This window comes from Phyllobates terribilis, unplaced genomic scaffold (assembly GCF_046119375.1).
Source record: "Phyllobates terribilis strain yellow unplaced genomic scaffold, ASM4611937v1 Scaffold_11__3_contigs__length_659146591, whole genome shotgun sequence".
In the NCBI taxonomy this organism is placed as follows: Eukaryota; Metazoa; Chordata; class Amphibia; order Anura; family Dendrobatidae; genus Phyllobates; species Phyllobates terribilis.
The window spans coordinates 257,707,103-257,851,281 of record NW_027362771.1 but is presented as its reverse complement, the minus strand read 5'-3'; the positions used below and the strand labels follow the sequence as shown (position 1 = coordinate 257,851,281).

General features: G+C 43.6%; 1 protein-coding gene across 6 annotated transcripts; it reads left to right on the top strand.

Annotated features, from left to right (window-relative positions):
* Nucleotides 1-79,165: 79,165 nt before the first annotated feature.
* PIK3CG (phosphatidylinositol-4,5-bisphosphate 3-kinase catalytic subunit gamma) lies at nucleotides 79,166-143,785 on the top strand. Of its 6 annotated transcripts, none has more exons than XM_073652221.1 (12): nucleotides 79,194-79,280; nucleotides 94,197-94,237; nucleotides 94,823-96,841; nucleotides 100,943-101,008; nucleotides 108,081-108,306; nucleotides 108,846-108,949; nucleotides 115,517-115,663; nucleotides 118,299-118,389; nucleotides 125,509-125,639; nucleotides 132,444-132,555; nucleotides 134,042-134,199; nucleotides 143,400-143,785. In XM_073652221.1, exons 3-12 carry the CDS (start codon nucleotides 94,835-94,837, stop codon nucleotides 143,679-143,681), a joined length of 3,324 nt encoding a protein of 1,107 aa, XP_073508322.1. In that variant the 5' UTR covers nucleotides 79,194-79,280; nucleotides 94,197-94,237; nucleotides 94,823-94,834; the 3' UTR covers nucleotides 143,682-143,785. The 6 variants fall into 6 exon arrangements, with proteins under 6 accessions (XP_073508320.1, XP_073508325.1, XP_073508324.1 ...); XM_073652222.1 differs by lacking the exon at nucleotides 79,194-79,280 and adding an exon at nucleotides 86,506-86,677; XM_073652219.1 differs by lacking the exon at nucleotides 94,197-94,237 and having other exon boundaries at nucleotides 79,166-79,280.
* The last annotated feature ends 394 nt before the right edge of the window (nucleotides 143,786-144,179 follow it).

The following is a 144,179-nucleotide window of genomic DNA, read 5'->3' as shown; positions in this document are numbered from 1 at the left end:
GGTAGTAGTTTCGTGGCGGTGACCCGGTCCGTGCCCAGGGAGTCAAACTGAGCGGCAGTATTTAGCAGTAGATGTTAGAATGTTCGACTACGCCACCCGTTGAATGCGGTCATGAGACCGCCGCTGCAGGGCAGACCGCTGAGGCCGGTGATACGGTTGTGCAGCGGGGATGGTATAACCCCCAACGGGAGGGGTATGGCCTCAGGGCAGCGGACGTGGATGATGAAACACTCGGAGACGGTGCGGTATAGTTCAGGGTCTTTACTGGTGGCAAAGGTAGACCCTCCCGGAGTACTGGCTAGCGATCGGGGCCTGGTCAGTCCGCGAGCAGATGGGATCTCCCCTGGCCAGGCGGAGTTGTAGGCCTCCCCAACTAATCGTACTCTTCTGGCTACCTTGCTAGAGGCTGGTAAAAGTAGCCCACGTCCCTGAGTGTACCGTGTGGTGCTCACCCGTATGGCCGGTGACTCGGGGCCTTTTGGTAGCTTCCGCTCCACGTCGCGGTGCTGGTCCCTTGCTTGTGACCGTGCCTTCGGGTTTCTTGGCCAGAGGACCTGAAATCCCCTGCCGGGCGGTTTCTGCTGCGGGGTAAGGATTAGTCCCCACAGCCTCGGACTCCGGGTCCGGTAAGAACTCTTCAATCAGGGCGAGCTCTACAGCTTCCAGCCCCTGATCTCTTTTTAGCACTGCTCCCACTGAGCTCCTGATCTTTCTTTTTCCTAAAGCTGCTCCACTCCAGACCAGACTGTGTCTCTGTCTGTGTTCTCTGCTCTTTCTTCCTAACCCTGCCTCAGCCCCAGCTTTATATAGGGGAAGTTCTTCCCCTCCCAGGACTGGGCAGGAGGTGTGGCATGCATAGGATGTCTGACCAGGAAACCTCCCACCTGCTCACAGACGTAATATTGCTATTACTGTGGGAACCAGACCCCTGGGGTGCCACATTCCCCCCTAGTGAAATTTAGTACTCCGGGACTAAACATATTTTTGTAAAACATAACAAGTAAAAACAGAAACAGTACAATAAAGAAAAACACATTATGATGGTCACGGCGTGTCCGCAACCGGGTGCAGTTTTTAAAGAAAACAAAGGTGTCCATTTCACCAAGAGACCGGGAGCCGTAACCAGGTAGGGGTTTGCCCTACCCCGAGTCTTTAACAGTCTTAGTCCTTTCCTGGGTTACGCTCCAAACATACAGTGCCTACAAGTAGTATTCAACCCCCTGCAGATTTAGCTGGTTTGATAAGATGCAAATAAGTTAGAGCCTTCAAACTGCAAACGAGAGTAGGTTTTATGAACAGAAGCATAAATCTTACAAACCAAAAAGTTATGTTGCTCAGTTGAATTTTATTAAATTTTAAACATAAAAGTGTGGGTCAATTATTATACAACCCCTATGTTTAATATTTTGTGGAATAACCCTTGTTTGCAATTACAGCTAATAATCGTCTTTTATAAGACCTGATCAGGCCGGCACAGGTCTGTGGAGTTATCTTGGCCCACTCCTCCATGCAGATCTTCTCCAAGTTATCTAGGTTCTTTGGGTGTCTCATGTGGACTTTATTCTTGAGCTCCTTCCACAAGTTTTCAATTGGGTTAAGGTCAGGAGACTGACTAGGCCACTCCAACACCTTGACTTTTTCCCTCTTGAACCAGGCCTTGGTTTTCTTGGCTGTGTGCTTTGGGTCGTTGTCTTGTTGGAAGATGAAATTACGACCCATCTTAAGATCCTTGATGGAGGAGCGGAGGTTCTTGGCCAAAATCTCCAGGTAGGCCGTGCTATCCATCTTCCCATGGATGCGGACCAGATGGCCAGGCCCCTTGGCAGAGAAATAGCCCCACAGCATGATGCTGCCACCACCATGCTTGACTGTAGGGATGGTATTCTTGGGGTCGTATGCAGTGCCATCCAGTCTCCAAACGTCACGTGTGTGGTTGGCACCAAAGATCTCGATCTTGGTCTCATCAGACCATAGAACCTTGAACCAGTCTGTCTCAGAGTCCTCCAAGTGATCATGAACAAACTGTAGACGAGCTTTGACATGACGCTTTGAAAGTAAAGGTACCTTACGGGCTCGTCTGGAACGGAGACCATTGCGGTGGAGTACGTTACTTATGATATTGACTGAAACCAATGTCCACACTGCCATGAGATCTTCCCGGAGCTCCTTCCTTGTTGTCCTTGGGTTAGCCTTGACTCTTCGGACAAGCCTGGCCTCGGCACGGGAGGACACTTTCAAAGGCTGTCCTGGCCGTGGAAGGCTAACAGTAGTTCCATAAGCCTTCCACTTACGGATGATGCTCCCAACAGTGGAGACAGGTAGGCCCAACTCCTTGGAAAGGGTTTTGTACCCCTTGCCAGCCTTGTGACCCTCCACGATCTTGTCTCTGAATGCCTTGGAATGCTCCTTTGTCTTTCCCATGTTGACCATGTCTGAGTGCTGTTCACAAGTTTGGGGAGGGTCTTAAATAGTCAGAAAAGGCTGGCAAAAGAGATCTCATTATTCTTGATGCCTGAACTACTTCTTAATACTTTAGGGTGACCAAACAGAATTCTTGTGGTTTGAGGGGTTGAATAATAAATGACACTCTGAATTAACTTTTAACGTTTTTTAAAAAACAAAAAAAAAAAAACAAAAACAAAATTTGCTGCAGTGCATTTCCCACTTCCAGGCTGATCTACAGTACAAATGTCACAATGCCAAGTTAATTCCGCATGTGTCAACCAGCTAAATCTGCAGGGGGTTGAATACTACTTGTAGGCACTGTATGTACAAAGGATTCCGGATAATCCTTAAACGACACCTATAAAATAACTAAAAATACACAATTATTTACAGGCAACAATAAACAGGTAAATACAAATAAACAGTCTAAACACTTAGATCCTCCAACGTACGGGTAACTGGCCTCTAGTGGCTCTAGTGGACCTACGGAGCTGACTGACTGGTCCTGAGCTACGGGGTGTAGGAGCTGTCAAAGATAAACTGGGCAGCTGTCTACGGGCTCTTTGGCTCACTAGGGGTACGGCAGGCTCACTATAAGCAGAGGGTTGATCCTCCTGGTCTGCTTGTGTGGGGTCTTCTGCCTCCTGGACCGGCTGCTCTTCCAGCTCTACCTGTTTCTCCGTAGGTACTTGAGATGCTGGTTGGAGGAAGGTGAGGACGGGTACCACAACTGCGCCATTGACTTGAGTCCAAGACCGAGGGAAGTCTCCGAGCACAGTACTAACCATATCTTCCCTTTCCTCTGCGGGTCGAGGGTCTTCTTGTTCTTCTTCAGGGCTTCGTAGCTGTTCGGGACACTTCTTCAGGTGATCTCGGGATACAATGGCTGTGGTTTCTCCTCCATCCTTACTGATTATGCAGACTTTCGGGTTCTCATGGCTTGAGGGCAGTATGGTGTACGGGTCCTTCTCCCACTGGTCGTCCAACTTGTGGAGGCGTCTCTTCCTCTTCAAGACCTGCTCTCCAGGTACCAGGGGAACAGCGGGAGCATACTGGTTGTAAGTCTTCTCCTGTCTTTCTCTAGCTTGACAGAGACTTCGCTCCACGCTCTCCTGTACTTTCCGGTACTGCTGCTGCCTTTCTGTGTCCCAGTCTGCTTCTGGTGAAGTGTCCTCGGGTGTCAGGACTCCCATCTCCAGATCAACAGGAAGCTTACCAGGTCTTGCTCTCATTAGGTAAGCCGGGGTACAGTTGGTAGAACCTACCGGGATGTGGTTGTATAGGTCCACCAGATCAGGCAGTTTCTCAGGCCACAGACTGCGTTCCTCCAGGGGCAATGTTTTCAGAAGATCTATCACCACCTGGTTCATTTTCTCGCAGAGCCCATTGGTTTGCGGATGATAGGGTGTTGTTCTTATCTTCCGGCAGCCATACAGAGTACAGAACTCCTGGAAGACTTCCGCTTCAAAGGCAGGTCCCTGGTCCGTCAGCACCTGCTCCGGGTATCCGTGTGGACGGCAGAAGTGCTGCTGGAAGGCTCTAGCTGCTGTTTGAGCCGTTAAGTCCTTGACCGGGACCACCACCAGGAACCGGGAGTAATGATCTACGATTGTGAGGGCGTAGACATACCCAGATCTGCTTGGAGCCAGTTTCACATGGTCCAGGGCTACCAGTTCCAGTGGCTGTCGGGTGATGATGGGCTGCAAGGGAGTCTTCTGGCTGGCACGGTCCTTCCTTCTTAGGTGGCACGGTCCACAGTCTCTGCACCACCTCTCGATGGTTCCCCTCATGCCTACCCAGTGGAACCGCCCGCGCAGCAGGAACTCCAGCTTCTTCCACCCGAAGTGCCCAGCTCCGTCGTGGTATGCCTCCAGTACCATAGCCGCGTCTCTTCTTGGCACCACTACTTGCCAGATCAGTTCATGCGCCCGGGAGTTAACCATTCTGCGGCACAACTTCCCCTTGTAAAGGAACAGTCGACTCTTCTCAATCCACAGTTGCTTGGCCTCCTCCGGAGCGTCTGGGTCAAGGCGGGCATCTGGCTGAGTCAGCATCTCCTTCACCAGTCGGACGGCGGGGTCACTGTCTTGCGTTTCCGCCCAGTTGTAATGAGGTAAGGGGTTGAACGTAGCGGATTGCTTACTCCTTACACGGTGGGAATACTGGATAGTCCCATGCCGGTGGAACGCGGGAAGTTCAACCTCCTCCAGTTCCTCTGGATCTTCCCCCACGTCCGGTAGGTTTGGCATTCTGGACAAGGCATCCGCGTTGGTATTGGAGCGTCCTGCCCGGTATTTGATTGTGAACTCAAAGTTGGACAGGCGGGCCATCCATCTCTGCTCCAGGGCACCGAGTCTTGCTGTGTCCAGGTGTGTCAACGGGTTGTTATCCGTGTACACGGTGAACCGGGAAGAGGCGAGGTAGTGCTTAAAGCGTTCGGTGACTGCCCACACCACTGCCAGGAACTCTAGCTTGAATGAGCTGTAATTCTCAGGGTTTCTTTCGGTGGGTCGCAGTTTTCGGCTGGCGTAAGCAATTACTCGTTCTTTCCCCTGCTGGATCTGGGACAGTACGGCTCCTAGCCCGATGTTACTTGCGTCGGTGTAGAGGATAAAGGGCTGGCTGTAATCAGGGTACGCCAGGATTTCATCCCCCGTGAGGGCCATCTTCAGCTGGCGGAAGGACTCTTCTTCCAGCTTCTCCCATCTGAAGGGTGGCTTCTGGTTCTTGGCCTTCCTGGACTGGCCTATCAGGAGGTCCTGCATAGGAGCTGCCTTTTTGGTGAAACCGGGAATGAATCTTCGGTAGTAGCCTACCAACCCGAGGAACTGCCGCACTTCCTTTACGCTGGAGGGGCTTGGCCATTCCTTAATTGCGGCGATCTTATCATGGTCGGGAGCCACTCCGTCAGCACTCACCACGTGTTCCAGGTACTGCACCTTTGGTTTCAGGAGGTGACACTTGGAGGGTTTCACCTTTAGGCCGTAGTTTGCCAGGGCTTCGAACACTTCTGCCAGGTGTTTCAGGTGGTCCTCGTAGGTCTTGGAGTAGACGATGACATCGTCCAGGTATAACAGGACCGTCTCGAAGTTTCGGTGTCCCAGACAGCATTCCATCAACCGTTGGAAGGTTCCTGGTGCGTTGCAGAGTCCGAACGGCATGCAGGTAAACTCGCTAAGTCCCATCGGGGTGGTAAATGCGGTCTTCTCCCGGTCCGCCTCTGCTACAGGAATCTGCCAGTACCCGCTAGTGAGATCCAAAGTAGAGAAGAAGTTAGCAGATTTTAAAGCAGCCAAAGACTCCTCTATCCTTGGTAAGGGGTACGCATCTTTGTGTGTGATACGGTTGATTTTCCGGTAATCTACACACATTCTCATGGTGTTGTCTTTCTTTTTAACCAAGACTAGTGGAGCTGCCCAGAGGCTACAGCTATCCCTGATTACCCCAGCATCCTTCATGTCTCTAAGCATCCCCTTGGCGTGTTGGTAGTGTGCAGGGGGTACGGGTCGGTATCTCTCCTTTATGGGAGGATGGTCTCCCGTGGGGATGTGGTGTTCTACCCCCTTTACTCGCCCGAAGTCTAACGGGTGTTTACTAAACACTCTCTCGTACTCTTGAACCACCCGATAGACTCCCTGTTTCTGGTGTGAGGGAGTGGAGTCAGTACCCAAATGTAGTTGCTGACACCAGTCCTCTATTGTTTTCTTAGAGCCGTTACCTTCCTCTGGTTGAGATGGAGGCAAGGGTTCCACGGCCTGTACAGAATTCTGGTTTATGGTGAACAATTTAGCTAGCGTGGCATACCGGGGCAGGTGTACTTCTCTCTTCCCGATGTTTATTATGCGAACGGGCACCCTCCCATGGCGTACATCAACCACCCCCCGTGCTGTCAAAATGGTGGGCCTACTGTCTGAGTAGACGGGTTCTACCATTGCTTGGTAGTCTCTACCTCTTAGACCAATAGCTGCCCGGCACCAAATCATCATTTCACTTTTTGGGGGCATGGCAATAGGGAAAGGGTCACACATTCTCACGCTTCCAATCTCACCACCGGAGAGTTCCACCTGTTGCCGTCGCATCAGTGCCCGGATCTCTTTTTGGAGCACTCGCTGTTGGCCGGAGCTGGCGTTCTTGGCAACCTGCTGTAAAATGAAAATCACCTCTGCAAGACAATTTTCAATCACATTAGTTCCTAGCGTTATCTTTGGGTGACTCTCGCGCTTGTCAATGTCTACAATGATCAGTCCCTGTGCTGCCAGTTCGACTCTACCGATTTTAATGGTCATCTCTTTGAATCCGATCTGTGGCACGGGTTGACCATTGCTGGCGATGATACTCAAGTCGTCGTCAGGGTAGCGGGTTATATCCGAGTCATTCCAGTACTGCTTGAAGAGCACGTACGGGATGGTGGTGACCTGTGACCCGGTGTCAAGTAGGGCACTCATAGGAATGCCATCCAGTACCACAGGCAAGACTGGACGTCCTCCCACATATTTGTCACGCCAGTTCGATGGGCCTGGTGATCTTATTCCTAGGGGTCGGCCCTCTACCCCAGGTTGTGCCAGTTTAAAGGACAGTACCTTGCCATATGTCCGGGTTGATTGCAGCGGCGGCAGATGGGTTGTCCGTCCTCGTTGTATCGGTCGCTGGGTCTTCCTCTGGCCGGTGGGGTCCTCCTTGGTCGACGCCACGGGATGTCCTCCGGTCCGGATGCCAGCTGGATCTTCCCTGGAGCAGAAACCTGTAACGACTGCACAGTTCGGGTTAGTGCAGCAACGCTTTTAGCTAGCTCTTGGACCTGATGGTGCAGGTCTGGAGCCGGGTCATTGTTCAAAGCCTGCGCATCAGCCCCCACAGGCCCTGCCGACAAGGGCGCCGCCTCCTGGTGGTAAGCGGTAGTAGGGCGCCTGTGGGTCACAACGCCACCCGGTGCCGGTTCTCGGAGCACCCGGATGGCTCTGTCCTTGAACTGTGCAAAGTCCAGATGAGGATCCTGTAAGGCCATTGCCCGCAACTGGGTTCGGTGGGCATTGCAATATAGTCCCTCTATAAATTGTTCGGTCAACAGCCTGTCCTCGTTTCCCACGCCGTCAGGGTCGGTCTGCTTAATGGCTCTCAGGGCCTCTTGTAGGTTTAAAGCATAGTCTCTTATACTCTCATGTGCTCGCTGTTTGCACCCGTAGAATCTAAGCTTAATCTCGGCTGAGGTGCGGGTATCAAAGGTGTCCTTCAGCCGGGTTAATATCCCTGCGACAGTCCTCCTCCCAGGTGGCCAGGACTTTACCTCCCTTTGGGCTGCCCCGGTTAGTTGGGCCACCAGGATGCTCACTTTTTGCTCTTCTGTGAGGGGGTACACCTGGAAGAGGCTATCCAGCTTTTCTCTAAAGTCATTCAGGGTATGTGACTCCCCTGAGTACTGGGGTAGCCAGGCTGCCCCCGGGATATAGGGCATAGTGAAAGGCATGACCGCAGCAGCGGTGGCGCTGGCGGTGGCTGCGGCAGTGAAGCTCTCCTCCGTATCCGACATCTTCCTCCCCCCTAGTGGACCGTGGCCTACCTTGCAATGATCCTCTTCCGTAGGCCGCGGCTCCGCAGTGGATCGTCAGGGTCGAGGACCTTCCGTCGCGCTCCTATGACGTCGGCGTCTGCTGGGCTCCTTCCAGGACCTTACGCAACGTCCGGACGTGAGGCGGGGCTTCAGTTCTCGCGGGCTTTTCGGAGTCCACGCCCCTCTTCTTCCCGCACGGCGTCTTCAAGATGGCGTCCAACGGCGGGAAAACTCCACGGATGGCGGGAAGAAGGCAGAAGATGGCGTCCAACGGCGGGAAAACTCCACGGATGGCGGGAAGAAGGTAGAAGATGGCGTCGGATGGCGGAAATCTTCACCACAGGTAAGTTTAAAAGTCTCTTTTTCAGGCACGCAGTACCCGGTGGTTGCGGGCACGTAATCCTGCCGACTACGCCAAAGTTGACGCGCCCCTGGGCCTGTGCTGAGTAGCGTTGCGCACGCGGGGGCCTACCCGGAGCCGGATCTGAGAGGGGTAGTAGTTTCGTGGCGGTGACCCGGTCCGTGCCCAGGGAGTCAAACTGAGCGGCAGTATTTAGCAGTAGATGTTAGAATGTTCGACTACGCCACCCGTTGAATGCGGTCATGAGACCGCCGCTGCAGGGCAGACCGCTGAGGCCGGTGATACGGTTGTGCAGCGGGGATGGTATAACCTCCAACGGGAGGGGTATGGCCTCAGGGCAGCGGACGTGGATGATGAAACACTCGGAGACGGTGCGGTGTAGTTCAGGGTCTTTACTGGTGGCAAAGGTAGACCCTCCCGGAGTACTGGCTAGCGATCGGGGCCTGGTCAGTCCGCGAGCAGATGGGATCTCCCCTGGCCAAGCGGAGTTGTAGGCCTCCCCAACTAATCGTACTCTTCTGGCTACCTTGCTAGAGGCTGGTAAAAGTAGCCCACGTCCCTGAGTGTACCGTGTGGTGCTCACCCATATGGCCGGTGACTCGGGGCCTTTTGGTAGCTTCCGCTCCACGTCGCGGTGCTGGTCCCTTGCGTGTGACCGTGCCTTCGGGTTTCTTGGCCAGAGGACCTGAAATCCCCTGCTGGGCGGTTTCTGCTGCGGGGTAAGGATTAGTCCCCACAGCCTCGGACTCCGGGTCCGGTAAGAACTCTTCAATCAGGGCGAGCTCTACAGCTTCCAGCCCCTGATCTCTTTTTAGCACTGCTCCCACTGAGCTCCTGATCTTTCTTTTTCCTAAAGCTGCTCCACTCCAGACCAGACTGTGTCTCTGTCTGTGTTCTCTGCTCTTTCTTCCTAACCCTGCCTCAGCCCCAGCTTTATATAGGGGAAGTTCTTCCCCTCCCAGGACTGGGCAGGAGGTGTGGCATGCATAGGATGTCTGACCAGGAAACCTCCCACCTGCTCACAGACGTAATATTGCTATTACTGTGGGAACCAGACCCCTGGGGTGCCACACATACAGGTGAACATAATCGCCCAGCACTTTGCATTGGCATGGATTCTTCTAGTACAGACTAAGGACTGAATACATCCAGACCAACGTTGGTGAAGAGGGATTAGTACTAAGTCTGTCAGATGGGAGATTGGCGACATTTAGGTTTTAAATACTACACAAAGTTTGCGACAAATGACACAGTTGAAGATGAGTTTGCTCACACATCTCTTTTCTCCAACTATCCATAGTCCAGCAGCTCGTAGATTCCCTTCAGTAAACAATCGGCCCTTGTGTTTCACTAGAACATGGTGGTGTTGCACAAGTCATGACATGATGATGTTCGGGAATAATTACTGGGTGTTTCTCTATAAATTCTACTTCTGCTTCTTGAAGACCACCTCCTATTCTTAACAGCCCATCCTCATTTTCCTCATCTGTCTTCTCTCGATTAGCATGTGATAAGGTCTTCTCTTCCTCATGGACCTCTTTTTCTAGAACATTTTCATGTCTTCTTTATTAGTCCTATTGGATTCATCTGAATCTGATGGCTCTGGTTCTGTGCTGGCTGAACTTTCTGGAAGCTCTAGATTTCCTATATTTTCTTCATCTTAGGGTGAACCATCATCCACTTTGTTTGAGTTGCCTTCATGACTCTCAGCAGGTTTATCTATTGGAGCTTTACCTGCAGAATCTTCCTCTTTATCAGATCTTTTCTTTGCTCTTTGTTTTCCTTTGCCTGTGGTTCTGAAATTTGTAGCTGATCATCTTTCTCTTCTTTTGAGGGTTCATCTAAAAACTTTATTACTAATAGATTCAGCATCTTCCATATCAAGTTTATTTGTTAACACTGGGTCACTTTCATTTGACTTTATCTCTTCAGTTTGGTCTATATTGATTTGGGGTTTTTGGAGCTTGGACTCCTCAGGTATTGGAAGTTTCTCATTGATGACTTTATCTAGATCATAGAATATCATTTTTGGAGTCAATAACATTTGTCCCTTTGCTTTCTTTCTGGGCCTGTCGCCTCAGCATCCGCCACTGACTTGGTCGTCTCCTATGTGGACACATTCTTATTTTTAGATTGTAACTGGATATCTCCTGAACTGTTTTCATTTTTTTGTTGCTCAATTTGGGATTTTTTGGTTTGTTCCAGATCTACATTAGCAGCATGATCAATAACTTCTTCCTCTCTTGTTTCTTTTGCCCTCTGAAGTTTATGTTTGAGCTAGACAAATCGACCGCAGACTAGTTCTCTATTGTTGGGAAGCTGTCGTCTTTGGGGTTTAAATGGTAAAGGTGTGACCCAACTTTTTGACTCATCTTTTACTGTTTCTCAAACCATGATGTCCAAAAACAGTCAGTCTTCTATGGACATTGCAACTTTGTTGTATTCTCTTGTCCTGTGGAAAACTGTGCACCCTATACGATCTTGCTCTCCATCACAAGCATGGTCTTCACAGGAAGGGTCTGTGAAAGAACAAGGCAGGGGAGCATTGCGTGGCAATTCTTTTACCAGGAAACTACTCTGACATGGCTGGAAGAGAGATGGTCGTCTAATTTCAAGTGTATTGGTGAGCATACTGTTGACTGAGGTCAGCTTGTGTATTCCTCCTAAACAGATGTTTCCTATAATGACCTATCCTAGGTCAAGTCTCTGGGCATATGGAGCATTTTGAAGGCTGTTAATCTGTCCTCTAGCTTTATGGACTCATAATATGTCTCTTCCGAGGAGTAAGACTATTGGAGCTTCTTGGTCCTATTCTGGTATCAGATGGGCTATACGCTTCAAATGGAGGTGGTGTGCCGCTACCTTCGACGTAAATATCTTGGACCCATTGTCAGGAACCTTATTGCACTCCAGTATGACATTGCATGCTTGCTTGCTGACTGTTGGATATCTCCGAGCGGACCTGAGTCTAGGCAGGAACGGACATCAGTGTGGTCCGAATTGTATTGCACTTGCTGGAGGGCTGTTTTCTCGATACTTGTGTTTGTATGGCGGCCGCTGCGTACCATAGCGGCTCCGTATAGTCCTATCCGCTATCGCGTGCGACTAGTAACTGTTCTGTCTTCTTACTCGTTCATACAATGTGCAATCTGACATACAACATAAACCTTTTCTGTCTTCCCAAATAAGCAGACTGTTTTCTGTAGTCTAACTTGTTTAATGGTCAACAGTTTGTAATTTGTTGGTAAAACAGTTATACTTTATCCAGGATAATGAAGCTTAAAGTTGTTTTCCCATGAATAAAAGTTCATTTTAATCAATAGATCTTGGAATAATATTAACTTCCACAATTGGATGTGTTTAAAAATAATGTTCCTGTGCTGAGATAATCTTATAAATGTGTCCCTGCTATGTACTGTGTAATGGCTGTGTCTGATCGTACAGAGACATGGTCTGATCATACCACATCTCCTGGGCAGGGGGGGAAGCAAAAGAGTATACAGACATTACAGCAGGGGATCGCAGTTGATCCTTTTTGTGAAGTAAAACATTTCCCTGCTTGCTTTTAAACAATGTTCAAAGAAGCATTTGCGATCCCGTGCTGCAATGTCTCTATACTCCCCCATCCGTCCAGGAGCGGTATGATCAGACCATGTTCCTGTACGTTCAGACACAGCCATTACATAGTAAACAGCAGGGGCACATTTATAAGATTATCTCAGCACAGGAAGATTTTATTTAAACACATCCAATTGTGGAAGTTATTATTATTCCAAGATCTATTGATTAAAATGAACTTTTGTTCATGGGAAAACACCTTTAAGTAAGAGCAATGCAGGAAGACAGGTCTTACATATGTGCCCTAAAAGACTACCCTCTAAAAATAACTGTCAAAATAACGGTCTCTATTATCCAGCACACTTTGTTCTTTCCCACAATGCAATCATCTTACTTTACAGAAAATAATGATATTTTATACAATTAAACGCCACCATATAGTGTTATTACCACTGATACTTAGCTTATTAAATGTGACAACACTATCTGTTGGGCAGTACAGCTCTCTCTTGAAGGAAATAAGAATGCAAGGCCGGGACAAGCACTCTTGCGTACGGTGGAGTCTTGTGTATGAGTGAGCTGAATGACCGCTACTTATTGTGTAAGGGGGGCTTTAAGCTGATGGAACATCTCAAGAAAAAACAAAAAAGATTATGGCAGTTTGAATTAAAACACCAAATGCTGAGAGTTGGAGGGTGCACAAGCACATTGGATGAAAAGCAAATCCGCCATAGTCAGCTGGTTCGGCCAACTTAAATCCAAAGTGTGTGGGGGTCTTTAATAACTTGATTGTAAAAACCTCTGTTTAGGCCGGGCATTCCAGCTTGGCATAGCTTTAAAAATTGAACTATGATAATTTATTTTTATCACTCATGTATTCGCTTTGCAATTGTATGTGCCACTAAAATATTTCAGAGTTTTATGTCTATATGGTATGTCCTAAAGGTTTAAGGGTCTGGCTCTTAGGTTCCTGACCATCCCTCTCTTCCTCTTAAACCCTTATTTCTTCGTTTGGGAGAGTCAGTCTAAATGTTGAGCAATGATAGATACTTGGATGGAATTTATAGAGAGATACAAGGCCACAGAAAGTATGCCCTAAGCTAGAGCTAGGGATGGCCATTGGTCCTTTACCCTTAAAAGATTTTAATACAGGACGTAAAGCATTTTCTTATTTAAAATAAAAGCAAAAATTCAGTTCATGTATCAGTACTAAATCACTGATTTGACTTCTTCCTTGTAACAGCGGCAGATTTAAATTAACCCAACCAAGTGAATTTGATGCTGATTTTTAATTTTTGGACAGATAATTACATAGTGATATTTTACTGGCTAGTATTTTGTGAAATAATATATTTGTATTCTTTGTGTATTGATTATCTTTGAATATCTGAGTATAAATTTAGAAGTCTACCAATACACATTCAATAGATTTGAACAACAGCTGCTTTTTCAAGCCTTCTCCTCGCTATACACAAGCATATGTGCATTTGTTCTAAATGGGGTGAGGGGAATAAGCTGATGCCAGACACCTCTGGCATAGACTTATCTCTCAAGAGAACACAGGAGAAATACTACATGTCCGATCTTTCTTTACATCTGGCGTTGAGGCAGAGTCTGGCCACCTGCTTACACATTTGGTTGACCAGTCCAGCTGAAAGTGGCAAGTCCAGACAACATTCAGCTAATGTGCCCCTATAGATAGATAGGGAACAGTGGTGTACCATCAATGGCGTCAGGCCATGCTGACGCTCTGGAATTCCTGCCCTGGACAATTTACTCATCCTAAGTACTCAGTCCTGTTTAGGCCCGTTACCTTCCAGCATTATAAACTCAGGTCCCTGTGGCTAGGCGACCTCTCTCAGGACCCATTTCCAGAAGGTCACTCTGTCTCTTAATGTCACGCAGGAAAGACAAAGTGCAACATGAAGGAAGGAAGGGAAGGGAGCACAGACACTAAGGAAAGAGGGGTGGAGACCTCCTAGGCTGATCTGATATCACCCTGTCTTCCCTACCGTCCCTATAATGGTTTCTCATCAATCGCCGATCAGGAACCTAAAACCCTGTATCTCCCTAGAACTAGGCCCTGCCTAGGGAAGGGGGGATGAGCGCTAGTCAGTCCCCACTGACAACTAAAGACATCAAGGGGAGACATACATGGGAGAAGTAACTTAGCTTGTGCCGACTTCAGAGAGATTATACTCACGGCCTCTTAGCACCAGAGAGGAAGTAAGCAGACAGCAACAGCTCCAAGCCTTCACAAGGGGTCATGTGAATATCTCGGCACCTCCCTATAGCAAACAGGAAGTATTTAAACACCCAGGCCTAGGTGTCAATTAGCCGGAGGGAGGTAGCTGCTGGGTCCTAGAGTGAGACAGATCTAAAAAGGTGTCTGTAATACCAAACGAAGAGATCTCCTGCAACCAACTGAAGGGCGACAGACTGTCACATCTGACACACCCTTGACACTCAGTCACTTCTGCTCTGGATCTCGCTACCCCTTTTATTTGGTCTCCTCTCATCAGGGTCACCTCAGAATGCAGTACTGCTCACCTTGAACCTTTAGGTCCACTTGCTATGCACTTTAGGCCTTATCTGCCTCTCTGACAGGAAATTGTCACTTTCTCTGCAACTCATCCCCTCCCACTCTGGGCAAGTCCAAAAAATTAACTCTAACTGTCCCTATGGTCAAACTACACACACTATCATTATTGCTAACATTTTTAACACACATCACAAGTCACACCATACATCAAAGTTCACACACATTACATTGCTTAACATTTTATAAGAACTAACTTGCTTCTTCAAGAGGGAAACGTGGGTAGCATGTCCATATCCTTACATTAGTATTTGTTAACTTCTTTTTAACTGCTTCAAGATTTGAAAACCGTGAAGCAGTGACCTGTCCATTCTTCAGATGGCTTCCACTTGGAATTTGCTACTATTTTACATAAAATTTTAAATAAAAGAAGCTGACAATAAAGCCACTGCAAAAAATGATAAAAAAGATGACAATGAAGAAACTTCAGGAGAAACAGTCATCTTTTTCCTTAAACATCTTCTGCTTCAAAAACTATGCAGATACACCGGTGTCTATAAGATGACATGTGCACAGTAGCACAGCTACTGGGGGGCAGAGGAGGCGGTGGCCCTGGGCCCCGCAATCAGAGGAGCCCACCTGGAGCTACACTACCCTTAACTGTGCACACCAATAAAGTTAAGCCCCATGGAAGGGCAGGGAGACACGGGGCTATTAACTGTACAGGGGGCTATTAATTGTGCACGGGTGCTATTAATTGTGCAGGGGGGCTATTAATTGTGCAGGGGGGCTATTTATTAATTGTGCAGGGGCTATTTATTAATTGTGCAGGGGGCTATTAATTGTGCAGGGGGCTATTAATTGTGCAGAGGGCTATTTATTAATTGTGCAGGGGGCTATTTATTAATTGTGCAGAGGGCTATTAATTTTTCCTGGGGGCTATTAATTGTTCAGGGTGCTATTTATTAATTGTGCAGGGGGGCTATTTACTAATTGTGCAGGGGGACTATTTACTAATTGTGCAAGGGGGCTGTTTACTAATTGTGCAGGAGGGCATATTAATTGTGCAGGGGGCATATTTATTAATTGTGCAAGGGGCATATTTATTCAGTGTGGAGGGGGGATTTATTCTGTGTGAAGGGGGAGATTTAATCTGTGGGGAGCAAGTGGGAGATGGGTGCAGACACATTATTGGTAGCGAGGGTGATGGGATCTGTGCGGACACAGTATGGGGAGTTGGGGGGATGTGTGAGGAGGAAATATGAGGGGGTAGGGAAAACGCGTAAGGAGACTATTGAGGGGAATAGTTTGAGGAGACAGTATGGGGGAAGAAAAGTGGGCACAATGTAAGGTCACAGCCAGGAGGGAACAGTATGCTAACGAGGGGGGAGTGTGATGAGGGGGCACAGTACAGAGACTGGGCCCTATAGGGGGGACACAGTGTGAGAGGACAGTGTGAAGAGAGGGCCATGTATGGAAAGGAGAGAGCAGTGTGGAGAGCATGTACCATAAGAGGGACAGTGTTGGGTCATATTTTGTGCAGGAAATATAGTGAGGGGCAATTATTTAATCAGGGGTTCAGTGTAGGGCAGATATTTTTATTCAAGAGCATTATAATCACTCTGCTATCTTTAAGGGCATCGTGTGGGGATGTGCTGCTGAAGACGAGAGAAGATGGAAGTCTGCACAGACGAGCTGTGGATGAGAAAAGTCATCATGGCATCTGGACAAGAGGAAGAAAAGAAAGAGAACAATTCTTTCTTTTCTTCCTCTCCAGAAAAGAACGTCATCTATAAGGTACCTGGATGCAAATGCTTTTTATGATGCTGACATTTTTATGTTTTTATTTATGTTAGGAGCATTAAAGATGTTGTCCACGTTTATGATGAGTCTGCAGTCATTATATGTGACTGCAGACTCCTGTCTTCTCATACTGCGCACTGCACGCTGCCAGGATTGTCTTGTGCCGGCGATTATTATACATGCAGTCATGTGCTGACTAGACATGCGTGGCCTCACTCAATGAAAATGAATTGAGAGAGGCAGGACACATCTAGACAGAATGTGGCCACAAGTATACAAATCTCATATTTGTGGTGACATGACCGTCCACTCTTGCCACGGCAAGGTAGAATCCTAAAAGTGTGCAGTGCAAGCACTGTGAGAATTAAGAAGCCTGCAGTCACATACAGTGACTGCAGACTTTTATCTCAAACCAGGACAAGCCCTTTAATTGTAAAATAAAGTCCTGTGGCCAATCTTAACAGCGTGTAATATCCTCACTGTCAGGATTCAGCTCTGCTTGCAGGTTCCATCAGTCATCACATGGCCACTTCACTCACATGCAATTTTCATACCTACGGCTACGTGACAGCTAGCTTTTCTTCCTGCTTCTCTCAGAGAGAATTAGGAAGAGCAGTTCGTCGGCATGTGACTAAGGCCACGGCCTCCCTATCAGTATTTGGTCAGTATTCGGTCTGTAATTCAGTATTCAGTTCTAATGCAAAGGCACATTAATGAACACAACATTCTTTACAGCACAGTGAGGTGGAGGAGGGGGGGATTGTTTGCTGAGGGAGATGATCCCTGTGACACCATTTCTTACAGTCCTTATCTTTCTGCTTGACAATACTCAACACTCAGGAATTCTACCTGACCTGTGCTTAGCTTCACTCCTGACTTAACTTCTGTCACATACAGAACACACACACCACCTTTCTCTTCGGCTCCAACCAGACAGTAAACAACTTCCCCACAAACCCCCTGGGGCTTTGCTAAAACACTCCCCTTCTCCTTTGTTAACCCCTCTAGTTGCTGGATGCTTCTGGAGCACAACACTTCCTGTCTCATGTGCTTGTGTTACTTCTAATAGTTGCTGAATGCTTTTAAAGCAACAGCACTACTTCTGCATGTCACAATCTGCAACAGCACTACTTCTGCATGTCACACTCTTCCCTCCTTTTTGCATGTCGTCCTCGACATTCGTCCTAATTGGTCAATCTGACCAACTCTGAGACTGTGGTGAAAGTTGGATAGCTTTACATACAAATTGGCATTGATAAATTGGTATGACATTCATAAACATTGATAACAACCTATTCTTACGACCTTTTTCTTGTAGGACGCCTGTAAGATATAAACAATTAACACAATTAAAACAATCAGCATCTCTTCAGCTGGAGCTTTTCGTCTTCAACCAGCTCTCTCTATCTATGCTTTAACAGTTCTTTGTTTCTACAAAGTCTTTTAAGAAAAATCAAAACATGAAAACTAGTCTTTCCAGTAGGTAACATCTTCCATACTGCCTCTCGGTGGTGAATACCACTCAAGTGGGCTTACCTGGTCCGCAGGCAGAGATACCTGTTTCCAGTCGACAGTCTTTAGCACTTGACTCCGTTCACCAAGTGTCTCATACGTCAGCATCACGCACCTCCTCACTTCTTGAGTTGACATCATCCTGTTGGGTTGTTCCTCAAATACCACGGGTTCTTCGGTCACAGGAGTTTCTTCCGCCGCACTCATTTCTCGTGCTTCCTTAGATGCTCTTGTAGCTGCCTCTGTAAGTTCATGTACTTCTCTTGAGTAACCTGTTTCCGCACGGTCTGGTAATTCCGCTCCTCCTGAGTGTCGATCGGTCTCTTCAAGGACTGGTGTTCGATCATCAGATCTGAATTGGACTTCATCTGTACTCCTTGGTATGAACTCCCGAGCCTCAGGACTTAGTTCACGCTCCTGAGGATGGTACATCCCTCTCCTTGCCAGTCTAAGAAATACAGTGTGTGTTCTTCTCCATCGAAACTTTCAAGGTCACTATCCACCTCCGGAGCTTCAGTCTGTGGTGGTCCCTTAGTCGATCTCGGACGATGTCAGTCTACTTCTGGGAAGTCTTGTTGTGGTTGGAGATAATCACAGGGTAGTAGTAAATTCCGATGGACTATTCTGGTTTTCTTGTCTCCCATTTCCAATCGGATTTCATACACTGGGCTGTCAACAGCTTTCCTCCTTACGACCACATACACCTTGTCTTCCCAGTACGAACAAAGTTTTCTTGGACCGCCTTTCTCATGTACATTCTTGACTAGCACCCGGCTTCCCGGTGCCAATTCTGCTCCATAACATTTTCGATCATAGTACTCCTTACTCTTGTTCTGTCCTTGCGTAACCACTTTGGACGCTATGTTGTATGTCTCTGCCATCCGTTCCTTCCATTTCCGAACGTACTCCGGATACGTTCTGTAAGTCTCTGACACCGAAGAATCGAACATGATGTCGATTGGCAGTCTTGGCGATTGTCCATACAATAGGAAGAAGGGTGAGTAACCCGTTGCATCGCTCTTTGTACAGTTATAGGCATGTACCACTTTTGACAGAGAACTCTTCCAGTCTTTCTTCTCATCAGCTGTTAAAGTGCGCAACATTGACAATAATGTCCGGTTAAAATGTTCCACCTGTCCATTACCCTCTGGGTGATAGGGCGTTGTGTGGAATCTCTGAATTCTACAGTACTTTCCTAGCTTGGCAAAGAGCTGGTTCTTAAATTCTCTTCCTTGGTCATGGTGTAACCTCGTAGGGAACCCAAACCTGAAAGCAAAATAATTGAAGATGCCGCTGTTTAGCCTGATTTACTGGTGGTGGCATATGCTTGAGCAAATCGAGTGAAATGGTCCATCACCACCAAGATGTATTCGTAACCACCCTTGCAAGTCTCGAGAGGTAGAAAATCTATTGAGACCATCTCAAACGGATACGTAGTTTGGAAGTTGCCCATAGGTGCCCCGGTAGATGTGTTGGGACGTTTATCTTTCAGACACCCACACTCCCTGGTCACATACCTCTCAATATCTCTCTGCATGTACGGCCATAAGAAACGTTCACTGATCAAGTTGGTTGTCCTTTACACACCCAGGTGTCTCATGTTTTCATGGAGTTCTTTGAAGAACAACCTACGGAATACTCTGGGTGGTACAAACTGCCGGTTTTGTCCTCCTTTACGATACAGGATACCATCTTCACTGAGGTAGAGCTTTGTCCATTCTTTAATTAAAACAGATACTGCTGGTGACTCATTGTCTCTCTCGTTTACTTGGAAAGCGATTTTGGTCCACATAAAGTAGTATTCTACCAATTATTTGATCTTCCCGTTGTGCTCTATGGATTTTCCCTTTTGGTACTTGTTGAATAGACCAGGGGTGATGTTGTTCTCTTGCTTTTATGGTGGTTTCCACCCTCAACGGACACCACAATGATGTGTCTTCCTCCTGTACTGCTTGGGTAGTGCTCTCAATTGTTTCCAGACTGACTTCCTCCCAGCATTCTTGCATGAACTCCTCAGGCTCTATTGGCATTCTTGACAATCCGTCAGCATCCGCATTGCATTTTCCTGGCCTGTACTTGATGCTGAAATTGAAGTCAGCTAGTTCAGCAACCCATCTCTGACCCATTGCATTCAGTTTGGCTGTAGCAAGGACATAGGTCAAAGGGTTGTTCTCAGTGTATACCTCAAACTCTTTGCTGTAGTAGAGATAATCTCTAAATTGTTCACAGATAGCCCATTTCAGAGCCAGGAACTCCAATTTTCCGGAATGTAGATGGTATTTCTTCTCGGCATCTGTCAATGTTCTAGAACCGTAACCAATGACTCTCAATTTTCCATCTTTATGCTGATACAGGACAGCTCCCAGTCCAACTTGAGAAGCGTCACAATCAAGAACAAATGTTAAATTGAAATCAGTATATCCCAAGATGGGTGGTTTTACCGGGCAATCTAATAGTTCTTCCAATACCTCCTGGTGGACTGCTGTCCAGAGAATAGGCTGTTGGGACGAAACGGCATTGTTTCTTTTAAGCCCGGTCCTACCCTCCTTCTTCTTTTTCTCCGTGGGTGTTGTCATCTCTGTCGCCCCCCCCCAAGAGGAGGTATAATGGGTCGGCAATCCTGGAGAAGTTCCGAATATAAGTACGATAGTAGGAGAGGAATCCTAATATCTGCCTCAACTCCCCGACGGTAGAGGGCCTCTTGTCTTTTAAGGCCCGTACCGGAGCGATTTCTGCTGGGTCCATGGTATATCCTTCTCCGGACACAACTTTCCCTAGCAATTGGACTTGCCCTTTGAACAGTTCACACTTCTTTGGGATCAACTTAACTCCGTGTTGTTGATATCGTTGTAATACTGTCCTCTTCCTAACACAAACAATAGGAGAAGAATAAGACGAGTTCGACTTTTGGACCCAACCTCTGTTGATTAGGTCTTGTAAATACTCTTTCACTACACGGTGTAATGGTTTCGGCACGGACATGTAACTTCTGGTTACTGGGGTCGTGTCTTTCAAATTGATTTTAAACTGCAACGATGGGATACAACCTATATCAGAATCATCTTTGGAGAATGCATGACACTCTTCTCTCAGCATCCTTTTTGCTACCGCTCAATCTTCAGCACACAAGTGTTCCAGGGGTACTGGGGGATTCCAGGACTCCGAGGTAGGTCATGCAATTTCTTCCCCTGGGCAACTTCTGTTCCTTGGTGGGGAGACTGAATTCACTGTAGACCCCTGGGCGGGTCTCACACTGGCTGGATGTACTGTTTTAACGGTTTCGATGTAACCTAACACAGTCTTTGGATCCAGTCTAATTTTGTGTCTCGTAGTATTCATCACTGGTATTGTCACTCGAGCAAACCCACCAGTAGGAATCGTAAGCACAGTCTCACCTTGAACTAGGCCTTCCAGAAGTTCTGAGGAGTCTTTTCGCACAAACAGTCTTTTCTGGACTTTTATTCCTGGCTCTACCCGGACTCCACACCTCATCCCCACCATTTGGTCTGCAGGGATGATTGTTGGGTGCCACCCTACCTTGACTTCTTTTAGGTCCATTGTATTCTGTGCTTTCTTTACTCTATGAATAACATTTTCCGCCACGGCGTTGGGTATGGCAACACATGTGGCAATTGCATTCACCACCAGTGTCCCTGACTTGTGTTTCGTGATGACGTCACTGACTACATTATAACCCATGATAGGATCCTCTGCCATGTTCTGATTACTGGTCATGAGAAAAGGTACCAAGAGCTCGATGGTGTTGCTGTTCTTCATGGCCCTGAGTTGGAAAGTCACTTCCACCCAGCCTATGAAAGGGATTCCGGTCTGGTTGACGGCTTTGCCGTGGAGTTCCACTGGTCCCAAGAGTTCTTTTAGTGACCGAAGGCAAGTGTGTGGCAGGTACCGCCTTCTCCATTCTTCATTTTAAAAGCTTGCTTTGGCTCCTGTGTCCCATAGTGCTTTTACTAGGAATCCATCTAGCTGGAACTGTATAAAGCACCTTTCACGTATTAGGCTGATGAGGCTATCTTTACTGACTGAGAAATTCTCCTCCCAGGAGTACATAGTTTGACCTCCGCACTGGGCATTAAGTAACTGATGCCCCTGTCTCCTTTGCAGCTGTTGTAGACGGGAACACACTTGGGGATAGTACTGACGCAGCCGTTTTACCTCATGCGCCGTTCTGGGGTTTGGTGAGATTTGGATTTGCTTCTGGGGCCTCCTCCGTGTCGCGGTTACCAGTTGCCCCGCACTGGCAACCTCCTGTCTTTTAACCCAAACGACCGTGACCATTGGCACTCCTTGGCATAATGTCCTTCCTCATCACATTTTAGACAGTGGACACATACCGTACTCTGATTTGATGAACGGCACGCTTGACAAGCCGGGTATCTTCTATTTTGGAACCCACTCCTGGGTCTGAGGGATACAGGTTCTGGCCTGGAACGAATCAACTTTTTTACCTCAATCAACTCGGCTCGCAGTTCTCCTATTACTTCCTCCCAGTCAGCGCTGGCAGGCCTCTCTTTTGTTGGTGATTTAAGGTTCCCTCTTGGAGGTGGCACTGGAGGGTCTCTATGATGATTTTCAGACTGGCCACCGGGGGTCTCCAACTTCAGCTGACTCATTTTGGTGATTTTAGAAGCAGAGCCTTTCTTTAACTTCTGCTCGCTCTCTGACTGTTATGATCTGCAACATGCACTAAGGAAAGATAGGGTAAAGTTGTCCGTACAGTAAGACTAAGCTGAATCCCTACAATGTAGCGGGCTGCCTGTTCCTAGCGAACAGACCCGCCTTAGTCTTCGGCTAGTCTGAACGAAGACCTATAGCATTAAGGGAGGGGTCCCTAAAAGAACTAAGGACTGGGACAAAAATGGGACACCTACTAAACAGAGAAGTTGTTGCAGAACACAAAAAGACAAACTGACAAAAGGTATTAGAGGTCCCAGAAGGACCAAGCGAACTGACAGAGAAAGTCACCGAAGCACCTGGCTAGAGAAACAGTCAAACACTGAAGTCCAGCACAGCCAGAAGGGCGGAGCTGGAATATAAAGGCAGATGGTCACGTGACCGCAAAACACAAGATGGAAAAAACAAACAGGAGGGCTCTAACAGTACACCCTCTTTTATGAGTATCCTCCGGATCCTCCAGGCCCGGGCCTATCCGGAAACCTCCTGTGGAAAGCTTTAACAAGCCTAGGAGGAGAGACATCATCCGTCCTTACCCAGGAGTTGTCTTCAGGACCGAAACCCTTCCAGGAGACAAGATACTGTAATCTCCCTCTATGCCATCTAGAATTCAAGATACGAGAAATTTCATATTCGCCATCTTCCACCACAGGAGGAACTGTGACAGTGGCTAACCTATCAGATACATCAGCCTTTTTCAACAAGGAAACATGAAACACAGGATTAATCTTCCAGGAAGTAGGGACATCCAACCTAACAGCACACTGGTTAACAACCTGAAGCACTTTAAATGGACCTACAAACTTAGGACCCAGTTTTTTGAGGGAATCCTCAACCGCAGGTTCTTCGAGGACAACCAAACCATGTCACCCACAGTAAACAAAACCTCCTTACGTTTCCTGTCAAAATACTTCTTGGACTTCTTGTTAGCCTCTTGAAGGTTGCAACATACATTAGTCCAAACTCTCTCCAAATCACCGGAAAAATTCTCCTCCTCCAGCACCGCCGACCCCAATTTGGAGAACGAACCAAAAGACAGATGTCTCCCAGTACAACAAAAAAAGGAGAACACCCAGCGGAGGAGAATGTATGATTGTTAAGAGCAAATTCTGCGAGAGGCAGAAACTCAGACCACACCTCTTGATTGTCTGCCACAAAACAACGCAAAAACTGTTCAACATCCTGGTTCTTTCTTTCAGTCTGTCCATTAGACTCAGGATGATAACCAGACGAAAATGACAAAAGGACTCCCAACCTGTCACAAAAAGCACACTAAAAGCGAGCCACAAACTGAGGTCCTCTATCAGAAAGAATATCCGTGGGAACCCCATTGACCTTGACAATCTCCTTAACAAATGCCTTAGCGAGTGTCTTGGCGCAGGGCAACTTAATGAATGGAACCAAATGACACATCTTACTAAAACAGTCCACGACCACCCAGATGACAGTAAAACCCTCGGACACAGGAAGATCAGTAATAAAATTCATTGTGAGATGCGTCCAAGGCGCACTAGGAACCTCCAGAGGGCAAAGCAACCCCGCAGCAGGAGTATGTGAAGCCTTTGACCTAGCACACACAGTACACTGACGCACCCACTTGATGACTTCTTTCTGCCACCCAGGCCACCAAAAACTGCGACTGATAAGTCTCTTAGTCTCTGAAATTCCTGGATGACCTGCCAACCGAGACTCTTGACACTCCACAAACAAATCTCTCCTAAAGGCTCTAGGCATGAACAACCTCCCATGGGGAGTGTTAGATGGAGCATCATCTTGATCTTTCAGAATCCCATTCTCCAAAACGGAGTCCAATGCCGCCACCACAACTCCTTTCTGTAAAATGCTCTCCTCCTCCTCGGCACCGACCAGAGGAGAGAAGCTGCGAGATAAAGCATCGGCTTTAACATTCTTAGTACCAGGGATATAGATAACAGAAAAATGAAACCGAGAAAAAAAAGTGCCCACCTATCTTGATGGGCATTCAAGCGCTTGGCAACATCCAGATAGATCAAATTCTTATGATCTGTGAAAACCTGAATAGGAAATCTAGCGCCTTCCAAAAAATGACGCCAATGTTCAAATGCGAGTTTAATAGCCAGCAACTCCCGATTTCCAACATCATAATTCAGTTCGTTTTCCGAAAAAAATTTTGAAAAGAAGGCACAAGGATGTACTCCACCCTTGTTCTCCTGAGACAAAACTGCTACGACCCCCACCGATGAAGCATCGACCTCGACCAAAACAGGCTTGGTCTCATCAGGCTGCAAAAGGATAGGGGCAGAACTGAACCTCTCTTTGAGATACTAAAGCTCTTCAATGGCCTCAGTAGTCCACTTAGCCGTATTTGCACCTTTCCTGGTGAGATCGGTTAGAGGTTTAACAATTACAGAAAAATTCTTAATGAATTTCCTGTAATAATTGGCAAAACCAAAAAATCTCTGTATAGATTTCAAACCAATAGGCCTAGGCCATTCCTGCACAGCCTGAACCTTCACAGGGTTCATCTCAAAGCCCTCGCTGGAGACAATGTAGCCCAAAAAACTAATTTTCTGCACAACGAACTCACATTTCTCCAGCTTAGCAAAGAGTGAATTATCACTCAATAACTGCAAAACTTCACGTACACTCTGCCAATGTGACTCTAGATCTGGTGAGTAAATAAAAATGTCATCCAAATACACAACCACATTCTTACCAATCAAAGGTCTCAGGATGTCATTAATAAGGTTCTGAAAAAATGCAGGTACATTGGTAAGACCAAAAGGCATCACCAGATTCTCAAAATGACCTACCGGAGTGTTAAAAGCAGTTTTCCATTCATCACCCTCCTTCACTCGTAACAAATTGTATGCCCCCCCCCGGAGATCAATTTTAGAGAACCACTTGGCCCACATTAACTGGTTAAACAAGTCAGGAATTAACGGCAATGGGTAGGAATTGCGTACGGTAATCTTATTAATTTCACAAAAATCCAGACATGGACGTAAACCTCCGTCCTTTTTTTTAACAAAGAAAAATCCAACTGCCACAGGCGACTTAGAAGGTCTAATGTGACCAGCAGACAGGCTAGTCTGTATGTATTCCTCCAAGGCCTTTCATTCAGGGATAGTCAGATTAAACAAGTGACTCTTGGGAAGAGTAGCTCCCGGAACAAACTCAATGGCGCAATCATAATCCCTATGAGGAGGTAAAACTTGCGACTCCTCCGAAAAAACCCTCCAAAAATCTTGAATAGGTACCGGTAATTCCCCTTTTAACATAGCACTTTGGACTACAAGACTTAATCACATTAGTAGACTTGTCCAGTAAAGGATTTTGCAGTTTTAACCAAGACAATCCTAGAACAACCGGAAAGGGTGAATTATCTAAAACAACCAAGTCCAAAATTTCTTGGTGAACTCCATTGATAGTGAGGGGAAATGCAGCAACCTTGTGAGTAATACATTTCAAGGGAGTGTTATCAATTGCAATCACAGAAATAGGTGATGACAAAGGTTTGGATTTCAATTTAAGGTTTTCCAAAAACCCTTTATCAATCACATTAAGTGTTGAACCACAATCCACAAATACCTGAAATTCAATCAAATCTCCCTGCAAAGTAGTACTCCCAGAAAGAAATACTCCTGCAGAGCGTAAATAAGCTATACGGGCGTAACTGACCTTTTTTTTTTCTTTACTTAAACGACACTCACATTACTTAATCAAATGGTCAGCTTTACCACAATAAAGACACAATCCCTCGGCGAACCTCCGGTCTCTTTCCTGAGAGCGGAGTGACATCGCCCCAACATCCATCGGTTCTCCGCCGTCTGAGCAGATTTTCTGGGGACTAGGAACTGACATTACAGGAGTCTTTACCTCATTCAGCCTGCACCTCAGTCTCCTGTCCACACGAACAGCTAATTTCATGGCATCCTGCAGAGTCTCAGGTGCGGGGAATGCAATTACCAGATCCTTAACCCTTTCACTCAGACCAGCAAGAAATAAACATTTCAGCGCAGGATCATTCCATTTAACTTCTGAGGCCCATCTCCTGAAGTGTGTGCAATAATTTTCAACATCACCTGACCCCTGATTCAAACGCCTGAGTTCTGCCTCAGCAGATGAGATTCGATCAGGATCGTCATATAATAGCCCCATAGCAGAAAAAAAATATTCAACAGACCTTAAACACGGATCATTACGTTGGAAAGAAAAGGCCCACCCCTGTGGTTCATCGCGCAAAAGTGACATAATAAAACCAATGCGCTGTGATTCATTCCCAGGGGACCTTGGTCTCAAACGAAAATATAACAAACAAGCATTTTTAAAGGAAAAAAAATCTTGCCATAAAAAACATCAGGCAGTCCTACCTTCGACAAAATGCGCTCCAGAACAGCTGCTCACGTGTTGCTGAAGCTCGGCCACCTCCAGAGACAATCCCTGCAGGCGTTGAGCCAAATCCTGGACGGAAACCATACTGATCCCCGAATTTCTTTCCTTTTAGTTTTTTGGGCTGGACTTTACTGTTATGATCTGCAACATGCACTAAGGAAAGATAGGGGAAAGCTGTCCCTACAGTAAGACTAAGCTGAATCCCTACGATGTAGCGGGCTGCCTGTTCCTAGCGGACAGACATGCCTTAGTTCTCGGCTAGTCTGAACGAAGACCTATAGCATTAAGGGAGGGGTCCCTAAAAGAACTAAGGACTGGGACAAAAATGGGACACTTCCTAAACAGAGAAGTTGTTGCAGAACACAAAAAGACAAACTGACAAAACGTACTAGAGGTCCCAGAAGGACCAAGCGAACTGACAGAGAAAGGCACCGAAGCACCTGGTTAGAGAAACAGTCAAACACTGAAGTCCAGCACAGCCAGAAGGGCGGAGCTGGAATACAAAGGCAGATGGTCACGTGACCACAAAACACAAGATGGAAAAAACAAACAGGAGGGTTCTAACACTGACTCCAAACTAGCGGCCTCATTCATTTTTTCAATTAGGACTTCATCCAAAATGCCAGGATCTTCTAGGTACTGTTTCAGCTGCAACTTGATATCTTTGCTGATTAATCCGGTTCCCAATGACCTCAAGAACTTCTTCTGGACTAGTCCAGCATCAAACTTCTCTTCCACTTCTACATCTCTGGATGCAAACAACAGTCTATCCTTCAGTTCAATTACTCTGAACAAGAAACTTTGGGGTGATTCATTATTGTTCTGTGAGAGGTTAATGAGTCGGTGGAACAATTCTGAAGTACTCTTTTCTTTATAGTGCCCTTTTAAAACATCCTTAGCTGTGGCAAGGTCAATTGAGTTTTCATTTCTAGCATACTACGGAGGTTCAGTCCTGGGCTGATCGCTTTCACCACCCCCTCAACGATCTCATCTGGCTGGTAGCCTTTCAGTAATCCTGCATCGATCTTGTGCAACAAGTTCATATAAGACAGTTTCTCTTTCTGTTCATACTCTCCAATCTGTCCCAGGATCTTGAATTCTTTCTTTATGGTGATTTGTGGTGTTAGAGAGGACTGTCTCCCTGATTTATCTAACCCAAGGAGGTTAAAGGTCCTGTCTGAGTCTATCACTCGTTCAGAGGTTTTGGTCGATTCCTGCAGGGCTGTTGTTAGGGCTTTGAATTGTTCTTTCACTTCCTGTAGTTCAGTCTGTGGACGGAGATTCCCGCTTTTGGTAATTGGTGCCGCCCCTCCATCCTCCAACTTCAACCTGGTTAGAAACTGTGTTAGTTCCTGGAGGAATGTCCCAATGACGTCTTCAGCTTCTTTCTCCCCCAGCACATCCATTTTTGCATTAATGGCAGCTAACTGTTACCTGCAGTTGTGTGCTTGGGAAATCTGTTCTACTGACATCTTTAAATGTTCTGCCACTGTTCTCACTTCTTCACAGGTTAACTGAAGAAGCAGCTCACTAATTCTGTCCATTTGTATTTCCACATCCATTGCTGCTAGTGAGTTTTTCTTTAGGGCTGGTCCCCTTTAACTGGTGTAGCAGAGTTGAGTTGAGGTGTTGTGGTGCTGTGTTTTCCAGACACTTTTCCTCTTCTGCCTCTACATGCTAATTCCCTCTCAGGATTCCCCGTATGGGCCACCAATGTTACACACACGCCACTAGGTTCAGATAGGGGCGAGACAGGTTACATGAATTCTTTGGAATCCTGGAGGAACCGTTACTCGGGGCGACCATAGACCATGTTCTGCAGCTTCTCTCAGACACACAGGGGTATTGACCCTCAGGCACAGACACGTAGGTTGTTTCACTTGCTGACCAGACACACTTGACAAGAGTCCTCATAAACGGTAGAACAGTAGCATTTAATAAGAAGCCACACAGCCAGTGCAAGTTAAGTCTTAGGAGCAACAGGCTCCAGTGACAAACAGTAGAGTTTCCTTAGCCGCACAGTAGTTTACAGTCTTCCCAGTAATACAAGACAGCACAGTTCTAATACAAAGGCACAGTTCTAATGCAAAGGCACATTAATGAACACAGCATTCTTTACAGCACAGTGAGATGGAGGAGGGGGGAGGGTTTGCTACATAGTTACATAGTTACATAGTTTATAAGGCCGAAAAAAGACAAGCGTCCATCCAGTTCAGCCTATTTCTTGTGCACTGCAGCTATTCCGCAGCGTTGATCCAGGGGAAGGCAACAAAAAACCATGCGGTATAGGCCAATTTACATCATTGAGGAAAAATTCACTTCCCGACACCAATCTGGCAGTCAGATTAAATCCCTGGATTAATTAACTAAGCATAAGATGTAATTTTATTGTTCTCAAGAAAGGCGTCCAGGCCTCTCTTGAACTCTTTAAGTGAGTTGGACATCACCACTTCCTCTCCCATAGAGTTCCAGAGTCTCACGGCTCTGACCGTAAAGAATCCCCTTCTATGCTGGTGCAGGAACCTCCTTTCCTCCAGATGCATAGTGTGCCCCCTCGTCTTTGTCACCATCCTTGGTATAAACAGGTCATGGGAGAGATCTCTGTACTGCCCCCTGATGTATTTATACATGTTTATGAGGTCTCCCCTAAGCCTTCTCTTTTCCAACGTAAATAGGCCTAATTTTGACAACCTCTCTGGGTATTCTAGTCCCTCCATTCCCTTTATTACCTTAGTCGCCCTCCTTTGTACCCTCTCTATCTCCATTATGTCTTTCCTGAGCACCGGAGCCCAGAACTGTGCACAATATTCTAAGTGTGGACTTACCAGCGCTTTATACAGAGGAAGAACAATGTTCTCATCATATATCCCTATTCCTCTTCTGATGCATGCCATGACTCTATTTGCCTTCGCAGCTGCTGCCTGACACTGGGCACTCCAATTTAATTTGCTATTAACCAAGACGCCCAGGTCCTTCTCCATGTCAGATTTCCCCAACGGTTTCCCATTTAATATGTATGGGTGACTGCTGTTTTTCTTTCCCATGTGCATGACCTTACATTTATCAGCATTGAACCCCATTTGCCATTTTTTGGCCCAACTCCCCAATTTATCTAAATCCTCCTGTAGCTGTGCCCTATCCTCATCTGTATTAACTACTTTACAAAGTTTATTATCATCTGCAAATATTGCTATTTTACTATGCATCCCTTCCACTAGATCATTAATAAATATATTAAATAATATAGGGCCCAAGACAGACCCTTGAGGCACCCCGCTAGTAACCCTGACACACCCTGAGCTTACTCCATTGATAACCACCCTCTGCTTTCTATCACTCAGCCAGCTATTTACCCACTTGCACACATTATCCCCCAGACCAAGCATTCTCATTTTATATACCAACCTTTTGTGTGGCACGGTATCAAACGCTTTGGAGAAGTCAAGGTATACAACATCCACTGACTCTCCCCGGTCCAGCTGTGAGCTCACCTCCTCATAGAAGGCCATCAGGTTTGTTTGGCAGGAGCGATCCCTCATGAATCCATGTTGATATGGAGTTAGACAGTTATTATCATTAAGATATTCTACAATAGCATCTCTAAGAAATCCTTCAAACAATTTACCCACAACAGACGTTAAGCTTACTGGTCTATAGTTCCCAGGGTCACTTTTAGACCCCTTTTTGAATATTGGTACCACATTTGCTTGGCGCCAGTCTAGTGGGACAGTCCCTGTCCATAAAGAGTGCTTGAATATAAGATACAGCGGCCTGTCTATCACATTACTTAATTCTTTTAGTACCCGGGGGTGTATATCATCTGGGCCTGGTGACTTGTCTATTTTGATATTATTTAGGCGTTTCTGAACTTCCTCCTGGGTTAGGTGGGTGATATTTAGCGGAGGGTTTACTTTATCACTCTGCATTTCCTCCGATAAATTGTTTTCTTTTGTGAAAACAGTTGAGAAGAAGCTATTGAGTAGGTTTGCTTTACCCTCATCGCCCTCTATGATTTTACCCAGGTTATTTTTCAATGGGCCAACTCCATCAGTTTTAATCCTTTTACTGTTTATATAGTTAAAGAACAGTTTGGGATTCCTTATACTTTCCTTGGCAATTAGTCTCTCTGTCTCCTCTTTTGCTATTCTTATTTGTTTCTTACAGATTTTGTTTTTTTCCCTATAAGATATTAGCGCTTCCTCGCTGCCTTCTTGTTTAAGTTTACCGAAAGCCCTTTTTTTGTTTTTCATTGCCCTCTTGACTTCCTTATTTAGCCACATTGGCTTCCTCCTATTCCTAGCCCTTTTATTCCCATACGGTATGTACCTTCTACAGTGACTATGTAGGACTGTTTTGAAAATTTCCCATTTTCTATCCGTGCTCCTATTACTAAAGATACTATCCCAGTCTATAAGGTGAAGGGCATCTCTTAGCTGATCAAACTTTGCCCTCCTGAAGTTCAGTGTTTTTGTGACTCCCTTGCTGGGCACCCTACTGAAGCACATGTGGAATTGTATAATGTTGTGGTCACTATTTCCCAGGTGCCCCCCGACCTACACCTCAGTTATTCTGTCTGGCCTGTTAGTTAATATTAAGTCTAAAAGGGCCGTCCCTCTAGTTGGTTCCGGCACAAGTTGTGACAAATAATTGTCTTTGATAATTGACAGAAACCTGTTTCCTTTCTGAGATCTACAGCTTTCGGTTTCCCAGTCTATATCGGGGTAGTTGAAGTCCCCCATAATAATCACCTCGTTATTTTTTGCTACTTCGTCTATTTGTCTCATTAATAGACTTTTCGTGGCTTCTGCTATATTTGGTGGTTTATAACAGACTCCTATGATAATTTTATTATTGTTTTTTGCTCCATGTATCTCCACCCATAAGGACTCGACCTCCTCATTTCCCTCCCATACATCCTCCCGTATTGTAGGCTTTAGACACGTCTTTACATATAGACAGACTCCACCCCCTTTCCGACTTCTTCGATCCCTTCTAAACAGACTGTAACCCTGTAAGTTAACTGCCCAGTCATAGCTTTCATCTAACCATGTCTCGGTTATTCCCACTATGTCATAGTTACCTGTAGATATTTCTGCTTCCAGTTCATCCATCTTGTTTGTCAGGCTCCTGGCACTTGCTAGCACGCAATTTAATGAGGGAGATGATCCCTGTGACACCATTTCTTACAGTCCTTATCTTTCTGCTTGACAATACTCTGCACTCAGGAACTCTACCTGACCTGTGCTTAGCTTCATTCCTGACTTGAATTCTTTTAACTTGCAGGGGCACTTCTGTCAGATGCAGAACACACACAACACCTTTCTCTTTGGCTCCAACCAGACAGTAAACAACTTCCCCACAATCCCCCTGGGGCTCTGCTAAAACAATCCCCTTCTCCTGTGACTGTGTTAACCCCTCTAGTTGCTGGATGCTTCTGGAGCACAACACTTCCTGTCTCTTGTGCTTGTGTTACTTCTAATAGTTGCTGAATGCTTTTAAAGCAACAGCACTACTTCTGCATGTCACGCTCTGCAACAGCACTACTTCTGCATGTCACACTCTTCACTCATTTTTGCATGTCGTCCTCGACATTCGTCCTAATTGGTCAATCTGACCAATTCTGAGACAGTGGTGAAAGTTGGATAGCTTTATATACAAATTGGCATTGATAAATTGGTATAACGTTCATAAACATTGATAGCAACCTATTCTTATGACCTTTTTCTTGTAGGACGACTGTAAGAAATAAACAATTAACACATTTAAAACAATCAGCATCTCTTCAGCTGGAGCTTTTCGTACGTCTTCAACCAGCTCTCTCTAGCTATGCTTTAACAGTTCTTTGTTTCTACGAGGTCTTTTAAGAAAAATCAAAACATGAAAACAAGTCTTTCCAGTAGGCAACATCTTCCATACTGCCTCTCGGTGGTGAATACCACTCAAGTGGGCTTACCTGGTCCGCAAGTAGAGATACCTGTTTCCAGTCGACAGTCTTTGGCACTTGACTTGGTTCACCAAGTGTCTCATACGTCAGCATCACGGGCCTCCTCACTTCTTGAGTCGACATCCTCCTGGTGGGTTGTTCCTCAAATACCACGGGTTCTTCGGTCACAGTAGTTTCTTCCGCCGCACTCATTTCTCGTGCTTCCTCATGCTCATGCTCTTGGAGCTGCCTCTGTCAGTTCATGTACTTCTCCTGAGCCACCTGTTTCCGCAGGGTCTGGTAATTCCTCTTCTCCTGAGTGACGATCGGTCTCTTCAAAGACTGGTGTTCGATCATCAGATCTGAATTGGACTTCATCTGTACTCCTTGGTATGAACTCCGGAGCCTCAGGACTTAGATCATGCTCCTGAGGATGGTACATCTCTCTCCTTGCCAGTCCGAGAAATACAACCATGTGTTCTTCTCCATCGGAACTTTCAAGGTCACTATCCACCTTCGGAGCTTCAGTCTGTGGTGGTCCCTTAGTTGACCTCGGACTATATCAGTCTACTTCTGGGAAGTCTTGTTGTGGTGGGAGATAATCACAGGGTAGTAGTAAATTCCGATGGACTATTCTGGTTTTCTTGTCTCCCATTTCCAATTGGATTTCATACACTGGGCTGTTATCAGCTTTCCTCCTTACGACCACATACACCTTGTCTTCCCAGTACGAACAAAGTTTTCCTGGACCGCCTTTCTCACGTACGTTCTTGACTAGCACCTGGCTTCCCGGTGCCAATTCTGCTCCATAACATTTTCGATCATAGTACTCCTTACTCTTGCTCTGTCCTTGCGTAACCACTTTGGATGCTATGTTGTATGCCTCTGCCATCCGTTCCTTCCATTTCCGAACGTACTCCGGATACGTTCTGTAAGTCACTGACACCGGAGTATCGAACATGATGTAGATTGGCAGTCTTGGCGATTGTCCATACAATAGGAAGAAGGGTGAGTAACCCGTTGCATCGCTCTTTGTACAGGTATAGGCATGTACCACTTTTGACAGAGAACTCTTCCAGTCTTTCTTCTCATCAGCTGTTAAAGCGCGCAACATCAACAATAATGTCCGGTTAAAACGTTCCACTTATCCATTACCCTCTGGGTGATAGGGCGTTGTGTGGGATCTCTGAATTCTACAGTACTTTCCTAGCTTGGCAAAGAGCTGGTTCTTAAATTCTCTTCCTTGGTCATGGTGTAACCTTGTAAGGAACCCAAACCTCAAAGCAAAATCATTGAAGATCTTCTCTGCAACTGTTCAACCTGATTTATTGGTGGTGGCATATGCTTGAGCAAATCGAGTGAAATGGTCCATCACCACCAAGATGTATTCGGAACCATCCTTGCAAGTCTCGAGATGTAGAAAGTCTATTGAGACCATCTCAAGCAGATACGTAGTTTGGATGTTGCCCATAGGTGACCAGGTTGATGTGTTGGGACGTTTATCTTTCAGACACCCATACTCCCTGGTCACGTACTTCTCAATATCTCTCTGCATGTACTGCCAGAAGAAAAGTTCACGGATCAAGTTGGTTGTCCTTTCCCATCCCAGGTGTCCCATGTTTTCATGGAGTTCTTTGAAGAACAACCTACGGAATACTCTGGGTAGTACCAACTGCCTGTTTTGTCTTCCTTTACGATACAGGATACCGTCTTCACTGAGGTAGAGCTTCGTCCATTCTTTAATTAAAACAGATACTGCTGGTGACTCATTGTCTCTCTCGTTTTCTTGGAAAGCGATTTTGGTCCACATAAAGTAGTATTTATGGATTTTCCCTTTTGGTACTTGTTGAATAGACCGGGGGTGATGTTGTTCTCTTGCTTTTCTGGTGGTTTCCACCGTCAACGGACACCACAATGGTGTGTCTTCCTCCTGATAAGCTTGTCCTCCTTGGGTAGTGCTCTCAATTGCTTCCAGACTGACTTCCTCCCAGCATTCTTGCATGAACTCCTCAGGCTCTAGTGGCATTCTTGACAATCCGTCAGCATCCGCATTGCATTTTACTGGCCTGTACTTGATGCTGAAATTGAAGTCAGCTAATTCAGCGACCCATCGCTGACCCATTGCATTCAGTTTGGCTGTAGTAAGGACATAGGTCAAAGGGTTGTGCTCAGTGTATACCTCAAACTCTTTGCTGTAGTAGAGATAATCTCTAAATCGTTCACAGATAGCCCATTTCAGAGCCAGGAACTCCAATTTTCCGGAATGTAGATGGTAATTTTTCTCGGCAACTGTCAATGTTCTAGAACCGTAACCGATGACTGTCAATTTTCCATCTTGATGCTGATACAGGGCAGCTCACAGTCCAACTTGAGAAGCATCACAATGAAGAACAAATGTTAAATTGAAATCAGGATATCCCAAGATGGGTGGTTTTACCAGGTAATCTACTAGTTCTTCCAATACCTCCTGGTGGTCTGCTGTCCAGAGAATGGGCTGTTGGGACGAAACGGCGTTGTTTCTTTTAAGCCCGGTCCTACTCTCGTTCTTCCTTTTCTCCATGCGTGTTGTCATCTCTGTCACCCCCCCCAAGAGGAGGTATAATGGGGCGGCAATCCTGGAAAGGTTCCGAATGTAAGTACGATAGTAGGAGAGGAATCCTAATATCTGCCTCAACTTCCCGACGGTAGAGGGCCGCTTGTCTTTTAAGGCCAGTACTGGAGCGATTTCTGCTGGGTCCATGGCATATCCTTCTCCAGACACAATTTTCCCTAGAAATCGGACTTGCCTTTTGAACAGTTTACACTTCTTTGGGGTCAATTTAACTCCGTGTTGTTGATACCATTGTAATACGGTCCTCTTCCTAACACAAACAATAGGAGAAGAATAAGACGACTTTGACTTTTGGACCCAACTGTTATGATCTGCTACAAGAACTAAGGAAAGATAGGAAAACTGTCCCTACAATAGGACTAAGCTGATTCCCTACGATGCGGCGGGCAACCTGTTCCTTGTGAACAGACCCGCCTTCGTCCTCAGCTAGTCTGAACGCAGTCCTATAGATATAAGGGAGGGGTCCCTAAAAGTACTAAGGACTGGGACAAAATTGGACACCTCCTAGCAGAAGTTGTAGCAGAGCAAAAAGACAAACAGACAAAAATACTTAGAGGTCCAAGGACCAAGCAAACTATAGAGATAGGTACAAAGCACCTGGCTAGATTAAGAGTCAAAGTAACACTGAAGTCCAGCAAAGCCAGAAGGTCGGAGCTGGAATAAATAGGCAGCAGGTCACGTGACCACAAAATAGAAAAAACCTAACAAGAGGGTTCTAACAGTACCCCCTTTTCTATGAGGATCCTCCGGATCCTCCAGGCCCAGGCCAATCAGGAAACCTCCTGTGAAACGCTCTGATAAGTCTAGGAGCAGAGACATCATCTGCCCTTACCCAGGAGTTATCCTCAGGGCCGAAACTTTTCCAAGCGACGAGATACTGCAATCTCCCTCTATGCCTTCTGGAAGTCAGGATACGAGAAATTTCATATTCACCGTCTTCCACCACCGGAGGAACTGTGACAGTGGCATCCCTATCCGATACATCAGCTTTTTTCAACAAGGAAACATGAAACACCGGATTAATCTTCCAGGAGGATTGAACCTCCAACCTAACAGCAGACTGGTTAACCACCTGAAGCACCTTAAATGGTCCCACAAACTTCGGACCCAATTTCTTAGAAGGAATCCTCAACCACAGATTCTTTGAGGACAACCAAACCATGTCACCAACAGTAAACAAAACCTCTTGACGTTTCCTGTTAAAATACTTCTTAGACTTTTTGTTAGCCTCTTGAAGGTTACAACGTACATCAGTCCAAACTTCCTCCAAATCACCGGAAAAATTCTCCTCTTCTGGCACAGCCGACACCAATTTGGAGAACGAACCAAACGACGGATGTCTCCCAGTACAACAAAAAAACGGAGAGCACCCAGCAGAAGAGGATGTATGGTTGTTAAGAGCAAATTCAGCAAGTGGCAGAAACTCAGACTACCCCTCTTGATTATCTGCCACAAAACAACGCAAAAACTGTTCAACATCCTGGTTCTTTCTTTCTGTCTGTCCATTAGACTCAGGATGATACCCAGATGAAAATGACAAATGGACTCCCAACCTGTCACAAAAGGCACGCCAAAAACGAGCCACAAACTGAGGTCCCCTATCAGAAAAAATGTCGGTGGGAACGCCATGGAGTCTGACAATTTCTTTGACAAAAGCCTTAGCGAGTGTCTTAGCGCAGGGTAGTTTAATGAAAGGAACCAAGTGACACATCTTGCTAAAACGGTTCACGACCACCCAGATGACAGTGAAACCCTCGGACACAGGAAGGTCAGTAATAAAATCCATTGCAAGATGCGTCCAAGGTGCACTAGGAACCTCCAGAGGGCAAAGCAACCCCGCAGCAGGAGCATGTGAAGCCTTTGATCTAGCACACACCGTACATTGACGCACCCATTTAATGATTTCTTTCTGCCACCCAGGCCACCAAAAACTGCGACCTACCAGTCTCTTAGTCTCAGAAATTCCTGGATGACCTGCCAACCGAGACTCATGATACTCCACAAACAACTCTCTCCTAAAGGTTCTAGGTACAAACAACCTCCCATGGGGAGTGTTAGATGGGGCATCCTCCTGGGCTTTCAGAATCCCATCTTCCAAAACGGAGTCCAATGCTGCTATCACAACTCCTTCCTGTAAAATGCTCTCCTCCTCCTCGGCACCAACCATGGGAGAAAAGCTGCGAGATAAAGCATCAGCTTTAACATTCTTAGTACCCGGGATGTAAGTAACAGAAAAATTAAACCGCGAAAAAAACAGTGCCCACCTAGCCTTACGGGCATTCAAGCGCTTGGCAGCATGTAGATAGATCAGATTCTTATGATCAGTGAAAACCTGAATGGGAAATTTAGCATCTTCCAAGAAATGACGCCAATGTTCAAATGCGAGTTTGATAGCCAGCAATTCCCGATTACCAACATCGTAATTAAGTTCGGTTTCAGAAAATTTTTTCGAAAAAAAAGCACAGGGATGAACCCCATCCTTGTTCTCCTGAGACAAAACCGCACCGACCCCCACCGAAGAAGCATCAACCTCAACCAAAAAAGGCTTGGTCTCATCAGGCTGCATAAGGATAGGGGCAGAACTGAACCTCTCCTTGAGATACACAAAAGCTTCAATGGCCTCAGTAGTCCAATGGACCGTATTCGCACCTTTCCTGGTGAGATCGGTCAGCGGCTTAACAATTATAGAAAAATTCTTAATGAATTTTCTGTAATAATTGGCGAATCCCAAAAATCTCTGTATCGATTTTAAACCAATAGGCCTAGGCCATTCCTGGACAGCCTGAACCTTCACCGGGTCCATCTCAAAGCCCTCGCTGAAGATAATGTAGCCCAAAAAACGAATTCTCTGCACAGCGAACTCGCATTTCTCCAGCTTAGCAAAAAGTGAATTGTCACTTAATAACTGCAATACCTCACGTACGCTCTGCCAATGAGACTCCAGATCTGGCGAATAAATCAAAATGTCATCCAAATACACCACCACATTCTTACCAATCAAAGGTCTCAGGATGTCATTAATAAGGTTCTGAAAAAACGCTGGTACATTGGTAAGACCAAAAGGCAAAACCAGATTCTCAAAATGACTCACCGGAGTTTTAAAAGCAGTCTTCCATTCATCACCCTCCTTCATTCGCAACAAATTGTATGCCCCCCGGAGATCAATTTTAGAGAACCACTTGGCCCCCACTAACTGGTTAAACAAGTCAGGAATTAACGGCAGTGGGTAGGAATTGCGTACGGTAATTTTATTAATTTCGCGAAAGTCCAGACATGGACGTAAACCGCCGTCTTTTTTTTTTACAAAAAAAAATCCAACAGCCACAGGTGACTTAGAAGGTCTAATGTGACCATCAGCCAAGCTCGTCTGTATGTATTCCTCCAAGGCTTTTCTTTCAGGGATAGTAAGATTAAATAAGCGACTCTTGGGAAGAGTAGCTCCAGGAACAAACTCAATGGTGCAATCATAGTCCCTATGAGGAGGTAGAATTTGCGACTCCTCCTCTGAAAAAACCTTCCAAAAATCCTGAATAGGTACAGGTAATTCCCCTCTTTCCACAGCAGCAATGCGACCGTTACAACATTTATCATAACACTTAGGACTCCAAGATTTAATCTCATTAGTAGACCAGTCCAGTAAAAGATTGTGCAGTTTTAACCAAGGCAAACCTAACACTACTGGAGAAGGTAAATTATTTAATACCGCTAAATCAAAATTCTCTTGGTGAATACCATTAATAGTGAGGGGAAATTCAAAAACCTTGTGAGTAACACATTTCAAACGAGTGTTATCCACAGCAACCACAGAAATAGGAGATGACCAAGGTTTAGGTTCCATTTTAAGTTTTTCCAAAAATCCCTAATCAATCACATTCAGTGTAGAACCACAATCCACAAATACCTGAAATTCAATCAGCTCCTCCTGCAATGAGTTACTCCCTGAAAGAAATACTCCCTTAGAGTTTAAATAAGCAATACGGGTGTAACTGACCTTTTTTTTTTCTTTGTTTAACAGAAGCTCACAGTTCTTAACAAAATAGTCAGCCTTACCACAGTAAAAACACAATCCCTTGGAAAACCTGCGGTGTTTTTCCTGAGAGCGGAGTGGCATCGCCCCAATCTCCATCGGTTTTCTGTCGTCCGAGCAGACCCTCTGATGACTAGAAGCTGCCATAGCAGGAGTTTTCTCCTCATTAACCCTGGCACGCAGTCTCCTGTCCACCCGTATAGCTAATTGCATGGCTTCTTGCAAGTTTCCAGGTGCAGGGAAAGTAATCAGCAGATCCTTAACCCTTTCACTTAGACCAGCAAGAAACAAACATTTTAACGCCGAATCATTCCATCTCACTTCAGAAGACCACCTTCTGAAGTGTGTACAATAATTTTCAACATCACCTGACCCCTGCTTTAAACGTCTCAGTTGTGTCTCAGCAGAAGAGACTCGATCAGGATCGTCATACAACAACCCCATAGCAGAAAAAAAATCTTCCACTGATCTAAAACACGGATCATTAGGTTGGAGAGAAAAGGCCCATCCCTGTGGTTCCTTGCGCAAAAGTGACATGATAAACCCAATGCGCTGTGATTCATTCCCAGAGGACCTGGGTCTCAAACGAAAATATAATAAACAAGCATTTTTAAAGGAAAAAAAATCTTGTTGTTTACCATAAAAAAAATCAGGCAGTCCTACCTTCGGTTCAATAGAATGGGCTCCAGGACAGCTACTCACGTGTTGCTGGAGCTCGGCCATCTCAAGAGACAATCCCTGTAGGCGTTGAGCCAATTCCTGAACAGACACCATGCTGATCTCCGGATCTCTTTCCTTAGGATTTTTTTTTTATTTGATTCTGAGCTGGACTTACTGTTATGATCTGCTACAAGAACTAAGGAAAGATAGGAAAACTGTCCCTACAATAGGACTAAGCTGATTCCCTACGATGCAGCGGGCAACCTGTTCCTTGTGAACAGACCCGCCTTCGTCCTCAGCTAGTCTGAACGCAGACCTATAGATATAAGGGAGGGGTCCCTAAAAGTACTAAGGACTGGGACAAAATTGGACACCTCCTAGCAGAAGTTGTAGCGGAGCAAAAAGACAAACAGACAAAAATACTTAGAGGTCCAAGGACCAAGCAAACTATAGAGATAGGTACAAAGCACCTGGCTAGATTAAGAGTCAAAGTAACACTGAAGTCCAGCAAAGCCAGAAGGGCGGAGCTGGATTAAATAGGCAGCAGGTCACGTGACCACAATATAGAAAAAACCTAACAGGAGGGTTCTAACACCAACCTCTGTTGATTAGGTCTTGTAAGTATTCTTTCACTTCACGATCTAATTGTTTCGGCACGGACATGTAACTTCTGATTACTGGGGTCATGTCTTTCAAATTGATTTTCAACTGCAACGATGGGATACAACCTATATCAGAATCATATTTGGAGAATGCATGACACTCTTCTCTCAGCATCCGTTTTGCTACCGCTCAATCTTCAGCACACAAGTGTTCCAGGGGTACTGGGGATCCCAGGACTCCAAGGTGGGTCATGCAATTTCTTCCCCTGGGCAACTTCTGTTCCTTGGTGGGGAGACTGAATTCTCTGTAGACCCCTGGGCGGGTCTCACGCTGGCTGGTTATACTGTTTTAACAGTTTCAATGTGACCTAACACAGTATTTGGATCCAGTCTAATTTCATGTCTCGTAGTATTCATCACCGGTATTGTCACTCGAGCAAACCCACCAGTAAGAATCGTAAGCACAGTCTCACCTTGAACTAGGCCTTCCGGAAGTTCTGAGTAGTCTTTTGGCATGAACAGTCTTTTCTGGACTTTTATTCCGGGTTCTACCTGGACTCCATACTTCACCCCCACCAGCTGGTTTGCAGGGATGATGGTTGGGCGCCAGCCTACCTTGACTTCTTTTAGGTCCATTGTATTCTCTGCTTTCTTTACTCTATTAATCACATTTTCCGCCACGGCGTTGGGTATGGCAAGCGATGTGGCAATTGCATTCACCACCAGTGTCCCTGACTTGTGTTTCGTGATGACCTCACTGACTACATTATAACCCAGGATAGGATGCTCTGCCATGTTCTGATCACTGGTCATGAGAAAAGGTACCAAGAGCTTGATGGTGTTGCTGTTCTTCGTGGCCCTGAGTTGGAAAGTCACTTCCACCCAGTCTATGAAAGTGATATCGGTCTGGTTAACGGCTTTGCTATGGAGTTCCACTGGTCCGAAGAGTTCTTTTAATGACCGAAGGCAAGTGTGTGGCAGGTAGCGCCTTCTCCTTTCTTCCTTTAAAAGGCTCGCTTGGGCTCCTGTGTCCCACAGTGCTTTTACTAGGAATCCATCTAGCTGGCACTGTATAAAGCACCTTTCACCAATTAGGCTGATGAGGCTATCTTTACTGACTGAGGAATCCTCCTCCCAGGAGTACATAGTTTGACCTCCGCACTGGGCATTAAGTAACTGATGCCCCTGTCTCCTTTGCAGCTGTTGTAGACGGGAACACACTTGGGGATAGTACTGACGCAGCCGTTTTACCTCATGCGCCATTCTGGGGTTTGGTGTGATTTGGATTTGCTTCTGGGGCCTCCTCCATGTCGCGGTTACCAGTCGCCCCGCACTGGCAACCTCCTGTCTTTTAACCCAAACAACCATGACCATTGGCACTCCTTGGCATAATGTCCTTCCTCACCACATTTTAGACAGTGGACACATACCGTACTCTAATTTAATGAACGGTATGCTTCACAAGCCAGGTATCTTCTGTTTTGGAACCCACTCCTGGGTCTGAGGGATACAGGTTCTGGCCTGGAACAAATCAACTTTTTTACCTCAATCAACTCGGCTCGCAGTTCTCCTATTACTTCCTTCCAGTCAGCGCTGGCAGGCCTCTCTTTTGTTGGTGATTTAAGGTTCCCTCTTGGAAGTAGCACTGGAGGGTCTCTATGATGATCTTCGGACTGGCCACTGGGGGTCTCCAACTTCAGCTGACTCATTTTGGTGATTTTAGGAGCAGAGCCTTTCTTTAACTTCTGTTCGCTCTCTGACTCCAAACTAGCGGCCTCATTCATTTTTTCAATTAGGACTTCGTCCAACATGCCAGGATCTTCCAGGTACTGTTTCAGCTACAACTTGATATCTTTGCTGATTAATCCCGTCCCCAATGATCTCAAGAACTTCTTCTGGACTAGTCCAGCATCAAACTTCTCTTCCGCTTCTACATCTCTGGATGCAAACAACAGTCTATCCTTCAGTTCAATTGCTCCGAACAAGAAACTTTGAGGTGATTCATTATTTTTCTGTGAGAGGTTAATGAGTCGGTGGAACAAATCTGAAGTACTCTTTTCTTTATAGTGCCCTTTTAAAATCATCTTAAGCTGTGGCCAGGTCAATTGAGTTTTCATTTCTAGCATACTACGGAGGTTCAATCCTGGGCTGATCGCTTTCACCACCCCCTCAACGATCTCATCTGGCTGGTAGCCTTTCTGTAATCCTGCATCGATCTGGTGCAACAAGTTCATATAAGACAGTTTCTCTTTCTGTTCACACTCTCCAATCTGTCCCAGGATCTTGAATTCTTTCCTTATGGTGATTTGTGGTGTTAGAGGGGACTGTCTGTTATGTTCTGCTACCAGAGCTAAGGAAAGAGAGGAGATCTGTCCCTACGATAGAACTCAGCTTAATCCCTACGATGTAACAGGGGATCTGATCCTGCGATCAGACCTGCTAAAGTCCTAAGCTAGTCTGTACGGAGACCTATAGATGTGGGGAGGGAATCCCTACAAGTACTAAGGACTGGGAGGAATATGGGACACCTCCTAACAGAAATAGTAGCAGACAGACGAACAAACAAAATATATAGAACATAGAGGTCAGTAGACCAAGCAAACTAACAGAGTTAGATACAGAGCACAGGCTAGCTAGAAAGTAGATATACAATGAAGTCCAGCAAAGCCAGAAGGGCGGAGCAGGATTAAATAGGCCAACAAGGTCATGTGACCAGCAAAGGAAAAAAAAACCTAACAGCAAGGTTCTAACAGTACCCCCCCTTCTAAGAGGATCCTCCGGATCCCCTAGGACCAGGCTTATCAGGAAATCTCCTGTGAAACGCTCTGATAAGTCTGGACGCGGAAACATCATCTGACCTCACCCAAGAGTTATCCTCGGGTCCGAAACCTTTCCAGGCCACAAGATACTGCAAACTACCTCTATACCGTCTAGAGTCAAGGATGCGAGAAATTTCATATTCCCCGTCCTCCAGCACCGGAGGAACAGAGGCAGAGGCGTCACCATCCGACACAACAGCTTTTTTTAACAGAGAGACATGAAAGACCGGATTAATTCTCCAGGAGGTAGGAACCTCCAACCTAACAGCAGATTGGTTGACAACCTGAAGCACCTTAAAGGGCCCTACAAACTTGGGACCCAATTTCTTAGAAGGAATCCTCAACCGCAGATTCCTAGAGGACAACCAAACCATGTCACCAACAGCGAACAAAACCTCCTGTCGTTTCCTATCAAAGTAGTCTTTAGATTTTCTGTTGGCCTCCTGAAGATTACCACGCACATCCGTCCAAACTCTTTCCAAATCACCGGAAAAATTCTCCTCCTCAGGCACGGCAGATCCCAACTTGGAGAACGACCCAAACGACGGATGTCTCCCAGAACAACAAAAAAAAGGCGAACAACCAGCAGAAGAAGATGTATGATTGTTCAGAGCAAATTCGGCAAGTGACAGAAACTCAGACCACCCCTCTTGATTGTCTGCCACAAAACAACGCAAGAACTGCTCAACATCCTGGTTTTTCCTTTCTGTCTGGCCATTAGATTCAGGATGATATCCGGACGAAAACGACAAATGAATTCCCAACCTGTCACAAAAGGCACGCCAAAAACGAGCCACGAACTGAGGACCCCTATCAGAAGCAATGTCAGTAGGAGCGCCATGAAGTCTGACAATTTCCTTGACAAAGGCCTTAGCGAGAGTTTTAGCGCAGGGCAGTTTGACGAAGGGAACCAAGTGACACATCTTGCTAAAACGGTCCACGACCACCCAGATGACAGTAAAACCCTCAGAGGGGGGAAGGTCAGTTATAAAGTCCATAGCCAAATGTGTCCAAGGAGCACTGGGGACCTCCAAAGGACAAAGCAACCCTGCAGCAGGAGTATGTGAGGACTTAGATCTAGCACATATAGTACATTGGCGCACCCACTTAATGACTTCCTTCTGCCATCCAGGCCACCAAAAACTGCGACCCACCAGTCTCTTGGTCTCAGAGATTCCGGGATGACCTGCCAACCGAGATTCGTGACACTCAACAAACAAATCTCTCCTAAAGGTCCCAGGCACAAACAACCTCCCATGAGGAGTGTTAGATGGGGCATTCTCCTGAGCTTTAAGAATCTCATCTTCCAAAACGGAGTCTAAAGCAGCTATCACAACACCTTCTTGTAAAATGTTTTCCTCTTTCTCAGCACCGACTATGGGAGAAAAACTGCGAGACAAGGCATCCGCCTTAACATTCTTAGTACCAGGGATGTAAGTAACGGAGAAATTAAACCGCGAGAAAAACAGTGCCCACCTAGCCTGACGGGCATTCAGGCGCTTGGCAGCATCAAGATATATCAGATTTTTATGATCCGTAAGAACCTGAACGGGAAATTCCGCACCTTCCAAGAAGTGGCGCCAGTGTTCAAATGCGAGTTTAATAGCCAATAATTCCCGATTACCAATATCGTAATTCAATTCAGTCTCCGAAAATTTTTTTGAAAAAAAGGCACAGGGATGTAATCCATCCCCGTTATCCTGAGACAATACTGCGCCAACCCCCACAGAGGAAGCATCAACCTTAACCAAAAACGGCCTAGTAACATCAGGCTGCATAAGGATGGGAGCAGAGGTAAACCTCTCCTTGAGATACACAAAAGCTTCAATGGCCTCAGAAGACCACTGAACCGCATCAGCACCTTTCCTGGTGAGATCAGTCAGAGGTTTGACAATACTAGAAAATTTTTTTATGAATTTTCTATAGTAATTGGCGAAACCCAAAAACCTCTGTATCGATTTCAAACCAATAGGCCTAGGCCATTCCTGCACAGCCTGAACCTTAACCGGATCCATCTCAAAACCTTTGCTGGAGATAATGTAGCCCAAAAAACTAATTCTCTGTACAGCGAACTCACATTTCTCCAGCTTAGCAAAAAGCGAATTGTCCATTAATAACTGTAATACCTCACGCACGCTCCGCCAATGAGACTCCAGATCTGGCGAATAAATCAAAATGTCATCCAAATACACAACCACATTTTTACCGATCAAAGGTCTAAGGATGTCATTAATCAGATTCTGAAAAAATGCAGGAGCATTAGTAAGACCAAAAGGCATAACCAGATTCTCAAAATGACCCACAGGAGTGTTAAAAGCAGTCTTCCATTCATCACCCTCCTTCATGCGCAACAGATTGTATGCCCCCTTAAGGTCAATTTTAGAGAACCACTTGGCCCCCAATAACTGGTTAAACAGATCAGGAATCAATGGCAGTGGGTAAGGATTGCGTACCGTAATTTTGTTAATCTCACGAAAATCCAGACAAGGACGTAAACCGCCGTCCTTTTTTTTTACAAAAAAAAATCCAACCGCCACAGGAGACTTAGAGGGCCTAATGTGACCGGCGGCCAAACTTGTCTGTATGTATTCCTCCAAAGCCTTCCTCTCAGGAATAGTAAGGTTAAATAAACGACTTTTAGGAAGAGTCGCTCCAGGGACAAATTCAATAGAACAATCATAGTCTCTATGGGAAGGCAAAACCTGCGATTCTTTCTCAGAAAAAACTCTCCAAAAATCCTGAATAGGAACAGGCAATTCTCCCCTATCCAAAGCTGCAATACGCCCGTTACAACACTTGTCATAACATTTATGGCTCCAGGATTTAATTTCACTGGTAGACCAATCCAGTACAGGATTGTGAAATTTTAACCAGGGCAAACCCAATATTACTGGAGAAGGCAAGTTATTCAACACTACCAAATCCAATTTCTCATGGTGAACACCATTAATAGTGAGAGGAAATTCACTGACCTTGAGAGTAATATTCTTCAAAGGGGAGCCATCCACAGAAACCACAGCAATGGGGGATGATAAAGGTTCAGGTTTTAAATTGAGTTTTTCCACGAATCCCCCATCAATTACATTCAGTGTAGACCCGCAATCAACAAACACCCGAAATTCCATTAATTTTTCCTGAGCAATCGTGGAAGCAGCTAAAAATATACCCTTGGAATTTAAACAGGCAATACGGGCGTGACTGACCATTTTTTTTTCTTTCTTCATACGAAGCTCGCAGCCTTTAATCAAATGACCAGATTTTCCGCAATAGAAACACAAGCCTTCCGAAAAATGACGGTCTTTTTCTTGAGAGCGAGGTGCCACCGATCCAATCTCCATCGGTTCACCACTGTTAGTACACACATTATCATAACCAGAAACTGACATAGCAGAGGATTTGCTCTCATTAACCCTAGCACGCAGTCTTCTATCCACCCGTATAGCTAATTGCATAGCCTGTTGCAAATCCTCAGGTGTAGGATAAGCAATTAGCAGGTCTTTAACCCTTTCACTGAGCCCAGCAAGAAATAGACTTTTCAGAGCAGAATCGTTCCACCCTGTTTGAGTCGACCAACGACGGAAATGAGTACAATATTTTTCAACATTACCTGATCCTTGTTTTAAACGTCTCAACTCAGTCTCAGCTGATGCGACACGGTCAGGATCATCATATAATAGTCCCAAAGCAGAAAAAAAACTATCCACTGATCTGAAGCATGAATCACTAGGTTGCAAAGAAAAGGCCCACTCCTGAGGCTCTTTGCGCAAAAGTGACATTATGAACCCTACGCGCTGGGATTCATCCCCAGAGGACTTAGGTCTCAAACGAAAATACAATAAGCAAGCATTTTTAAATGAAAAAAATTCTCGGTGTTCACCAAAAAATAAATCCGGCAAACATACCTTAGGCTCCAAGAAATGTGCTCCAGGACAGTTACTCACGTGCTGACGGAGCTCGGCCACCTCCAGAGAGAGTCCCTGCAGGCGATGAACCAAATCCTGAACCGACACCATGATGGAACAGAAAAATCTTTCCTTAGAGAATTTGCTGGCTGGACTTACTGTTATGTTCTGCTACCAGAGCTAAGGAAAGAGAGGAGATCTATCCCTACGATAGAACTCAGCTTAATCCCTACGATGTAACAGGGGACCTGATCCTGCGATCAGACCTGCTAAAGTCCTAAGCTAGTCTGTACGGAGACCTATAGATGTGGGGAGGGAATCCCTACAAGTACTAAGGACTGGGAGGAATATGGGACACCTCCTAACAGAAATAGTAGCAGACAGACGAACAAACAAAATATATAGAACATAGAGGTCAGTAGACCAAGCAAACTAACAGAGTTAGATACAGAGCACAGGCTAGCTAGAAAGTAGATATACAATGAAGTCCAGCAAAGCCAGAAGGGCGGAGCAGGATTAAATAGGCCAACAAGGTCATGTGACCAGCAAAGGAAAAAAAAACCTAACAGCAAGGTTCTAACACTGTCTCCCTGATTTATCTAACCCGAGGAGGTTAAAGGTCCTGTCTGAGTCTATCACTCGTTCAGAGGTTTTGGTCGATTCCTGCAGGGCTGTTGTTAGGGCTTTGAATTGTTCTTTGAATTCCTGTAGTTCAGTCTGTGGACGGAGATTCCCGCATTTGGTATTTGGTGCCGCCCCTCCATCCTCCAACTTCAACCTGGTTAGAAACTGTGTTAGTTCCTGGAGCAATGTCCCTATGAAGTCTTCAGCTTCTTTCTCCCCCAGCCCATCCATTTTTGCATTAATGTGTGCTAACAGTTGCCTGCGGTTGTGTGCTTTGGAAATCTGTTCTACTGACATCTTTATATGTTCTGCCACTGTTCTCAATTCTTCACAGGTTAACTGAAGAAACAGCTCACTAATTCTGTCCATTTGTATTTCCACATCCATTGCTGGTAGTGAGTTTTTCTTTAGGGCTGGTCCCCTTTAACTGGTGTAGCAGAGTTGAGTTGAGGTGCTGTGCTGCTGTGTTTTTCCAGACACTTTTCCTCTTCTCCCTCTACACGCTAATTCCCTCTCAGGATTCCCCGTTTGGGCCACCAATGTTACACGCACGCCACTAGGTTCAGATAGGGGCGAGACAGGTTACATGAATTCTTTGGAATCCTGGAGGAACCGTTACTCAGGGTGACCATAGACCATGTGCTGCAGCTTCTCTCAGACACACAGGGGTATTGACCCTCAGGCACAGACACGTAGGTTGTTTCACTTGCTGACCAGACACACTTGACAAGAGTCCTCATAAATGGTAGAACAGTAGCATTTAATAAGAAGCCACACAGCCAGTGCAAGTTAAGTCTTAGGAGCAACAGGCTCCAGTGAAAAACAGTACAGTTTCCTTAGCAGCACAGCAGTTAACAGTCTTCCCAGTAGTACAGGACAGCACAGTTCTAATACAAAGGCACAGTTCTAATGCAAAGGCACATTAATGAACACAGCATTCTTTACAGCAGAGTGAGATGGAGGAGGGGGGAGGGTTTGCTGAGGGAGATGATCCCTGTGACACCATTTCTTACAGTCCTTATCTTTCTGCTTGACAATACTCTGCACTCAGGAACTCTACCTGACTTGTGCTTAGCTTCACTTCTGACTTGAATCCTTTTCACTTGCAGGGGCACTTCTGTCAGATGCAGAACACACACACTACCTTTCTCTTCAGCTCCAACCAGACAGTAAACAACTTCCCCACAATCCCCCTGGGGCTCTGCTAAAACACTCCCCTTCTCCTGTGACTGTGTTAACCCCTCTAGTTGCTGGATGCTTATGGAGAACAACACCTCCTCTCTCATGTGCTTGTGTTACTTCTAATAGTTGCTGAATGCTTTTAAAGCAACAGCACTACTTCTGCATGTCACACTCTGCAACAGCACTACTTCTGCATGTCACATCCCCTCTCCACCCCCTGAGCATGCTAGTGTAATGCAGTCACATCAACCTGCACTTGTATATTTGTTTCTTTTTGTTAGGAGATTCTTGGCAATTTTTTTATGCAATATATATTACGCATAACTGGCACCCTTATTTTGAAAGCATCGAGTATTGTTCCTTTGTCCTGGAGCTCTATTTGCTAATGGCTTCCACAATATCAGACTAACCTATACTCAGAATGCTTGGGAAGTCCAAAGTTAGCCCGCATTTGATGGACCAGTTCATTCTGTGTTTTCACTGGTCTATCAAAGATTAGGGGGAAACTTGTCTTAAGGGCTTGTTCGTGCAAGGTTATTATTTAGACATGTACTGTCAGAGTTAAAATCGGACAGTACACCGACCAATGTTATTTAATAGGGCTGTTCAGACGACAGTTTTTCCACACAGACCAAGTGTCCATGTGAAAAAATCTCATAAGATCATCCATATTGCGTTCAATTTTTATGGATACATTCAATGGCGTAACTAGAGTCTGATGGGCCCCGATGCAAGATTTAGACCAGGGCCCCCCCCCCTGAATAAATTATATATATATGCGTCCTCCATCCTGGTATATATGTCCCTCATCCTCGCCCCATTTTGGTATATATAACGCCCATTGGGCTATATGTCCCTTATCCTGGGCTCCATCCTGGTATATATATCCCCATCCTGGTATATATGTCCCCCTTTCTATCGCTGTTCCTTAATGTATACATGAAAATAAAGTATAATGCACCCCACATAGTCCTCCATATAGTATAATGCATCCCATAGTCCTCCATATAATATACTGCACAACTCAGTCATCCATGTAGTATAATGCACAGCCCATACTCCTCCATAAAGTATAATGCGCAGCCTGTAGCCATCCATAAAGTATACTGCACCCCCATAGTCATACATAGTAGTATAATGCACCCCAGTCATCCTATAAAGTATAAAGCACCCCCATAGTCATCAATAGTAGGATAATGCACCCCATAGTCATCCTATAAAGTATAATGCACCCCATAGTCATCCATAAAGTATAATGTACCCCATAGTCATCCTATAAAGTATAATGCACCCCATAGTCATCCATAAAGTATAATGCACCCCATAGTAATCCATAAAGTATAATGCACCCCATAGTCATCCTATAAAGTTTAATGCACCCCCATAGTCATCAATAAAGTATAATGCACCCCATTGTCATCCATAGTAATATAATGCACCCCTATTGTCATTCATAGTAGTATAATGCAACCCCATTGTCATCCATAGTAGTATAATGCACCCATATTTAAAAACAAATAAATACTCACTGCTCCTTCGCTCCCACGCCGCATTCTTCCTCTTGTGAAGCCAGGAGCTGACTCTGGCATGTGACAGGATCGTGTGACGTCACTGCCATGTGCCCCGTCACATGCCTCTGATTGGTCGGCAACGTGTATTGTGGTGCGTAGACCCGCGCACCGCAATACACTTCAACTGTATGTGTGTCCGAGGACGTGCATACAGTTGAAGCTTTTGCTGGCATCGGCAGGCCCTGGCCCTCACCCGCCATGCCCCTGACTATCCGAGCTTATTCGCAGCAGCGACCGCTGTGACCGCAGTCATTATGCCACTTTATACATTGTTATCATTAATTGATAGCAATGTATTTGATCATCTGTGTTTGATCATGTATTTTTTTAACTTATAAATATAGGTCTCACACTGATGTTAAGGAATGTAAAAAAAAATGGTCACAGAGGTGGCAGATAGATGGAATATGGATGACAATACAGATGAAAGTTGGCCAAGGTTTCTGGATGAAAATCAGATGATTTTTCACATGCTCGTCTGCACCTGGCCTATGGTCCATTTACACTGTAGGATTATCTTGAATGATCATTCCTAGGAACACTCGTTTCTCAATAATCTTGAGGGTCATTTACCCTGGATGCATGATATGCAGTGTTAAACAACCGCAGACTAGCAACATACAGTACAGACCAAAAGTTTGGACACACCTTCTCATTTAAAGATTTTTCTGTATTTTCATGACTATGAAAATTGTACATTCACACTGAAGGCATCAAAACTATGAATTAACACATGTGGAATTATATACTTAACAAAAAAGTGTGAAACAACTGAAAATATGTCTTATATTCTAGGTTCTTCAAAGTAGCCACCTTTTGCTTTGATGACTGCTTTGCACACTATTGGCATTCTCTTGATGAGCTTCCAGAGGTAGTCACCGGAAATGGTCTTCCAACAATCTTGAAGGAGTTCCCAGAGATGCTTAGCACTTGTTGGCCCTTTTACCTTCACTCTGCGGTCAAGCTCACCCCAAACCATCAAGATTGGGCTCAGGTCTGGTGACTGTGGAGGCCAGGTCATCTGGCGTAGCACCCCATCACTCTCCTTCTTAGTCAAATAGCCCTTACACAGCCTGGAGGTGTGTTTGGGGTCATTGTCCTGTTGAAAAATAAATGATGGTCCAACTAAACGCAAACCGGATGGAACAGCATGCCGCTGCAAGATGCTGTGATAGCCATGCAGGTTCAGTATGCCTTCAATTTTGAATAAATCCCCAACAGTGTCACCAGCAAAGCACCCCCACACCATCACACCTCCTCCTCCACGCTTCACGGTGGGAACCAGTCATGTAGAGTCCATCCGTTCACCTTTTCTGCGTCGCACAAAGACACGGTGGTTGAAACCAAAGATCTCAAATTTGGACTCATCAGACCAAAGCACAGATTTCCACTGGTCTAATGTCGATTCCTTTTGTTCTTTAGCCCAAACAAGTCTCTTCTGCTTGTTGCCTGTCCTTAGCAGTGGTTTACTAGCAGCTATTTTACCATGAAGGCCTGCTGCACAAAGTCTCCTCTTAACAGTTGTTGAAGAGATGTGTCTGCTGCTAGAACTCTGTGTGGCATTGACCTGGTCTCTAATCTGAGCTGCTGTTAACCTGCGATTTCTGAGGCAGAGGTGACTCTTGGTCTTCCTTTCCTGGGGCGGTCCTCATGTGAGCCAGTTTCTTTGTAGCGCTTGATGGTTTTTGCAACTGCACTTGGGGACACTTTCAAAGTTTTCCCAATTTTCCGCACTGACTGGCCTTCATGTCTTAAACTAATGATGGCCACTCGTTTTTCTTTACTTAGCTGCTTTTTCTTGCCATAATACAAATTCTAACAGTCTATTCAGTAGGACTATCAGCTGTGTATCCACCAGACTTCTGCACAACACAACTGATGGTCCCAACCCCATTTATAAGGCAAGAAATCCCACTTATTAAACCTGACAGGGCACACCTGTGAAGTGAAAACCATTTCCAGTGACTACCTCTTGAAGCTCATCAAGAGAATGCCAATAGTGTGCAAAGCAGTCATCAAAGCAAAAGGTGGCTACTTTGAAGAACCTGGAATATAAGACATATTTTCAGTTGTTTCACAATTTTTTGTTAAGTATATAATTCCACATGTGTTAATTCATAGTTTTGATGCCTTCAGTGTGAATGTACAATTTTCATAGTCATGAAAATACAGAAAAATCTTTAAATGAGAAGGTGTGTCCAAGCTTTTGGTCTGTACTGTACTTGTCAGTCGGTGATCGTTTAATAGCTTGTCCAATGCACATATACTACCATTGTTCTCGGCAGCCCTGTTTATACAGAAGAATATGCTGCCGAGGACAATGATCTTTTGTGCAGCAAAACACATCATTTCACCTGACGAGCCTTTTACTCAGTGATTGACAGCCTGTTTAGAAGGTCCGATTTCATAGTTACGCTAAACAAGCAGTCCTAGGAACTCTTTTTAACATTAATTGTGCATTGTAAATGGGTCTTTGCAGTCCAAGCAGACCAAATGTTTCGGTTTGCACAAAAAAATAATCTTTCTCAGCAGCACATCGTGATGTGTAAACAGGACCTTTAGCACTGAGAACAATGGCAGTCTATGTGCACCTGAACGATCTGTTACACATTCATCTTTTATAAACAGACCTTTAGACCTCCTAGGCGCTCTGTGCCTTGGAAGACCTTGACCCTCTTTTTGCAAACAAGCAAACAGGGCTCCAAACTGGAGTAACAGTTACAATTGTCAATGGAGATCACCAGATGTCTGTACCATGCATTGGCTATTTACCGTTAGAATTTTACTTTTGACTGGAAAGTTGCTTTACATTTTGACACCGTTGTTTCTAAATTTGGCCGGGAAGATACATGAATGATATCTAACCCCTGTTATAATAAACTTTTATTACTTTTAATTAGTTGATATCAGCCGGTCCCGGAACGTAAGCAGTGTTCAGAACCAGAACAGCAAAGCTATGTTTGTTCACTGTGTAGTAGCTGTTAACGGGTACTGCAGGTTGGCTCCTAATGAAATAAATAAGAGCTGAGCTGCAGTACCTATGAGCTGCCACTACACAGTGAACGGTACTGTGCTGTACCGGCACTTTCCACTATATACAGGGTGGGCCATTTATATGGATACACCTAAATTAAATGGGAATGGTTGGTGATATAAACTTCCTTTTTGTGGCACATTAGTATATGGGAGGGGGAAAACTTTTCCAGATGGGTGGTGACCATGGCGGCCATTTTGAAATCAGCCATTTTGGATCCAACTTTATTTTTTTCAATGGGAAGAGGGTCATGGACTCATCAAACTTATTGAAAATTTCATAGGAAAAACAATGGTGTGCTTGGTTTTAACGTAACTTTATTCTTTCATGAGTTTTTTACAAGTTTATGACCACTTATAAAATGTGTTCAAAGTGCAGCCCGTTGTGTTGGATTGTCAATGCAACCCTCTTCTTCCACTCTTGACACACTGATAGCAACACCGCAGAAGAAATGCTAGCACAGGCTTCCAGTATCCGTTGTTTCAGATGCTCCACATCTCGTATCTTCACAGCATAGACAATTGCCTTCAGATGACCCCAAATATAAGTCTAAGAGGGTCAGATCGGGAGACCTTGGTGGCCATTCAACTGGCCCATGACGACCAATCCACTTTCCAGGAAAGTTCATGTAGGAATGCTCGGACCTGACACCCATAATGTGGTGGTGCACCATCTTGTTGGAAAAACTCAGGGAGCGTGCCATCTTCATTGCATAAAGATAGCAACACATCATCATGTAGCAATTTCAGATATCCAGTGGCATTGAGGTTTCCATTGATGAAGAATGGCCCCACTATCTTTGTACCCCATATACCACACCATACCATCAAGATACGAGATGTGCAGGATCTGAAACAACGGATACTGGAAGCCTGTCCTAGCATTTCTTCTGCGGTGTTGCTATCAGTGTGTCAAGAGAGGGAGAAGAGGGTTGCATTGACAATCCAACACAATGGGCAGCACTTTGAACACATGTTATAAGAATAAAGTTACGTTAAAACCAAGCACACCATTGTTTTTCTTATGAAATTCTCAATAGGTTTGATGTGTCACATGACCCTCTTTCCATGAAAAAAATAAAGTTGGATCCAAAATGTCTGACTTCAAAATGGCCGCCATGGTCACCACCCATCTGGAAAAGTTTTCCCCTCCCATATACTAATGGGCCACAAACAGGAAGTTGATATCACCAACCATTACCATTTCATTTAGGTGTATCCATATAAATGACCCACCCTGTAAATCCAGCTGCTACCAGAGCTATAAATAGCTGATCGGTGGGGGTGCCGGCTGTCAGACTTCCACCGATCTAATATTGATGAACTATCTTAAGGATAGGTAATTGATTTCTTAAGCCTGAAAATCCCTTTAGTTAGATTTAAAGGGGTATTCCCATCTCCAAGATCCTATCCCAATATGTAGTAGGTGTAATAATAATAATAATATTAGCAAATACCTCCAATTAGGAATGTAGTATAGTTTTTCTAATTCGCTAACTCTCTTTGCTCATGTGCAGGGATTGCAGGACCTTAGGTATCCATGGTTATGACCACAGATAGAGTGTCAGTTAGTTATCTAGTTGCTAGTGGTCGTAACCATGGAATACCTAAACTACTGGATTGCCTGCACATGAGGAAAGAGATGTAGCGAATCAGAAAAACTATACTGCATTTCTAATTGGAGGTATTTGCTAATATTATTATTACACCTACTACATATTGAGATAGGATCTTAGAGATGGGAATATCCCTTTAAGTGTGTAGATGCTTTATATTGTTTGTTTTTACATTGAGTGTTGTAGCTCCATTTTCATTTTTAAAAAATTTAAGGTATGTGCTCACTGACCGGAGCCGCCTGCCGCCCCGACGCATCGCAATAGCCGCGCGGCTTCCCCTCATTATGCAAATGAGCAGGGCAATCTTTTTTTTTTTTTTCACCTGGACTTTCCTCATAGAGATTAGGTCTATGGGGAAAGGCCGCGTGTGGACCTGCAAGAGAAATTGATATGCTGCGGTCTGGAAAGACGCGCCGCATGTCAGTTTCCGCGGGTGATCCGCAGGTGCCCAGATACCCATAGTGGACATGGGATTTCTACAAATCCCATCCACTATGCTGTAACATCTGGCCGCTGCGGGTTTGACGCTTCATAACACGCAGCGTCAAACCTGCAGCGGCTCCTGATCGTGTGCACATATCCTTACTGGGAGCTGCCATAATGGAGACTTTCCCTTCTAGTATTTCCAATATAGTTATTACAGTAGGGTGTATGACATGAAATGAATGGGCATCAACTAACAAAGAAACCTCATAAATTCCTCATACATATTAGATAACTGTCAGCCAAACGATCCTTTTACCAAGAGCTATTTCTCCTGACTCCACCATACACAGGAATGCTGTGCTGGGCCAAATGATCCTGTGTTCTCTATGAGTGAGTCGATGCCAACATGCTCTGGCTACAGATATTCTCCAGGGAGAACAGAAGAAAGAGCCGGAAAAATTCAACAAGCCAGATCATTCTTTCTCCCAACATTAGACTGTCGGTTCATCGGACTGACTTTAATCTTTATAGTGGAATAGAGATTTTCAGAGACTCCAGGAAGATATAGAGAACAGCCCCCCTCTCCCAGAGACCATGGAGTTTACACAGTATAGTATACATAGCCTTATATATGTAGATTGTTTCTATCCTAGTTTATTTAGGCCTCAAGCAATATAATAGAGCCAGGCCCCCTTTCCCAGAGACCATGGAGTTTACATAGTATTGTATAAATTGCCTTATCTATGTAAATTGTTTCTATCCTAGCTTATCTAGGCCTCAAGCAATATAATAGAGCCAGACCTGCTCTACCACATACCAGGGGGTTGTATACATAGCCCTTTTTTGGTATCGTGTTGCAATCCTAAGTTATCTAGGTCACACTATACAATAGAGCCAGACTCGCCCTCCCACAGTAAGGAGTTGCATAGACAGACTTATCTGTGTATCATGTTGCTATTCTATCTTATGTAGGTCTCACAGCACTATAGAGCCATCACTAAAGGCCCTTATACACATTAGATGGCTGTCAGACATTTCTCCCATACACAGAAGAGCTTGTTCACCCAAGTGCTCCTGAGTTCTCTATGAGAAAGCCACTGACAGCCATCTCTGCCGCCGGCTTATCTCCAGGAGAATAAAGTGATCAGTAGTCTAAAATTGGACATTCCTAATCAACATCTTTCCCCCCCAACAATAAGTTGGCCAGCGACCCTATACACATTACAGTGTTGGTCGAACCCTTCAATTTTGGCGGGTGCGGCTGACATTAGTCTAAAGGCCCCGTCACACTAAGCGATATCGCTAGCGAGATCGCTGCTGTGTCACGGTTTTGGTGACTCACCAGCGACCTCACCAGCGATGTCGCTATGTGTGACACTTTGCAACGATCAGGCCCCTGCTGTGAGGTCGCTGATCGTTGCAAAGTGTCCTGGACCATTTTTTGGTCGTTGGCCTCCCGCTGGCCAGCACACATCGCTGTGTGTGACCAGCGGGACCAACGATCTGGCTGGTAACCATGGTAAATATGGGGTTACTAGGGGCACGCGCGCACTTAGTAACCCGCTGTTTACCATAGATACCACTCTGCTACGGTGAGCGGAGGCTCCAGCGCACAGTAGCAGAGTGGTATCCATGGTAAACAGCGGGTTACTAGGGGCACACGCGCACTTAGTAACCCGATATTTACCATAGTTACCAGCCTGCTCCTGCTTAAGCAGCAGGCTGGGAACGGGAGCAGGACATCGTGGAACGATTCTTTCCACGATATCGCTGCTCCCCTCATCGCTGGTGAGCCTGCCTGTTTGACAGCTCACCAGCGATGTATTAGCGATGCAGCAACGATCCCTGACAGGTCGTATCGTTGTCGGGATCGCTGCTGCATCGCTTAGTGTGACGGGGCCTTAATGTGTATTGGGGGCTTGACTCACCCACTCCAGGTAATGAGATTATGCTCTTTAGACTATGCGGCAGAGATGGGATCTGATCAGTTAAAACAACAGTCAAATTGGAAAACTGGGCAGAAGAGAAACCTGTGAATCGGTACTCCCTGCATTCCATTGCACTCAAGTGTTGAAAGCCAAAGGTGGATTAACAAAATACTGATAAAATAATAAAAATTAAAATGTAGATTTTTAGGAGCAAAATAGTAACAATGCAGTGACATGACAAGAATCTGCATAGCTAATCATATGCTAAATAGTTTCAAGTCAAATTTATATATGAGATAGCCAAGATGATTGTCTATAAAATGACGGTAGCCTCACTTTGGAAGCAGTAGTGGATGGTGAAATATGGAGCCTGAAAGTCAACAGTTCAAAACATTGTTACCCTTTTGCTCAGTGTACATTATAAATTATCTCAGGAGCACAATGCGTATTGTAATTAACGAGGGTGCAGTGTGTAGAGCTATTTATTTCCCAAGGCCTGGGTCAAAGATTATTCTTCATTTCTCTGAGAATGTTTTCAGTTGACATTATTATATTCAAGGGTGCATAGTGTGCAACTCTGTAAGAATTGTGTCTTTGTATATACTGTAGGATTAGAATGTGCTGCAAAAGTGAAGTGTTGAAAATGTCTGAGCGGCAAACTCTGCAGAGGTGTGATGTACTGTAAGACGCGAATACAATTGATGTGAGCTTTGCCCTACTCAGGAGCAGAGGAGCTTTAATCAGCTATCTTCTCCGACGGGAACTCCATTAGAACGCAGGCTACTTCCAGCCTGTGCCCTGTTGGAAAAGGCATACGCAGGGGATGTCGGACGACATAATGACATGACTGCATTTTGCCTTCTAGCTCCCACTGCTATCCAAGATAGAAGAGGAGACGATGGCTGCGGTGTACAAGAATCCCGGATTAGGTGAGTATAAGCTTTTCTTTTGTTAATTCTTATATTATTTGGCCACTTAATGGGGCTGTGGGGGACATTAAATGAAGGACTGTGCAGGGGACATCAAATGAGGGTCTGTGTAATGGACATCAAATGAGCGGTTGCGTGAGGATATCAAATGAGGGGCTATGGAGGGATATCAAATGAGGGGCTGTGTGATGGACATCAAATGAGGGGTTGCGCGGGGGACAGCAAGCGAGAGGCTGTCTGGAGTCATCAAATGAGGGGCTGTGTGGGGACAGCAAATGAGGGGCTATGGAGGGATATCAAATGAGGGGCTGTGTGGGACATCAAATGAGGGGGTATGTGGGAACATCATAGTATATTAGAGGCTATGGCGACCATATAGTATATGGGGCTGTGAGGGAAATTATACCGGGAGCTGTGGTTACCATACTGGATAGATGGCTGTGGTGGATATCATACTGTGTGCGGTGCTGTGGGGGCCATAATACTTTATGGGTTGCAGTGGGGATCATCTTACTATACTATGGGGGGCTGTTGTGGATATCATACCGTATGGGTTGCTGTGGTGACTATCAAACTGTGTAGGGGGAAAATGAGAAGTTGTTACAGTTTGGAGAGGGCAGCGTGGTGGCCAGTATGAAGGCATTGTGTGAACATGGGGCACAGAATGAATATGGAGAGGGGGCAACGTGAAATGAGGAAATAGTATGGAGAGATGTTAGCATGGCAGGGGAACAGTGTAGAGATATAGAGTGTAACGGAAAACTAGAGAGTGGACAGCCATGGTATTGGCCGTGGTTCATTTGGGCGGACAGTATGGTGTTTAGAGCTGATAATGGCAGACAGAAGGATGGTTATAGCTCATTAAGGTGGACAGTGTGATGGTTATAGCTCATTAAGGCAGACTTATTTAGGGTACAGTATGGATATGATATTTTTATGCAGAGGGCATTTTAATTGCACTCTTATTTTTAAGGGTACTGTGTTGGGATGTTCTGCAGAAGACCAGAGAAGAAGGAAGTCTGCAGAGACGAGCTGTGGATGTGAAAAGACATCATGGTGTCTGGCCAAGATGAAGATGAAAAGAAAGAGATGGTTCTATAAGATACCTGGATGTAAATGTTCATTTGTGATACTGACTACATCTCATCAATACTGTGGTTCCTGTGTGGCCCACAGACTGATAACAACAACTCCCGGCATCTCCTTATCATTGTCAAGGACATACTGGGAGTTGTAGGGTTGTAGGTTCATGTGATACAATTGTATATAGGGTTTACTTGACATTACAAATGATCGTTGTACTAAGCTTGGTTCAAGTATTCAAGGACTTGTGGTTCTGGTGATGTATTCATGTACTTATGGGGGTTCTGGTGACATTTCCATGTGCACTACCAAGGTGCCGCAAACCCACATAAAGATGGCAGCTACACAGGTGCAAAATACTGATGAGACAACCATTCACAACCTACCATTTCATGGATGGGGTGACTGCTTAGCATTTGAATTGCATAAAAAAAAGCTTGTATAGGGTTACAGCCTATTAGTTACTATTATACTATTAGATAATAATAACAGTACGCCCATAATAGTATGGGCGTAACTAATAGGCTGTAAGCCGGATGCTGTGTACTACCCTAGTGTGAACAGCACCCTATACAAACCTTTTTGTGTGCAATTCAAATGCTAAGCAGTCACCCCCTCCATGAAATGGTAGGTTGTGAGTGGTTGTCTCATCAGTATTTTGCACCTGTGTAGCCGCCATCTTTATGTGGGTTTGCTGCACCCTGGTAGTGTATTTGGTTTTGAAGATCTGGGCAGGTAAACTCTGCTGCCCTTTTTTGCTGTGTTATTTCTTGAATTTTTGGGGGGAATTTTCATAGAATCATAGAATGGTAGAGTTGGAAGGGACCTCCTCGGTCATCTGGTCCAACCCCCCTCAAAGCAGGATTCACGAAATCATCCCAAACAGATATCTGTCCAGCCTCTGTTTGAAGACATCCATTGAAGGGGAACTCACCACCCATCGTGGCAGCCTGTTCCACTCATTTATCACCCTAACTGTCAAAAAGTTTTTTCTAATATCTAATCTGTGTCTCCTCCCATTCAGTTTCATCAGTCTTTCCTTGTGCAAATGAGAATAAAGATGATCCTTCTACAATGTGACAGCCCTTGAGATATTTGTAGACAGCTATTAAGTCTCCTCTCAGTCTTCTTTTTTGCAAGCTAAACATTCCCAAATCCTGTATTTTTAATTCTTCTTAGTGTGGCTTTGATTTTTGTGACATTTTCATGTACTGATAGTGGTTCTGGTGATGTACTCATGTACTGATGATGGTTCTGGTGATGCATTCATGTACTTATGGTGGTTTTGTTGATAGTCATGTATTGATGTTTTTTTTTGGTGATGTATTCATGTACTGATACTGGTTCTGCTGATGTACTGTTGAGGGCCCTGGTGCTCTATTCATATACTGATGATGATTTTGGTTTTGTATTCATGTACTTTTGATGGTTCTTTTAATGAATATATCACCAGAATCATCATCACTACACGAATACATCACCCGAGCCATCAGAAGTACATGAATACAGCGGCATAACAGCCATCACTACATGAATATGTCACCAGAATATGTCACTAGAACCACCATCAGTACATGAATACATCACCAGAACCACCATCAGTTTTGTGCAAGCTGTATTAGTCGCATGACGGACGCAAAAAACAACGATACGCATCAGTTTATCTATGATGGGGGTCTGTTTACTTTCCATTAACATATCTGTCAAATGTTGAAACCAAACAGCCCCCATTATAGTTAAGCTATATTAGTTTTCAAGACTATCCTTGGGTCTGACATTGAAAATATAGGACGTCAAGGATCAATATTGCTATTTGGCCTTCGTATTGCGTAAATGGTCTGCAAACAATGAAGGATTTTTGATCTAACTTTGAAATTGCACTCCCTGTTAAGTCACGCCCCCATATTACTTTTGCTGGTATTTTTGGTGAAAAAAAGTAACAATTCTAGTGGAAATGGTTTTCAGAGCTTGTTACCTGACCCATCGTAGAGGGATTGCGTTAGGGGTCCTGTTACCTTTGTCTCTGACACCCATTCCTTGTCTTTGGGGTTACAGGTGGTGGGCACCATTGGCTTCATCTGCCTAGGGCACCAAAATGCCTTGTCCCGGCCCTGCTGTCAATCATTAAGTAGGATCGTTCACTTGACTGAAAAGCCCAGAATGAGCAGGGATTTACAGTGAAGGAAATAATTATTTGATCCCATGCTGTTTTTGAAAGTTTGCCCACTGACAAAGACATGAACAGTCTATAATTTTAAGGGTAGGTTAATTTTAACATTAAGAGAGAGAATATCCAAAAAGATCAAGAAAATCACATTGTATAAATTAGATAAATTTATTTGCATTTTGCAGTTTGAAATAAGTATTTGATTCCTCTGGCAAACAACATTTGGTGGCAAAACCCTTGTTGGCAAGCACAGCAGTCAGATGTTTTTTGCAGTTGATGATGAGGGTTGTGCCCATGTCAGGAGGAATTTTGGTCCACTCCTCTTTACAGATCATCTCTAAATCATTCATATTTTGAGGCTGTCGCTTGGCAACTCGGAGCTTCAACTCCCTCCATAAGTTTTCTATGGGATTAAAGTCTGGAGACTGGCTAGGCCACTCCATGAACTTATAGTTCTTCTTTTTGAGCCACTCTTTTGTTGCCTTGGCTGTGTGTTTTGGGTCATTGTCTTGCTGGAAGACCCAGCTATGACCCATTTTTAATGTTTTGGCGGAGGGAAGGAGGTAGTCACTCAGGATTTTACTGTACATGGCTCCATCCATTCTCCCGTTGATGCAGTGAAGTAGTCCTGTGCCCTTAGCAGATAAACACCCCTAAAACATAATGTTTCCACCTCCATACTTGACAGTGGGGACAGTGTTCTTTGGGTCATAGGTAGCATTTCTCTTCCTTCAAACACGGCGAGTTGAGGTAAGGCCAAAGAGCTCAATTTTTGTCTCATCTGACCACAGCACCTTCTCCCAATAACTCACAGAATCACCCAGGTGTTCATTGGCTAACTTCAGTTCGGCCTGCACATGTGTCTTCTTGAGCAGGGGGACCTTGTGGGCACTGCAGGATTTTAGACCTTTAAGGCGTAATGTGTTACCAATGGTTTTCTTGGTGACTGTGGTCCCAGCTGCCTTGAGATCATTAACAAGTTCCCCCCATGTAGTTTTAGGCTGATCTCTCACCTTACTCATGATCAAGGATACCCCACGAGGTGAGATTTTGCATGGTGCCCCAGATAGGTGTCGATTGACAGTCATTTTGTATTTCTTCCATTTTCTTACTATTGCACCAACAGTTGTCTCCTTCTCACCCAGCGTCTTACTTATGGTTTTGTAGCCCATTCCAGCTTTGTGCAGGTCTATGATCTTGTCCCTGACATCCTTAGAAAGCTCTTTGGTCTTGCCCATGTTGTAGAGGTTAGAGTCTGACTGATTAATTGAGTCTGTGGACAGGAGTCTTTTATACAGGTGACTATGTAAGATAGCTGTCTTTAATGCAGGTAACGAGTTGATTAGGAGCGTCTAACTGGTCTGTAGGAGCCAGAACTCATAATGGTTTGTGGGGGATCAAATACTTATTTCTCACTGCAAAATGCAAATAAATGTATCTAATTTATACAATGTGATTTTCTTGATTTTTTCTTGGATATTCTATCTCTCAATGTTAAAATTATTCTACCCTTAAAATTATAGACTGTTCATGTCTTTTCAGTGGGCAAACTTACAAAAACAGCAAGGGATCAAATAATTATTTCCTTCACTGTAAATCAATAAAACATCTGCTTTTTATTTTTTGCAAATGTTAAGCAGAATACTCAGGCTCAAATGTACACTAATAGGACTGGATATAAGTTTGGCACTGACTATATTTGAGATCAGATTATTAGAGAGGTAAAAGCCAAATTTAGTCATTCTACTTTAGATAAACAATTTCCTGAAATTGACAATGTCCTGCTGTTCTGTCCTCTATTCCTACTATGCTACTCTAGTCCTCTAGTATTTGGCAGAGATTGTCAACATTCTCATCAGTCCTTGTTCCAAATCGAGCTCATATTCTTTCCTTTTGAAGCTACACAGAGGAGTTAGGCTATGGTCACTCGTTGCATTTTTCCTGCTTTTTATGCAAATTTAAAGCTTCTTTTTACAGTACCATTTTACCAATATGCAAACCCGGGTAGGGGTATAGTGTCCCACTTAACACTATCGTATACAAGAAAACCAACAAAAAATATGTGCTTGTACCAAAAATATTCACACAGAAAGTAATGAAGCATAAATGATCTTTATTAAACACACAGATTAAAAATTCATAAAATTTACATAAAAGACATTCCAAGATACAGAGATAAAAACATATTGGTGGGTGAGCACTGTGGGAAACCCTAATCATAAATATATAAATAGAAATGAAGTGACCAATAAATAACTGTATGGGAATATAAATCACTAATCACACATATATAATATATGAATATCAGTAAACAAATAGTTTGTGGATAGGTGCAAAAATATCCCAATTCCACAGGTCACTCATATAACTTAGGGTAGAAGAACAGCCCACAGGTTAATATAATGAGTATCAATAAGCAATGTTGCATGTAACCATACTCACCCACCATCATTATATTAACCTTATATCAACAAACAACACCGACGGGAGCGACACTGGAAAAGGATGAAGACAGCAGCAGGTTAGCATGACACAAGGGGCAGGGGACTACATTTAAAGCACCACTCCAGCGGTGCTTAAATCCTGCTGTCAATCTCTGACAGCTGCATTTAAGTAATGTGATCCTGGGGCTGGTGTAGGTTTAGATGCCCATCAGCCTCCAAGCAAAATGATATCGGGTTACCAATGTTTGCCATTTTAGCCAGTGACCTACTGAATGCTTTTTCTGTCATCTTTGTACTCTTTTGTGCTAGGGTTTTCTCATCACAGCCTCATATGGGGTATTTCTACATTCAGCAGAAATTGTGGGACACATTTTGGTACCATTTTTACCCATTTGCTAGTGTGAAAATGTAAAATCTAGGGCTAAAACAAAATTTTGGTGGTAAAAATGTAATTAATTTTTCTTCACTGCCCAGTGGTATAAAATGCTGTGACACACCTGTGGTGTCAATATGATCACTGCACCTCTAGGTGAATTCATTGAGAGGTGTAGATTGTAAAATGAGGTCACTTATAAATGGTTCTGCTGTTCTGGCACCTCAGGGGCTCTCCCAGTGTGTCATGGCACCCTCAAACCAGTCCAGCAAAATCGGAGCTCAAATATGGCGCTTTTTTCCTTCTGAGCTTTCCAATGTGCCTCAAAAGTAGTTATTCGACCACATATGGGGTATGGGCGTACTCAGGAGAAATTGCACAACAAATTTTGGGGTCCATCTTCTCCTGATATCCTTGTGTAAATAAACAAAATTGGGACTAAACAACATTTTTGTGGGAAAAATATTTTTTTTTCATTTTCACCGATCAACGTTGTAAAATTCAGTGAAGCACCTGGGGATCAAGGTGCTCACCATATATCTAGATAAGTTTCTTGAAGGGTCTAGTTTTTTAAATGGGGTCACTTGTGTTGGGCTTCCTCCACTCTTTAGGCACATCTGCGGCTCTCCAAATGCAATATGGTGTCTGCTACTGATTCTAGCAAATTGTTGCAACCAAAAAGTCAAATGGCACGCCTTTCTTTCCGAGCAATGCTGTGCGCCCAAACAGTAGTTTTCCTCCATACATTGGGTATCGGCGTACTCAGGAGAAATTGCTCAACAAATTGTACCATGCATTTTTTCCTGTTACCCTTGTGAAAAGAAAAATCTTGGGGAAAAAAAATTATTATTGTGGAAAAATGTGATTTTTTATTTTCACGGCTCAACATTATAAACATTTGTGAAGCACCTACACATCTAGATAAGTTCCTTGAAGGTTCTAGTTTCTAAAATGGGGTCACTTGTGGGGGCTTCCTCTCAATAGGCACACCAAAGGCTCTTCAAACGCGACATAGTGTCCGCTAATTATTCCAGCAAATTTTGCGTCCTGCCGTGCATCCAAACAGTAGTATTCCCCCCACATATGGGGTATCGGCGTGCTCAAGAAAAATTTCACAACAAATTTTGGAGTCCATTTTATCCTGATACCCTTGTGTAAATAAAAAAATTGGGTCTAATTTTTTTTTGTGTAAAAAAGTTAAATGTTCATTTATTCCCTCCACATTCCATTAATTCCTGTGAAGCACCTGAAGGGTTAATAAACTTCTTGAATGTGTTGTTGAGCACCTTGAGGAGTGCAATTTTTAGAATGGTGTCAATTTTGGGTATTTTCTGTCACATAGACCCCTCAAAGTCACTTCAAATGTGTCATTCCCTAGAAACCCAAAAGGGCTCCAAAAGATTTATTAAGCATGTTACTGAATTTCATAATGCTAACCCTAAATCATTGAGATTTGCTGTCTTAGAGCAGCTTCATTTTCCCAGTAGAGGCGGCAATCTGAACAAGCTGTTGCTTCAAATCGAAACTAAATGGATCATTCGCCTGAATGCTAATGGTCCATTGGGCTTAAATGATCGTCTGGATTTTTCTATGTTTTTATGATTCTGTTCTGATTTGTGTTTTTTTTATTTTTGTGATCATGTGTTCTTGTTTAATTTGCATATAAAGGATGTGATGTCATGTTTTGTCTGTAACACAGACCCGTAGAAGCGTCTTCACGCGAAACAGCTGTTGTTTGCTTTTTTCTTCCCCGCTCTCCCTGCTTGCCGGACTTTTTATCCTCATGGAATAAAGATACTGCTTTTAAGGACTGGTGAGTGCAGCTCATTTTTCTTTCTTATGGTTATTTTGGACTGTTTAAACTTTTTTATGAGCTTTTGCACCTGAAATGTTACCAAGTCCTATTTAGGTGTCTGCATTGTACATGTTCAGCTTTGCACTGACTATTGCAGCTGCTTGCAGGTGGTGCAGGTTTTTCACTTTCCTTGCTGTAAGATATTAAGAAAATATTAACCCTTTCTCCCTCCTGAAGCCACCCTCACCCCTCCCTTATACATCATTTGTCACGAGACCAGAGCTGATACTCCACACAGCTGTTTGTGTGCAAGTCTCAGCACACAGGAAAAACGGCTAATTAGCCAGATGCTGGCACAAAGACAAGACTACAGGACCCACTTAACATACTAATGCATTTCCTCTTAACACAGGCCTGGGATAGATTGACACCTTCCAGGATAGGGGCAGAGATGAAAGGAAGGAAGAAATGGTTTGTTTAGTCTCCATGAGAGTTTAACAATTCCCCAGCTGCAGACTGCAGGATTTTCGGCACCGATATGAAATATGGAATATTGTAAGTTACGTACGTCCGATAATAACGGGACCTATATTTTTAGTGGCAGGGAAAGCCAAGGAACGTATGCATAATTTCTCATTGCTGTAAGCCAAAACAGGGAGCTGTGGCGCAAAAGTGGCAAAATAGCAGACTGCAACTATATCATGTGTGGTCTCTAAATGAAGGTAAAATAATAATAGAAAATATGGTACCACTTTTGGGCTTCTGAGATCAACCAGCGATAAGTTATCCCAAAAATCAAGTTTTTTAATTAAAACATGAAGGGTGAGCCACAGCCCCTGTGATGTCGGCACAAGAGGGTGTGGACAGGTCTCTCCCTTAAGCATAAAATAGGTTGCGGAGGTTGGAGATTCATTCATTGCCAGAGGGGTATAAGGATTATAAGCAACGGGGATCCTGTTTGATAACAGTCTAATCAAATCGGGGAGCCCCTCCACCTATATTGAATCATCTCAGCGATCGTATAGTAAGTTGCTTCCTTAATCCTTATTATTTTGTCTAACTGCTTATGTATCTTAATGCCTCCTTTCTAAAATCCTTGTATATATTTTTTCTAAACACTGCCTCCCTTTTGGATTAAATATAAAATTTAATAGTTTTGTTTCTTTTGTCCTGTAATCATTCCCTTCCTCGAAGCTATATACGCTACCAGAATGCAGGCATCTGCCCAGGCCTGTATTATATTTCATATCTGGATGGTGGTGGCAGCAAATAATAATATTCATTGCGCTATTGTGAAGCTGACAGTGACCATACGGAGGGCGTAAACACATATTCCATACGTTGTAATCCAGAGGTGTGACACCATATGCTCACTGGTAACTTGCCGATAACTAAGAAGTTAGTAGTCTGAATCGTGTGCTCGCGATTCCGGACGAAATCCGTGACACAGTGACGGCACGGTGAGATATTGCGTGATCTCCCCGGTGTTGTCCCTATGGAAAACTTGACAGACAACTAGATCATTACAAGGGATGGAAGGCCTCTCATATGATGAGAGGTTGAAAAAGTTCAGCTTGTTTAGCTCATAAAAATGACACATCAGAGGAGATCTCATTTACATGTATAAATATATGTGGGGTCAATACAAAGGACTGGCAGACCACTTATTCTTTACAAAGACCATACTATGCACCAGGGGGCACTCATTATGGGTGGAAGAAAGGCGATTCTGGCACCTAAACAGGAAAGGGTTCTTTACAGTAAGAGCAGTCAGACTGTGGAATTCCCTACCACAAAAGGTACTAATAGCCGACACTATAACAGCTTTCAAAAAAGTGCAGGATGATTTCCTTGATGCACATAACTTGTGGAATGTAACATCCCTGGCGGCGTGCTTGCATAGTGCACCACCTCCCACCATGCAAGACTGCAATCTTACCCATCAGTCCAGCCTGCAAACCTTGCTCCAGTTCATGCTGTGCGCATGTCTCTTGACTGACTGCTTAGGGCGGCGGCACGGTTACTTCCTGATTCTTATAGCTGCTGTGGGCGCACCCCTAATGCGTCTCCAGCCTATTGCTGTGAGTCACTGGATATTTAAACCCTCTTCACCCAGAAGGAGGGGCCTGAGCAACACTAACTATCAGTGTGCGCCTTGCCTCTGAGTTGCCAGGTCTTGTCCTGTATCTTGTCTGTTTCTGCCACCTTGGGGGCTGCATACCCAGGCCTGTTATCTCTGACTTCTAGTCTGTTTCCGCCACCCTGGGGGCTGTATACCCAGGCCTGTTATCTGTGACTTCTAGTCCATTTCCGCCACCCTGGGGGCTGTATACCCAGGCTCGTTCCTGTATCTCATTGCAGTATCAGTTCCTGTCTGAACTGTCTCCTAGCCTGCTACCTGTTTGTCTCTATGTCCGTACCCTCCCTTTTCCTGCAGTGTCTGAACCTGCATCTAACTCCAACTCGTTGTCTCTGTACTTCTGTTTGTGAGTTTTGTGTCCACTCGCTACTTCATTGTAAGTACCTTGTGTGTATCTGGTTCTGCTTGTCCCTTTTCCCTTCCTCCATATCTACCTCCTGTGTTCTAGCCTTCTTCCTGTATTTTCCTATCTGTTCCATGTGAACAGAGCCCTGTCCTGCCTGCTCCGTCAGCCCTGTTCTGCTCTGCCTTGCCCACCGCTCTGGCGGTTCCTCTCTGCTCTGCCTAGCCCACCGCTCCGGCGGTTCCTCTCTGCTCTGCCTTGTCCACTGCACCTGCGGTTTTGCTCTACTCTGCCTTGTCCACCGCTCCGGCGGTTCCCCTCTGCTCTGCCTTGTCCACCGCTCCGGCGGTTTCGCTCTGCTCTGCCTTGTCCACCGCACCTGCGGTATTGTTCTGCCCTGCTTGCTCACCGCGCCAGCGGTTTCTCTCTGCTCTTCCTTGCCCACCACTCCGGTAGTTCCTCTCTGCTCTGCCTTGTCCACCGCACCTGCGGTTTCGCTCTGCTCTGCTTTGTCTACCGCTCCGGCGGTTCCTCTCTGCTCTGCCTTGTCCACCGCTCCGGCGGTTTCGCTCTGCTCTGCCTTGTCCACCGCACCTGCGGTTCCGCTCTGCTCTGCCTTGTCCTCCGCTCCGGCAGTTTTGCTTTACTCTGCTTGTCTACTGCATCTGCGGCTCTGTTCCTGTCTCCTAGTCTGTACTGGACCCTATTCAGCCTGCGCTCCAACCTGATAGTACCTACCTGTCTGCACTCCAGCCGTGCTTGCCAGTATCTCCCTGTCGGCATTCCAGCCGTGCTTGCCAGTACCCACCTGTCTGCATACCAGCCGTGCTTGCCAGTACCCACCTGTCTGCATACCAGCCGTGCTTACCAGTACCCACCTGTGTGCATACCAGCCATGCTTACCAGTACCCACCTGTCTGCATACCAGCCGTGCCTGCCAATTCCCACCTGTCTGTATGCCAGTCTAACCTACCTGTTCCTGCATTCCCCGGTGTGGGTCAACAGCTGTGACCGGGGTCTGACCTGGAGTAGCACCTGGTCCCTCTGCTCAGTTCCTCCTTGGTTCACGGAGTCGACTGAGCCGCCGTGCGATCTTGGTCGGATCGGGTTAATACTTAGTTACGCCCCTCCAGGCACTCCTCGGTCATGGTACAGTGGGATCACTAATCACGCTCACTCCAGTCAGTCCAGGCGCAAGCGTAACATGGAATACAGTTAAATTAGACAAAATGTTACACCTGTAGTAGTACATTTAATACGGTAATAGTAATAACATAACTAGTAACATAATTAGGTTTGATCCAGGGTTCTAGGACTTATCGTCTTTTCTCGGGGTCAAGAAGGAATTTTTCCCCGTGACGCAAATTGGCTGAATGTGTCCTGGGGTTTTTGCCTTCTTCTGATCAACAGATTTAGGCATAGGGATTTTAGTAATACCATTATTAGAATCACAAGATTAATCCAAAATATAAAACTAATTAAAAAATTATAAACAGGTTCATTTTTAATTGTAATAGTGTAGCAATAATAAAATTGTAATAATACATTTGTGAGGCCTAGTTCCAGTAAGTTAGTGTAGTGTTATTGTAGGGAGTACAATTGGGGGAAGAAGGTTGAGCTTGATGGACCTACAGGTGCATCTCACAAAATTAGAATATCATCAAAAAGTTAATTTATATCAGATCTTCAATACAAAAAATGAAGCTCATATATTATATAGAGTCATTACAAACAGAGTGATCTATTTCAAATGTTTAATTCTGTTAATCTTGATGATTATGGCTTACAGCCAATTAAAACACAAAAGTCATTATCTCAGTAAACTAGAATAATTAACAAAAAACACCTGCAAAGGCTTCCTAAGCATTTAAAAAGGTCCCTTAGTCTGTTTCAGTAGGCTCCACAATCATGGGGAAGACTGACTTGACAGATGTCCAGAAGGCAGTCACTGACACACTCCACAAGGTCCCAGAGTTCCAATTTTCATTTGGAAATCAAGGTCCCAGAGTCTGGAGGAAGAGTGAAGAGGCCACAATCCAAGCTGCTTGAGGTCTAGTGTGAAGTTTCCACAATCAGTAATGGTTTGGGGGCCATGTCATATGCTGGTGTAGGTCCACTGTGTTTTATCAAGACCAAAGTCAGCACAGCCGTCTACCAGGAAATTTTAGAGCAGTTCATGCTTCCCTCTGCCGACAAGCTTTTTGGAGATGGAAATTTCATTCTCCAGCAGGACAATAAAAATAAAATACATTTAAGTTTGTGGGTGTAATGTGAAAAAATGTAGAAAAGTTCATGGGGTATGAATACTTTTTCAAGGCACTGTAAGCTAAAAAGTTGTGAAAGGGGCTCTTTAAAGATTAAAGAACTGTGGCAGAGATTTGCCTGCTAGGTAATAGGATGCTATGTATGGTTTCTATAGGACGCCATATAAACAACATTCTGTGCTGTCAGTTCTCAGAGGAAGCTGTATGTGTAAGGCTATGTGCCCACGATGCATAAATGCTGCATATTTTTTCCGCTTCTCCCTGGCAGGAAAAACGCATGCGGATTTTACATGCGTTTTTCCTGCCAGGTAGAAGCGTTTGTCAAGCGTTTTTGCATGCATTTCTGCATGCGGGTTATCAAGCGCTTTTCCAAGCGATTTTAGCATCACTTGGAAAAGTGCTTGACAACTTGGTCACACTATATATATCCATGCAACCGGCATGGATTTATAGTAGTGTGACCAAGTTAGTTTAAAAAAAAAGAATAAGAATCGTAAAAAATAAAAAAAAAGATTATACTTACCTTCCGATGTCCTCCCGGTGTTTTCTCTGCTGCGTCCGGTGTCTTGGGCGGCTCGCGGTGGTGTGAAGGAACTGCGGTGACGTCATTGAGTCATGTGACAGGTCACATGACTCAGTGACGTCATGGCAGGTCCTTCACAACACCGCAACCCATACAGCAGACCAGACGGAGGGGAGAAAACACCGGGAGGACATCGGAAGGTAAGTATAATCTTTTTTTTTTTATTTTAAATAATTTTTTTAACAGGTAATATGGTACCCAGGACTAGATGAGAGTCTCCTCTTCTCCAAACCCGGGTACCATCCGCACATTGAACTGTGTGATATCCGCATGTGCAGATGCAGTGATGCGGATGTCACGCGGTCCAATGCAAGTCAATGGCTGCGATTAAGCTGCGTGTCCGCAAAATTAATGGACATGCTGCGTATTTTTCCGCAATGATAATCCGCAGCGGAAATTTCCGCAGCATGTGCACAGCACATGCGGATTATCATTGGGGACCATGGGGCACGTACACTACCGTTCAAAAGTTTGGGGTCACCCAGACAATTTTGTGTTTTCCATGAAAACTCATACTTTTATTTATCAAATGAGTTGTAAAATGATTAGAAAATATAGTCCAGACATTGACAAGGTTCGAAATAATGATTTTTATTAGAAAGAATAATTTCTCCTTCAAGCTTTGCTTTCGTCAAAGAATGCTCCCTTTGCAGCAATTACAGCATTGCAGACCTTTGGCATTCTAGCTGTTAATTTGCTGAGGTAATCTTGAGAAATTTCACCCCATGCTTCCTGAAGCCCCTCCCACAAGTTGGATTGGCTTGATGGGCACTTTTTGCGTACCATACGGTCAAGCTGCTCCCACAACAGCTCAATGGGGTTGAGATCTGGTGACTGCGCTGGCCACTCCATTACAGATAGAATACCAGCTGCCTGCTTCTTCCCTTAATAGTTCATGCATAATTTGGAGGTGTGCTTTGGGTCACTGTCCTGTTGTAGAATGAAATTGGCTCCAATCAAGCGCTGTCTACACGGTATGGCATGGCGTTGCAAAATGGAGTGATAGCCTTCCTTATTCAAAATTCCATTTACCTTGTACAAATCTCCCACTTTACCAGCACCAAAGCAACCCCAGACCATCACATTACCTCCACCATGCTTGACAGATGGCGTCAGGCACTCTTCCAGCATCTTATCAGTTGTTCTGCGTCTCACAAATGTTCTTCTGTGTGATCCAAACACCTCAAACTTTGATTTGTCTGTCCATAAAACTTTTTCCTAATCTTCCTCTGTCCAATGTCTGTGTTCTTTTGCCCATATTAATATTTTCCTTTTATTAGCCAGTCTCAGATATGGCTTTTTCTTTGCCACTTTGCCCTGAAGGCCAGCATCCCAGAGTCGCCTCTTCACTGTAGACGTTGACACTGGCGGTTTGCGTGTACTATTTAATAAAGCTGCCAGTTGAGGAGCTGTGAGGCGTCGATTTCTCAAACTAGGGACTCTAATGTACTTGTCTTGATGCTCAGTTGTGCAGCGGGGCCTCCCACTTCTCTTTCTACTCTGGTTAGAGCCTGTTTGTGCTCTCCTCTGAAGGGAGTAGTACACACCGTTGTAGGAAATCTTCAGTTTCTTGGCAATTTCTCGCATGGAATAGCCTTCATTTCTAAGAACAAGTATAGACTGTTGAGTTTCACATGAAAGTTCTCTTTTTCTGGCCATTTTGAGAGTTTCATAGAACAAACAAATGTAATGCTCCAGATTTTCAACTAGCTCAAAGGAAGGTCAATTTTGTAGCTTCTCAAATCAGCCAAACCGTTATCAGCTGGGCTAACATACTTGTGCAAGGGTTTTCTAGGGTTTTCTAAACATCCATTAGCCTTCTTACACAGTTAGCAAACACAATGTACCATTAAAACACTGGAGTGGTGGTTGTTGGAAATGGGCCTCTATACACCTATGTAGATATTGCAATAAAAACAAGACGTTTGCAGCTAGAATAGTCATTTACCACATTGACAATGTATATAGTGTACTTCTGATTCATTTAATGTTAGCTTCATTGAAAAAAAATGTGCTTTTCTTTTAAAAATAATGAAATTTCTGAATTTCTGAATGACCCCAAACGCATGCGGATTGTACATGCATTTTCCTGCCAGGGACAAGCGGATGTGAAGCGTTCTTCACTTGCATTTCCGCATGCGGGTTGTCAAGCGCTTTCCAAGCGATTTTAGCATCACTTGGAAAGTGCTTGTCAACTTGGTCACACTATATAAATCCATGCAAACGGCATGGATTTATATCGTCTGACCGAAAGAATGGTAAAAAATAAAAAATAAATATTTACTTACCCTCTGATGGCCCCCGATGTCCTGCTTCACTCCGTTCTCCCTTGCCGGCAGATTGCGGTACACTGAAGGACCTGCCGACGTCAGCGTCGCGTGACCTGTCACATGACTATGACGTCAGCGCAGGTCCTTCAGTCCATCGCGAACTGCCGGCAAGCAAGGAGAAGCGCATTGTGGGCCGCTAGAAGGTAAGTATATATTTATTTTTTATTTTATTATTTTTTTTACAGTTTTCAATGGTACCCAGGTCCGGAGGAGAGTCTCCTCTTCTCTAGACCTGGGTACCATCCGCACATTGGAACGCATGGAATGCGCATCTACATATACAGTGATGCGTAATCCAAGCGTTCCAATGCAAGTCAATGGCAGCGAAAATGCAGCACTTCTGCAAAATAATTGGTAGTGGTGCGTTTTTTTCCGCAATCATAATCCGCAGCGGAAATTTCCACAGCATGTGCACAGCACATGCGGATTATCATTGGGGAACATGACAGGCCTTCTACCAAGCGTTTGTTAAGCGTTTCTGCAGCGTTTTTGCCGCTGCATAAATGCTTAAGGCTATGTACCCACGTTGCGGAAATGAAGCATATTTTTTACGCTTCTCCCTGGCGGGAAAATCGCATGCGGATTTTACATGCGGTTTTCCCGCCAGGTAGAAGCGTATGTGAGGCGTCTTTGCAGCGTCTTTGCATGCATTTCCGCATGCGGGTTATCAAGCACTTTTCCAAGTGATTCAAGCATCACTTGGAAAAGTGCTTGACAACTTGTTCACACTATATAAATCCATGCAACCGGCATGGATTTATATAGTGTGACCAAGTAATAGTTAAAAAAAAAGAATCAGAATGGTAAAAAATAAAGTTTATACTCACCTACCGATGCATTCTGTGCCTCGTCCGGAGTCTTGAGCGGCTCACGCTGTTGTGTGCAGGACCTTCGGTGACGTCATTGAGTCATGTGATGGGTCACATGACTCAATGACGTGGCAGGTCCTTCACACACCTCGCGACGGCGGGAAAACACCGGGAAGACATCAGAAGATAAGTATAAACTTTATTTTATTCTTTTTTTTACAGGTTCTTTGGTACCCAGGTCTGGATGAGAGTCTCCTCTCCTCCAGACTTGGGTACCATCCGCATGCGGAAACGCAAAATTAAAGAACATGCTGAGGATTTTTGACCGCAGCATATACGCTGCGGAAAAATCCGCAGCATGGGCATTGACATTGCGGAATGCCATTGGGGACCATGTGGTGCGGATATACATACGTTTTACAAGCGTTTACGCTGCGGAAATTCCGCAGCATATACGCTTGTAATACGCAACGTGGGCACGCAGCCTTAAAAACGCATCATGGGCAAACAGCCTTACCAAGCGTTTTTTAAGCGTTTTCGTTGCGGAAATTCCGCGGCAAAAACGCTTGAAAAACGCATAGTTGGCACGCATTATAAGGCTGTGTGCCCACTATGCGTTTTCCAAGCGTTTATGCTGCGGAATTTCCATAGCATAAACGCTTGGGAAACGCTTGGTAACCCGCCCCCCATGGTCCCCAATGACGAGCCGCAATGTCAATGCCCATGCTGCGGATTTTTCCTCAGCGTTTATGCTGCGCTCAAAAATCCGCAGCATGTCCATTAATTTTGCGGACACGCAGCGTAATCGCCGCCATTGACTTGCATTGAAACGCATAATATCTGTGTCAGTACATTTGTACACACAGATATTATGCGTTTCTATGTGCGGATGGTACCCAAGTCTGGAGGAGAGAAGACTCTCGTCCAGACCTGGGTACCATAGAAACTGTAAAAAAAAGAATTTAAAATAAAAAAATAAAGTTTATACTCACCTTCCGTTGTCCTCCCGGTGTTTTCTCCGCTCCATCCGATCTCTTGCAATGCTCGCGCTGTTGTGAAGGACCTGCCATGACGTCACTGAGTCATGTGACCCATCACATGGCTCAATGACGTCACCGCAGGTCCTTCACACCACCGCGAGCCGCCCAACACACTGGACGAGAGGAGATAACACCGGGAGGAAAACGAAAGGTGAGTATAAACTTTATTTTTTATTTTTTACCATTCTTATTCTTTTTTTTTAACTAACTTGGTCACACTACTATACATCCATGCCGGTTGCATGGATTTATATCAGGGGTCCTCCCCCTTTTAAACACGGGGCCAGTTCACTGTCCCTCAGACCATTGGAGGGCCGGAATATAGTTTTTTTTAAAAACTATGAACAAATTCCTATGCACACTGCACATATCTTATTTTGACGTTAAAAAAAACAATACAGGAACAAATACAATATTTAAAATGAAGAACAAGTAAAGTTAGATAAACCAGTATTCCAATAGGCAGGTAAATGTCCCCAATAGGCAGGTAAATATCCCCAATAGGCAGCATAGGTCCCCAATAGGCAGGTAAATGTCCCCAATAGGCAGGTAAATGTCCCCAATAGGCAGCATAGGTCCCCAATAGGCAGGTAAATGTCCCCAATAGGCAGGTAAATGTCCCCAATAGGCAGCATAGGTCCCCAATAGGCAGGTAAATGTCCCCAATAGGCAGGTAAATGTCCACAATAGGCAGGTAAATGTCCCCAATAGGCAGCATAGGTCCTCAATGGGGAGGTAAATGTCCCCAATAGGCAGCATAGGTCCTCAATGGGCAGGTAAATGTCCCCAATAGGCAGCATAGGTCCTCAATAGGCAGGCTATTTCCCCCTTATAATGCCCCATGCAGGCTGTTCCCCCCTTATAATGACCCATGCAGGATGTCACCCCCCATATAATGACCCATGCAGGATGTCCCTTTCTCCCACCATATAATGCCCCATGCAAGATATCACTCCCCTGTCTTTATAATGCCCCATGCAGGACGTCACCCCCCCCCCATATAATGCCCCATGCAGGATGTCACCCCCCAATATAGTGCCCCATGCAGGATATCACTCCCCTGTCGTTATAATGCCCCTTCAGGATGTCACCCCCCCATATAATGCCCCATGCAGCATGTCACTCCCCCATATAATGCCCCATGCAGGATATCACTCCCCTGTCGTTATAATGCCCCATTCAGGATGTCACACCCCCCCCCCATATAATGCCGCATGCAGCATGTCACCCCCCCATATAATGCCCCATGCAGCATGTCACCCCCCCCCATATAATGCCCCATGCAGCATGTCACCCCTAATATTATGTCCCATGCCTCCATACATTAAAAAAAAAAAATACAATACTCACCTCCCTCCTCCTCACCTGCTGCCGCTGCTCAGGTCTGTACTCCAGCGTCGCCCCGCTCTGCGCTGCCTGTGACGGCTCAGGGGAGGGCGCGGTGTAAAGACGTCACCGCACCCTCTGACCTGACACGTCACAGGGAGCGCGCACCAGGAAGACAGCGGATCTGCGGAGGCACGGGGAGAGGTAAGTATCCGGATGCCGGGGCCCTGAGCAAGCGGGAGGGAGCGGGCGCTGACACCGCTCTCCTCTGCCCACAGCCCGGCGGGCCGCCGGATAAAAATCCTCCGCGGGCCGCATGTGGCCCGCGGGTCGTAGTTTGAGGACCCCTGATTTATATAGTGGGAACAAGTTGTCAAGCACTTTTCCAAGTGATGCTAAAATCGCTTGGAAAAGCGCTTGATAACTCGCATGCAGAAATACATGCAAAGACGCTTGACAAACGCTTCTACCTGGCGGGAAAAACGCATGTAAAATCCGCATGCGTTTTTCCTGCCAGGGAGAAGCGTAAAAAATATGCAGCATTTATGCATCGTGGGCACATAGCCTAAGGCTGCGTGCCCACGATGCGTTTTCCATGCGTTTCCGCTGCGGAATTTCCGCAGCGGAAACGCATCAAATACGCTTGGTAATCCGCACCACATGGTCCTCAATGGCATTCCGCAATGTCAATGCACATGCTGCGGATTATTCCGCAGCGTTTCTGCGGCGCTCAAAAATCCGCAGCATGTTCATTAATTTTGCGGAAGCGCAGCGGAATTGCCGCCATTGACTTGCATTGAGACGCATAGAATCCATGTCTGTACATTTGTACACGCGGATTATATGCGTTTCAATGTGCGGAAGACTCTCATCCAGACCTGGGTACCATAGAAACTGTAAAAAAAAGAATAAATAATAAATAAAGTTTATATTTACCTTCTTGCGGGCCGGCCGGCAGCGCTTATCTTCCAGGACCTGAGATGACATCGCGGTCATGTGATATGCCGGCAACCCGGAAGGAGCGCGACAACACATGCGGCAGCACACGCGGCGGGGGATCGGTAAGTATGGCTTTATTTTTTACGGTCACACTATATAAATCCATGCCGTTTGCATGGATTTATACAGTGTGACCTAGTTGTCAAGCACTTTCCAAGTGCTATCGCCTGGAAAGTGCTTGTAGTCCACATGCGTAAACGCATGCATAAACGCATGTGAATACGCATGTGAATATGTGTGTATTCTGCAGGAAAAACGCATGCACAATCTGCATGCGTTTTTTCTGGCAAGGGAGATGCAGAAATGCTGCAGAAATTTTCTGCTTCATTTCTGCATCGTGGGCACATAGCCTAAGGCTGTGTGCCCACGTAGCATTTTTCAAGCGTATATGCTGCGGAATTTCCGCAGCGTAAACGCTTGAAAAACGCATGTATATCCGCACCCCATGGTCCCCAATGGGATTCCGCAAGTTCTATGCACATGCTGCGGATTTTTCCGCAGCGTTTATGCCGCGTTCAAAAATCCGCAGCATGTCATTTAATTTTGCGTTTCCGCAAGCGGAATTGCCTTAGTCCAATGCATAAAAAACGCAAGGCAATTCCGCATGTGGAAAACGCGTGATAAACGCGCGAAAAATGCGCGATAAACGCGTGCGGAATTCCGCATGCGTTTTTCCGGGAGAGGACTTGCAGAAATGAAGCAGAAATTTTCTGCTTCATAAATGCAACGTGGGCACATAGCCTTAACTCTGCTTGTTTTCTATGTCGCTGTGCATGAGCACACAAGTGCCACTAGATGGCGACATTGTCGCACAGTAACTGCACAATCACACTTCACAGCAACGGAAGAAGTGAGAAGAATAAACAAGAAGGACAGAGAGGCGGCTGCCGGAGAATATGGTAAGTGGAGGTGGGGGTTGTGCCTGTGGTCCTGCCATTAGCCCCCGTCTGTCCCCTTGTGCAGAGGAGCCGTGGTGAGCAGCCAGCCCTCGGTGTGAGGGCAGGATCAGGCCGGCTGCCCCCCGCAGTAATGGCTTTTCCTGGGGTGATCGGGCGCAGTGTGATGATGACACAACCAGCTTGGACTGGGCTCCGACACTGACAGCAGATCTGCTCCCACGTGTGGTCACACAGCTGAGATGTGGGGACAGTGACAGTCACATGCGCAGGCAGCAGTCCTGCCACTAATCACTCTGGCCTCAGGGGACCTGTACAGGGCAGCAGGGGACATTAATGGGGGATCATCTGCAATAAAGGGGTCTGCTATTTGGACTCTGAAGTACAAAAGCGTTGGTGTGAATTGTGCCAACTGTATCAAGATGGTGAACACTACATGTTCCCAATAGGCGCACAGACAGTCACTGGCCCTTTCTGCCAGAATTAGTCTAAGTTCACATGAGCGTATAAAAAAAAAATCTCATTTTTTATCTGTATATTGTCCCTTTTTATACATCAGCAGTTATTACAGTTTACAAGAGTAAATACAGTTTCCTAAGTTAAAGAATTCCAATGTTTCCGTAAGAATCGGAGGCGATAGGCTATTCTGTGGATGTATGAAATCTGATTTTTCTGTTCATCCATATAATTGAACGGGCGAGTCTCATCCGTAATATGGAACAGATTAGTGCATCGTGCCATTTTTTCATGGGGACATTCAGCTCATGAAAAAAAAGGTCATCGGAACATCCCATAGAATAACATTGGCCCGAGCGCCGTTAGTGGTTTTCAAGGACAGCAAAGAAACGCTCGTGTGAAAGTAGCCTGATAGTGTGAACAGCGCTACAGAGTAGGAGCTATACTGGGTGAATGCAGAGCGGGGACACGTCATTAATATAGAAATGTATGTGGAGCTTGTAGAATGCTATTGATCGTGGTAACAACTGTTGGACAAATAATAATTGCTAGACTGTACTCAGGTTTCCTTGTCTCTAAACGCCCACTGTGGAAACTGCAGAACTGTACATTTTTGATGTTTTTTCCCCCATACATTATGGTGCGCCTGAAAAAAATGACTGAAAAGAATCACAGTTTCTGCATTACTGCATTTAAAAAAAAAACCTGTAAATCCTGCTGGGTCAAATCCACACAAAAAAATAAATAAATAGAAAATAGCAACAAATTGCAAAAGACAGAGCAAATTGCTATTTTGTGTTTTCATGCTTAAAACTGTAAAAAACCTGCAGAAAAAAAAATGCAGTGAAAATTAAATGCAGCGTTTCTGCACATGAGAACATGGTTTGATTCAGCGCAGATTTTTCTGCATCGTGTGAATATGTTTCCTCTTAAAATATCCTTTTATTTGCCTTTCAAAAAAAATAAAAGTGCAGGATATAAGATTACACGTGGATTTGCACAGCAAAAAACTCAATTTCCCATTAAATAAAAAACAAAAGAACAATTAAATTACGTTGTACATTGCATCTTTGGCGTGCAATTTGCTCTAAAAGCGTGCAAAAAATACACGTCAGGCCAAGAGGGCCTCTTTGCAGTCAAAAAGAAAGAAGAAAATAATTTTCCAAAAACTGTGCCATTCTCACATTTGTTTTATGAGGTGCATCCTGGGAGGCAGTTTTGACCGCTCTGTGCTTTCTGTGGGTCTGCTGCATTCTCCAAGGCTCTGCCCACCCTGATGCCCCATGGCCCTGGACAATGGTAAGGCCATTAGAAGAGATGGAGAAGCCCTGCGCTATACTAGACAAGTTTCTACATGATTCGACAGTGAGTGGATATACAACATATATATAGCGCCAGGATGTGCAGCCTACAGGACTTATTATTCACAACTTGGTGCCTGGATACGCTGCCTAAAATAGGCCCAAGTGAGTTTTGTTAGGGCGTTTTTTGACATCTTAAATGCCAAGAATTCATTATTTTAGTACACTATATGCACAAATGCTGGGGCCTTTTTATTTTTTTTGAAACCTTCAGTATCTACAGAGTATAAGATATTTGCATCCATGTGCTGTCCGTTAAAAAAACACTGAAGTGTATATTCGGCTAGTTTCACAAATCCCGTATTTGATGCCGATGTAATACACAAATTTCTGAACTGAAATTCACAAAATTTTTACATCTAAAATCCATGTATATTTTTTGTACTTATTGATACTTTTTTCTGTGCGTTTTTTTGTTGCTGAACACAATGCCACATGCTCTGCAGGATGTCAGTGAGGCCACGGCCCCACTATCAGTATTTGGTCAGTATTCGGTCAGTATTTTTTCTCAGGAGTGGGAGCCAAAACCAGGTGAGGAGAGAAAAGGTATAATAGAAACAAGTCACCAATTCTACATTTATCACCCACTCCTGGTTTTGGCTCCCACTCCTGAGAAAAAATACTGACCAAATACTGATAGTGAGGCCGTGGCCTAAAGGATCAGGTCGATCTGTGACTGTTCACTGTTCCCGCGGCGGCCCACCTGACGAGAAGTGAGCGACTGGGGGGACAATGTAACTTCATTTTCTCCCTACATCACAGACATCCGAACATGTTTAGAATGGTATTTACCTGCAGATTCACACTATGGCTGCAGCCAAATAATTTTCTTTCTCATGACAAATTTCCTTTAAAACAGGTGATCACACAGTCACTAGAGAACACCCATTTAGTCTGTAAAGAAAATCTAGAGCAAAGGGTCAGTACCCAGATGGTGGCCATTTTGTGTTGAATGGTCTTTAAGGCCACGTGCACATGCTTAGTATTGGGTGAGTTTTTTACCTCAGTATTTGTAAGCCCAAATCAGGAGTGGAACAATCATATGAAAAGTATAATAGAAACACGTCACCACTTCTGTATTTCTCACCCTCTCCTTGATTTACAAATACTGAGGTAAAAAACTCCCCAATACTCAACGTGTGCACATGGCCTGAACCACACAGAAAAAGTTGCCACCTGTTTAACTGACTCCTTGGATCTTACAGATTATTAAAGGAATTATTAACTCATGAGTGACACTTTTGTTTTATGGAATTTGTACAATAGTCTTTGATCTGAAGCTGTGTGCCACTTAGGCCACGGCCTCACTATCAGTATTTGGTCAGTATTTTTTCTCAGGAGTGGGAGCCAAAACCAGGTGAGGAACAATCAGAGAAAAGGTATAATAGAAACAAGTCACCAATTCTACATTTATCACCCACTCCTGGTTTTGTCTCCCACTTCTGAGAAAAAATACTGACCGAATACTAACCAAATACTGATAGTGGGGCCGGGACCTTATTCTGACCATTGCATTTCCAACTAGAGCCACACAAAACAATCTGTGCAAATAAACAAACCATATTTGTAGAAGTGGATTTGGCTTCAGGATTGGCAACTAAAGTACTATGGTTAGATATTATGAAGATCTACTACATTTTTCAGGGCATCTGTTCTCATAAAATGCTCCATAAAATGAATACTCAATATTTTTTTAATTTAACTCTTTAAATAAGTTTGTGATCTCTTCAGTTTTCAGTATTTTGAAACAATATGACATGTAGACGTAGACATAAGTACTATGCACACCTTTTATTTTTAGAAGATATCGGCCCTGATTCATCAGAAATGCTGGTTTGTAGAGTGATGAAGAGTGCGCTGGTGTAAATTTCGCCAAATATATTAAGAGGCATGCAACTCTAATGAATTTGGTGCATCTGTTTATCTGCCGCGTGCCACCACAATATATGACAGTGGGGCCGTGGCCTTAAAGGAAGCTGCAATACGGAGCCACTTCAGTACAGACTAATGTAAGCAGTGAAGGGGAAACTGTTCACAGGAGTCCTGAATCCCCTTTAAAATACCTGACAAATGGGGGAACCAAGAACTGGACCCCACCATTCTTATACCGATGCCCAACCTAAGGCTAAGCCGTCAGTTTTTTTAAAGGTAATCAGCAGTTTTTTGCTATGTAATCTGAGGACAGCATGAGGTTGGGGCTTAGACACAGATTTCAGCGAAGTGTCACTTATTACGCTGTGTGCTGTTGTTTCAATACAATGAATGTTTAATCACCAGGAGATTATCACTGCCTGGCACATATTACGCCCAACCTAATAGTTTTCTTTCTTTGAGCCAAAAATTTGCGCTAAAATTTTGTTGCATTTTTTGGTACACGGTGTCTCATTTAGACCATGCCTCTTTCCACTAGACCATACCCCTTCCTACCAGGCCACATCCTCTAGTTGTGCAAGGTGCTGAAAGTGTCTAAAACATGTAATAAATGTGGCGCAAGTGATGAAAAACAGTTTTCTAGTGCACTTAGCATAATAAATCCCCCCAAATGTGTTCTGTATGACTTGGCTTGGAACACTTTTCACAGCACTTTTATTTTAAAGGGTTCATTTACTCTTATTAAAGGGAATCTGTCATCCCCTGGGACCTATCAGACTTCTAATATGGGCATACAGGTGATAGAAATGTGAATCTATACTTACCTGTGTGTCCCATATTAGAGATCTGAATGCTTTGAAAATGCTTTTGATAAAATCATTTACCTATGCTTGGCGTCCGCAGGATGCCAAGAAACCCCCGCCTACTTAATTAATTTCAATATTCTCCCCCTCCCCTTCACATCACAGGGCCTTGTGACGTGCAGTTCCCGTGCCGGATCCCGCGCCTGCTCAATTTACCTGGTAAGCGAGGCGTGGTAATTCCAGCAGTCTGTGTATCCTTGTGGAGCAGGGATCTTCTGCGCAGGCGCCGGGAAGACAGAGTATACTGAGCTGCCAGGACCTGCGGTGACGTCACAGATCAGTTGATCAGTCCTTTGACAGATCAGCTGATACCTGCGGTGACGTCACCGATAAGCTGACCGGTCACGTGACCGATCAGCTGATGCTCACGTGACCTCACTGTGGGAACCTTCAGAAGAAGGTTTCTAATGGTGGTGAGCTCGCCGGGGCTAATCAGCTGATCTTCAGCTGATGAACCCCAGTGACTTTCTGCAGCAAGTATACTGACAGGAGTGATTTTACACCCCTGTCAGTATACAGTGCCGTATTCTACAGCTGTGACATCAATGATTTCTGATGTCACAGTTGTAGAAGTGACCCAGATCGTCGTGGGACACTCATTGGCGGTACGTGGACTGCATCGTTGACGGCAGACAGGTGAGGAATATGGTTGTTTGTTATTTTACGGTTTTCTCAGGAGATCGAGTGCTTCGCAGAGGTGTACAATGAAAAAAAAATTAAAAAACGTGTGTTTTATTTCATTAAAATACTTTATTCTGGCCGTGTCTTTTATTGAAAAAGCGGGACCATTTTACTACGCGGTTAGTAATGGACGCCCTCCATTACTAACTTGGGCTTCATGTCAGCTGCCAATTCAAGGCTGACTTGAACTCCAACCCCATTATCCCACTCGCCACCGCTACAAGGCAGTTGGAAGAGTGGAGGCTAAGCACCAGATTTGACGCATCTTATAGATGCGCCATTTCTGGGACTGCTGAAGGGTGATACTAATAGCTGCGGAGGGGGCTAGTATCCATGACCCCTTCCCTGGCTATTAATATCAGCCCGCAGCTGTCTAGTTTAGCTTTTGCTGGTTATATTTTATAGGGGGACCCCACGTCAATTTTTTTCTGATGTCCCCCTGTAAAGGTTAAACAAACACCTGTGGGCTGATATTAATAGCCAGGGAACATTGTTGGCTAATGGCCCCGTCCGCGGCTACTAATATCAGCCCCCAGTGGTCGGCTTGCCCACTGCTGGTTATAAAAATGACGCGAGAGCCCACGCCATTTTTTTTTTTAATTTAGGCTCTGTGTCCATAATTCAGACGTAGCAGCGCTTTGGACGCAACTTTTTTCTACGGCCAAAACGTTGCATTCTATTGAACGCAGGTAAATCCACATGTGTTCACTGAACCATGCGGATTTATCGCATTCAATACTTTCTAGTGGTCAAATTTTTGTTGCGACTCCACAAGAGAATTTGACATGCTGCGGTCCTGAATGATGCACCGCATGTCAGTGTCCACGGGTGATCTGCAGCGGCTCCTGATCTTGGCCACATATCCAAACTCACCCGCAGCATGTCAATTTCTGTAGCGGACATGCCAGTCTCCGCTGCAGATTTTGACCGATTGAAGTGTCATTATATGCGGTGGATTCACATTTACTGACAACAAAAGTACGGCATTAGAACACCGCGTTTTGGACGCAACAAAAATATGTTGTGTCCAAAAGCACTACTGAGTGCTGATCGGGCGGACATACCGGCTAATGAACCAGCTGTGGGATGTTAATTATGGCCAGGAAAAATGTTTGCCTAATGGCACCTTCTCAGGCTAAAAATAGCAGCTCACAGCAGCTGCATAAATTACATGAATAAAAATGCTAATGAAGATTGGGTGAATGGGACTAGCTGACATCTAGCTCTTTTGTTTGGTGATGACAAGGTGTCAATCAGACCTTATCATGACCAAACTTAAATAAACACACAGTCACAGAGTAAACACTTTATTTGAAATACAACAGACACATTTTTTAATCATTTAAATGAACCAATATACTCATCCCAGTTCTGATGGTAATCCAAGGTTTAAGCAATGTCCCACCAAATAACTTTATTTAGCTCCAAAAAGCATTCATTGATGTACAAAAACGCTGAAAAACGCATGCGTTTTTTCTACCAAGGAAATGCAGAAACTCTCAGGAAATTTCTGCTTCATATACGCATCATGCGCACATAGCCTAGTTCCTCTGCGTTCCTTTGTTGCTGCAGAGGGATTGAGCAGCATTGGAGAGTGGACAGTTGGGGCTCAGCTATGTCGCCTGCCCGAACTGCCAGTCATCAGGAGTTCACTACCTCCTGGCAAGCAGGGGAGCAGTGATTTCTTGAAGATTGAAAGTGAGAAGCCCCTTTAGTGTTTCTCTTTTAAAGCAGAACATTAGTGTGAACTAGCACTAATGTCAGTCTTCAACTAAATCAGCCGCTCATTGGACGCAAATGCTGGGAGTCCTCACTATGTCGGGAGATTATTGTACTAATGATGACAGTTGTTATCTCGGATATGTCACTGCATACAAGCAGTCAATACTTCATACATACAAAGCTTTTGATTCTTTCTCCTATTCATTCTTGCTGTAACTAAGGGAAGTGCACAGCAGTTTTCTAAATATGTAATCAAATGAATAATCAATGTGGTTTAGCCTTCCTTCCTGTTGCCAGCAGTACTTCCTCTGTAGCTAGAAGGGAAAGGCGAGAAACAGCAGAACAGATACTGAGGCTGACAGCCAGCAGTTCTGACAACTTGCATGTAGTCTGGACACCCTAAACAAATGAGGCTGCTGCGGCATTACTTTTCTCAGCTAAGCAGGTAATTATTTCTGGTTTATCATTCTTGGAGGGGATTTGGGTAAATCTCAGTATCTTTTCACTTTGCTTACATGTAGTGACACAGTTCTCACAGCTGTCAGAGAAAAAGGCTAATGTAGAATAAATGGGAATATATTTCCTAAAAACTAACAACATCTTCAGTGATAACTCCCAGGAGATGACAAAGTATCAGGAGCATAAGGAGTCCAGTTGTCCACTTTAATGAATCTTTTTTTTTTTATCAACTTTCTATTAAAGTATTATCTTTTTAATATTTTAGTTAAATAGAATGGAATATATAAAAACATCATCACGCATTAAACTACATGCAGCATAGGTTCAGTTGTTACATACTGTAAGTGAAGATAAAAAAAAATGATGAGCTCCAGATTGATAAATATATATATTGTGGGCATAAAGAAGGGAAGAAAACAAAGATATTTTTCATTTTCATTTGGCTCATTAAGATTGTCTCAATGTTTAATGACTATAAATCAACATATGTCCTACACTCTTAGCGTTAATATGTTGTATTCTTCCTTATTAGTGTTAGAAATATACTGTACCTTTGAAACCTTCAGTACCTACAGTGTGTAGGATATTTGCATCCATGTGCTGTCCGTTAAAAAAACACTGAAGTGTATATTCGGCTAGTTTCACAAATCCCGTATTTGATGCCGATGTAATACACAAATTTCTAAATTGAAATTCACAAAATTTTTATATCTAAAATCCATGTATATTTTTTGTACTTATTGATACGTTTTTCTGTGCTTTTTTTTTGTTGCTGAACACTTATTAACGTTAGAAATATACTGTACTGTGCAAAACTGGCAGGTATGGAAAAAATGCTGCAAAGTAAGAATGCTTGCAAAAATAGAATTGTTAAAGGGATTGTCCAGGTTTGGCACTAAAGTCTGCAGTCACTGTATGTGACCGCAGACTTGTGAATATTCACAACGTGCACTGTCAGGATCCTCAAGTGCTTACATACCTGCCTTTTCTGCCTGCCAGACCGGAAGTATATGATATGCATACTTTCGGCCACATTTCAATTAGACATGCCCTTCCTCATTCAATTTATTTGTATTGAGGCCACGCACGTCTAGTCGGAAGTATGTATAGTGCGTACTACCTGTCACATGACCTCCCATGACCGAAGAATCCTAATAGCGCGTGATGTGAAGATTCATAAGTCTGCAATCACATGGAGTGTCTAAAGTAGGTAATCATTATCAATGCACAGTGAATGAACAAAAGAGAAATCTAAATCACATCAATATTTGGTGTGACCACCCTTTACCTTCAACACAGTATCAATTCCTCTAGATACACTTTGACACAGTATTTGAAGTAGTTCGGCAAGAAGGTTGTTCCAAACATCTTGGATAACTAACCACATATCTTCTGTGGCTGTAGGCTTGTGTACATTTTTTTTTCCCTTCATGTAATCCCAGATAGATTAGATCATATTGAGATCAGGGTTCTGTAGAGGCCATATCATTCCTTCTGGGACTTGCTGTTCTTCTTTACACTGAAGATAGTTATTAAGGGAATCTGTCAGTAGCATCAACTCTCCTGAGCCGTTCAGATTCTAACAATGTTCCATAAATGTACAGCAGATGTTGTGAATGTATTAAAGTGAATCTGTCAGTAGGATCAACCCTCCTAAGCCTTCTATATCAGCATGCAGTTCAAAGAAAGTTGAATAAAATGACACCTTGATATCTGGTATCCCATGTCTTATGCTAGAGATATCCATGTTATTTTTATATGTAAATGAGCTGTCCCAGGCTATAGGCAGGACACTGATCTACATGAGAATCTGCTTCCAGTGCTTATTATAAATCAAAGGGGGCAATACCAGTGTGATATGTAACTAACACAGAACAGTAAAACTGAACTGTGTCTCCTTACAAAGACATTTGCTGCAGCTCTCACAGCTCTGCTATATTGCAACACTGGCTGCCTGTGAGATGGAAGCGGAAGCTGAGAGGAACCTGCAGATGTGTCAGGTATAATCACACACAGCTCTGCAGTGAGATCAGGAAAGCAGAGAGCAGCCATTACCTATCACACTGGTAACCACCTCCTTTGATTTAAAATAATCCCTCGAGGCAGATTCTCATGCAAATCAGTGTCTGGCCCATAGCCTAGAACAGGATCATTTACATGTAAGAAAAATATAAATTCCTCTGGAATAAGACATCGGACCGTAGACATTCCTTTTTTCTGTACCTGTCTAAAAGTTGTGCACAATAATTTATATTTTTACTCAATAGGATACAATGTAACCGTTATAAAATGTATATTTGAAGATTGTGTTTTCATTTGTTCCTAGTCTACTCACTTTAACAGAAAACATATTTTCTTTGGTTATTACTTCTAGTTGTATTTTCTCCGTCCCTTACATATCAGTTAATATAGCGCCCTATTTTTTATTACATACCGTCCTCTCTTGTTAGATATATAATGCAATGACGGCTGATGGAGCAAGGGAAAGCTTCTTTTCTGATGGAGGAGACTTATGGACCAGTCTTCTGGTTACTGGCTGTTCCATCAGCTGTCATTTTATATCTAACAAGAGACGACTTTGTAATAAAAGAGGGCGCTGTGACTGATAAAATAACAAGAATACGCTATGTAAGGGACAGCACTGTACATAATAGCATAGGAAGCTATATAATAAGATACGGCACAATATATAACTAGAGAGGATGGTACGTAATAAGGGAGGGTGTTATACATAATAAAATAGGAAACTATGTAACTAAGGACGATGCTATACATAATAAGTGAGTACACTAAATACTAAAGGACTGTGCTATACATAATAAGGCTACATTCCTGTATCCATGTGTAGTGTCAGTGTGCTGCCTGCTTTTACAGACGCATTGAGTATGTCCTATTCTCATCCTCAAAATCGGATGAGAATAGGACATTCTCTGACCCTCACGGATCTCATTCTTAGAGCCGTGATTTTCATGGATGTGTGAATGAACCTAGAAAACTCTACGAGTCCGTGTGCCGTCCGATAAAAAAAATCTGGCAGCACACGGACATTTCACACAAATGTGAGAATGCAACCTAAGTGATTTTACAGATAACTATCACTCCAAGTCATACAGTGCAGATACAGAATAATATTGACATCCAGACTCTTAACGCGGACATCTTGTCTAATTAGAGCAGGTTTCTGCTGCTTCTTCTCCATCTGGTCGACATCTCCCAGCCACGACTCGTCTTGTCATGATGATCACTGCAGACTTGAAAATAACAAGTCTCCCTCGCACTGCACCCCTGAATACAGATATGTACCCGACCATTAGTATACTATTAGCCACTCACCAATCAAAATATATCCATCATTGTCCTCTCCCCCACCTCCATCAATGTCATCTCCACCTCCATCATTGTCCTCTCCCCCCACCTCCTTCAGTGTCATCTCCACCTCCATCGTTGTCCTCTCCGCCACCTCCATCAATGTCATCTCCACCTCCATCGTTGTCCTCTCCCCACCTTCATCATTACTCTCCCCCACCTCCATCATTGTCATCTCCCCCACCTCCATCATTGCTCTCCTCCATCCCCATCACTGCCATCTCCCCCACCTCCATCATTGTCATCTCCCCCACCTCCATCATTGTTCTCCCCGTCCCCATCATTGTCATTTTCCTCCAGTCAGCAGCGGAGCTGGAGATATCTCTCCCTGCCCGACATGTATGATGAGGGCAATCTAGCCATGGGCCCCTGCAGCCTCGGGATCCAAGAAACAGGCCAGATTGCCCTCAGTATTAACCACCCTGCAAGGGCCCCTCTCCACCTTCGGGCCCCGGTGCAGCTGCATCGGCTGTATGTCCACCCCTGACTTCTAATGGTATCCCATACAATCTATCTGTCATAAGCTATGTTAGTTCGGGTGAATGTACTCTAGTTTTATTTACCAATTCAGATGGTGGAGACCAGAAACAGTATGAGCAAAATGTACAAACTTGAAATAGCTCAACACAACTAATATAACAAGTGATTTCTCCAAATTCAACAAAAATGCCACTTTTAATGAATACTGCAGTCTGAAAATTATTCATCCCTTTCATGACAAGTATCTTTAGTATTTAGTAGAGCACCCTGTGGCTGTTATGGCCTGCTGCAAACATGATGCATAGTCAAACACTAGCTTTTGCCAGCGTTTCTAAGGAATCTTAGCTCATTTATTCCCCATAGGTAATGGCTACCAGATCACTAATAATAACCTCCTTCTTCAAGTCCCACAAAATATTTTTGAGGTGGTTCATGTGACTGTGATGGCCACTCCAGAATCTTCCAGAACTTCTTCTGAAATCAAGTCTTGGTGGACTTTAAGGAATGCTTGGGATTATTGTCGTTAGAAGGTCCAACGACTCCTTGCTGCAGATTTTGCAGTCTCTCAGGAGTCTGGTGGCAGCTGGTGATAGCTTCATATTTCTGCCACCGCCAGGAAGTGTAACCAGTGTCCATTTAAGGCCACGGCCCCACTATGAGTATTTGGTCAGTATTCGGTCAGTATTTTTTCTCAGGAGTGGGAGCCAAAACCAGGAGTGGGTGATAAATACAGAATTGGTGCACTTGTTTCTTTTATACCTTTTCTCTGATTATTCCTCACCTGGTTTTATCTCCCACTCCTGAGAAAAAATACTGACCAAATACTGATAGTGGGGCCATAGCCTAATGCTGAACTTCTGAACTTTGCTTCCAACTGTTGGAAGATTCAATGGCTTTGCTATCTCTGCATTGTTTTTTTTTGTTTGTGCAAGACAATGATCTCTTCTCTTACAATAGTCAATAAGGAATGTGTTAAGATTCCTCAGGAAAATGGCCATAAGATGGGTTTGACTATGCATAATTTTGCCATAGGGTGTGCTCTGGTAAGTACTAAAGATACTTGTCATGAAGGGGTTGAATAATGCAGAAACTGCAGTATACATTAAAAGTAACATTTTTGTTGAAAATTTTTTTTGGGGGAGAAATCACTTGTGTAGATAGGTAGATAGTTTATAGAACTTGAAGCTTAACCCCTCCAACTACCCGGCGATTTTCCATTTTTTCACTTTCGGCTTTTCCTCCTCTTCTTCCAAGAGCCATAACTTTTTAAATTTTCTGGCCATATAGCCATATGAGGGCTGGATGAGTTGTACTTTTGAATGACACCATTCATTTCACCATATAGTGTACTGGAAAAATGGGTAAAAAATTTGCAAGTGCGTTGAAATAGCAAAAAAAAATGCAATTCCACAATTGTTTTTCAGTTTTTATATTTACTATGTTCACTATATGGTAAAACTGACCTGGCATTATGATTCTCCAAGTCAGTACGAGTACACAGATACCAAACGTGTCTATTTTTTTTTTTTTAATTAGGTGGTAAAAAAAAAATCGGAAATATTTAACAAGAAAATTTTATTTTGGTCGCCTTTTTTCCGAGACCCGTAACGTTTTCATTTTTTGGGATCTGTGGCTGTGTGAGGGCTTATTTTTTGCGCCCTGAGTTGATGTTTTTATTGATACCATTTGGGGTAGATATGTTTTGATCGCCTCTTATTACATTTTATTGCAATGTTGTGGCGGCCAAAAAACCTTAATTCTGGTGTTTCGATTATTTTTCTCGCTACTCTATTTACTGATTGGATTAATTTATTTTATATTTTGATAGATCTGACATTTATGAACACAGCAATACCTAATATGTGTATTCTTACATTTTTTTTAATTGATTTATTTTTAATAAAGCAAAAGGGTGATTTGAACTTTGTGGGATTTTTTATTTTTTTCATATTTTTTTTTTACTTTTTTTCTTTTTACTGTTTTCAATAGTCCCCTTAGGAGACTTGAAGCTACGATCGTCCGATCTCCTGTGCTTTACAGTGCAGAAATCACGATCCACTATGAACGCCCATCATGAGCTGGCGTTCACAGGAGTATCGTAATGACAGCCACGAGGGTCTGCTGCAGACCCCAAGCTGTCATGACAATCCTTCGGCACCCTGCGATCACATGAGAGTGGCGCCGATGGCCGGGATTTGTGACGTGCTTCCAGCCAACGTGCTTCCAGCCAGCATATATTAAGTGACAGTGATTGATAGCAGGATTTAACTGGTTAACAACCATGGGCGGAGCACCGATCCACCTGCCGCTGTTAGAGGCAATTAATGGCTGCTTAAATCAGCCATCAAATGAGGAGAAAGATGTGGGTTCGCACGCCAAGGCAGGGACACTACTTTGATGTACATGTCTGGTCCAATGCCATCTTTTTCCTTTCTCGGTGCCTTCTCAATCCCTGGAACTCCCGTCCTACTGGCTTGATTGATGTGGATGACAGGTCCTATGTCATTCACAGATCGGTGCTAATCTTGTACCTGTGCAGTTGAAGCTTCAACCTGTGCATGCACTCAATGCTCTGCCCTACTAGGAGCAGAGCAAAGTCCCGTTCTGTGTATGCACCTGGCCCGACTTCACTTCTGGGTTAATAGGTGTTGGCGCTGGCGCATTATAGAACTTTTCTCTGCCCTTAGTAAGACAGAGCATGGAGTGCCTGTGCTTCAACTGTGCAGGTATAAGATTCATGGTGATCTGTGGATGACACAGGACGTTTTATTGCATTTTATTACAATGTTGAAGCGGCCAAAAAAATGTAATTCTGGTGTTTCAATTATGTTTCTCGCTACTCTGTTTACCGATCAGAATAAGTTATTTTAGATTTTGATAGATCGGACATTTCTGTGATACCAGCGCACTGATACCAAATATGTGTATTTCTTTTTTTTTATTGTTTTATTTTTAATGGGGCAAAGGGAAGTGATTTGAACGTTTGTATTTTGATTGTGAGTTGGGGACTTAGATACAGGTCGATGGACTGCGACAATAAAGCAGTTAAGAGTTGTGGCTTTTTGTTTAAATTGGGAAAACCTGGTGACAGATTCCCTTGGAAAAATCAGCTTTATTATTAAAACTTTACAGAGGGGCATCAGGCGAACACATGGATAGCATAACCTCTTAACGCGTTTCGAGCTATAGTACCAAGCTCTTAATCATGGTTCGATAAAACACTAGGTCTATATATTCCTTGTGGAAACGCCACTCACCCTCCCACGGGATGAATAGGAGACAGATGTCTCCCATGGAACAACTTAGGACAAATAAAACAAATGAATCCTACATAAACCTGTGCTCCATACAAGGTTCAGTGGCCACTCACTGGCACTGTGCCCTGTCACCTATTCAACAGAGAGGGGTAAATGGTATGGAGTCTGATTAGGGAATGTGACTGACCTGCCTAAAATGATGTTTGCTTAGTGCACGCCTTTATTTACTTTTTTATCACATCATTTTTTATTGAAAACCTCCAAACATTTTCTGGCATACCTAAACAGGATGCAAAAAAACAACATTGTGTCCAGAGTTGTTCAAAATATATTGTACGCCTTTGCTTTTGAAGCATTATATTTCTGTTCACATTTAATTCTTGGCCTGAATTTCCACTGCAGCTTTACAGCTTTCCAATATCTGCCTTGATCGGTTAATACTGGTAAGTAGCCAAGATGAGACGCAGCATGTTAATCCATCCCAATTCTTTCCCATAGTCACCATGGCGCAATGGTTCTATGCATTTGTGTGTGGATAACTTTCCATAATTTTATTCTGCAAAGAGACTATAGAACATCTTTTTCTCTCTTATTGACTAGCACAGCCTCCATATCTTCTTACATTTGCCAGTCAGTATAATTGCTGATTACATCTGTGTATGCTGCTAATCTAAGAAATATTTATTCTTTTATATCATCACATATGTGTTCCATCTATACACTGTGTCATTAAAAGGTAACAATTAAGTCATGACCATTAAAAATTAATAATTTAATTCATTATCTTCCTTTATATTACTTTCCACCCCCATATTATAACCCCACATCTAAATGGGCATGGAAAGCATGCGACATATTTCTATTAAAATTAACCAGAAAACTTAGATCTTACGATTATCACCTTTACAATTTTAAGATCTATGACTCATCAAATTCTTTTCTTTAACCTGCCCGTCTCTTAATTAACAATACTGTAAATACTCAAAAATATAATCGATTTTAATATATTATACTTGTATTTTTTTTAGCTTTCGGCTGGCATGGAACTGGAGAGTTATGAGCAGCCCGTTGTTCTGAGAGATGAGAATAAACGAAGAAGGCGGAAAATGAGACCTCACTCAGCAGCGGCATCGAATATTTTTTCCATGGAGGCAATTCCTATAGAATTTATTTTGCCCACCAGTCAAAAAAACAGCAAAGTGCAAGATACAATCCTGTTGGAAATTGCTGGTAACTGCACAGTTGAACAAATGAAAGCGCAGGTCTGGATGAGCGCAATAGAAAAAAGCCACAACAGTGATTTCTACCATAGGCTTGCCCCAGACCAGTTCCTCTTGCAGTATCAGAAAAAGGGCCAGTGGTATGAAATCTATGACAAACATCAGGTCATACAGACATTGGACTGTATAGTGTATTGGAAGGTTTTACAAAAAACTGTCGGGAAGATTCATATTATCCAGAAAGAAAAACCATCAGAGGAAACACTGGAATATCAAAAGCAATTAAATTATCTTATTGGATATGATGTCACCGACGTAAGTAATGTTCACGATGATGAACTAGAGTTTACACGCCGTAGACTGGTGACACCACGAATGATTGAGTTGGTGAAAAGAGATCCCAGGTTGTATTCAATGGACCCTTGGGTCACATCTATACCTCTTCCAGAATATTTGAGCAAAAGACTCTCCTCTAATAATATTTTTATAATAATACACAAAGGTATGACGAGCCACACAATCAGAGTCTCCATCGATGACACGCCAGATGTAATACTGCAGAGCTTCTTTGCAAAAATGGCCAAGAAAAAATCACTGTTGGACATTTCAGAGGAACATAGTGAATTGGATTTTGTTTTCCGGGTTTGTGGGAGAGATGAGTATATCATTGGGAATGCACCAATCAAAGATTTCCACTACATTAGGCAGTGTATTAAAAATGGTGATGAAATACATTTTGTCTTGGATGTCCCTCCTGACCCCTCAGAAGACAAAGTCCAGAAAGAAGAGTGGCCCCTGGTTGATGATTGCACTGGTGTAACGGGTTTTCATGAGCAACTTACAATTGATGGAAAAGACCATGAGAAGATTTTCACTATATCGCTTTGGGATTGCAATAGAAAGTTTAGAATAAAAATTATTGGGATTGATATACCAGTTTTACCAAGAAATACTGAGCTTATTGTTTTCGTAGAAGCCAACATTCTTCACGGACAACAAGTGCTCTCCCAAAAGAGGACATCATGTAAGCCCTTCACTGAAGAAGTCCTGTGGAACACATGGCTTGAATTCGATATCAAAATAAAAGATATACCGAAAGGGGCTCTTCTAAATTTGCAGATATTTTGTTGCAAAGCTCAGACTGCCACCGGGAAAGCTAACATACAGTCTCCAGATTCTACCAGCTCAGATCCAAAATTCAAAAACCAGCTTCTATATTATGTCAATCTGCTTTTAATAGATCATAGATCCTTGTTAAGACAGGGGGAGTTTGTTCTTCATATGTGGAGAATACCAGGTAAAGGAGAGGATCAAGGCAGCATCAATGCTGATAAGCTAACATCTGCCACAAACCCCGACAAAGACACATCAATGGCTATTTCAATAAGTCTGGACAAATACTGCCATCCTGTAGCTCTTCCAAAACACAAGTCAGTATCAGATCCGGAACTAGACAGGGCAAGATCTGAAATGCCTAATCAACTGCGAAAACAGCTTGAAGAAATTCTATCTACTGATCCACTGCATCCACTCACTCCCGAGGACAAAGAACTTTTATGGCATTTTAGATATGAAGTTATGAAGAACCCAGACGCCTACCCAAAATTATTGAGTTCTGTAAAATGGGGACAGCAAGCAATGGTGGCCAAAACGTACCAGCTGCTGAATAAAAGAGACGCATGGGATGACTGCTCCCTAGATGTTGGGCTAACCATTCAGCTTCTCGACTGCAACTTTTCTGATGAAAATGTACGAGCGATGGCGGTCCAGAAACTGGAAAGCTTACAGGATGATGATGTATTGCATTATCTTTTACAGCTAGTACAGGTAATACTTTTCATATCTGCTTCTCTAGTTCCTCAATATAGGTTTTCATTTTCATGAGCACAATGGAATATTTATGGTTGATGAACAAAGACTTCTTTTATTTTGTGATCTCACTTTGGATTGTCTCTGTTTGCTTTGTAGCTATTTCCTTGTTTTAGTTGTTTATTTGCTTTCTTCAGCAATATTTCTTCTTATTGATGCCAGGAGTACATGGGGTAAATGAGAGCAGAGAACACACCCATTACTGTACTTTTGGCTGTGCACATGCAAACTAAGCAGCATTTTAGAAGTTATTAATTTGTTATGACAGATGTGGCAAATGCTGTTGGCTTGTTTATGCAGGACAATGCGCTGGATATTACCTTTTTCTTCTCCATTAACCCTTTTTAATCGCTGAATATGGGCAGCACATGAATACAAAAAACTTAACCTCTTAAGGATCTGGAAATTTTTCATTTTTGCGCACTCGTTTTTACCTCCCGTTGTTCCAAGAGGTATAACTTTTTTAATTTCCATCAAGATAGCTATATGAAGGCTTATTTTTTTATGGAATGAGTTGTAGTTTTTAATGACATCATTCATTTTATCATACAATGTACTGAAAAATGGGGGAAAAAGTGCAATGAAATTGTAGAAAAAAAGACACCATTGTTTTTTGGGGTTTGTTTTAAGGGCATTCATTGTATGGTAAAAAATTACCTGGCAACAATATTCTCCAGGTTAGTATTATTACAGCCAAACTTGTCCATTTCTTTTTATTATTTTATTTTTTTAATATTATTTGGTGAACAAAAAAAATCAGAAACTATTTAAAAAACGTTTTGGTTGCGTCACCATTTTCTGAGACTTGTAACTTCTAAAAAAAAATTTCCAATGAAGCAGTTGTACAAAGGTTTGGTTTTTTGCACCCTGAGCTAGCGGGGGGAGTGGGGATTATACCATTTTGAGGTAAATATGACATTTTTATTACTTTTTATTGTAATTTTTGGGGGGAAGTGCGGCAACCAATAAATGACAATTCTAGCATTCAAATTTATTTTATTTTTGGCATTGAATCTATAGTTCAAATACTTATATTTTGAGCAATTGGAATTTTTTATAACAACAATAAAAAACGTGGTTATTTTATTTATTATTTATTTTTGAAGAAAGAAAAGAGGAGGAGTGATTTATTAGAGTTGTATATATATATATATATTTTTTTTTTTTTTAAACCCCTTAGGAACTTGAGCCTCTGATTGTTTGATTACTTATACTATATATTGCAATACCACATTTATAGTGAAATTGCAGTTCTTCAATGTCGCTCGGCCTGTGGCTGAGTTTCACAAGAGGACCAAGATTGCAGTTACGGGGGACCTTTGGCAGGCCCAGGCTGCCTATCGGCTCTCCACAATTGCGTCGCAAGGGGCCGATGGGAGACAGTGTGCCCTTGCAATGGCATCATTTAAATGCTGCTGTCAGAGATTGACAGTGGCTTTTACATAGTTAAACTGCAACTATCAAGCAAAATCAAGTCACAGCAGTTACATGCAGATGCCGGCTAAGTGCCACATCTCCAGAACTGCTTTAATACTTTCCTTAGTAACCTTTGATGAAAATGTAAACATTGGTGCTTTGTTTATTAATGTCATAATTAAAGGGAACCTCTCAACAGGTTTTCCCAATATAACCTACAGTGGCTTGCGAAAGTATTCACCCCCTTGGCCTTTTACCTATTTTGTTACATTACAACCTGTGTTGAAATATTTTTGTAATCCGATTTGTGTGTGATGCATCAGCACACAGTCTAAGTTGGTGAAGTGAAGTGAGAAAAATATAGGCATAAATTTAATTTATAGGATCAAATAACTAAAAAGTGGCATGTGCATATCTATTCACCTCTTTTGCTATGAAGCCCCTAAAAATTAATGGTGCAAGAAATTACCTTCATAAGTCACATGCTTAGTGAAAGGAAGTCCACCTGTGTGCAATCTAAGTGTCACATGATCTGACAGTATATACACACCTTTTCTGGCCACAAAGGCTGCAACACCATTAAGCTAGGGGCACCACTAACCAAACCACAACATGAAGACCAAAGAGATCTGAAAACAAGTCAGGGACAAAGTTGGTGAGAAGTAGAAGTAAGGGTTGGGTTATAAAAGAATATCCGAATCTCTGATGATGCCCTGGAGCACCATCAAATCCATTATCATCAAATGGGAAGAACATGGTACCGCAACAAGCCTGCCAAGAGAGGGCCGCCCACCAAAACTCTCAGCCCGGGCAAGGAGGGCATTAATCAGAGAGGCAGCACAGAGACCAAAGCTAACCCTGAATGAACTGCAGAGTTCCCAAGCAGAGACTGGAGTATCTGTCCACAAGACCACAATAAGCTGTACACTCCATAGAGGTGGCCTTTATGGAAGAGTGGGAAGAAAGAAGCATTTACCTATACAAAAAAATTGTAAGGCTCGTTTTGAGTTTGCCAAAAGATGTGGAAGATTCCCCAAATGTATGGAGGAAGGTGCTGTGGTCAAATGAGACCAAAATTGAACTTTTTGGTCACCAAGATAAATGCTATGTCTGGTGCCAAACCAACACAGCACATCACCCCAAGAACACCATCCCCACAGTGAAACATGGTGGTGGCAGCATCATGCTGTGCGGATGTTTTTTGGCAGCAAGGACAGGGAAAATGGTCTGAGTCGAGGGGAAGGTGGATGGTGCAAAATGCAGGGATATTCTTGAGCAAAATCTGTTTCAGTGTGTTAGTGATTTGAGACTGGGATGGAGGTTTACCTTCTAACAAGACAATGATCCAAAACGTACTGCTAAAGCAAAACTCAAGTGGTTTAAGGGGAAACATGAAAATGTTTTGAAGTAGCCTAGTCAAAGTCCAGACATTAATCTAATTGAGAATCTGTGGTCAGACTTGAAGATTGCTGTTCACTAGAGGAAACCATCTAACTTGAAGGAGCTGGAGTAGTTTTGCCTTGAGGAGTGGGCAAAAATCCCAGTGGTAAGGTGTGGAAAGCTCATAGAGACTTATCCAAAGCAACTTGCAGCTGTAATTGTTGCAAAAAAGAGGCTCTAAAAAGTACTTTATGGGGGTGAATAGTTATGCACACTGATTTTTTTTTTCGAATTGTTGTTTTCTTCACAATAAAAAGAAAACCAAATGTTCACAGTTGTAGACATGTTCTTTACATGAACTGATGCAAACTCTAAAAAAAAAACAACAGTGAAATTTCATGTTGTGAGGTAGCAAAACACGAAAAATACCAAGGGAGGTGAATACATTTGCAAGCCACTGTATATCCACCACCTTTCAGTTGTCTTTAAAAGCACTACTGCAAACCCTTCATAAGTGCCCCGTTCCACTGCATATCTAAGAAAATGTCTTTTCTAATCCTCTGGTGCCATATGCTAATTGGTGTGGTCTGGTTTGATGGACTTCACTGGACTGTGCTTGGCACCTCTTCTGTCTATGCAATCACAATCCTCCTGCCTTGGTTATTGTGGCTGAATCAGGTACAATAGTTTGACGTCTCCCTCCTGTCTCTATACAAAGGCTTAAGCTGTTGCTATAAAAGACCAGCAGTTGTGAGGCTCTGTTGAAAATTTTGCAATAAAGGCCATGAGCTTCAAGTTACGCAACTGCTTATAAACTAGAAGAAAATAGACATCGCTCAGTTATTATCTGCAGCAGTCCTACAGAGAGCAAATGGAGCACCATATGTGGATTTCTTAGGGTTCTTTTAGATGACTGTGATCATCGGTCCAATCTCAGATTGCAATGCATGGACTGGCCGCGTGTCTCTTGTCTCAAGTGTGACAGCTGAATAGAAGAATGTATGAAGATGTCACGTTCGATATCAGACCGATGATAACAGATGTCTGAAAGAGCCCTTACTTGGGTTTTCTCATTAGCTGCTCTAAAAGAGAAAAAAACACAATAAAAAATGTCGATGAGCCTCAAAAACACTTTAAAAAAACATTAAAATTAAAATCATGTTATTTTTACAAGCCAAGGGAAAAGGCTGCAAAAAAAGGACGTCTCAAGGTCTAATCTCAAATGATAAAACAAAGATGTTTTTTATTATTTCTCATTTACAGGCTGTTAAGTTTGAGCCATATCATGACAGTGCTTTATCCAGGTATTTATTGAGACGTGCATTAAGGGTAAGATATTTATTTTATCAATACATTCTTTTTTTACTTTGAATGGGCTTACTAGTGTTTCAGTACTCCAGAATATAAGATGTATCTGTAAGATATAAGACATAAGTTTATACTAAGGTAGTTTAAAGAAGTTGTCCACTACTTTTTCATTAATGCCCTATTCGTGGGATAGGGCATCAATGTTTGATCTGTCAGGGTCCCACACCCGGCACCCCCGCCGATCAACCATTATCGGTGGCGGCGTCCGCCGGCCAGAAGTGCTTGCTTGCGGTGCTTGGCCGTCCATCTGTAGTGGCTGCCGCGGGGTACTACCCATTGAATTGAGTAGGAGGCAGATGTGCAGTACCCCGTGGCGGCCAGTAGAGATAAGTACTTCCAGCCGGAGGCCTCTGCCACCCGCACCGATAACAGCTGATTGACGGGGGTGCCGGGTGCAGGACCCCGGCCGATCAAACCTTGATGCCTTATCCTATGGTTAGGGCATCAGTGAAAAAGTTGTGGACAACTTCTTTAACAACATTAGTATTTTATGACTCATCAATAGGACATGTTATAATTCTGATTGTTTGGTGTCTGGGTGCCCCACATACTCTAAGCAAAGAATGGTTTTTATTGCTGCAACCTGTGGAGACCAGGATATGAATGTATTGCTCTCCTTTCACTTAAATAAGAAAGCTACAGAAAGTAGTGAATGAGAATACTCCGATGCTATGTGCTGCCAGTCAGTACTTCTTATAACTCTAAACTCTATCAATAGAAAGCCACACAATCAGTGTTATATCAGAATAATTAAATACATTTATGGAAAACCTCTTAAGGCTATGTGCCCACGATAGTAAGTATAATATTTATTTTTTATTTTATTCTTTTTTTTACAGGTACTATGGTACCCGAATCCAGAGGGGAGTCTCCTCTTCTCCAAACCCGGGTACCATCCGCACATTGAAACACATGGATTCCGCATGTACAGATCCAGTGATGCGGATTCCATGCGTTCCAATGCAAGTCAATGGCGGCGAAAACGGCGCGCTTCCGCAAAAAAATTGGTAGTGCTGCGGATTTTTCCGCAATGATAATCTGCAGCTGAAATTTCCGCAGCTTTTTTAAGCGTTTCTGCAGCGGAATTCCTTAAAAAACGCATAGTGGGCACACAGCCTAAGGCCACATGCACATGTTGAGTATTTGGTACGTTTTTTACATCAGTGTCTATAAGGCAAAATCAGGAGTGGAACAATCAGAGGAAAAGTGTAATAGAAACATGTCACCACTTCTGTATTTAAAAAAAACTCACCAAACATTCAACATGTGCTTGTTGCCTTAGACTATGTGCACAAAGAGTTTCTCAAGGAGTTTTTGGATGTCGGAGCAGAAACTCTCCAAATCTTCCTCCAAATTTCAAAACTCCTCAAAAATTTCCCCTCAGTGTCTATGTTCATACAGAGTCTTTTCATTGGGTTTTATAAGCGGAAACTGAGCTGAATCTCCAAGTTTTTGAGGAGTTTTACATTTTTGAGGAATATATGAAGAGTTTCCTCTCAGTTTCTGCTCCAAAATCTCCTAAAAAAAAGTCTGTGTGCAAATAGCCAGTTTCTACTCCAAAAGCTCTTCAAAAACATTCTTAAGGCTTTTTCACACGTCAGTGTGTCCAGTATGTGTGCTGACAGTTTCCACACGTACTGGAGACACTGACACACTTAGGCCCATTCAAATGAATGGATCTGTGCAGATGTCAGCGTGTTTCCACGGACCATGTGTCCATGGGCAAAACATGCTGACATGTCCGTTTTTTACCCACTGCATGGGCCGCAAAACGTCCCACACTGATGACACACCGATGACATTCGTGTGTCATCTGTGTGACACATACCGGCGCCTGCAAATCAGCGGTACAGTTAGCACTGTTCCCAAGCGCCGGGTGCTGAAGCGATCACTCATCATTGTCCCCTGCCGGCACTGCGATCAGCGCTAGCAAGGGACAATGTTGAGAGTTGTATTTTGCTGCCATTGTCTTCAAAAGCTGTAAAAATGAGAATAAAATAAAAAAATCCTTATACTCACCTGTCTTGAAGCGACCACAGACGCCGAGTAGCCAGGGAGAATGACTGCTTCAACGATGGGGCTCCTGACCTCCGCTGAGCTCAGTGAGTGACAGGACACCGCTCATGACCCTGGCTTCTCGGCGTGAGCAGTCAGATGGAGTACAGTGGGGGACATCTTCAGACAGGTTGGTACAAGGATTTTTTTTAGTTTATTCTTATTTTTACACTAGGACACAGCGGGAGTAGACTACTAATTTCAACATTGCTCCTTGTTCGCACTGTTCACAGCGCCAGCAGGGGACAATGATGAGGGCAGCTTTCAGCACCGGTGTTTGGGAACAGCGCTAACTGTACTGCTGATTCCCAGGCGCCAATACGTGTGCTCCTAATGCGGTACACGGGTGGTACACAATTGCCACACGTGTGCCACACAGGTGCATACGGACACAGATATCTCCGGTACTAGTTTTTCCGGTACCGGAAATATCAGGACGTGTGAAATCGGTCTTAGGTTGTAAACATATTGGCCAGATATACCTGTGGGCTTACTTTGCTGAGCAGTAAATCCTAAAGTATGTTCACATGGAGTTTTTTATGTGAATTTTTCTAGCTAAAAAATGCACACCCCAAAAAAATGAAAGAAACTTTAAAAAACATTTTTTTTGGATGTGTTCATTTTTTTTGTGTGTAGGACTTTAGTTTGCTTCAATTTATTAAGTATCGTAGTTAAATTTAGAGTCTTTTTCTCTAGCAGAAACACCCCATTGTCATTTTCTTTTTTTTCCACGTGGAAAAAAATAGCACCATGTGCACTATAGTAGTGTTTTCTCATTAACCCTTTCGTGACAGAGCCTGTTTTCACCTTGCTGACGAGGCCAATTTTTTTAATTCTTACCAGTGTCACTTTATGTGAAAATAACTTTGGAACACTTCATTTTTTGTAGACTTATTGTACTTCATGGTGTTAAAATTAGGTAGATATTTTTGCGTTTATTTGTGAAAATTTTGGAATTTTGACAAAAATATTGCAGTTTTCAAACTTTTAATTTTTACACACTTCAACCAGATAGTTATATCATTAGAAATAGTTAATAAATAACATTTGTCAAATGTCTACTTTACATCAGCATCTGTCACGCAAGGTGTGTGAAAGACTAAGTGCAACACAAAGGGAAGGGGGAAAGGGAGCCCAGACTCTAGGAAAAGGGGGGAGTGGAGACCTCCTAGCCTGATCTGATATCACCTTGTTTCCACTAATGTCCCTGTATTGGTTCCTCTAATCGCCGCATGCGAACCTAAACCCTGTATTTCCCTAGCACTTGGCCCTGGATAGGGAGAGGGGGTGAGCACTAGTCGATCCCACTGAAAACTAAAGACAAAAAGGGAAACAGACATGGGGGAAAGTAGCTTAGCTTTAGCCGACTTCAAATAGATAACTGCAAGCGTCCTCCTAGCACCACAGAGGAAGATAGCAGACTGAGAGCTCCAAGCATTCACAAAGAAACATGTGATTATCACCAGTCCCTTCCTGCTGCAAAGTGAAACTATTTAAACACCCAGGCCAAACTATTTAAACACCCAGACGGGAGGTAGCCGCTGGGTCCTAGAGTGAAACAGCTAAAAAGGTGTATGTAATGCCAAACGAAGAGATCTTCTGCAACCATCTGCAGGGCGACTGTCTGTCACATCTGACACAACCGTGACAGCATCATTTTTAAAACAATTTTTTTTGTTAGGAAGTTAGAAGGGTTAAAAGTTGATCAGCAATTTCTCGTTTTTCCAACAAAATTTACAAAACCAATTTTTTTAGGGGCTGCAACACATTTGAAGTGACTTTGAAGGCCCTATGTGACAGAGAATACCCAAAAGTGACACCATTCTAAAAACTGCACCCCTCAAACTGCTCAAAACCACATTCGAGAAGTTTATTAACCCTTCTGGTGCTTCACAAGCAAAATGGAAGGAAAAAAAATTCAATTTTACTTTTTCCACAAAACTGTTACTTAAGCACCACATTTTGCATTTTCACAAGGATAACAAGAGAAAATGGATCATACAATTTGTTGTGCAATTTTTCCTGAGTACACCGATGCCCCATATGTAGAGGAAAACTACTTGAAATGGAAGGAGCACCATTTGACTTTTGTAAAGCAAAATTGGAATAGATAGTGGACGCCTTGTCATGTTTGCAGAGCCCCTGATGTGCCTAAATAGTGGAAACTCCCCACAAGTGACCTCATTTTGGAAACTATTCCCCTCAAGGAATTTATCTAGAGGTGTTGTGAGCACTTTGAACCCACAGGTGATTCACAGAATTTCTTTGAGCTGTAAAAATAAAAAAATCTAATTTTTCCTGTAAAAAAATGTTTCTTTAGCCCCAAATTTTTTATTTTCACAAGGGTAACATTAGAAACTGGACCATACAATTTGTTGTGCAATTTCTCCTGATTATGCCAATACCCCACATGTGGTAGAAAACTACTGTTTGCGCGTACAGCACAGCTCGGAAGGGAAAAGACGCCATTTTGGTTGGAATAGTTTGCGGACACCATTTCTCATTTGAAGAGCCCCTGACATGCCAAAACAGCAGAAACCCTCACAAGTAACCCCCTTTGGAAACCACCTATCTAGGAATTAATCTAGGGGAGTAGTGAGTATTTCTAACTATATCTCAGGCGATTAACAGAATTGTAGAACATTGGGCTGAGTAAATGAAATATTACCATATATTCCGCTAAAATGTTGCTTTTGTAATTTTCAAAAGGGGTAATAAGAGAAAACAAACAATGACATTTGTTAGGCAATTTTCCTGAGTACGCCATTACCTCTTTGTGGTCGAAAACTACTTTTGAGGTACAATGCAAAGCTCATAAGGAAAGGAATTGGAGTTCAGATTTCGCTGGACTAGTTTGAGGGTGCCATGTCACATTGGCAGGGCCCCTGAGGTCCCAGAACAGCAGAACACCCCATAAATGACCCCATTTTACAAATTACACCTCAATTAATTCATACAGGGTGCAGTGATTATATTGACACCACAGGTGTGTCACAGAATTTTATACCATTTGGTGGTGAAGAAAAAATAATTACATTTTTACCACAAAAAAATTGTTTAAGCCCCCGATTTTACTTTTTCACAAGGTGAAATGGATAAAAATGGCCCAAAAATGTGTCATACAATTTCAGCTGAATGTGGCAATACCCCATATGTGGCTGTACAGTACTGCTTAGCCACATGGCAAGACTCGGGAGGAAAGGAGCGCTATTTGACTCTTGGAGAACAGATTTTCATAGAATAGTTTGTGTACCCCATATACAGAGCCCCTAAGTGCCAGAAGAGCAGAATTCCCCCTCAAGTGACCCCATTTTGGAAATTGCACCACTCTGAGAATTTATCTACATGTGTAGTGATGATTTTGACTGTAGTGATGGATGGTTTCCAGAAACAAGCAGCAGTGAATGTTGCTTAGTGAAAATTGCAAATCTGCCAGTGTAGTGCCCAGTACATTGTAGTGCCTATACATTGTGCCCAGCTCTTGCTTCTGGAGACATGCACCCCATAAATTAAGCGGACTCTCATTGCTACAGAAATGCCAAACATGTGGATGCTAAATGCGGCTTAGGCAAACTGAGGCTCAGAATATATGGGGACATTTGGATTTGGGAGCACAGAATTCGCTGGATGTCTTTTGGGGTACGAGGAGCCATAACATTTTTCCAGAGCCTTTGTGCTACCAGTAATGTGGAGACCCCCTATATTTTCGTTAACAGATAATGGACCTGATGGGGACTTTTTTTTTTGGGGGGGGGGGGGATTTAGTTTATTTCCGCGGCCTCACAGAATGGAAAAACTTTTTTCTCCATCTTCTCCCAATCCGAAAGACCTGAGCACACTATGCTGACATTCTGAACAAACTCTGATCATAGTTTGATCATAGTGTCATTTGCATAATAGGCCTGATTCTCTCGGATGAGAGAATCTACGGTCATCTGCACTTGTCCTTGGGCCTCATTCAGATGTCAGTTTTTCTCGTACGAGTGCTGTCCGTGTTTTTTTAGGGATAGCACTCGTAACTATTATAGTCTATTGAACTGTTCACATTTCCGATTTATTCCTTGGACCACGTGATCATTTAAAAATACAGAGACATGAAAAACACTTGGCGAAAAATAAAAATGGATATAGAAAAACACACAAGCTGAACTGTCTATTGTTGATCTTGGAGAGCTCGGAACATTGCCATTTCTAGGGGTCTGTAAAGACTAAAAAAATAGTTTATTCAGCTCAATCCATATTTTTCTAAAAAAAATACTTATGTATTAATAATCAATAAAATCCATTTCAATGCGGTGGAGAAAAAAAAAGCATCAAGATTAAGAATGTGGGTATTGTTTGGGGCACGTTGATGTTTTTTTCTTCATGCACTGAGATAAATTCAAAGGGAACCTGAAAGCTGATACATGCTGCCCCTAAAGTGACTACTCATGTTCTGACGTTTTTACTCATTGTGTGTACTCTGTTGTGCACACCAACAGCCAATTTACCCTATCTCCCCTGAAGAAGCTGGTCAAACCAGTGAAACATTATGGTGTACGATTTTTTTTTTTAGTTTTTTTTAATTAAGAAAAAGAGTGGTGTTGGATATAGGGTTGAGGTGTGCCTAAAGGCAAATACTCTCACTGACATTACACGGACCTAAATTACCAAATTGAACCTTAGGAAGAAAACAAATACATTGTTATTTGCTCTCCACAAACCCATGCAGGGGCATAGTGTCCCTCTATCTTCAGTAAATGAAGATGCAATGTAACCCTATGGATACGTAGGAACATATATGATGCCTAATGAGTTTTTTAGACATAGGGCACTGATGCAGTGTACACAGAGATAAACCAAAAGTACATATCTTTCCCATGGAATGTTTCTAGCACAGGAAAATCTCAGCTTAATGTTTTTCATAGTTATGTGGTGAATTACAATAAGGTGCATTTGTTTTCTACGCTTATATTCTAAACCTGCTTTTTGCTTGCAGAGTAAACGAATTGGCCACTTCTTGTTCTGGTTTCTCCGAAGTGAGATTGCGCAGTCTATGCATTATCAACAGCGTTTTGCAGTAATCCTGGAAGCTTTTCTCAGAGGATGCGGCACATCAATGTTAAATGATTTCATGAAGCAGGTTCAGGTGACAGAAGTTCTTCATAAAGTCACAATGGAGATCAAAAGTGCTTCTGCTGAGAAGTATGATGTCACTTCACAAGGTAAATGCCTAGAGTTAAGCCAAAAGATTCTCAGGACCTTGGTCCATGGCGACAGGACAAGAGCCCTCTGAACCTCCTATCTGCCAGCATCCCTGGTGCCTCTTCTGATTATTAGGCCCAAGACTATTGCAGTGTGATGGACTTTTGATGTCACGTGTGGCCTACTCATCAGAAGAAATGCTGGCGATGATGACAGCTAGGAGGATTTTCATAGGGCTGTTGTCTGGTGGCCACAGACCAAGGTTCTTCAGTTCCTTTTGTTCAATTCTAGAATTTACCATTTCAGGCACTACTTACAATGGTTTAAGTATGGCTTATCAGTAATATAGGTCATAAAATGTTTTATGTGGAATGTGGCTAGTATTTGGAAAAATATGAGACGCATGAATCACATGCGTATCCTGTGATAGGCTATAGTTTAAGGAGTTTACTGTTATGAATGTATGATTTAATACAAATGTTAGCATTCCAGTTTCTATTATCAGTATAAATATTACATTTTTATATGTCACTCATAAATAGCGATTTTTGTTTCTTAGTTATCACACAGTTACGACAAAAGCTTGAAAAACTACAGGGATCTCTTCTTCCAGAGAGCTTTAGAGTGCCCTATGATCCTGGATTAAGAGCTGGAGCACTGGTTGTAAGTTGACTTTATCTTATTATACAACACATACGGAGTGTGGTCACATCTGTAAATTGCTTTTATTTTTCCAAATTAATTTAAAAATCACATTCTAATGTTTTTTCCACTGTTAATGGAAGTCAGCCAGTAGATTTTTCCATATTAAACAAATAACATTGCCGAGTAGTCTTCCTAAGCACTTGTCAAACTATACGTTTCTTGTTTTTGATACATTTACTATTGCTGAGGAAACAAACTTTTATCCTCTATATGATCTGACAAGTGCTCTGACTGTTGTGTTGTCACACAATCCTCCCCAACACTTCTCCCTTTGTCTCATCTAGTATAAAGAGGTCGATGCATAAGCGGCACATGCGTAAAGACAGGCAGAGCATTTACCTGGCCTAATATAGATTTAAAGGGAATATCCAGGACTTTATAAAAAAACAAAAAATGTACCTAAGCACTAACAGACAGGTAATTGCAACTTACCTGCCTGTTGTGCCCGGTGCCATTCTTTCCCGGCACAGAAATGTCACAGACTGCTTCTACTGGGGATTCAGAAGCCTCTGCTGACGTCATGCATGCAGAGCGGAGGTATCTTTTCTGCCTTGCTCTGTCAACGGGGTGGGACTTCTGTCGCCATTCTGATTGACAGCCGGATATCTGTGCCACGGAAGAATGGCGCCGGGCACAACAAGCAGGTAAGTTGCAATTACCTGCCTGTTAGTGCTAACACACATTTTTTGTGGTCACATAAAGTCCTGAATATACCCTTTAATTTTTATTTTCTCCTCAATGATACATGATACTGCAAGAAGAAGGTGTGTTTTTAAAGTGAATCTGTTGGTAAGATCAACCCCCCAAACTGCATACATATATGGGAATGCAGGTCATTGAAATGTAAATCCATCAATACCTTTATATCTTCTATCTGTTTGTGCATTCCTGAATAATTTGCGTTTTCTTTCATGTGCAAATGAGACGATAAGTGCTCTGGGCATGACAGATCACTTAACCCCTTTCTGACATGAGACGTATCCATATGTCCTTGTGGCCTGGTACTTACCAATATGCGATTCTGTGTGCACAGAGGCTGTGCGCGTGCGATCGCCGCCAGGAGTCAATTGATTCTGATACCTGAGTCTCAGTGCCAGGAGCAGTGCGAGCACTGCTCCTGGCACTTTAACCCTCTAAATGCTGCGATCACCACATTTAGCTTGCAGGCAGAGGGAAGAAAGCTCCTCTGCCTTTGGATCGGGGACCCCGCAACGTTATTGCGGGGTCCCAATCGTTGCCATGGTGACCCGATGTCGTCACTAGTTAACCCCTTCAGTGAACACCAAAAAAAAGAGGCAAAAAACTATGCGTTATCATGATACCACCAAACAAAAAGTGGAATAAAACGCCATCAAAAGGACGAATGTAAATAAAAATGATACTTCTGAAAACAAGCCACCATACAGCTCCATCAGCCGAAAAATAAAAAAGTTATAACTCTCAGAATAAAGCAATGCAAAAATGATTAATGTTTCTAGAAAATAGTTTTTATTGTGTAAAAGCGCCAAAACATAAAAAAAGCTATAAATGTGGTACCGCTGTAATTGTACTGACCTGAAGAATAACGCTGCCTTATCAATTTTATCACACACGGAACGACATTAAAAAAAAACAATTACTGAATTGCTGTTTTTTGTTCATTCTGCCTCACAAAAATCAAAATAGAAAGGGATCAAAAAATGTAATATGCCCGAAAATGGTAGCAATAAAAACGTCAACTCGTCCCGCAAAAATCAAGCCCTCATATGACTCTGTCGACCGAAATATGGAAAAACTATAGCTCTCAAATATGCCGATGCAAAAACTAGTTTTTGCAATAAAAAGCATCTTTTGGTATGTGACAGCTGCCAAACATAAAAATCCACAAAAATCTTGTATCGCTGTAATCGAACCAACCTAAATAATAAAGTTGTCTAATCACTTATACCACACGGGGAAAAGCGTAAAATATAAATAAAACCAATTCTTCACCTGCTGTTGATTTGTTCATTCTACCTCCCAAAGATCGCAGTAAGGCTCGGCCCACACTATTTTGCGCTCTGCGCTTACACCGGGGTCTCCGTGTAAATCTCTGAAATACATGCTTCAGACAGAAACCCCGGCAGAAGATTCCCTATAATGAGGCAGATGGAGGCACTATGGACGCCCTCTGACCTATGATCCGGCGATGTCCGTCTTTTTATTAGGCATACATAAAAGTGTTGTCGGCCACAGTTTTTTGCACTTCTGAAAAGAATGATGATGCTTAACATAGGTCAGATGGAGTCCAGAGTAACTCTGCTGCATCATTATAGTGAATGGATCCCTCGGGGGGTTCATATGAATCATGTCACTCTGAGATTTAGATGGAAACCCTGATATAAGTGCTCAGCATAAGAGTGCTGGATAAATGTGATCCAAAATGTTATGTAAAATATTACCAACAAAAGCTTCAACTTAATCCACAAAAAAAGCAGGTCTACACTCAGGTCTGTCATCTGTTATCGGAAATATAGGCGCTTCCACATTACTGGTAGCACAAAGGCTCTGGAAATGCGCCATGGCTCATCACCCCCCAAAAGAAATTGAGCAAATTCTGCACTCCCAAATCCAAATGCCCCTTCCCTTCTGATATCCAGTGTGTGCCTAAACCGTAGTTAACGTCCACATGTTTGCCATATCTGTAGCGATGCGAGCCTGCCTAATTTACAGGTGCGTGTCTCCAGAAGCATGAGCTGGGCACAACGTACTGGTCACTACAACTCACTGTTCACTACAACGGCAGTTTGCAATTTTCACTTAGCAACATCCGCTGCTGATTGTTTCTGGAAAAGACCCATGGAGTCAAGATCGGCACCACACCTATAGATAAATTCCTAAAGGGGTATAATTTACAAAATGTGGTCACTTGAGATTGGGGGGGATTCTGCTATGCTAACACTTAAGGGCTCTGTATATGGAATCTGCATACTATTCTAGAAAAATCTGCGCTCCAGGAGGCAAATAGCGTTCCGTCCCTCCCGAGTCTTGCCGTATGGCTAAGCAGTACTGTACAGCCACATATGGGGTATTTCTACATTCAACAGAAATTGTGGGACAAATTTTGGTGCCATTTTTACCCATTTCTCAGTGTGAAAATGTAAAAATCTGGGGCTAAAACAAAATTTTTGTGAGAAAAATATATTTTTTTAATTTTTACAGATCAACGTTGTAAAATTCTGTGAAACATCTGTAGGTTCAAAGTGCTCACCACACATCTAAATAAATTCCTTGAGGGGTCTAGTTTCCAAAATGGGGTCATTTGTGGGGGCTTTCCACTGTTTAGGCACATCAGGGGCTCTCCAAACGCGGAGACCCGCAGACCATTCCATGAAATCTGCTTTCTAAAATGTCACTCCTTCCTTTCTGAGCCCTGCCGTGCGCCCGAACAATAGTTTTCCCCCACATATGGGGTATCTGCATGCTCAGGAGAAATTGCACAACAAATTTTGTGGTCCATTTTCTCCTGTTACACCTTTGAAAATAAAAAATTTGGGGCTAAAAAATATTTTTGTGGGAAAAATGTGATTTTTTTTTTTTTTTTCCCAGCTCCACGTTATAAACTTCTCTGAAGCACTGGGGGTTCAAGGTGCTCACCACACATCTAGATAAGTTCCCAGAGCGGTCTAGTTTTCAAAATGGTGTCACTTGTGGGGGGTTTCCACTGTTTAGGTATATCAGGGGCTCTCCAAACGCGGCATGGCGTCCGTTAATTATTCAAGCAAATTTTACATTCAAAAGGTCAAATGGCGCTCATTCCCTTCCGAGCCCTGCTGTGCGCCCAAACAGCGGTTTTCCCCCACATATGGGGTATCGGCTTACTCAGGAGAAGTTGCACAACAAATGGTATGGTGCAATTTCTCCTGTTACCCTTATGAAAACGCAAAATTTGGGGCTGAAAAACATTTTTGTGGGAAAAATGTGAAAATTTTATTTTTACGGCTCAGTGTTATAAACTTCTGTGAAGCACCTGGGGGTTGAAGGTTCTCACCACACATCTAGATAAGTTCCATGATGACAGTTGACAGGCTGAGATCACCGTTCCCCGCAGCTGCAGGTACTTGCCCCGGACATCCGCTCCCTGGCACTTCCTCCCCATGCAAGCTCCTGTCATGGCACTGAGCAGTGCGTGTGATGACAGGGGGAATAGGCAGCTCGCAGCTTACACTGCGGGCTCTACAAAGATGGCCGCAATCATCTCCCACAGCTGCGATCTGGACAGGCAAGGGGGCATTCCCAGGTTGCAGATAAGAGGCAGGATGAGCGGCCTCTAATGTTAGAGATGTGGTCACCCTCTGACCGCAGTCTCTTATGCCCAGGGCTGCCGTAAGTGGGGTGTATAAGAGTCCTGCTTAGACTCTTACACACCACCAAATGAAAATGGCAGCCCCCAGTGGTGAAAGTAAAAATGAATAAATAAAAAACTAATAAAGTGGTAAATTTAATTTTTGTATTAAAAATAATTGATTATATAATCAATAATTATTAATACAAAATTAAAAATTGCGGCACCTTCCCTTTAACAGTTTATTGAGCACATGGCTCTAGAAGCACAAGCTGTATTGGGCATAAAATTGGCATATTTGCAATTTTCACTGTGGAAAATTCACTGTGAACTATATGAAAAATGCCAATGGTGGCAAAATACTCATTGCATTCCTAGATGCATTCCTAACTGCATTCCTAGTTTCCAAAATGGGGTCATTTGTAGGGGGCCTCTGCTATTTTGACGCAAGGGCTTTTCAAATGTGTCATGGCTTTCACAATCTATAACAGTAAAAATTGTACTCCAAAAGCTAAAGGGACTCTATCAGCACAGGACCAATCATTTACATACACCTTCCCACCTGCTTTTTTTTTCCCTCTATCCACCCCCCTCTTCTATGATTGACAGCTCTGGCTTCATAGCGAAGGGAGGAGATAGATGGAAACCAAGCAGGTGGGAAGGTGTAGTTAAATGTTTGGCCCCACCACAATGCAGTCATTCTGTGCTGACAGAGTCCCTTTAAACAGCTCACCTTTTTGTGTCATGCCATGTGCCTGAACATGGCGTGACACAAAAGACCACATATAGCGTATTGCTATCGTTCAGAAGAAACTGGGTAAAAAATTGTATGGTCTATTTTTTCTTGTTACCCTTGCGAAAATAAAAAATTTGGGGCTAAAGCAACATTTTACTGGGAAAAAGTTTCATTTTGGCATCCCAATGTTATAAACATTTTCTGCTGTTTTCAGCACTTCCAAAGCTTTTCAAATGCGACATGATGGCCCCAGTATACTACAGCATAATTTGCGCTCCAAAAGTCTAATAGCGCAAACATTAGAACAGTGTTTCCCAAACTCCAGTCCTCACGGACCCCACAGATCATGTTTTCAGGATTTCCATAGTATTGCACAGGTGAGAGAATTCCTGATGCCTTGATGATACTTCCATCACCTGTGCAATACTAAGGAAATCCTGAAAACATGACCTGTGGGGTCCGTGAGGACTGGAGTTTGGGAAACACTGCATTAGAATCTGACTACCTTGTGTGTATCACGACGTTTGGGAGAAATTTTGCAACAAATTTTTGGGTGCACTTTCTTTCATGGCCCCATGTGAAAATTTTAAAAAAATGGTGGCTAAGACAACATTTTAGTTGAAAGAATATGCAAATTGTCTCTTCAGAGAGGAAGAGAACTAGAACTCTAGTGCCACCTACATATTTCCCAGAGGAGCATTGTAGCTTTAAAAGTCTCCTTACCTGATGTGCTTAACACGTTACTCTCTGCAAGGAGAAATAACCCCCTAGATACCTAGTTGAAAGAATGTAATTTTTCAATTTTTCCAAATTTTTGATATTTTCATAAATTAATACAAATCTAATGGACCTAAATTTTGCCATGAATTACCACTTTGCATTGAAGTACAAAGTGTCTCCAAATAACAATCTCAGATTCCTTGGATGTTCGATTGTAAAAATGGGGTTCTGTCAGGTGAAAACAGGCTTGCGTGGAAAAGGATTAATATAGGAAAATATTTATTTAAATAATACTGAAAATGTATACACGATTTGAGAAGGAGATTTACCTATTATTCTATTGATATCATCTACCAACAGAGTGAGGAAATAGCAGGAGTGCTGCATCTATAGAGGGTGAAGTCGCAGTACTGCACTTATTCAGCCTTTTCCTCTAGGTAACTGCAGATTTCCACACATGAGAAATCAGAGTATTGGGAAGTGCTCCAGGGAGAAACAGAGTACTTCCCTGTATGTGGTGACGAGTGGATGAGATGCTAGTGATAGTTTCTCATTGTCTTCCTCACAATAGATAAGGGGCAGGATGTGCATGACATCATGGGCGCATATCCATCGCCTCCCTGCTAAGATTAGGAGACATAATATTCAGCCTTTGTATGTGCTTCCTACACAGAGTAGTAATATTGTTTACAGTATATTTCAGATTTTATAATTAGCAAGTAGACATAATTAATAAGTTAATATGAAATATGTTTTTTTACAACAGGTGGAAAAATGTAAAGTAATGGCCTCAAAGAAGAAGCCATTGTGGCTGGAATTTAAATGCGCGGACACGACTGCATTGTCCAATGAGACTATAGGAATCATTTTTAAGCATGGAGATGACCTTCGTCAAGATATGCTCATTTTACAGGTACCATTTTTATTGCCAAGACTTATGTCACCTCAGACACAACTATTATAATGAATACTTCAATAAAAAAACTCTGTGTGACAAGTCTGGTCACGTAGTGCTCTTATCTATTCTTATGGCTGATGTGGGGGCTTTCATGTTTTCTATAACCTTTGTATCTGTGCTCATACATGGCACAATTACCGGTATGTGCTTATGATGACTGGACCAAGACCCTGAGCTATGTGTTGGAAAGAACAACAATGAGAAGATTCAATATCAGAAAATGATCTTCAACATTTTCACAATAACCTCTTGTTTTTTTCCCAAAAAGTAGTCATGAAGCTGTTGCCCACTAATTGACAACCCCTTCCTAATATATACTTACCTCCAGGACCAGTGATGTTGCAGTGATCACTGTGCGGTGTCTTCCATTGTTATGTAGCTGCTGATCAGCTGCAACCTTCATTATTCTGTCAGAGCAAATGTCCACTCTGAAGAAATACTGAAAGGCTGCAGCTAATCAGTGGCCTCTGATTGGCTGCAGCGGTCACAAAGCATGATGTCACGTGACTACCGAGAGACATAGCACTGATATCAAAGGAATGTCGCTGGTCATTAAGGTAAGAATATATATATTTTTATTATTTTTTTCATGGACAATTTAACTGTTTAGAAAGGGTTATCAAGTAGGGGACAACCCCTTTAAGCCACTTGCGTATGTTTTTCAGAGCAGTAATAGTGCACCCAATAAAGTTGCTTGGGGCATTTATCGTTCTGCCATATGCCTGAGGTTTCTTTTTTATTGATGTCTGCTCTAATCTATAGAAAAAATTTTGCCAATGTATAGTATATGTGCAGAGGTATATTTGCCTAGAAGTACTTCTTGTACCGGAAAATAGCTCTGTACATATAGCGCCCAACAGAGTATGTATTGCACTGTACAATGTACAGCCTCTATGCACTGTCCTACAGCCACCACATATGTGAATACAATGGTATACATCTGCCTGTGCATAGCCGCCTAAGCAATGATCTAATGTTCCCCATCAATTAAGTATACAACTACCGTCTACTCCAGCTCTAAAAAAATATGCCATATTCTATTTAGCTCATTTACAATAATCTCTGGAGGCAGATTCTCATGTAGATCAGTGTCCGGCCCATAGTCCTGAACAGCTCATTTACATACCGTATTTTTCGAACTATAAGACGCACCGGACCATAAGACGCACCCCAAATTTTGGGGTGGAAAATAGGAAAAAAATATTTTTTATAAGATGGGGGTCCATCTTATAGTCTGAATAGGTTCGGTATCTTACCTGGGGAGCGGTGGAGCGAGGGTCACAGGAGGCAGGGTGCTTCAGGAAGCCGACAGTAGTGGAGGAATGCTGCAGACCCTGGATGCAAGAAGCCAGTGCTCCAGCAGCGGGGAGTTGCGATGGTGGTGGAGCAGGATCGCAGGGCCCTCCGTTCCCTCCCTCAGGAACCTGGCGGCTGCAGCAGAAGAGGTGAGATGCTGTGGGGCCTGTGCCTGGCCGTGACCTGTGCCTGGCCGGGCCCTTAGCCTGGCTGGTTCCTGTGCCTGGCTGGGGCCTGGGCCGGGACCTGTGCCTGCCTGGGACCTGTGCCTGGCCAGGACCTGTGCCTGGCCAGGACCTGTGCCTGGCCGGGGCCTGTGCCTGGCTGGGGCTTGTGCCTGGCTGGTTGGTGTGCCTGGCTGGGGCCGGGCCTGTGCCGAGCTGGGGCTGGGGTCGGGAACAGGCTGGGGCTGGTGCCAGGCTGTGAGCAACGTCGGGCGGTGAGGCAGAGCGGCGTGCCTGGGTTTCCTGTGGCTGCGGCCATCTTCCTAAAGCTGTGATCTACAGGAAAACGACCACTGGAGCCCCCGGTCTGCGCATGCGCCGGCTCGGTCAGGCATTTTCCTGTGGAAGATGCCACTCTGCTTCACCGCTCGATGTCGCTCACAGCCCGACACCGGCCCCTGCCCCGGCCAGGTACCGGTTCCGGCCCCAGCCAGGCCCATTTCTCAGCCACTCTGCCTCACCGCTTCACCACCAACAGCATCTCACCTGTTGTTCTTCTGCTGCCTCCGGCGCCGCCGCCACCGTGTTCCTGAGGGAAGGAGGGCATGGAGGGCCCTGTGATCCCGCTCCACCCCCACCGCAACTATCCGGTAAAGTAACCTTCGGACCATAAGACATATTTTCCAAAATTTGGGGGGGGAAAGTGCGTCTGTTACGGTCCGAAAAATACAGTATATGAAAAACATGGATATCTCTGGAATAAGACATCAGATTGTAGATATCAAGGTATCATTTTATTCAGCTTCCTATGACCTACATGCCCATATACACGGCTTGGAACGGTTGGTCCTACTGACAGATTCCCTTTAACCATTCCACAAGCATGTTTACTGAAAAAAGTACTATAAATGCCAGCTTGTTCATGTCCATTCCTGTAAGCAATTCTGCTCGTTTGGCTGTTTCTATGTTTTCCCCTCAACAATTTTGTGATCTTGGGTGTCCCAGAGACTGGAAACTCACCAGACAAACATTTATGGTGCATTAAATTGATAAAGCAAAATATTTATATTGGGAAAACCCATGTAATCGGGGTAATAACATCCATTTACTGTACTGTTCATTTTCTTCAGATACTCCGGATTATGGAGTCTATTTGGGAATGTGAATCATTAGACCTTTGCCTGTTACCCTATGGCTGCATTTCTACAGGAAACAAGATAGGTGAGTGATGAGGTATGATTGGTAAATCCATTCTGTGATAGTTGTTCTACCTCCTTATATAATAACTGGAAAATATTCTGCTTAGTTGGTTGCTTATTTGTAAAGTAGGGACAGTGGCTTACCACCCATAGCAGCATGCCATGTGACCACTATAAAGCTTGTGAGCAGGGGGGCCAAATGGATCCGTCGCTTCATGTTGTCTGCCCACTTCACCCAACATACAGTGATCACAATGACTCCTGTATGAATGCTTGTGCAGGCTATTTCATGCTTTAAAAAAGTTGTCATGCTTATTACTATGCATTAGACTTCTTGTGGATCATATTCTGTGCGGAGCAAAGCCCACCTTTGTCTCCTCCTACTACTTCTGCTCCAGCTCATGGCAGCTGCCTGCTCCGGAGGACTTACCAAGGTGTGAGGCATGATCAGCCTTCCTTATGTCACTGTATGTATGAGTGAGCTACAAGACAACTGGGAGGTAGAGAGGGAGGAGAGCAATTTTGAACTTGACCATCATTCGCAAATTAACATAAACACCTATATACACAATCCATGTAATTAAGGCTTAAATGCTTGAAATTTCATAGAGAACACCAATAGCAAAATGCAAGTCAATAAAATCAATATCTTTATTAATATTATATAAAAACAAGCACATAAATATGAAATATATAGAATGTAAAAACACCAACAATAAAAAACTCCTGGACAAAGCTGTTCTTGCGAAACGCGCGTCGGGTGTGGAAAGAGATCACCTTCTTACCTTGGTGCTGCAAGGATGTAACTGCGATATAATCCTCTTTGGATCCCTCACATAGATGGGTGTTTTATTAGTATTGTCATATATTTATTTACCTTAATAGACGTTTCACATTGATTTACTAAAGTTATATTATATAGTCATTTGCAGTAAAAACACTTATTTTACCCTTGTTTTCGTATACTTTATGCCGTCCTACTAGTCTGTATTATACAGCTAATAGTTCACAACAAATATATCCCTATATTTGGCTTTATATTTATTATTCATTCAGCTAAGGTCTTCCATTATGGCTCTATTATTCTCATGGTGATACCCCGTTTTTTTATTGCTTGTGCTTTTCCATTCTATATTTTTCCTATTTACAGTTATATGAAAAAGTTTGGGCACCCCTATTAATCTTAAGCTTAATGTTTTCTTAAAATTGGTGTTTTTGCAACAGCTATTTCAGTTTGATATATGTAGTAACTGTTGGACACAGTAATGTTTCTGCCTTGAAATGAGGTTTATTGTACTAACAGAAAATGTGCAATCTGCATTCAAACAAAATTTGACAGGTGCATAAGCATGGGCACCCTTATCATTTTCTTGTTTTAAATACTCCTACCTACTTTTTACTGACTTACTAAAGCACTTTTTTTGGTTTTGTAACCTCATTGAGCTTTGAACTTCAGAGCCAGGTGTATGCAATCATGAGAAAAGCTACTTAAAGTGGCCACTTGCAAGTTGTTCTCCTGTTTGAATCTCCTCTGAATAGTAGCATCATGGGCTCCTCAAAACAACTGTCAAATGATCTGAAAACAAAGATTATTCAACATAGTTGTTCAGGGGAAGGATACAAAAAGCTGTCTCAGAGATTTAACCTGTCAGTTTCCACTGTGAGGAACATAGTAAGGAAATGGAAGAACACAGGGACAGTTCTTGTTAAGGCCAGAAGTGGCAGGCCAAGAAAAACATCAGAAAGGCAGAGAAGAAGAATGGTGAGCTCAGTCAAGGACAATCCTCAGACCACCTCCAGAGAGCTGCAGCATCAACTTGCTGCAGATGGTGTCACTGTGCATCGGTCAACTATACAACGCACTTTGCACAAGGAGAAGCTGTATGGGAGAGTGATGTGAAAGAAGCCGTTTCTGCAAGCACGCCACAAACAGAGTCGGCTGAGGTATGCAAAAGCACATTAGGAGAAGCCAATTTCTTTTTGGAAAAAGGTCCTGTGGACTGATGAAACCAAGCTTGAGTTGTTTGGTAATACAAAAAGGCGTTATGCATGGCTTCAAAAAAACACAGCATTCCAAGAAAAACACTTGCTACCCACAGTAAAATTTGGTGGAGGTTCCATCATGCTTTGGGGCTGTGTGGCCAATGCCGGCACCGGGAATCTTGTTAAAGTTGAGGGACGCATGGATTCCACTCAGTATCAGCAGATTCTTGACAATAATGTTCAAGAATCAGTGATAAAGTTGAAGTTACGCAAGGGATGGATCTTTCAGCAAGACAATGATCCAAAACACCTCTCCAAATCTACTCAGGCATTCATGCAGAGGAACCATTACAATGTTCTGGAATGGCCATCCCAGTCCCCAGACCTGAATATCATTGAACATCTGTGGGATCATTTGAAGAGGGCTGTCCATGCTCGGCGACCATCAAACTTAACTGAACTGGAATTGTTTTGTAAAGAGGAATGGTCAAAAATACCTTCATCCAGGATCCAGGAACTCATTAAAAGCTACAGGAAGCGACTAGAGGCTGTTATTTTTGCAAAAGGAGGATCTAATAAATATTAATGTCACTTTTCTGGTGAGGTGCCCATACTTATGCACCTGTCAAATTTTGTTTGAATGCAGATTGCACATTTTCTGTTAGTACAATAAACCTCATTTCAAGGCAGAAACATTACTGTGTCCAACAGTTATTACATATATCAAACTGAAATAGCTGTTGCAAAAACACCAATTTTAAGAAAACATTAAGCTTAAGATTAATAGGGGCGCCCAAACTTTTTCATATAACTGTATATGCTTGTTTTTGTATAATATTAATAAAGATTATATTGATTTTACTGGCTTTCATTTTTACTATTGGTGTTCTCATTCACAAATTAGTACAAGTTCTTGATTACAAGAACGGCGATGTTCTGCTGAATGTATCAACATTGTTCGAAGAGTCTGATTTGACACAAACCTCCTCCACTAATACTGGGGAAATTCTGATGTGGTCTCAAAATAAGTGTCAGTGAAGTAGAGCTGGACAGTGTATGTGTAGGCGAGGGGCATCATGTGTTCATCAACAAGGTTAACAGCAATGACAAAGCGTCAGTGTCACGGGTATGTCAGAGGTGACAGACAGTCGCCCTGCAGTTGGTTGCAGGAGATCTCTACGTTTGGCATTACAGACATCTTCTTAGAGGCTGGCTGTCTCTAGGACCCAGCGGCTACCTGAGTGTACCTGGTGTGTCTGAGAGGGAGGTGCCGTCAATATTCATTACTACTTGTGAGGCTTTAGCAAGAGCAGTACTTCATCCTCTCGGAAGCTTGAGGCCACGTGCGCATTTGTCTGGAGTCGTCTAAAGCTAAGCAATCCCCCCCTTTTGTCTACCCTTGTTGTCTATAGAGTTTAGTGGAGATCGACTAGTGCTCATCTCCTCCCTTCCCTAGCCTTAGCCATACGCCAGGGAAAGTCAGGGCGAGGCACGCGTGTGGCGATTAGTGAACAGCCAATATAGGGACGGTAGTTGAGACAGGGTGACACTAGATCAGACTAGGAGGTCTCCACTCCCCCCTTTCCCTAGTGTCTGGGCTCCCTTTCCCTATTCCCTCTTTGTTGCACTTAGTCTTCCCCACACCCTGCGTGACAGTCAGGCTGACAGTGCTCTCCTATTGATAATGGCCGCTGCCACTTGAGATGGCCCTTTACTTTTGTAAGGGGATGGAGCTTATCGGTTGTGGTAAGGCTAGACGTGGTATTCATGTTCCACCCGTAATAAATTTGCGACGCAACTGAGGGTTGCTGGTGGTTCTTGGCCACATAACGTTTTTTTCTTAAGGGACTAATCATATTAGTGAAACTGCCATCTTCCGCGCATAATATTGTAGCAAACACTTATCCTCCACTGAAAAAATGAGTGTACTCCTGATCTTGACTATGTGATTAAGTGTCTATATGTGCCTCTTCTATTTATCTTCTTGTGTTGATGACGTGGTTTATATAGGTTTTACTTCTGCAGCATGCATTTATGTGTGCATATATTGTTTGTGGGATGGTGAGGTCCATATGCCAGGGGGGCTATTTTTTCCTTGTTCAGACCTGATAGATCCATACTGGTTGTTAGTGGCAATGTACAGTATGTTAAATCTGGATCTGGTGGCTGGTTTATATTAGATTCTAAAGGAATTAAACTTGTGCAGTAGAACCAATTAACCCCTATCCACAGAATAGGGGATAAATGTTTGATCACTGCTCACAAACTCTCAGCGATAGTTAGGTGATAAATGTTTTTAGCGGCATAGCCCCTTTAGGCCACGTTCACACCTTCAGTATATGGCCAGTATTTTACCACAATATTTGTAAGCCAAAACCAGGAGTGGGACAATCAGAGAAGTATAATAGAAACACGTTACCACTTCTGTATTTATCACCCTCTCGTGATTTTGGCTTACAAATACTGATGTAAAATACTGACCAAATACTGAACATGTGAACGTAGCCTTAGACCTTTGCTATGGCGCCCCTGGATTTCTATGTCCAGCCCTGGACAAAACGATGGTTGCAGCAACAGATAATATGTTGTCAAAGTGTTAGACTATTAAGAACTCTCTCATAGATGTATAAATAATTAGTGCATGGATAGCTGATTGTTTCATTTATTAATATGTAGTTCTGCCAAACTTAGCAGTTAAGGAAAAGCAGCAAAAAATAAAGGAAAGGAGAAATATTTTCCATGTTAACATCTGCGTGACATCGTGGCAAGTCAGGGATGTTCGTGGGCGGAACCGATTTTTTGGCGCCAACAAGCCGGAACCCCGAACACGAATTTGAAATGCCGAACAAATTTGCTCCACACTACTCAGAATCACTGGGATCTGTTGAAGCGTCCCAGAGTTATTACCCCATAAAGTGACACTAGTCAGAATTGAAAAAAATTGGCCTGGTCAGGAAGGTGAAAACAGGCTTTGCGGTGAAGGGGTTAAAGGAAGTCTGTCACCAGGATTTTGCTACCCAATCTGAAAGCAGTATAATGTAGGAGTAGAAACCCTGATTTCAGCTATGTGTCACTTCGGGCTCGTGCACACGACCTTATTTTAACCCCTTTCCGACCTGGTCAATATTAGTACGCACCAGGTCTTAAAGGCCAGTTCAGCGGGGGCTCCGGCGCTGAGCCCGCACTGAACCGGGCACATGTCAGCTGATTATTACAGCTGACATGTGCCCGCAACAGCCGGGGGTGGAATCGCGATCCACCCGCGGCTGTTAACCAGTTAAATGCCACTGTCAATCTCTGACAGCGGCATTTAACTCGCGATTCCGGGAAGCGCGTCCTAAGCCCCGCCCATCGGTGACCCCACCAATGGGTGGGCATGACAACCCAGGGTCTGCAGCAGACCCCTGTGGTTGTCATGTCTCAATTGCTATGAGTGCCACCTAGTGGTCAGCGCTCATAACAAGTGAGCATTTCTGCTGCATACAAGCGATCTGCTCATCGCCTGTATGCAGTAGAAGCAATCAGACAGCTGCTGCTTCTAGTCTCCTATGGAGACTATAGAAGCAAGCAGAAAGTGTAAAAAAAATGTTTTTAAAAATATAAAAAAAATAAAAAATATATAAAAGTTTAAATCACCCCCCTTTCTCCCCATTCAAAATAAAATAATTAAAAAAAAAAAACACATACACATATTTGGTATCGCCGCGTTGAGAATCGCAAGATCTATCAATATAAAAGAAGAATTAATCTGATCATGCGTAATGAGAAAAAAATTCTAAACGCCAGAATTACGTTTTTTTAGTCGCTGCAACATTGCAATAAAATGCAATAACGGGCGATCAAAACATCGGATCTACCCCAAAATGGTAGCAATAAAAACAACAGCCCGGCACGCAAAAAATAAGCCCTCACCCGGCCCCAGATCCCGAAAAATGGAGACGCTACGGGTCTCGGAAAATGGCGTCATTTTTATATTTTTTTTAGCAAACTTTGGATTTTTTTTTCACCACTTAAGTAAAAAAGAACCTATACATGTTTGGTGTCTACGAACTCGTAATGACCTGGAGAATAATTATGGCCGGTCAGTTTTAGCAGTGAGCATGGTAAAAAAAAGGACCCAAAAATAACTGTGGAATTGTATTTTTTTTGCAATTTCACCGCACTTGGAATTTTTTTTCCCGTTTTTCAGCACACAATATGGTAAAACCAGTGATGGCGTTTAAAAGCACAACTTATCCCACAAAAAATAAGCCCTCACATGGCCATATTGAACGAAAATTAAAAAAGTTGTGGCTCTGGGAAGAAGGGGAGCAAAAAATGAAAACAAAAACAGAAAGACCCAAGGTCGTTAAGGGGTTAAAAAAAAAACCAGATCGCACTCGCACAATGTTATTCAATGGAGATGAACGATTTTTTTTCACTGACTGAATCTGTGTTTGAAAAAAATGGCAGCATGCACTAATTTTTTTCTGTAAATCGGATGAGACTCTGCCTTTCAAGTGTATGGGTGCGTGAAAAAAATCGGATGCCATATGGAGGCACAGTATAGCACCTGGTTTTTCACGATATATTGCAATTCTGTAATATTGGAAACTGTAAATGGTCTTGTAAATGATTAATAGCTGCTGTAAAAAAACAGATTGCACACGGATGACAAGTAAGAAAAAAATTGTCCATCTTTTCTGGAAAAAAAACCTCCGATTTTTTTATACGGTTGTGTGAACCTGTCCTTACTGGGATGCTTGCTGCAGTTTTAATAAAATACCTGTTGTATGTGATGCAGATGTACCTTTTCTTTGAATGCTGAGCTCTGTATAACCCTGCCCCACTACTGATTGGTAGCTTTCTGCCTATGCACAGTGTACACAGAAAGCTGGCAATCTGTGGTCGGGCGGGGTTATACAGAGCTCATGAATATAAGGACTACTTGGCAGCATGATTATTAGTCCTCTAATGATAATCTCCTGCTGGTAAATAAAACAATGATTTGATAAAAAACTACAGCAAGCAGCCCAGTAAGTGATACATCGCTAGAATCAGGGTCTCTGCCCCTACATTACACTGCTCTCAGATTAGGTGGCAAAAACCTGGTGACATATTCCTTTTAATTCATGTATAGATCAATGATGTTAGTTCTCTAAATTTGCTCCCCTTTTAGGAATGATTGAAATTGTCAAAGATGCGACCACCATCGCTCAGATACAGCAGAGTACAGTTGGAAACACTGGTGCATTTAAAGATGAAGTTCTAAGTCAGTGGTTAAAAGAGAAATGTCCACTTGAAGATAAGGTATATTGTTATAATGGTTATGTAGGGGTAATCTTTGTGTGTTATGCCTGTATATTGAAATGGTTGAGACAATAGTAATTGTAGTGGCAAATTTTTATGTTAAAGGGAACCTGTCACCAGCAAGAGCTTTATTAACCTGCATATAGGGGGTTAATCTGCAGGCTATTAGCATTATTAACCTGCCTGGCTCCTGCACATACCTGAATGCTCTGGGGAAAAAATTAACTTTATTCTCACCGACAGCCTTCAGTTTCAGTCATAGGGGCGGTGCCGGTGTGGGTTCAGTTACCTGAGTGTACAAAGCGGCGGGTGACAGGTGCCCTTTAAGTCACTATCAACATCCACGGGAAAGTGTCTTCCGCGGTCACGGTGATAAGGCTCCACAATCTTTACTCCACATTTAGTAATTTTACATTAGCAAATAAATAAAAATGAACAAACAAACAAAAGGGAAAACCAGAAGGCATGAGGATAGCAACTAAAGACACATATTAAAAATAGCATGTTGTACAAATTGTAAGAATGAAGATGGCAGTAACTGTCTTCAACAAAAGTAATGGCGTGCAAAACTTATATGGAAAAAAATAAATCCTAAGCCTTAAAACTTCTGAAGAAACAGAGTAGGTAAAAAGGGAGGTTGATGGCTAATCTCAGGCTAAGCTATAACAGTGGAGATAATCGTCACCATATTAATGGACCTATATTGTTCTTGACTGAAAGGGAACCTGTCATGTCCCCAAATACTATTAACTTGCAGGTATAGGGTTAAACTGCAGGTTAAAAGTGTTCTAATGTTGTTGTTTATTTCACCCCAGAGCTGCCAGCTTTCAGTCATTATGGCGTGCCCAGATTGCTTATAGCCGTGCAGGAGGCTTCCAGGAGGAATAAAGTTCATTTTCTCCCAGTAGCCGAGCTTTCCGTGTGGTGGCTGGACAACATTAGAACGCTTTAAACTGCAGATTAACCCTATATCTGCAGGTTAATAGCATTTTGGGACATGCATGTCTCTTAATTAATAGTGACCTCAGGTTACAATGTTTTCAAAATACAAAAACCATTCCTAGATCATTGCCACACTCCGAATACAGTGCCACAAATTCTGCTGATCAGCTCCATGGTTAATTGTCTAGAAGATTCAGACAATCAGCATGACCATGTAACTAATAAAACATCTGTGTTACTCATGGGCATGTACTGATTTGCTGCCTGGTGGTGCCTCTCTGCACTGCACTATGGTGCTACATGTTCTACTTTCACAGCGCGCACAGTCACATACCGACAAGACGTGTCCGGCCTCACTCAATTCACTTGTATTGAAGGAGGCCACGCAAATCTAGTCGGCACGTGACTGCATGTTTGCAAATATACTTGCAGTCATTAACCGGCTGCTCCCTGTGCCAGCACTAGAGAATCCTGACAGCGCGCACATTGCAAACTGTGAGGGTTCACAAGTCTGCAGTCACATACAGCGACTGTAGACTTGAGTCCCACGCCTGGACAACCCTTTTAAGGGAACTTAAAGAGAATCAACCTTAAGGGAATCAATACTCTATGTTGTTGATTCTCCAGCACCAAGAGCGTGCGGTCATGTAACTGCAAGTATATTATTTGCATACTTCCAGCCACATTCCAGCTAGACATATCCAATCTCGCTCAATACACTTTCATTGAGCGAAGCCGTGCATGTCTAGTCTGCACGTGACCACATGTATGCAAATAGCATATTTTCAGTCACACACCTGCCCGTTCCCTTGCAGACTTGAGCCCTAAGCCTGGACAACCCCTTTAAGGGAACCTGCCACATGATTTGTGCTGACTTAACTACAGGCGCCATGAATTAGAGACTGGCTCTTACATTACAAACATCTTTGTTTTACTCTGAAAAACTGTGGCGTTTGAGAAAAGAAAACATAGTTTACAGCACTACTTACATACTATTAAAGTGGCTTTACAGGCTTGGGTCAAAAGTCGCTCTATATGACTGCAGAATCATGACAGCGTGCGCAATTCATTTGACGTTATGTATGGGATTTGCATACTTGCAGTCAAGTACATACTAGACATGCTCAGCTTCTCTCCATAAAAGTGAATCAAGAGAAGCCTGACGTGTCTCGTTGCCATTTGACTGCAAGTATGCAAATCGTACACATGTGGTCACATGACTGCCCTCTCACACCTCCAGTACCAGGTAATTGTGACAGCATGTGCCCCACACACTGTCAGGATTCAGCAGTCTGCAGGCACATACAACCAAGCTTGGACTGGCTCACAGGAGAACAGGTGAATCCTCCTGTTATCTCCTGTACAAGAGTGGGCCTCCATCCTCTTATATGTGTGACGTGCCCCCTGGGCCTGTGCTGTGCAGGGGGATACCCGGAGCCGGATCGCTGGGGGTTGTAGTTCTCCGTGGCGGTGACCCGGTCCGTGCCCAGGGTGGTCAAACCAGTGGCAGTCTATTGGTGTTATAAAAAGTGTCCGACTACGCCACCCGTGGATTGCGGTCAGTGGGGACCGCCGCTGCGCTGCAGACCGCTGAGGCTGATGTTATATGCGCAGCCAAGAATGGGATAATTCCCCACGGGAGGAGTATTGCCTCAGGGCAGCTAGAGTAGATGATGGTAGTGATGGTGTGAGCGTCCCAGTACTAATGGTGCTGGTGCGGCGATGAAACACAGAGACGTGTGGTTGCAGTTTCCAATGCTTTACTCACAGTTCTTTACTGGTCCTAGTCACCTCGGTACCGGCGGTGACTGCCCAAGCCGTGCTGCGTCCACCAGGCAAGGGGCTCGACCAACTCCCAGGCAATTCCAGAGCGTGGCACAGGACTCCCTTCCTTTCCTTTCTCTGGCCGTCCCCACCAGTGACCCACCTTTGTCCAGCTTCCTCGGGCCTTCTGTCGGCGAAACCTCTCTCCGGTTTCCCTGACCCTATGTGGTATGCTTTCCTGGTGGATGTAGTGAGGGGTCGCACCAAGATGTGGTCACAACCTCCGGTTTTGGCTGAGGATTAGTCGCCTCCACCAATTTGGGTTCCGGTACCCTGCTCTGCCAACCCTTCACCCTGTATCTCCTGGGCATATGGGGTTCCTTCTGTCCTCGTGTCTCTGGGCCTTTCTCTGTGTTTCTGTTCCTTGCTTCCTTTCTTACTGTCCTTTCTGTTCATTCTCCTTTCTCTCTCTCTCAGGCTCCAGCCTCCTGACAAGGCCTGCCTGCGGAGCAGAGCCCATGCAGGGGCTCTGCTTCCTGTCTTCTCCTCTCACTCTTAGCTTCTTCTCTGCACTGCACACCGTTCTAAGATCGTGCCCACCTTATATACCTCCTTCTAAAACCCGAGCCCAGGTGACTAGCAACCAATGGGCTCCTACCTATGCCCAGAGACCCACCCCTATCTGCTCCTACACCACTGGGTTTTCCTCCCCCTCCCCACTCCAGCCAGGAACAGATGCTGTCGTGCCTGCACTTCTGTCTAGTGGGAGCACCGTTGAGCTATCCCTCGGAAATGGGGTGTGTGTGGTGCATGCAGCTTACTGAGTCCTGGTCCACACTCCATCCTTACCCGGGAGTGGAATATCACACCTCTGGTTTGAGGTGCAATACCCCTGTAGCAGACGAGCCCTCGGGGTGCTACATTCCCCCCTGGTAAATCACAGCACGTCCTCGGGCTGGAAGAGAATAAAACAATTTTCAACATACAAAATTTTTAGAATGCATTCGCATATAAGACATTTAACCAAAAACTCATCCCTTTATGGGAGGTACTCTTTTCTTTCCAACGTTACTGGTATAAACATTATAAGACTTTCTTCACACACACATAAAATACCATAAACTCTTTTAGCAGCATATAAAACTTTTTCAGTATAATACATTCTTAAGTAAAACATTTTTTTTTTTTTTTTTTTTTCAAAAAAACACATTCTTGAGTTCTGGCCGCCGTGCAACTTGCGACCAGGTGTTCTTTCTTCTTAGGGGAATGGCTGCTCTCAGTCCCCAGCCAGATTAGGAAAAAGGGATGGCTGTTCTCAGTCCCCAGCCAGATAAGGGATATAGGGGGTAACTTCTACACAGTTCTATATCAGTCCCAAAGGGGACCACACTCCACTCAGCAACAGTTTCTATACCCTTACAGGTAACTATATACAGTTCCATTTACCGTTCATTAGTAACGGTGTCCTCCTGATGCTCCTTCCTCGTAATCTTCAGACCCGTCCGGGTCCTCTTGGCTTTCCTCGTACTGGTGGTACTGCAGCTCTTCCTCGGTTAGTCGGTTGACGTGGAGGGCGTACAGTCCTTTTGCGCCTGGGGAGTTCAGGCCTTGCGACCGGGCCTGGAGAGGGTCGCCGTTGATGACGCCCGGGGTCAGAGGGTGCGACTTTGGGCCTGGGCACGGGCTGGTGGTGGCGGTGCCCAGGGCTGGAGGGCTCGGCTACAGGGCTTGTTGCGGGGTCTGGAGCAGGTCGGTGTTTGCAGCGCCCGGGATCGGCGGCTCCACCAGGGGGCCCGGGAGCAGGCTGACGCTGGCAGCGTCCGGGACAGGGAGACTCCTCTTACCTGCTCCCGCGACCGCTCCTGCATCACGCGTCTTCTCCTGGCGCTGGTCGGGGCCCGCGACGGCTGGGGCACTGCCGATGCTGGGCAGCTTGGTCTGCTGCCGGTCCGCCATCTTGCTCTCCGTTCCTGGTGTCCTCCTCCCCCCTGGTGGACCGTGGCCTACCTTGCGTTGATCTTCCTCCGTAGGCCGCGGCTCCGCAGTCGATCGTCGGGGTTGAGGACCTTGCGTCGCGCTCCTGTGACGTCAGCGTCGCTCCCTCTCCCTTCCAGGACCTTACGCAGCGTCGGTGCGTGGGGCGGAGCTTCAGATCTCGCGCGCTTTCGGCGTCCACGCTCCTCTTCTTCCCGCGCGGCGTCCCGAAGATGGCGCCCGATGGCGGGAAAACGACTGCGGATGGTGGGAAGATGGCAGGAAACGACCTAAGATGGCTTCCGATGGCGGGAAACAGTCCAAGATGGCGTCTGATGGTGGGAATCGGCTCCGGATGGCGGGAAACGACTCCGGACGGAGGGAAACTTCGGGAAATGGCGGGAGACTTCTTTTCAAGGTACATGCACAATCTTCTTCAGGCACGCAATACCCGCTTGTGGCGGGTTGTGTCAAGATCCTGCCGACTACGCCAAAGTTGACTTGCCCCCTGGGCCTGTGCTGTGCAGGGGGATACCCGGAGCCGGATCGCTGGGGGTTGTAGTTCTCCGTGGCGGTGACCATGGTCCGTGCCCAGGGTGGTCAAACCAGTGGCAGTCTATTGGTGTTATAAAAAGTGTCCGACTACGCCACCCGTGGATTGCGGTCAGTGGGGACCGCCGCTGCGCTGCAGACCGCTGAGGCTGATGTTATATGCGCAGCCAAGAATGGGATAACTCCCCACAGGAGGAGTATTGCCTCAGGGCAGCTAGAGTAGATGATGGTAGTGATGGTGTGAGCGTCCCAGTACTAATGGTGCTGGTGCGGCGATGAAACACAGAGACGTGTGGTTGCAGTTTCCAATGCTTTACTCACAGTTCTTTACTGGTCCTAGTCACCTCGGTACCGGCGGTGACTGCCCAAGCCGTGCTGCGTCCACCAGGCAAGGGGCTCGACCAACTCCCAGGCAATTCCAGAGCGTGGCACAGGACTCCCTTCCTTTCCTTTCTCTGGCCATCCCCACCAGTGACCCACCTTTGTCCAGCTTCCTCAGGCCTTCTGTCGGCGAAACCTCTCTCCGGTTTCCCTGAGCCTATGTGGTATGCTTTCCTGGTGGATGTAGTGAGGGGTCGCACCAAGATGTGGTCACAACCTCCGGTTTTGGCTGAGGATTAGTCGCCTCCACCAATTTGGGTTCCGGTACCCTGCTCTGCCAACCCTTCACCCTGTATCTCCTGGGCATATGGGGTTCCTTCTGTCCTCGTGTCTCTGGGCCTTTCTCTGTGTTTCTGTTCCTTGCTTCCTTTCTTACTGTCCTTTCTGTTCATTCTCCTTTCTCTCTCTCTCAGGCTCCAGCCTCCTGACAAGGCCTGCCTGCGGAGCAGAGCCCATGCAGGGGCTCTGCTTCCTGTCTTCTCCTCTCACTCTTAGCTTCTTCTCTGCACTGCACACCGTTCTAAGATCATGCCCACCTTATATACCTCCTTCTAACACCCGAGCCCAGGTGACTAGCAACCAATGGGCTCCTACCTATGCCCAGAGACCCACCCCTATCTGCTCCTACACCACTGGGTTTTCCTCCCCCTCCCCACTCCAGCCAGGGACAGATGCTGTCGTGCCTGCACTTCTGTCTAGTGGGAGCACCGTTGATCTGTCCCTCGGAAATGGGGTGTGTGTGGTGCATGCAGTTTACTGAGTCCTGGTCCATACTCCATCCTTACCCGGGAGTGGAATATCACACCTCTGGTTTGAGGTGCAATACCCCTGTAGCAGCCGAGCCCTCGGGGTGCTACATGTGCAGTACTTGACACAATGTACATGAATCACTATGTACAGACAAAGGCAGCATCTTATTCATTTAACAATCTACCCAGGTCATTGTTATATAAATTTGTGATTAAGGATAATGTCACATTTGAATGAAGCTGAAAAGTGAAGGGCTGGAGTTGGTTACTGGTGGGCTCTTGGCACCCCAGTCCAATACTGCATACACCCCTTACATTTTCTTTAGAATCCCTTTGACACAAGATGCTAATTTTCTAAAAGCATTTTAGAAATGTAAATATCTACATTGACTGAAGCTGTGCGTTCCTGTTGACCTAACGCTACAATTTCACTTCCTAATAGCTGAATGCGGCAGTGGAGAGGTTCGTTTATTCCTGTGCTGGATACTGTGTAGCAACTTTTGTACTTGGAATTGGGGACAGACACAATGACAATATCATGGTAACTGAAACAGGTAAGATCAGAGCTCGTACATCATTAATTTTCTGGTATTTTGTGCTAGAGTTTAAGCAGGTTTCAAAAATAAAAATGACATATAATAGACCACAAACACACTTTGTATTTTTTAAGTGAACATGAACTGGATGTGTCATTTTTTTTACTTCCAACACAGAATTGCTTTAAATATTTAATCTCCACTAAAATATTTAGCAACTCATAATGGCTCAGTGGCATGGGAAATGAAAATGGATTAGAGTTAAGCCCAGAGTGTTCTCTATTCACATCCCCTAAATATCATTATGAAATTTACTGGTGTAAACCAGAACATTATTCTAGAAACATCAGTTCATGTCTGGTACTGTAAGTGATATGTACTGTGTATGTATGTATGTACAGTGCCGGCAAAAAAAAAGCTTTACAAATTCAACGAAACCACAAAATCTTAACGTTCAAGTGCTTTATTGTGGATATTTCGTTGCAATTAGTATTTTAATTAATTAGTATTGATATTTACATTTTACTAAGCCAGTTTTGCTATTATATCGTTTTGATTATCTCCTTCATTGTGTGCAGTTTTAAGAAGTGAAATCATGATGCGGATTTTACACGTAAAGTTTTTTTTTTACTGCACAAATGTAAAGATTTTCTTTGCAGGCACTGTATATATATAACTCAATCACTCTATCTAGAACACTTTACAACATGCCATAAGTATACAACATGTAGCTGCCCTTCTTTCCAGGTGTATACTGACTCCCGATCCCAACCTTGCATAACTAGACTCACATTATCATGAATGTATAGACACAACATCAAAGTCAAATAGAGCAACGTTATAGTTGGGTAAAAGCAAAGAAAAGCCCCATTCACATTAGATGACTGTTGGACGAACGATGCTTACACCAATCGGCCGACAGCTATCTTGGCTGGCTGCCCCATACACATGGCTGATATTAGTGTAATGTGTATGGGGGCTTAAAGAAGATGTCCCCTACTTGGGCAACTCCTTGAAGGCCCCACGCTTGGCCCCAATAAAATAAAAAAGCTTTTACTCACCTCCCGTGCTGGCGCCGTTCCCGCTGTGTTGGCACTCGCTCTCCCCGGTGCTGTTATTGTGATACGTGACCCCAGCACCCAATCAGCGCTGAAGTCATTGTCCCCTCCTCCTGTTGAATTGAACATGAAGAGGAAGTCTCAGATCAGCTGCAGCCCGGACTCCCTCTTCATGTTCGATATGCCCAAAGGCGGAGATAGTGACACCAGCGCTGATTGGGCGCCGGGGTCACGTGTCACAACAACCGCATGGGAGCCCGAGACCGCAAGTGCTGACACCGCTGGAATGGTGCCGGCACGGGAGGTAAGCATAGGCTTTTTTATTTTATCGGGCCAAACATTTAGATCAAGAAGGGGTTGTTCAAGTAGTGGACAACCCTTTTCAGGATATAAGAAGATAGAAATACAAGAAAATGTTCTTACCTGTTCCATCTTTTTGATCTTAGGTAATTTATTCCATATTGATTTTGGACACATCCTTGGGAACTATAAAAGCTTTCTGGGCATTAACAAGGAAAGGGTACCATTTGTTCTAACACCAGATTTTTTACATGTGATGGGAACCTCAGGAAAGAAAACAAGTGTATACTTTCTGAAATTCCAGGTATATTTATTTTATATGTAATATTTTCAGTTCGAACACACATTGAATTCAGTGAATTATGACACAAGCCAAATGTATAAGCAATGCTGAAATAATAAGGCATTTATGTCTTCTGGTACAAAAACACATAGTTTCATTCATTTTTATTCTGATTGATATCTGCACGTATTCATCTACCCAATTATAGAGATACTGTATTTTAGAAATGCATTTTAAAAGCATGTGGTTTCCCTAATTTTACAATCACATACTTGATGATGGAGCGGCGTGGCTTGAATTTAAATGCTGTTGGCTCAAGCTAGACTCTCAGGCAACGTAATGTAACAAAGCATTTCTGAAGAGGAAAATTACATTAAAGAGGTTGTCCGATCCCTGTAATGGCTTTTATAAATAGCTATCTTTAAGCCCTAATCACGCTTGTAATTTACTTTATTCTAAAATTCCCTACCATTCTCCCTATCCTACTATTCCCTATATGTGTTTTTTTACTTTATTTCTTGTGATGTTTCGTTTGAGGGGAGTCTCAAATGCAACGCCACAGGAAGATGGCCCTGCAGTTACTTCCCCATAGCTTCTATCACCCCTACTGAAACAGCACGTTATCAGAAACTAAGAAGAACCGTGTGACAGGAGGGAAAAAAAAGACTTTCTGCACAGTCAGCAAGAAGAATATTTATATTTCCAGCAACAGACCTCCATGCTTAGTCAGCTGAGGAGAAGATTATTATTATTTCTTCTCCTGTCACACACTTCTCCACCAGCACTGGTATGTGTACCCTCGTCTTCTGACAATTGAAACATGTCTCAGAAGCAATGTTTCTTTAGACTGCAGCCTGTACTGCCACATAACTTGGACGAGCTGCCAGTTTAATTACTTGAGGGGCCATTATTTTACATTCTTAGACAACCTTTTAAGGCTGTGTGCCCACTATGCGTTTTTTAAGCGTTTCCACAGCGGCAATTCCGCTGCAGAAACGCTTAAAAAACGCTTGGTAGAAGGCCTGCCATGTTCCCCAATGATAATCCGCATGTGCTGTGCACATGCTGCGGAAATCATTGCGGAAAAATCCGCAGCACTACCAATTATTTTGTGGAATCGCGGCTTTTTCGCCGCCATTGAATTGCATTGGACCGCATGATATCCGCATCATTGCATCTACACATGCGGATATCATGCGGATTCAATGTGCGGATGGTACCTGGGTCTGGAGAAGAGGAGACTCTCCTCCAGACCCAGGTACCATAGTACCTGTAAAAAAAAGAATAAAATAAAAAATATACATTATACTTACCTTCTGATGGCCCCCGGTCTCCATAGCGATGCGTCCTGGCTTGCCGGCAGCTCGCGGTGGACTAAAAGGACCTGCCGTGATGTCATTTAGTCATGTGACGGGTCACGCAACCGCTGACGTCTAAATGACGTCACCGCACTTCCTTTTAGTCCACTGCGAGCTGCCGGCAAGCCAGGACGCATCGCTATGGAGACCGGGGGCCATCAGAAGGTAAGTATAATATGTATTTTTTACCATTCTTTCGGTCACACTATATAAATTCATGCCGGTTGCATGGATTTATATAGTGTGACCAAGTTGTCAAGCACTTTCCAAGTGATGCTAAAATCTCTTGGAAAGCGCTTGTCAACCTGCATGCAGAAATGCATGTGAAGAACGCTTCACATCCGCATGTCCCTGGCAGGAAAACGCATGTATAATCCGCATGTACAATCCGCATGTACAATCCGCATGCGTTTTTTCTGCCAGGGAGATGCAGAAACGTTCAGGAAAAATCCGGAGCATTTCTACATTGTGGGCACATAGCCTTAGGGTGGATTGGAATGCCTCAAATATGCAATAAAGGAGGCTACATAGAAGAATTATCTAACTGGGAGGTACAGTAATGATGGCAGGCACTAGCATTTTTGCTAACTCAATGTTGAGAAAGGAGTGGATTGTAGAAACGCAAGAACTTGAGAGACTGGGGAAAATGTGGTGCTGTTAGCAATAAATAGTAGGGTCTTCAGAAGGGGTTGAAGGAGATGGTGAAAAGATAATTAATTCTGTTTTGCCAAGTTAAGTTTTAGAAAGTGAGTGGAAAAAAAGGAGGATATACTTGCTAAACACTTTGGAATTCTGGAAAACAAGTGGTAAAATTAGGCCCAGAGAGGTAAATTTGAATGTCATCAGCGTAAAAGTAGGGTCAAAGGACACCAACAGATAGGGGATAGGGCTATGTGTGCACGAAGCTATTTTAATGCGTTTTTGCAGCGTATTTTCGCTGCGAAAACGCAGCGGAAATGCATTAAAATCGCTTGTAATAGGTCTGCCATTTACTGCAATGCAAATCCGCATGTGCTGTGCACATCATGCAGAAATTTCCGCTGCAAATTCACATTGCTGTAAAACCCGCAGCAAGACCAATTCTAGTGCGATTTTGCTGCGAAATCGCCTCCATTGACTTGCATTGGATCGCATAAGATCCGCATGACTACATGTAGTCATGCGTATCTTATGCGATTAATGCGCGGATGGTACCCGGGTCTGGAGAAGAGGAGACTCTCCTCCAGACCCGGGTACCATAGTACCTGTAAGTAAAAAAAGAATTAAAATAAAAAATAACCTTATACTCACCTTATGATGGTCCCCGCTCTGCTCCCGGCGTCGCTGCTGGCTCCGTGGCGGGTACCGGTAATGTAAAAGGCCCTTCCATGACATCAGCGGTCATGTGACAGGTCACGTGACCGCTGACATTGGCGGTTGCGTGACCTGTCACATGACTGCTGACATCATGGAAGGTCCTTTTACATTACCGGTACCCGCCACGGAGCCAGCAGCGACACCGGGAGCAGAGGGGGGACCATCAGAAGATGAGTATAAGGTTATTTTTTATTTTTTACGTTCTAATTCTTTTTTTTTTTAACATTATGTTGATCACACAATATAAATCCATGCCGGTTGCATGGATTTATATTGTGTGACCAACTTTCAAGCACTTTTCCAAGTGATGCTAAAATCGCTTGGAAAAGCGCTTGACAAAAGCATGTGAAATCGCATGCTAAAAACGCTTGACAAATGCTTGTCCCTGGCTGAAAAAACGCATGTACAATCCGCATGTACAATCCGCATGCGTTTCTTCTGCCAGGGAGATGCAGAAATGTTCAGGAAAAATCCGGAGCATTTCTGCATCGTGGGCACATAGCCTAAGATCAGGAGTTGGTTTAGTATGGCATACATTTATGTACGGTGTGTAAATACTTTTATGCCCAAAAATGACAAAAGTATTCTCGGAGTGATACCTTTACTGGCTAACCAGAAAAGTTAGCCAGTATAGGTAATTTCTGGTTAGACAATAAAGGTATCACTCCGAGAATACTTTTGTCATTTTTGGGCATAAAAGTATTTACATCGATTTTTCTGGCCAACTCGGTACCACAATATAACTTTGTATTGTACTTCATGTACGGTGTGTGAATGGGAGACACTAATTGAGGTATGAGGAGGTCTAGGAGAGGGCTAAATCCATAATTCAAAGGGATGAGATTGTAGAAAGTGGTGAACTGTATCAAAGGCAGAGGACAGAAAACAGAATGTAGATTAGAGCTGGTCAAATAGAGATTTGGATTAGAGGTGGGAAGGAAGGTCTAGATAAACATGTTGTTCAAAGAATTTAGAAGCAAGGAGGACGGTGGAGGGATTGCTTCTTAAGAAAGCATGTGATGGTTGCATTCTTAAAAGACAACTGGAAGATGTCAGAAGTAACGATAGGTTCAAGAGATGTGTAAAGGCTGAGGGAAAAACATAGTAAGGTTAGGGATGAGATGGAATGTGATGTAATGTTGTCTACTGCACAGGTGGTGAGGAGCAATTTGGAGAAGCAGATTATGGGTGGAAAACACTAGGCAGCTGTGTAGAAGGGTTATTGAAGCTATCTCCTCTTGAAATACATTGTGAAGCTCTAAATTGTGATGAGGGGTGTCAGTGCAGGCACAGGGGGGAACAGATTAGTAGTGAAAAGCTGTTTGGGTTGTTTATTTTCATGCACACTTTCCCGTAAGACCTAGGTCATGTCCCTTTGGTAAGCGAGTTTAAAAAGGTGCTTGAAATACTTAAAGTGAAGCTATAGTCAGAAAAAAAAGGCTTTTTTATAAATCAGGTTTTTATGTTAAATGTATTTTTTGGGGGCAATTTTTTTTCCATATCACAATCTGTATTAAAAATAAAAATAGAATACTTGCAATTTTCACACTGGCCACTGGGGATTTCTTACACACTAATTTCCTGTTTCACATACATTAGCCATAATGAACAGACTCTGACCGTATCATTTGTATTGAAGCATCTAATGAGCATGTAGAAAGTCCATAGTGAAGGGAGAGCAGGGGAGCTGTGACATCGCCTATTGTGAATGGTGGGTCTTGTGCTTCATGCTGTGTGTAGTGGTGTTACGTCTATACCTGATCATTGTAATTCTGCCTTTGCGGAAAAGGAGCCTGGCTGAAAACCCCTTCAAACAGGAAGTATGGACCCTATTCATTATTACACTTGCACCTTTTTTTGTCTAATTTTTGACGTTTTCACCCATTTTTCATTTACACTTTAATCTTTTTATTTGCACATTTTTTTAAGTCTATTTTTTATGTATTCACTTGTTTTTTATATTCGTCAAATGTTTGGGTTTGTGGTTTTAAGATGTTTTCAGCTAATTCATCCGTTGCATTATTTTAAAAGTTACAACATTCTTTGCGCAATTATACTCGTGTGCCCCTGTAGTGACTTTATCTATGCTTGAAATTTTTGTGCAAATTTTTTGACATTATAGTGGAACATGTGACTTTTTGAGCTAATAAGTCACAAAACCAATTAAAGACAAAAATAAAGAGCATTTTCAATTTATGCAAAATCCATGAACTATATTTGCCATTTTGAAATATTTAGCAGAAAAAAAATTCATTGAATACCTCAAGACAAAAAAAAGTAACCTATAAATATAAATGATGAATCAGGCTCGAAGGCTCCGATTCATCAAAGTATTTTTGACAGAAATCTGGAGTAAAACACTTTGATAAGTCGAAAAATGTTTGCGCAACTCGAGGTAAGGCAAAAAAGTTGCAACTTTTGGTGTATGGGTGCGTAACACTACAGCTCATCTAGTTTATGACAAGCTGTAACACTACTGCTCATCTAGTTCATGACAAGCTGTGGTGCACCTTACTCCAGAAATCTTACTCAAGTTCAAATTGGAGTAAGATTCATGGCGAGGTTCACACAGAGACACACTCCACTTTTCAGACACACCTTATGCCTCTTAATGAATCATGCGCCTCTCATTTTGGCAAGCACCCTCATCAAGAGAGGTGTTGTTCAAACCAGTATTGATGAATCGGGCCTATGAGACTAAAAAAGCCATAGTGGCTACTGTGAAAATTGCAAGATTACAAATTTTCTTTTTTTTTTATGGTTGAATTTATGGTTGAAGTTTTATTAGGAGACATATATACCGTAATCAAGCAAATGTGGCAATAAATGTTGAATAAAGTGTGTACATATTATGACAAACCAATACAGATCATTATCAGTGGTCTAGTAGCCAAAAGTACAGTATGTAAGGCAAATATATAAAGTCACCCAAAAACTGGTATCAGTTGTACAATAATCACCCACAATGCAATGATGCAATATTTCTAGTAGTAAGGGATTATTCAAACAATTTCTAACAAAACAAACACATTAACTTAAAGGAAGAAAAACATAAAGAGAGTAAAATGTGAAAAGGAAGGGAGGGATTGGAAGAAGGAGACAGAGGTATCACCACACACCTCCACAAAGGCCTGCGCATAAATGTCATACATTTGCATGATACCCATTATGGGATTGTCAACCATGTTTGAAATTGTGGTGAGTTCCAAAACAAGGACCAACTGACTCAGGTATTAGATAAATGATCATAAGAATTGTGGTCTGTTGCCATTACCTTTTCCATACGTCTTCTGTCATTTAACCTCTCCATGACATCCGCCGTACATGTACAGCGCAAGTTGGAAGCGGGTTCATGGAGCAGGCTCACAGGGTGAGCCCGGCCCATACCTGGCAGTTGATGGCATTGTGTTACGGCCAGGACATGCCTCTAACAATCTTGGGTGGAGCGGAACTCCACTCGCGATAGTTAACCTCTTAAATGCCGTTGTCAAACTCTGATAGCGGAATTTAACACCCGCCAGCATGGGGCCTCGTCATTCCATGCGCCTATCAGTGCGCCCATGATGTGATAGCGGGTTTGCCAATGGGTTGGTATGGCAGCTAGGGGCCTGATGAAGACCTCTGTGCTTGTCATTACAGAGCTCCTCTGAAACCCTTCTTGTGGCCGGGCTTCAAAGGAGACCGTGATTTTTGCTATATTCAGCTAAGGGGACCAACAAGAACAGTGAAAAGTAAAAAGAAAATTAAAAAAAAAAGTGAAAAAAGTAAAAAAACAACAACAAAAGTTCATCAAATCATCCCCCTTTTGCCCCATTAAAAATAAAGATATAAAAAAAATTTAAAAAATACACATATGCGGTGTCTCCGCTTTCAGAAATGTCTGATCTTATCAAAATATAAAAATACTTGACCTGATTGATAAACACTGTAAATAGAAAAAATTAAGAATGCCAAAATTACTTTTTTTTTGGTTGCTGCAATTCCACAAAAAATGCTGTAAAGCGATCAAAATGTCACTTCTATCCTAAAATGGCACTAATAAAAACGTCGTCAGAAAAATTAAGACTTTACAGGTCTCGGAAAATGGCGACACAACCCAAAAAAATTTTGGGGACAAACTTTTGGGGACTATTTTTTTTAAATTATTAACTAATTAATAACTAATAGAAAAAAAATTGGGGACTATTTTTTTTTTCATATTTGGAATCGTCATAATCGTACTGATAAGCAGAATCATATTGCAAGGTAATTTTACCACAAAATGTACACCGTAAAGACAATTCCCAGAAAACAATGTCAGAATTCCTTTTTTGTTTCTCAAATACACTGGGGTAAAATGAATGGTATCATTCAAAAGTACAACTTGTCCCGCAAAAAAACAAGCCCTCGAATGTCTATGTGAACAGAAAATAAAAGAGTTATGGCTCTGGGAAGAAGGTGAGGAAAAAACTAAAACGGAACATGGAAATTGGCCCTGTCGTGAAGGGGTTAAATACTATATAAACTCAAGTTTAGAAGGAATCATGCAGGATTTCCTATGATGAGGGATGAGGCAACTTGCACTAATTTAGTTTTTTATATATATATATATATATATATACAGTACAGACCAAAAGTTTGGACACACCTTCTCATTTAAAGATTTTTCTGTATTTTCATGACTATGAAAATTGTACATTCACACTGAAGGCATCAAAACTATGAATTAACACATGTGGAATTATATATTTAAAAAAAAGTGTGAAACAACTGAAAATATGTATTATATTCTAAGTTCTTCAAAGTAGCCACCTTTTGCTTTGATGACTGCTTTGCACACTCTTGGCATTCTCTTGATGAGCTTCAAGAGGTAGTCACCGGAAATGGTTTTCACTTCACAGGTGTGCCCTGTCAGGTTTAATAAGTGGGATTTCTTGCCTTATAAATGGGGTTGGGACCATCAGTTGTGTTGTGCAGAAGGCAGGTGGATACACAGCTGATAGTCCTACTGAATAGACTGTTAGAATTTGTATTATGGCAAGAAAAAAGCAGCTAAGTAAAGAAAAACGAGTGGCCATCATTACTTTAAGAAATGAAGGTCAGTCAGTCCGAAAAATTGGGAAAACTTTGAAAGTGTCCCCAAGTGCAGTTGTAAAAACCATCAAGCGCTACAAAGAAACTGGTTCACATGAGGACCGCCCCAGGAAAAGAAGACCAAGAGTCACCTCTGCTTCTGAGGATAAGTTTATCCGAGTCACCAGCCTCAGAAATCGCAGGTTAACAGCAGCTCAGATTAGAGACCAGGTCAATGCCCCACAGAGTTCTAGCAGCAGACACATCTCTTCAGCAACTGTTAAGAGGAGACTTTGTGCAGCAGGCCTTCATGGTAAAATAGCTGCTAGGAAACCACTGCTAAGGACAGGCAACAAGCAGAAGAGACTTGTTTGGGCTAAAGAACACAAGGAATGGAAATTAGACCAGTGGAAATCTGTGCTTTGGTCTCATGAGTCCAAATTTGAGATCTTTGGTTCCAACCACTGTGTCTTTGTGCGACGCAGAAAAGGTGAACAGATGGACTCTACATGCCTGGTTCCCACCGTGAAGCATGGAGGAGGGGGTGTGATGGTGTGGGGGTGCTTTGCTGGTGACACTGTTGAAGATTTATTCAAAATTGAAGGCATACTGAACCAGCATGGCTACCACAGCATCTTGCAGCGGCATGCTATTCCATCCGGTTTGTGTTTAGTTGGACCATCATTTATTTTTCAGCAGGACAATGACCCCAAACACACCTCCAGGCTGTGTAAGGCCTATTTGACCAAGAAGGAGAGTGATGGGGTGCTACGCCAGATGACCTGGCCTCCACAGTCACCAGACCTGAACCCAATCGAGATGGTTTGGGGTGAGCTGGACCATAGAGTGAAGGCAAAAGGGCCAACAAGTGCTAAGCATCTCTGGGAACTTCTTCAAGATTGTTGGAAGACCATTTTCGGTGACTACCTCTTGAAGCTCATCAAAAGAATGCCAAGAGTGTGCAAAGCAGTCATCAAAGCAAAAGGTGGCTACTTTGAAGAACCTAGAATATAAGACATATTTTCAGTTGTTTCACACTTTTTTGTTAAGTATATAATTCCACATGTGTTAATTCATAGTTTTGATGCCTTCAGTGTGAATGTACAATTTTCATAGTCTTGAAAATACAGAAAAATCTTTAAATGAGAAGGTGTGTCCAAACTTTTGGTCTTTACTGTATATATTTTATTTATTTATTTTTTTAAATGTAACATAAAACACAGATCTAAACAATATGTAATTTTCTTCCTTTTGATGTAATTGAAGGCACATACCCTGGTTTTTCAAGGTAAATTGTGCCTAAGTTGGTGTATTTGGCTTAGTAAACCTCTTCCACAGTTTTTTAATTCCATTATCATTTGGGGTATTTACATGTGTAGGAGACAACTTTAAGTATAACATAATGCAGTTGTTTGAATTATTATGCTAACTGAATGTATACCTTTTTATTTCCAGGATGTATGTGTAAAAGCCTATTTAGCGCTGCGCCATCATACAAACCTTATGATAATCCTGTTCTCCATGATGCTTATGACAGGCATGCCTCAGTTAACAAGTAAAGAAGACATTGAGTATATTCGAGAGTCATTGACTGTTGGAAAAAATGAAGACAATGCTAAAAAACATTTTCTTGACCAAATAGAGGTTTGCAGAGATAAAGGCTGGACTGTGCAGTTCAACTGGTTCCTTCATCTCGTTCTAGGTATTAAACAAGGAGTCGAGAAGCATTCTGCTTAAATTAACACACAATAACCATTTCATAATTTGTGCTGATCAATCATTGCTTTATGTTAATCTATTTCTTGACAGTTCTACAAAATCAAATAGTTGTATGCTGACGTGTAATAAAAACAAGCACTTTCCAAAGAGCCTCCATTTTTATTTACCCATAAGGATATATTCTCAAGGTGGGACTAAAAGCAGTTTGGAGTTTAAAGGCGTTTTCCAACCTTGGGGAAAATTGCAAGATTGAGAAGCAGATAAACATCAAATAACATACTTACAATCACGTGTTGATTGCGCAAACCAGTAAGTGAAGCCGAATTCTAACCTTGCCTTATATTACACACTATTAGTAATCCGCAAGCTGCAGTGCTTGCCAAAAATTTTCCCCAGGCTGGACAACTGAGGTTTAGTTGCAAAGATGCATGGGCATCAGGGCCATACATATCATTGATGCAACCTGTGGAGCTGCACAGGGGCACAAGAGGGGAGGGGGGCACTACCAACTCCAAA

Excerpts from the sequence above, each read along its gene's own strand:
- PIK3CG (XM_073652219.1), top strand. Across the intron at positions 108,307-108,845 it reads GTATGATGTCACTTCACAAG|TTATCACACAGTTACGACAA; the intron begins GTAAATGCCTAG and ends TTTGTTTCTTAG. Across the intron at positions 115,664-118,298 it reads AAGATATGCTCATTTTACAG|ATACTCCGGATTATGGAGTC; the intron begins GTACCATTTTTA and ends CATTTTCTTCAG.